The sequence below is a fragment of the Panthera pardus genome, unplaced genomic scaffold, assembly GCF_024362965.1.
Source record: "Panthera pardus isolate Hobbes unplaced genomic scaffold, ASM2436296v1 HiC_scaffold_8, whole genome shotgun sequence".
Lineage (NCBI taxonomy): Eukaryota > Metazoa > Chordata > Mammalia > Carnivora > Felidae > Panthera > Panthera pardus.
The window spans coordinates 20,992,648-21,122,460 of record NW_026527013.1 but is presented as its reverse complement, the minus strand read 5'-3'; the positions used below and the strand labels follow the sequence as shown (position 1 = coordinate 21,122,460).

The 129,813-nt window shown below is 52.9% G+C and overlaps 3 protein-coding genes and 3 long non-coding RNA genes across 17 annotated transcripts in view; 2 read left to right on the top strand and 4 right to left on the bottom strand.

Moving 5' to 3' along the window:
- The window catches only part of BAP1 (BRCA1 associated protein 1), an 8,864-nt gene extending 1,237 nt beyond the window's left edge, over positions 1-7,627 (top strand). The window contains exons 4-17 of one of the 2 annotated variants that reach the window (XM_019417087.2): positions 232-364; positions 741-860; positions 1,307-1,368; positions 1,452-1,594; positions 1,851-1,929; positions 2,388-2,511; positions 2,792-2,939; positions 3,441-3,625; positions 4,105-4,238; positions 4,757-5,235; positions 5,344-5,504; positions 5,780-5,872; positions 5,996-6,068; positions 6,255-7,627. In XM_019417087.2, the coding sequence (XP_019272632.1) occupies positions 232-364; positions 741-860; positions 1,307-1,368; positions 1,452-1,594; positions 1,851-1,929; positions 2,388-2,511; positions 2,792-2,939; positions 3,441-3,625; positions 4,105-4,238; positions 4,757-5,235; positions 5,344-5,504; positions 5,780-5,872; positions 5,996-6,068; positions 6,255-6,388 (2,068 nt within the window). In that variant the 3' untranslated portion in view covers positions 6,389-7,627. The remainder of the gene's footprint in view (positions 1-231; positions 365-740; positions 861-1,306; positions 1,369-1,451; positions 1,595-1,850; positions 1,930-2,387; positions 2,512-2,791; positions 2,940-3,440; positions 3,626-4,104; positions 4,239-4,756; positions 5,236-5,343; positions 5,505-5,779; positions 5,873-5,995; positions 6,069-6,254) is intronic. The other variant, XM_019417089.2, reaches the window with a different exon arrangement.
- A 507-nt stretch (positions 7,628-8,134) lies between these two features.
- DNAH1 (dynein axonemal heavy chain 1) lies at positions 8,135-84,163 on the bottom strand. Of its 5 annotated transcripts, XM_053898054.1 has the most exons (78): positions 84,056-84,163; positions 79,701-80,055; positions 78,599-78,671; positions 77,253-77,427; positions 76,474-76,630; positions 75,395-75,527; positions 72,887-73,048; positions 72,048-72,300; positions 58,280-58,437; positions 57,305-57,516; positions 56,391-56,689; positions 54,860-55,010; positions 53,879-54,072; positions 53,558-53,783; positions 52,944-53,063; positions 52,563-52,645; positions 51,317-51,458; positions 50,662-50,817; positions 50,080-50,278; positions 49,747-50,000; positions 49,028-49,240; positions 47,366-47,530; positions 46,536-46,657; positions 46,330-46,435; positions 45,651-45,830; positions 44,864-45,004; positions 44,081-44,244; positions 43,778-43,891; positions 42,833-43,021; positions 42,434-42,539; positions 41,609-41,722; positions 41,009-41,158; positions 39,329-39,415; positions 39,033-39,219; positions 36,631-36,722; positions 36,281-36,435; positions 34,975-35,152; positions 33,977-34,171; positions 33,768-33,887; positions 33,340-33,498; positions 33,048-33,155; positions 31,830-31,970; positions 31,526-31,686; positions 30,934-31,091; positions 30,204-30,377; positions 29,361-29,399; positions 27,043-27,221; positions 25,845-26,075; positions 24,977-25,173; positions 24,364-24,499; positions 23,241-23,449; positions 22,979-23,150; positions 22,049-22,240; positions 21,400-21,510; positions 20,418-20,603; positions 19,810-20,001; positions 18,459-18,626; positions 18,175-18,366; positions 17,918-18,049; positions 17,222-17,347; positions 16,468-16,587; positions 16,198-16,347; positions 15,910-16,070; positions 14,868-15,093; positions 14,537-14,732; positions 14,054-14,205; positions 13,188-13,384; positions 12,792-12,940; positions 12,381-12,535; positions 12,169-12,300; positions 11,615-11,785; positions 11,350-11,529; positions 11,097-11,273; positions 10,340-10,510; positions 10,052-10,182; positions 9,350-9,701; positions 8,824-9,058; positions 8,135-8,304 (listed from the first exon to the last, which is right to left on the bottom strand). In XM_053898054.1, exons 2-78 carry the CDS (start codon positions 80,034-80,036, stop codon positions 8,183-8,185), a joined length of 12,801 nt encoding a protein of 4,266 aa, XP_053754029.1. In that variant the 5' UTR covers positions 80,037-80,055; positions 84,056-84,163; the 3' UTR covers positions 8,135-8,182. The 5 variants fall into 5 exon arrangements, with proteins under 5 accessions (XP_053754029.1, XP_053754030.1, XP_053754031.1 ...); XM_053898055.1 differs by lacking the exon at positions 12,169-12,300; XM_053898056.1 differs by lacking the exon at positions 22,049-22,240.
- Positions 84,164-93,107: 8,944 nt separating this feature from the next.
- On the bottom strand, positions 93,108-103,447 carry LOC128775493 (uncharacterized). The gene is made up of 2 exons (XR_008420179.1): positions 101,740-103,447; positions 93,108-95,231 (listed from the first exon to the last, which is right to left on the bottom strand). It is a non-coding gene; the product is annotated as an uncharacterized LOC128775493 (long non-coding RNA).
- On the top strand, positions 101,136-112,659 carry LOC128775492 (uncharacterized). 4 transcript variants are annotated; one of them, XR_008420176.1, is made up of 3 exons: positions 101,136-101,826; positions 108,884-109,135; positions 111,754-112,659. It is a non-coding gene; the product is annotated as an uncharacterized LOC128775492 (long non-coding RNA). The 4 variants fall into 4 exon arrangements; XR_008420178.1 differs by having other exon boundaries at positions 108,866-109,135; XR_008420175.1 differs by lacking the exon at positions 101,136-101,826 and adding an exon at positions 108,134-108,247.
- GLYCTK (glycerate kinase) lies at positions 106,542-112,093 on the bottom strand. Of its 4 annotated transcripts, none has more exons than XM_019417079.2 (5): positions 112,025-112,093; positions 109,327-109,742; positions 108,952-109,103; positions 108,139-108,314; positions 106,542-107,799 (listed from the first exon to the last, which is right to left on the bottom strand). In XM_019417079.2, the coding sequence occupies exons 2-5, from the start codon at positions 109,701-109,703 to the stop codon at positions 106,933-106,935; spliced, it is 1,572 nt and encodes a 523-aa protein (XP_019272624.1). In that variant the 5' UTR covers positions 109,704-109,742; positions 112,025-112,093; the 3' UTR covers positions 106,542-106,932. The 4 variants fall into 4 exon arrangements, with proteins under 4 accessions (XP_019272624.1, XP_019272623.1, XP_019272622.1 ...); XM_019417078.2 differs by lacking the exon at positions 112,025-112,093 and adding an exon at positions 111,733-111,848; XM_019417077.2 differs by lacking the exon at positions 112,025-112,093 and adding an exon at positions 109,945-110,052.
- A 6,927-nt stretch (positions 112,660-119,586) lies between the features above and the next one.
- LOC109247899 (uncharacterized) lies at positions 119,587-122,328 on the bottom strand. The gene is made up of 2 exons (XR_008420496.1): positions 121,191-122,328; positions 119,587-119,920 (listed from the first exon to the last, which is right to left on the bottom strand). It is a non-coding gene; the product is annotated as an uncharacterized LOC109247899 (long non-coding RNA).
- Positions 122,329-129,813: the final 7,485 nt, after the last annotated feature.

Here is a 129,813-nt window from a genome sequence, read left to right as displayed (position 1 = left end):
GGAGCATCACAGCCAGAAGCTGAGGCTTGACTCTGCCTGCAGCAGGCTCATGGGGTGTGAGGGCTCAGGGCCACTTTAGGCAGTGTTGGGAAGAAGCCAGGGTAGAGGTGGGATCACGGGAAGGGCACCTGAGTGGTAACACGGTGCATGGGAATAGGAGGGAAAAGAAAGAGAATGCTGATTGCTTTCCCCCACTTGGCTGGTCTAGCTCTGCCCCTTACTTTTCCCCAGCCCAGTGTATGGATTCATCTTCCTGTTCAAATGGATCGAAGAGCGCCGATCCCGTCGCAAGGTCTCTACCTTGGTGGATGATACGTCTGTGATTGATGATGATATTGTGAATAACATGTTCTTTGCCCATCAGGTCTGCTCGGCTCTGTGTTCCAACTGGAGGGTGGGATGCTGCTATTGTCTTTGCCTGGGACATGGGAGTGGGGGAAAGCAGAAGGAGATAGGCAGATACCAGGAGTGGTGGTTATAGAAGTCCCCTGGCAGAAGGTACTGAGCTCTTATTCATTAAAAAAGGGAGTATCTTTAGAGCAGCGTGGTGTCTGAGTCCACTCTGTATGTCCTCAGACACCTGGTGGGTATTTAGTTGAATGAACAAATGTTGGATGGAGATGAGGGAAGTTGATGAGTTTTGTTATCCAGATATGACTGTCCCTCTCTGGGTCCCCATTCGTAATGAGTATGGCTTGGGGTGAATGACTCTGTATGAGTGACTGTTCTTGGTTTCACAGCTGATCCCCAACTCTTGTGCCACTCATGCCCTGCTGAGCGTGCTCCTGAACTGCAGCAATGTGGACCTGGGTCCCACCCTGAGTCGCATGAAGGATTTCACCAAAGGCTTCAGCCCTGAGGTAAGCTGCAGTGCCTCAATCCTGGCTCATAGCTTGCTGGGCAGATCTGACTCCCAGTGCTACCACATTGCATTTGACACTATGAGGCCATTTCCTTTTCAAGTGACGTACATTACATTGACCCTTAAATTTTAGGCCCAATTGCCAGGAAGGACTGAAGGAAGAAAGGAACATTCCTTAAGTGACACTATGTTGGGACTTTCTTTGTCAGGTCTTTATCAGGCCATGTTATTCTCCACTGTCCGCTCATTACCGTGTAAGACTAACCCCATCTTTCTGGGGCTCCAGAGTTCTTTCCTGTCCACACTAACCTTTCAGGATCCCATCTATGCTTCTTCAGGCTCCTAAAAATGCCTCCAGGCCTGTTCTTTTGAGCTTTGCTTCCCACCCAGAGGCCCACCCACCTGAGAAATTGTTTTGATGTTGTCTTATTTTCTTCTCTCTAGAGCAAAGGATATGCGATTGGCAATGCCCCAGAGTTGGCCAAAGCACATAATAGCCATGCCAGGTGTGTGGGAGCTGTGGGAGCTGATGGGAGTGGGGGTGAGGAGCGGTTGTCTCATCCTGGGCCCTGAGTGTGTTCTTCCCTAGGCCTGAGCCACGCCACCTCCCTGAGAAGCAGAATGGCCTCAGTGCAGTGCGGACCATGGAGGCATTCCACTTTGTCAGCTATGTGCCTATCACAGGCCGGCTTTTTGAGCTGGATGGGCTGAAGGTCTACCCCATTGACCATGGTAGGCACTCTGGGCTCGGGGCCCATTTTCTGCTTACCTTCTAGGGAGCTAGGCCTTAGGGTCCTCAGGTGTTGGGACCCAGTGGCAGGGGGCTGGGTGTTGAGGACATCTGTCTCTGGCTGGATGGCACCCTGCACTGTACTGCCTGACTACCCCAGACTCCCTGGCTCAGCTGCTCTCCATCTTCCTTTCTGCTCCTGGCCGGCCCAGACTCAGGGCTCACCACCTGCTGATTCCTCATCTTGGTCTTCCCTAGGGCCCTGGGGGGAGGATGAGGAGTGGACAGACAAGGCCCGGCGGGTCATCATGGAGCGTATCGGCCTCGCCACCGCAGGGTAAGGGCTCTGTGCTTGCCCTACCCTCTGGAGCTGTGCCCCCATCGGGAGGGCCACAGAAAAGGGAAGGCAAAGAGAGGCCAAATGACTCATGCAAGGCCACATGATGAGTCCGGCCAGGTCAAGCTTAGATCTTGGGCTTCCACCTCCTTGCCCAATTTCTCACCCAGGCTGCCTATGGCCTGCTTTGGGACAGGCTGGGGAGGGGCAGGCCTTGTGGAGCCCTATGTGGTCCAGTGTCCTGGCTCACTTCCTGACAGGCCCCTCACACAGCTCCTTGGAAGGCACCAGGTGCTCAGGTGCCTGGTGTGCATTGCTAGCTCCTGCCCGCCTGTTGGGGTGGGACCTGCACCTCTGGCTGTAGTTGTGACTTCAGGGAGCCCTGCCAGATTGTTTGCCTCCACCTGATGGTGGAGCTGGGTTGGGAGCTGCTCTCACGGCCGCGGCTGTGACTGCAGGGAGCCCTACCATGACATCCGCTTCAACCTGATGGCGGTGGTGCCCGACCGCAGGATCAAGTATGAGGCCAGGCTGCATGTGCTAAAGGTGAACCGTCAGACAGTACTGGAGGCCCTGCAGCAGGTGGGTACCCCTCATGCCATCCCTCTTCCCCGCACTGGGACATGTGTCTCTAGTTCCCAGATCACTCGTTATTGTGGGTCTGTTGAGCTTCAAGTGACCTTTGCTTTCCTTGTGGAAAAGCTGGGACTTGGGGTGAGAAGGGAGAATAGGTTCTAAGAGGAGATTTGTGTTTGTCTGTTGTATTTCCTTGTGAGCAAACAGGTAGAGCCAAGGCCTTTTGCTGTCCAAGGGAGTGGCTGGGGTCTGCCTTCACTCCTCTGAGCTTGGGTTCTGTTCTTAGCTGATTAGGGTGACGCAGCCAGAGCTGATTCAGACCCACAAGTCTCAAGAGCCACAGCTGCCTGAGGAGTCCAAACCAGCCAGCAGCAAGTCCCCTCTGGCGCTGGAGGCAGGCAGGGCCCCAGCAGCCTCTGAGGGCACTCACACAGGTACCAGTGATCTTGGGGCCTCCTTTTGACCTCAGAGCAACCCCATCATAGCTTGAGCTGGGAGACCCAAGCAGAGCAAGTCTTTTATGTGGAGGCACTTGGGCAGTGGTTCAGATGCTCCTATGGGAGGCATGAAGCTCGGTGCCTACAGCCCTCTCTCTTTGGAACACGGAGGGAGAGCAGTCCTTCCCTAAAGAAAGGCACCTGAAAGGGCTGACATCACCACAACCCCTGAGCCTTCTCTATAATAGATACTCCCTTTTTTGGTTTTCTGAAGAGGCGTTTTTCTTTCTGCCTCCCTTTCCCATCTCGTCCTTCTCGTGTTGCTGTGGGCCCATGACCTAGAGCTTGCGGGCTCTCATCTCACCAACTAGCTCCCCTCTCCTCCAGCAAGGGAGGAGGAAGCAGTGCTGTGTCACGACACTGGGGAGACGGTGGGCTGGGGACAGGTTTTCTTGAGGATCTGGCTGAAGGTCCTGCCTGTGCTCCTTGCCCCCTTAGATGGTGTGGAGGACGTGGCTGGTTCATGCCCCCAGGCCCCAAGCCACAGCCCTCCCAGCAAACCTAAGCTGGTGGTGAAGCCTCCAGGGAGCAGCCTCAACGGGGTTCCTCCCAACCCCACTCCCATTGTTCAGCGGCTGCCGGCCTTTCTGGACAATCACAACTATGCCAAGTCCCCCATGCAGGTGAGCTGGGAGCACCCTTGCAGGAGCCCCTCCAGGATTCTCTTGAGAGGCTGCAACAGGCAGTTTCTTCACATGGTTCCTTGGTGTTCACCCTATACCTAGGCCTAGGTGGCCAAATTCCTCTGCTACCCAGAAGCCTCCATAGGAGCTTAGAGAAGCAGAGAGAACTCCGACTCTCAATCCACCCACACAGCAGTGAGGCAGAATGTTTAGGGCATGTTCCTGGGTACTACTCAATGAGTTAGGTTGGGAAAATAAAGGTATGTATTTCAGAGAGCTCTGTTTGTCTTAGAGGCCTTGCATAGGCAGGTCGTGTAGGTGGGCAGCAGCCTCCTCAGGAATTGAGTGGGCTGTGGAACACCCAGGGTTCAGTGGACTTGACCTGGAGAACCGTGTTGGCTTTCTTTCTGGTTGTGAGTGCTGTGCCCAGGCTGGGCTAACTGGCCCCTGCTTATGGCTGCCCTGGCTCTCTGCCCCAGGAGGAGGAAGACCTGGCAGCAGGTGTGGGCCGCAGCCGAGCTCCAGTCCGCCCGCCCCAGCAGTACTCGGATGATGAGGACGACTACGAGGATGATGAGGACGACGATGTGCAGAACACCAACTCTGCCATCAGGTCAGCCTCAGCTCTGTAAGGTTTCAAACTCTTAGTGCTGCAGATCCTATTCTTGAATGTTCCAGCCCACATCTGACGTTGCCCTTTAGCAGACAGCACTGAGCACCCTGCTGAGTGCAGGGTCCTGTGGAAGGCTGGCATGCAGGGCCTGACTCCAGGTCCCAGGTCCCCAAGACTCGAGGAGGGCTTGGGGAAGTGCTGAAGACATTTAACCAGACAACAAGGCATGTCCTGTTGGGAGGTGGTCTTTCGGCTAGGCCTCAAGGGATTGGATGGAGCAGGGATGGAGGAGATGGGGTGGGGAGCAGCTTTGTCAGAAGACAAGGCACTGGCAAAAGGCCACAGTCAGGCAGCTGGAATAGAGGTGTCCTTTGAGGACACGTGGCTATGGCTGTGGAGTGCGAGGAGCTGCAGTGCTGGTCCCTGGAGGCCAGGATGTGTTCAGGGCCATTCTGGGCACTGCTGGGTGGGGTCATCTGGCCCCTTCCCTTGGCTCACCTCTCCTTGGGGCCCCCTAGGTACAAGCGAAAGGGGCCAGGGAAGCCAGGACCACTGAGCGGCTCTGGGGATGGGCAGCTGTCAGTGCTGCAGCCCAACACCATCAATGTCTTGGCCGAAAAGCTCAAAGAGTCCCAGAAAGACCTCTCAATTCCTCTGTCCATCAAGACCAGCAGCGGGGCCGCGAGCCCAGCCGTGGCGGTTCCTACACACCCGCAGCCCTCGCCCACCCCCAGCAACGAGAGCACGGACACAGCCTCCGAGATTGGCAGTGCTTTCAACTCGCCTCTGCGGTCGCCCATTCGCTCAGCTAACCCGACGCGGCCCTCCAGCCCTGTCACCTCCCACATCTCCAAGGTGCTTTTTGGAGAGGATGACAGCCTGCTGCGTGTTGACTGCATCCGCTACAATCGTGCTGTGCGAGACCTGGGTCCTATCATCAGCACAGGCCTGCTGCATCTTGCTGAGGATGGTGTGCTGAGTCCTCTGGCACTGACAGGTGGGCCTGGGACTGGCTCACTGACTACTTGGCCAGAGGAGGGAGGTGGCCAGGTGACCGCTAAGTGTCCTGCACTTTGATGAGTCTTCTCGTGCCTTCTGTTCCCAGAGTGTGGGAAGGGTTCCTCGCCCTGCAGCAGACCAAGCCAAGGCAGCCAGGGCTCCAGCAGCCCCGAAGAGAAGGAGGTGGTGGAATCTGCAGACGGCAGAGAGAAGCCTGGGTTGGCCAGGCCCGGTGAGCCCTTGAGCGGGGAGAAGTACTCACCCAAGGTGAGTCCCTCTGCGGCTTTCTCATCTAATCTTGTCAGCGGGAAGGGTCTGCGGCACTGCTGCCCAGGTGCTGGGGCCTTGGTTGGAGTTCTGGTGTGAAGGTTGAAGCCAGGCGCCAGGAAGCCTGTTTGGGTTGGGAAGCGGCAGGGGCCTTGGTAGGCTTTGTGGACTCTGGCTGCTCATCCTTGCCTCCAGCTGCCTCCTGGTTGGGTGGGGGGGGGGAGCTTTGATGCTGGCCAGCACCCCCTCAGGAGTGCACTGCGGGGTTTTGACAGGAGCTGCTGGCACTGTTGAAGTGTGTGGAAGCAGAGATCGCAAACTATGAGGCCTGCCTCAAGGAGGAAGTGGAGAAGAGGAAGAAGTTCAAGGTGGGTCATCTCTCCAGCTGCTGGACCTCTGCCGGGGTCTTCCCAGAGCTGTGACTTCCCCAGGTCAACTGCTGGCTGCTCTGGGGAGATGGGCTGCAGTGTTTTCATCCTTCTCTCCCACAGATTGACGACCAGAGAAGGACCCACAACTACGATGAGTTCATCTGTACCTTCATCTCCATGCTGGCCCAGGAAGGTGAGGGGACTCACTGCATGCCCTGCTTAGGGCCATGTCCCTCAGGCCTCTTTTGGGGCTTGAGCAGACTGTGGGGCTCAGGATGCGCAGCGAAGAGCCTCAGCTCTTGCCCTGAGGCCGTGGCCCGTTAAGAGGGTGGCTGCTGGGCATCCGGCCATCTGTTTAAGGGCCTCTGCCTCTTTGTAGGCATGCTGGCCAACCTGGTGGAACAGAACATCTCGGTGCGGCGGCGCCAAGGGGTCAGCATCGGCCGGCTCCACAAGCAGCGGAAACCTGACCGGCGGAAACGCTCGCGCCCTTACAAGGCCAAGCGCCAGTGAGGACTGCCGGCCTGTACTCTGCAGCCCGCTCTTGCCGCATGGCCCTCACAAGGGCCCCTTTCCTGCCCCACTCCCCCTCTTCCCAGTATTACTGAATAGTTTCAGCCGGAGAGCTCACACCCCAGGAATGGGTAGGCTGGATTCCCCGCAATGTGTCCCAGGGCCTGGCAGGGCAGGGCAGCCCCACAGTGCTCCGGAAGCAGGAGCTGGAGCTGGGGCACAGTGCGCTGCTGCAGCTTCCTCCACAGCCGGCTGTGGAGTGGCAGGACCTGGCCTTTCTGCCTCGGCAGCAGAGTATATATTTTACCTACAGAGACGTCTATTTTTCTGGGCTCTAACCCGTCTTGCCACCACTGTGTTGACATAGCCAGCTTCCTGACTGTGTTCTTTCCGACAGTTGTCATCCTGGTGGGCCCAGGTCCCTGCATCATGCCGGGGTCATGCCTGCAGGGTCACAGCCAGAGGCCTGGGGTAGGGGGGCATTGGGTCCTGCTGCTCTAGCCCCAGCCCCCAGTCATTGCGAGGAAGCCAGGTCTACTCTTCCTTCCCCCTGGGAGAGCTCCAAACTCAGGAACCCGGCTGCTGGGCTGGATTGGGAGTGGGGTGTCCTAGCTGGGGTGGGCGAGAGGCCTGCTGGGGTCCCATGGCCTGAGCAGAGAGAAGTGTTTGAGCTGTTTGTTGACCTCTAAACTCCCTTCCTGGCTTCAGCCGGGCTTGTCAAGACTGCTTTCTGCAGCAGGGCTCTGGGCCGCTTTGCCTTCAGTGTTGTAGCCCTGGCAATGGGCTCTGTCCCTGGAGCCTGGGGTTCAGAGGAGCCTCTGCCCAGCCCCTCAGTATTACCATGTCTCCCTCCTCTTAGGGATAGCAGAGACTGGGCTGCTTCTAGGAAGCTGACCCCACTCGTCTGTCCCTGCCATGCCAGCTTCCTCAGCCTCTGCAAGGCACTCAGGGTGGGGGACAACAGGACTGAGACAACCAGTCGGAGCCTAGTGTTTCCAGAGAGCCCAGTGCTAAGGGGCAATGGGCCCAGCACTGTCTCGAGCTGGGCCCCAAACATAGCCCCATGGTCTTTGCCAGATGGCTTTGAAGGTGATCTAAGCAGGCCCCTTATCTGTACATAGTGACTGGGGCAGGGATGGCTGGCCAGTATAGCAGCTGCCTCTCTGTGCTGAGCACAGCCTGACTTCTCTGGCCCCTGTAAATATTGGATCAATGAATGAATAAAACTCTCCTAAGAAATGAAGTCTCCTGTGGTTGCTGGCCTAAGATTTATAGGCTAGACTGGTGGGAGTAAGGACCCAACCAAACCTGGGCCCAAGGCCCTGAGACCAGAGAGGTGAGAAGGATGCATTCTCAGGGCCTAGATTCTTGGGACCCTAGACCCAGGATTTAGGACCTGAGTTGAGGAGGGGCTTTGTAGGGGCTGCGGAACCTGAGGAGTCGTGTGCAAGGTACACTACAGGAGGAGAGAGCCATGGTTTTCATCCAGTTCTGATGGCCTTGCAACCTGAACAGATGCTGGGGCCCTGGGTTGAGGAGGCAAGTCCCTGGAGGGACCCCCTTGGAGGGCTCTGCTCTATGCTTGTTGCATTTGGACAGGCCCAGCAGGTCAAAGCTGCTACCTCTGCCACTTTCCCACTGCTAAGCACATTCACTCTTGAGGCCGCCTCAGCCCCTGACCCTCACCGTTTCCCTGGCAGTCAGTCCTGCGGAGGGGCACTGATCTAAGCAGCTAAGGCTCAGCTGGACTGCTTAGAAAACAACTTTAATGGCTCAAACTCTTTTGTCTTGAGTCTAGTAGTCCAGGGCACAGATGAGGGCCACCCCACGCTTTATCCAGTGTCGCTGGGGCTGGTCGGAGGGGATCTCCACAGCAATGATGTAGTTGGTGGAATGGCCTGTGGTTGATAGTGTTCCTAGAGCAGGCAAGAAGTGGGGAGGGTTAAGTTGTCTGCCACAAGAGCAGAAACGGAAAAGGCAATGGACTCAGCAGACTGAGCTGGGGACAAGCAGGGGTCCTGACCCAAGAGAAAAATCTGCCTGGTGAATGGGTCTGGCTAAGGCTTAGGTCTGCCCAGGGTTATTGTGCCGACAAGTGAGGACAGCAGTGGGAGAGTTGATGGCACTGCTCTTTTCCTTCTTGGACCCAGCCCTGGCTCCACCTCTCCCCCAAGCCTTAGTTACCCCCCTAAAACTTCTTTGGCAGGCTGGGGCTCCCAGGACCCGGGTGGGTCTGCTGAGGGAGGCAAGAGGATGGTGAGCTCAGGGGCCACTTCCCACAGACTGAGCCCAAGCCCTGGGTATTCCCCTGCCTGCTGGTGGTCCAGCTCTGTCCTGGCCCGGTCACTGTCAGGAGTGCTGACTGGCCTCTGTGGCCCAAATCTGGGCCCTCACCTGTGGCGTATGCTCCCCCCCACCCCACCCCGGGCCCGTACCGGCTCGGGTCAGCGTCTTGTAGATGGGGCACAGGTAGAAGTCCTGGTCCTGGATCTTGCGGTTGGGTGTAGGCAGGAGCCAGATGACAGCCATTTCTGTGTATAGCTCCTTGGGCCGAGATTCGGCCAGCTGGAAGGCCTCAGGGTCCCAGCGGGCCCCTTCCAGGAACAGTCCATGGATGTAGCACCCCTCTTTGGGCCTTTTCTTGAGCTCTGACACCGACTGGCGCATTACCTGTGGTGGGCACACAGACAGGCCCCCACATGCATGAACACTTGGAATCTGGGTTAGGATTTGGGTCCTGAGGCACGAACTCCCTCCTGAGAGCCTTGCCTGCCCACCCATCACCCACCACTTTAGCCGGTGTCCTACTCCTAGGTATTTTCGTGGGGCTCATGGCCTCTTCTGGCTTGGCTCTCCCTGCTCCCCAAACCCTACTTGGGGCTCCCAACTGGCAGTCAGCTGTGGCCTTGGCACCCTTCCTGCCTGGGCCATACCCTGGCCTGACCCTGGCTATGTGCAAACCTTGAAATCAAACGAGATGGTGTCGATGGAGATAACAGACTTGCGGGCAAAGTTCTGCAGTGTTCCTGTCAGGAAGGCCTGGGGGAAGAAGAAGCCACTGATCCAGAAGACGGCTGGGATGCCCCCTTGGATCCAGGTCTGCAGGAAGTCCAAGCGTTGCATCAGGTCCATGACCCATGAGGACAGTGGCTTGAGCGAGGGGTAGGCCTTAGCTTTCCAGAGCTCAGGCACAGTGTTGTTGTACAGGCTGGTAGCCATCAGCTCCAGCTGTGAGGACATCACCACCAGCCCTTTGAGTGCCTTGAGCAGGTCTCGCAGCGTCTGTGTGATCACCTGCAGCAGCCGGTTATACCTATAGGACCAGTGGCAAGGAAGCAGACAGTGGTCGGGGCCATGTGGCAGTATCTGAAATTTCCCCAGTTGTAAGCCATCGACTGAAAAACAATGGCAGAACATGGGGGCTAAGAGCATAGAGCTGGGTCGGGCAGCCTGGGTACCCATCTCAGCTCTGGTTCTTAGCAAATGTGTAATGCTTTTGGGCCTTGGTTTACTCATCTGTAAAGTGGGAACGATACAATGTGGCTGAGTTAGAGGGTGGGCTTCTAGCACTTGGCATGGCACCTGGCCCGTAGTAGCTGTGCTGTCATTTTTCTACAGCCCAGTGGCATCATAACCCAGGACTGGGGGTGGCAGGAGGATTACCGAATGACCTCCTGTACTAGCACTGTGTTCATTGACTCCTCATACAGCACCGGGTACTTGGCTATCACCAACTGCAAGTTGATGGGCTCAGGAGTCTGGAGCAGAATACTGTTGGCCACATCCTCCACTATCTGTGGGGGCAAAGGGACACAGGAAGTCAGGGCCAGCCCCTTAATTCTTGCAGGATTCTATATGCAAGGAGTCCCTTCCCCCAGGGGAGCAGGCAGGATAATGAGTGGGAGACTGGCCCTGCCCAACCCGTGGCTCCTTTCCCCTGCTGCCACCTACCTCCTCCCGGCCCTGGCCACCCATGGAGGACGATTTGGGCTGCAGCTGGATGATGGCACCGAGCAGGGCATAGGTCTCATTCTGGGCGAAGGTGATGTTGGCGTTGTCATGCAGGCCAAAGATCTCAGGCATGTCATTGAGAGGGAGGCCCTTGATGTAGGAGACGTAACCCTGGAGGGTGGGAGAGCCGCCGCTGCAGCCGGTGGAGGGCGCTCCAGTGGATCACAGCTCCCACCTGTCTCCCCTCATTGTAATCCTTACGCATTTCCCTCTCCTTAGGGCCGCGTGGCTTCTGAGGCACTGTGTGGGTGGCCTTTGCTTCCCTCCCAGCCCTCTTCTTGCAGCCGTCTGCTCCCTGCTCCTTCATTTGGCTGCTCAAATCAGTCGTGCCTCCCTCCTTATTTGATGACCTGTACTCTGAACACCCAGCCCAGCCCTGGCCGGCTCCTCACACCTCTTAGCTGAAGCACCATTTCCTCTGGGAGCCCTCCCTGCCTGCAGAACCTGGGCCAGCCTATGACCTTGGAGGAGCTGCCCCTGCCTCCACTGGGTAATTACACTCAGGCAGTGACTGAGAGGCCAGAGTTCACCTCTCCCCACACAGCCCGAGCTCCAGGGGGCAGGGACTGGGTCCACCCCCCTCACCGTGCTGTCTTTGTGGGGTGGAGTAATCCATGAAAAGGAGCTTGCTGCCCAGGTGTTCATGGCACCCCAGAAGCCCAGCCTGGCAAGCTGCCAGCCCTTGGGGTATGCTCACGTTGAGGTCGTAGGTAGGCTGGATCTGGTGGTAGATGCCTGACGCGCTGTAGCTGTGCTCGTGGAAGAGCACAGACGGGCTGTAGTAGTCTTCCAGGATGTTCATGACGCAGCGACGGTCCCAGTCGTCAGTGACGCGGCCTCCGTAGTTGATCTCCCCGGCCGTGTACTTGAGGACCTACAGGGTGGGTAGGTGAGGGCCCCCACAAGCACCCAGCGCCACCCTCCCTGGCCCCAGCCTGTCCTCGGCCCACCTTGTATGGGATGTCATCATACTCGTCCAGGAACATCTTGAGTTGGCTGATACAGATGCGCAGGTCCCCATCTGTGAACTCATAGGGGATGTTGAAGCCCAGGGGCCCAAACTTGCGGCGCTCCAGCGCATTCCCATGGAACAGGCACAGGGACAGCAGCAGGGACTTGAACTCCATCACCTGCGAGAGGCAGTGGGGGCAGGGGAGTGAGGGGCGGGGCTGGGTCTGGAGCACGTAGGGTGGGCACGCACCCAGTGCCCTTCACCTTGCGGCAGGAGTTGAGGAAGTCGTCGCTGAGGCTGCTGTAGGACTTGAGCAGGTTGGCCTTGACACCGCGTGGTGGCTCAATGGTCATCTTGGAGCCGTTCTGCAGGATGGACACTGGGAACTTGCTGCTGGGCAGGCTGGTGAGCCACAGGCGGAAGTCCCGGTGCACCTGGCGGCCACGCTCCATGTGAGCACCGAGACTGCCCCACACCAGGTTCCCTCCCACCAGGAACCTGGGCCACCTGTAGTCTGACCCGGCTGCTCAGACCACTGATTAAGAATATGGGCTTTGGCAAGTCCCAGGATCGTCAGTCGTGGGTGAACTTGGGCATGTCACTTCACCAGTGGTAACGGTAATTAGGGGAGCCACTTAGAAGATGAATCTAGCTGAGGCCTGTTTCATATGTCACTTCCTGAGTGCTCACTGTGTGCCCAGCTGGGCTGAGGGCTCTGTGGGACAATCTCATTAAGCCTCGTCAGTCCTGGATGGATGTGTTAGTAGTCCCTTCAGCAAAGGAGGTCTTTGGATATGTGGCAGGCAGGGCAGTGCACCTTATCAGGATTAATGTGCTCAATGAGGCGCTCCAGGGCTGGCATCCAGCTGGGTGCCAGGTGGCAGTTCTGGAAGAAGACCCACTTGCCCCTCTCTATGGAGCTGCGCATCATGGCTTCTGCCCGAGGGCCCTGTGGGGCAGAAGTGCTGAGTGGTGAGGTGCCAACTGGCCCAACCCCCAGGGCCCCACCCCTGCCCACCCTGTCCTTACCTGGCCCTGGCCCAGAGAAATGGCAGAGAGCTTCTTGGAGAACTTCATCTCTTCAGCAAACTTGTAGAGGTCAGCAGCGGGGTCAGTGCCAGGCGACAGCACAAAGATGAGGGGTGTGGTGGAGCTGGAGTCTTTGAACACCACTGACAGGTTAGCTGTCTGCAAGTTAGGGAGAGATGCTGAGTCACCTGGGGCTGAGGAAGGGCAGGGACCAGGGCAAGGCAGGGGGTCCTGGGGCTTCTAGAGAGCTTTCAGAGAAGCTTCCTGGTGGGGCCCGGAGCCTCCCAGAGTCTTTGGAGGGCATGACTATGAGTTCCACCCTGACCATGGCTGCAAAATGGTCTGTGAAGGTGTAGCCAGTCCCCTGGGACCCATAGGTGGGGATAGGTCCAGGGCACTGGCTGATGGCACTTGCCTGGGGCTCAATGAAGCGTGGTTCCAGGTTGGTGGCCACGAAATCCTGCATGGCATTGGTAACCTTGTCCCCACGCAGGCAGCGGAGAACCAGCAGCTTCTGGAACTGGTCCAGGTACTCATCCCAGATGCCAGGCAAGGGCTCCCTGCAACAGCGCCCATGTCTCCCTGAGAGCTGACCTGTGAGGGGGCACTGGCCCCAGGGACTCTGCCGGCTGGATGGCCAGGGAGAGTGGAGTGCCTGGAGGGTACATGGCTGGGAGCACAGAAAAGATGTGGCCACAGCTGCAGGGCAGCCCTGGGTGGCTCCTCAGAGAAAGCTCCTTGCAGGTCTGTTCCTGGGGTCTCACCCCTCCTTGGGCCCACCCTGCGAGGCCCTGGGGCGCAGCTCACCGGTGAGGCTCGGGGCTGTCAAAGATGGCCTGGAATTCTGAGAGGTGCTCTGTGAAGTCATGGGCGAAGTCTGAGAAGGCTGGCAGGTTTGAGAGTGCCAGGATATCTCGCCAGGCCCGGTCTGACAGCCAGTCAGGTGCTGGGTTTTCAGTCACGACCTGGATAGAACCTCCAGACAGGAGGTAGCGCCACTCACTCTGGCAGGGGACAGGGGGAGACTAGTGCCCGGGCCTTGTGACCAGCCTCTGGCACCCCACCCAGCAATGCCTCCCCTGCCACCCCTCAGCCAGAGAAATGGGGTTCTCCCTGGGGGAGGCAGTCGGACAGGTCTGGATTAATGTCCTCACTCCACATTTTCCTGTCTGGGTGTCCTTGGGCAAAAGATGTGACCTCTGAGCTTCAGTTTCCTCACTTTGGGAAGTAGGAAGAATTAGAATTCTAGCTGCTCCACAAAGGGTTTGTGGGAGTTTGAGAGTGTACCCGTTAGCCTGGCACCTGGCACACAGTGAGGGCTCAAGCTGGAGTGGCTGTAACACTCACACTCTTGGATGTGATTTCCGACACGCTGTGGGGCTCATGAGAGCGTGAGTGGGGAGGCTCGGGACGGTCCCTGCTCGCCAGCACACCCATGGCTCTGAGAAAGCTGTGCTCACAGAGCAGCTTGAGCCACAATGAACCTAAGGTCTCCTGGCTGTTGGGAGCAAGGAGCTGTTTCCTGAGGTCTCTGCCCCCTTGTTCTTGCTGTGCCCTGAGGCCCAGCCTTCCCTTTCCTTTCACCCTGTTCTCCCAGGCCCTGCCACAGGCTCCCTCCTCAGGCCATCTGTCCCGAGTCACTGGCCCACCCAGTTCCCTCTCGGCTCATGTACCTGATCTATCTTGGCCTCATTCATCATGATGCGGGCACACAGCAGGAAGGCAAACATCAGCTTGTGCTTCTCAAAGAGGCTACGGCAGACGTTGCTGTAGAGGTTGTAGGTCAGGTGGCGGTTGATGTTGGCAATGCGCTTCTTCAGGTTGTCTGCAGGGCAGGGAGGGGATGGCAAGTGCATGGGGGGAGGTGAGGGAAGCAAGATGCCCGGGGTTCAGCCTAGCCCAGCCAGTCTGCCCTGCAGCCAGAGGGATGGTGTGGGCATCCCCTTGGGGCCTGTGGAATTCCTCATAGAGGGGCTCTGAGGAGGGTCAGGAGGGGTGTGCGTGTTGTTATGTTTGATATGAGAGTATGTGCAAGTGAACGTGGACATGATTTTACATGTATGTGCCCACTGTGGAGATGTGGCCACGTGTATCACATCTGTTTCAGGGTGGGAGCCTGGCATTTGTGTCACCGTGTGCACATATGCCAGGACTACCTGCCCTCTCTGAGTTGGCGATGCCCGAGAGGAAGATGTTGAGAAACCACTCCAGGGAGTACTGGTACATGGGGTCCACGTTGGCCAGGTCAGACACACAGAAGAAAAGGATCTGGGTGCGGACGGCCACAGGTATGTACTCCATTCGCGTGAGGTCAATGTCCTTCTCTGTCTGCTCTGCGATCCTGACTTTGGCCTGGAGGTACAGCAGGGGAGTGGTGGTCAGGCCCAGCTAGACTGGCAAAGAGCAGCAGGCAGAGGTGGGTGGGGACAGGGGTCGGGCCTAGGGCTAGAGGTAGGAGTCGGTAGGCCGGGGCAGGCAGTTGCTGACCTGAATCTCAGCAGCCTTCATCTTGGAAGCCTCCAGAACCTTGATGAGCTCCATGTCATCCACAGGGTTGCCTTCAGAGGAGCTGAGCCTGTATAGGATCTGGTCTTCAATGTCCTTCAGCTCCTGGCGCATCTTGGCATTACTGACAATCAGCTGGTTCTTAGCTTCTTCCAGGTCCGGCCTCTCCTCAGCCACTACTTGGCCCAGAAGCTGGTCCTCTAGACCACTGCCAGGGGCAGGGGACACCATGTCAGCAACACCTGGTAGACCCCAGAGGGCCAGCCTTGATTGAGCCTGCTCACCTATCTACCTGTGGCCCCAGGGCTCCAAGAGCCCAGCATCCCTGCCAGTGTCAGCCCGGGAGGCCTAACCTCTGTCTCAGGCTGCAGGGCTAATGCAGAGCCTGTCTGCAAAGTGACCAGTTCTTAGTGAGACCTGGGTGGCAACCTGGAATCCCAGCAGGGGTCTTTGAAAAACTTCCTGGGCAGGAGGGGGTTGGATGACTGGTAGGGATCTGCCTTAAGGGCGTTTTCACAACCATGTCTGTGGAGAGGTTCGTAGTAACCACTGACATGGAGGCCTGAGCATGGAGCAGGCCTGTGGGCTCTGTGTAGGTGGCCAGCAAAAACCGCAGTGCCTGGGCTCATGGCAGCAAAGCAGGAAGCAGGGCTTGGGTACAGGGAGCCAGAGTGTGCCTGAGTCAGGACTCCAGGACAGCTCTGGGGGTGAGTGCACAAGGGGCTGGCAGGGGCTGAGCCACAGGGGAAGGGTACCTGGACAAGATGGGGCTAGCACTGACCAGGGAGGCTGAGGGGTCCTGACCAAGGATCAAGGGCTCTTAATCTTGGGGGTGGGGGTTCTTAGCTGGGAGTGGTGGCAAGTAAGGGGAGCTGGTGGAGGTGCCAGGAAGGCCTGGAATGCCAGAGTGCCTTGGAAAAAGCCAGTGGAGCCTCTGGGAGAGACCCATTGAGTCTCAGCCTGCGGGTGGGAGCGAGGCAGCCAGGCAGAGCTGATGCTCGGTGTCCGGGGTCTGGGGGCTTACCTGGGCGACAGAGTGAAGTTGATGAGAGTGAGTTTAGTGGAGATCTCAGGCGTGTAGTGTGGGTTGGGCAGCTTGGTGGTAATATACATCCTGAAGTCCTCATGGTAGGGGATCACCGTGTCCCCCAGCTTCAGCACTGTGTTCCCCTGCTGCTTGTATGTCTACATACAGTGGGTGGGATGGGCAAGCACCATGGCCAGGGCTTCACCAGTGAGGCAGGGAAGGGGCTGCTCCCTCCCCTGTCCAGACCAACAGTCTGCCCCCACTCCCTTGCCGCTGCAGGCCCACCTGCTTGAGCAGCACAGGCTCCAGGGCCGGGTCCAGCTCCTCGCCCACGTTCTCCAGAAGGCAGGGCTTGCCGAAGCGGATGGCATTCTCCATGCTGCGCAGGAAGTCTCGGTCACTCAGCTTGAATACATCCAGTCCACTGTCCTTCTCCTGTAGGCACAGGGGGCTAGTGGGGGCTGTGGGGGCTGAGAGCCAGGCTGAACCCCCGCTATTGACCCTGCACTTGCTAAGCCCGGCTGTGTGGGGCAGTGGCACCATGCATGGGCTCACCATGTTCTTGATCCATTTGTTGGCCTGGCTCTGAGGGTCAATGAAGTGAGTCCAGCGCTGGGAATACTGGTTGATGACCCCATTCTCCACTGACAGTGTGTCATTGGGGAGGCCAGCGATCTGTGGGGCACCAGGGGCCAGACTGGGTCAGGGCTCTCACATAAGCAAGGTCAGCTGGGGCATCAGCTACTCCCAGCTTTGTGCTTGGTGATCTCTTACTTCTTATTATGTCCCCTTCGAGGTGGGGACAGGATATAGTGTGCACAGCCATCAGCCCACAGGACCCCATACTCTCTCCTGCTTCTAGGCTGGCTCCCAACACCCTCCTTTCTCTGGGGCTCTCTGCCTTCATGACTACGGAGTCCTCACTCAGTCAGACCATCTCCCCAGAGCCCACATGCCATCGATGTCCTGGCCTATGCTCACCCTTGGCTTCTGCCCATAGCCTCCTGGTTTTCTCCCTGGGCCAACTTTACCTGTCCTTCTAGCTCAGATCTGCAGACTTCCTTAACCTCACTCTGGATGCTGCTCCCCTACCCCAGTCCACTCTTACAAGCACCCCTTGAATTCTCTGCCCACAGTTAGCTAGATCTGTGCCACACTGCGTTCAGCTCTCTCCTCTCCTACACACACCCTTTCGCTGGGCCCAGGCAGGTTCAGGGGAGGCATCTCTGAGCAGTCCCAGGAAAGAGGGTGGGAGGGAAGCAGGAGGCTCCTGGCCCAGCCCAGTCACGCCAGCCCCCTGGGTGGGTACCTGCCATGAGCGGATCTTCACGGGGTTTCCCAGTGTCCCGATTAGCGTGGGCTCAGAAGTGTGTGGGACCTTGTGTCTTGTGAGCTGCTTGACCCAGTGGTCATAGAGTACTGTGCGATACTGGCCCTGGGGAGATGCCAGACTCAGGACCATCCCACCATGACCCGTGTGATGCCCTCCCACCTCCCTTTGCACACCCTCCCCCCCCCCACCCCCCAGTGCTCAGCCATTGTACACAGAGGCAGAGCTCAGATGTGAAGTGAGACACCCGCACTCAGGTCCCACTCTGGGTGACTTCCTTGGCCCCTTTTCTGTGAAATAGGGGCAATCAGGTCCCACTCTGGGTGACTTCCTTGGCCCCTTTTCTGTGAAATAGGGGCAATGACAAGAACTCCCACCTGTCAGGGAGACTGTGAGGGTTAAAAAACATGCACCCAGCAAGCATGGAATTGCGAGCTCCTATCTCCCACTAGAAAACCAGCCCTGCCAGGGAGGGGTTCTGGCTGTTTCATGCACTGCCTTATCCCCTGTGCCTGGAAGAGCACCGGGCTCAGACGGGGCACCTGAGGAGCGCTCGTTGAATGAGTAAGTGCAGAAGGAGTGGCCCTCCAGGCTGCCCCTTGTGGAGTGAGGCCTCAAGGTGGGGCCTGTTTGGGGAGGTGAGGCTGTCCCAGGCAGGGTCAGAAGGTTACTTACAGTGAAGGGGCCCAGGTAGGCCACGAAGCCAGCAGCCAGCAGCACGTCACCAGAGATGTTATCAAGCGTATGCTCCAGGTTCTCCACTGTCTCCTGCCAGCGTACCTTCTCGTCGGACAGCCCGTTGATGAGCTGCAGGGGCAGCCCCATGGGGTGGGCTGTGGTTGGCCGGGCGGGGGGCTGGGGAGGGTGCGCAGGGCCTTCCCCCGACCCAGGCCCCCCCAGCCCAGAGGCCCTCCCTACGGGGATGTGCGCACCTTGTCTGCGCGGCCCAGCCGCTGCTCACACTGCTCGCACTTCAGCTCCAGTTCCTCCTTCTTGGTGATGCATTCCCGGTACTTGGTCTGCATCGTGGCGATGCCATCCTCCACCTCGCGCAGGCGCTGCTTGGCCTCCTCCAGGATCCTCTGTGTCACCTCCAGGTCGTCCTGGGCCTCCCGCAGGGCTTGCTGCCAGCAGAGGGCCCAGGGCTAACTTGTGGCAGGGGCTCTCCCCCTGGGGGCTCTTCCTCCCCTGCCCCCCAGCCGTACCCAGCCCTCACCCGCTTGGGCTCCACTGCCTTGGCCACAAAGTGGTACTTATGCATGGCGCGCACCCACTGGCAGATGGAGGTGCAGGCCTTGGACACCTTGGCGATGGCGGCTGGCTGGAACTCCTCGTTGTCAATGTAAGGCTGGATGGCTTTGATCACTGCCTCCCCAATGTTGTCCTAGGGGAGGGGAACTGTGGGCATCAGGGGGTGCTTTGCAGGGAGGAAATGATGGTGGGCCCTGCTAAGGCACACCTTGCTCCTGCTCTGAGTCCCATGTCCCATGTAGGCTTCAGCACAAGTGTCTTCCTTTGGGAATAATCATGGCCCAGAAAGGCTGGTCGGAAGGGGAACTTCTGTGTTCCAGGATTTCAGATAATACAATCAGAGACTTTGTCCTCGAGAAACCACGCAGGCTTGAGGTCTGATGATATGCAAGCCCCATTTAAAATTCATTTAGCAACAAGAGCTATTTCCTGACAGGTGTGGACATGAGTGAGTGATTCTGACGCCCAACCAGGGTCATGTTCAGGGTATTAATCCTCATCCTGAGAGCTCACCACACCCCCAACGTTCCTGTCCCACCGTGGAAGAGTCCAACCCTGTAGTTTAGGATGAGCCCAGGAATCTGCATGGTTCATGAGCTCCCAGGGTTCAGAGCCTGGGACCAGGCAGGGGAGCCTGAGCACTGGCTGTGAGTGCTCCTGATTTGGGTTTAATTAGGCCTGTGGGGACTCTGGTTTCTAGATTGATGGAAGAGGAGGAGGAAGGATGGGGAAGTCTATAGGGAGTCTAGCTGCCTATTGGCCATTGTCTCCACCCTCCCAGTGCAGCCTGGAGTGTCCGGGGCCTGATACTGACACATGGTGGTGGGGGGTGGCCCGTGTGCACAGGCAGTTGTTCCCTACCCAATTACTAGGCTGAAGAGGGTCCCCCAAGAGAGTAGTGGGCTCCAGGGTCATCTAACCATGAAGCCACCTACCGAGAGAGAAAACGGGCATGGACACTAAGAGCCCCAGATAGACAGCAGACAGAGAAACCCAGAGACAGACAGGAAAAGCTGAGCCTCAGCTGAGGCTGAGGGAAAGGTGATGGTTGCACAGACAGTAAAGGTCTAGGCCAAGGCCATGGGGGTCTCAGGGAGGAAAAGGCACAAGAGGGGATCTCCAGGCTACAGAGCTTTGGAGTGACTATGGGTGACATCTTATGGGGACAGGAGCCTGCCTGTCACCCCTGTGGCCACAGGGCTGTGTGTGTTATAAGCAGAGGGAGATAGGACAGAGAATCCTACACTTTGGGATGTTGGCTCCCCTCCTTGCTTCCCTGCCTTACCCACTGTCCAGCCTGCACCTGGCATGCTCACCTTGTCAAACTTGAAAAGGCTATCAAGGAAGCGGCCAGGATCCTGCAGCAGCCCCTTGCCGGGCTCCCAGTAGTCGTCCACCTTGGAGCCAGGCTTCTCTCCAGGCACCTTCTTGGGCTTGATGCCCTTCATGATGCACACAGCCTCTATGACCAGCTTCACACCTGGGGGTGGCCGCTGCATGGCCCGCACCTACAGGTCAGGCCAAGAGTGGGAGAGACCCATCAATGCCTGGATTCCCCCAGGGCAGGGACAGCTGTCAGATAAGGTGGACCTCACCTACCCAGTTCCTACCACCGTTGACAAAATGTGCTCTGAGATATTCCCTAAGGTCTGCCTCAGCCTGTGGCTCCTGCTGCTCCCCCATATACCCAGGCTTGACCATGAGGCTAGAGGCTGGTTTCTTAGGACCGAAAGCCCTCCCCATGTGCTGGCTCAGGGCCTAGGGGCTGGTGCAAGGAGGTAAGGGCAGGCAGCTGGGTTTGAGCCCTATTTCTGCTCACACCTCCCAGCACATGACCCCCAAGGGATGTGGAGAGAGGGGGCCTGGAGCCCAGGGGTGCTAGGCTGGACACCAGGGGGGATTCCAGGGCTGCCTGGCCACCCACCTCAGTCACATCATTCTTGTTGAGATTGCGCAGGCTGGCCAGGGCCGCATCCAGGGCAGGCAGGGCCTCATCCAGGTCCTTCTGGGCGTCATCAGCTATAGCTTGTGCCTTCCTGGCCTTCTCATTGGCCTTGATCTCCTCTGCTTGCACTGAATTTCGGGTCTCCTGGGCAATGGCTGTGTCCACCTGGAGACCAAAGGCAGGGAGGATCCAGCTGGTGGCATGCCAGGGACACATGTGTCCCCACCCCTTTCTCCTCCCTACACACCTCAGTTTCCCTAGGCAGAGGGAAATGAGGGCTGGGATACCCCATTCTCCAAGAGCCCTCTTGGCTATGACAGGCCATGGAGCTCTGGGAATGTAAGAAGCCCATTCCGAGTGTTCACAGTGGGCCTGGATTGGGGCTCTGGGCTTTATGTGCTTGAGCACAACTGCCCACCAGGGAAGGACCCCCTAAGTCCTCAGGGTACCGCCATGCAAGACACAGAAAGGTGCTCCCCCTACCCCCATCATTTTCTTTCCATCTGCTGGCAAACATTTTCAAAACACTGACATTGCAGAGCAGAATGTGACTGCTTCTACCAGAAAGCTGTCATAACGAACATACGAATCTGAGATGTCGGCTGGGAGGACACGGCCCTCGAATTTGGGGATCTCACGAAGACTCAGAGGGAGACTCGGGCAGAGTCCGCACAGCTGCCTGTGGTGGCCTGCCGCTCAGTCTGTGTCATGACTACCACGGCTTGGGCTGCCTCTCTTGCTTTCACCACATCCCCTACCCCGGGGCAGTGCCCAGCATAGAATAGGTTCCAAGCAAACACTTGTTGAATAAACCAATGACTACTGGCTGAGGAAGACAGGCACTGAGAGGCTAAGCAACCTGCAGGGTCAGGCAACTGGCGATCTTATGGTTGCATGGGGACACCGAACATCCTCAGACACGGTCAGACATCAGGGAAGAGAGCCAAGGAGCACCCCTGACCTTGATCTGCTCCATGGTGAGCATGGTGTCCTTGGCAGCCTCTTCCAGCAGAGGGCGCATCATCTCCAGCTCCTCCTGCATCTTGGCCACATCTTCTGAAGTTCGCAGCAGCTAGGAGATGGGGGATGCAGAGAGGAAATTACGTGTGACAGGGTACCAGAAAGAGAGCCGGGGTATGTGCCTGTGTGGCTCAGTTGGTTGAGGATCTGACTCTTGATCTCAGTTCTGGTCTTGATCCCGGGGTCTTGAGTTCAAGCCCCCTGTTGGGCTCCATGCTAGGCATGAGGCCTACTTGAAAAAAAAAAAAAAAGACAAAAGAAAGAGAGAGTTGGGCCTGGAGGGGCCTGGGGAGAGGTTCCTGCAGGGCCACAGGCCCTCATGCATGAGTGAGAGGCTGTGGCTGGTTGTCCAGTGAACCCTGGAGGAAGGGAGCCGTCCCCTGAATATCTGTGGGGTAACCTGCTTTGGCCTTGCCCTTGTCCAACAGCTTCTGTTCATTTGTTTGTTTGGTAAGGGAGGAAGCCACCCATTTCAACACTGCAGGCTGCTGATGAGAGGGTGGGCTGGGCCTCCCTGGGTCTGGGCTAAGCCAGAGCATGCAGAATCGTGGGCTGTCAGCCATTGCCCACAAAGCCCCACCGTGGCCCACCTTGTCAAGGCCACTCTTCATGCGGTTCTTAGCAGTTTTCAGCTCCTGTTTCTTCTGCCCAATTAGGATGGAGAAAATATTAAGCAGCTCCAGGTAGCTCTTGGGGGTCACATAGTTGTGGCGGGCCAGCTCAGCCAGGTACTCAACACACTTCTTGGCCACCGACTGGTGGATATATACGCAAACCTGAATCTGTGGGGTGGGAAACCACTGATGCCAGCAGCAAAGAAAGGGCACCGGGGTGCCCTCAAAGCCACTGAAGCCTAGTCCCGAGGAGGGGGCCACATGTAAGAACCTCAATGCCTCTCACACTCACTGTCTCCTATGATCCTCATAGCCTCCAGGGTCAAGGTCACCTATTCTGCAGAAAATCCCATGACCCAGAGAAGTCAAGGGGCTTGTTTAAGTTCACACAACTGTCAAGGGCAGAGCTGTCTTTAAATGGACTCAGGTCTCTCCCAGATCTTTCCCTAGTCACAGCTCCCAAGACCTGCCTCTCCCTGAGAATCCTAAGGTGGGATCCCCCTTCCTTGGAGGCTGGGTCAGGGGAAACAGCGGGCCCAAGGCCTCAGCATAGCTGGACAGGGAAGTGGACTCACTCTAGCTCTTGGCCCTCAGGTGACCACCACTCTCTCAGTTTGGACCAGACAAATCTAGTCCCCCATCCGTGGTCTTTGGTTGTGTCAGGGGGCTCTGTGAAGAAAGCTGCCACAAAGATCTCAGGGAACAAAACAAACAGTGACTATGAAGTGTGTGTCCAACCACCTATATCACTGAGACAGTCTTGTGGCACTCCCATTATACAGATGAGGAAACAGGCTCAGCACAGGTAACTCACCTGCCCAAACGCCCATCAGTGTTGAGCCTGGGTGAGAGTCCCAAACCTAAACAGTTCCCCCACGACAGCTTGCTCCTCACCAAGACACCTACCAGTCCTCCGATTACTTCAGAGGTGGCTTCCAGTTCTGGGATCTCGTTCAGGGACATGGTGGCCACAGACTCCAGGGCCTCAGCTGGCCATTCGTTAAACCAGTCAATGGTACAGCAGTTGACCAGGGAGGGGAATTGCCTCAGGCGGGCTCGGAAGACCTCTCCTATGGGGCTGGGGGGCCAGGAGTCCAAATGAGATGCTGACTTCCACCCCCAGGAGCCCAGAACCCTCCCCACGGCAGGCTGCGATGACTGCTTGTACCTCATGCACAGCACCACATGGATGTTGCTGCGCACACGCCCAGTGTAGGCGGCAATGAGGTTGGCCTTGGTGGGCTGCAGGCCCTGCTCCTGGACATATGGCCGCATGGTGTTGACAATCTGGTCCTGCTCTTCTGAGGTGTAGAGGTTGGGAATGTCACCCGAGTTCAGGACGTTGTTGATGTCCTCCAGGAAAGACTCGTTCTTGATCTGGGGAGAGATGAGAGTGCAAAAGCTAAGCCTTGATGATGGCCCCTGGGCGTTGGTCTCCCTGGACCTTCACAGCAGCCCCATTTTACAAACCTGGGCAGAGAAGCCCAGGATCATACAAGTGACCCCATAAGTCATAGTCTAGGACTCATATCCGGGTCTGCCCTATAGCAGAGACTCTGAACATCACCACTGGGCTGTGAAAGAGCCTTGGGTCCTGGGTAGGAGATGTGGCACCTTACTCCTCACTTTTCAGACCTCTCCATGCCTGTTTAGTCCTCCTGTTTACAGGAGGAAACCAGGCCATGGGCAGAAATAGGTCCTTACCAGATGACATGAGGGGACCCTGGGGTAGAAGCAGGGCTGGGAACAGAGAGGACTCTGCACAGGGTGGGATGTATTTCAGGACTTCAGCCTTGACCCAGTTCTGACCCCTAGCCAGGTTTAAGTGCTGCTGTATTTGTCTTGAGACCCCAAAGCCACAACCTCACCTTCTCTTAAGAGACCTAGGAACAGTACTCATGCGTAGGGAGCTCTAGAGGGAGCAGCCCCCAAATAGAGCACCACAGGCACAGCACTTTGGGCACAAGTCCTGTGGTCCTTAAGGTAGGAAGCCTTTGGCCAGTGAGTGTGGTGCCATTTGTGGTCAGCCATGGTGCCAGGGGCCTTCTTTATCCTGAGGGTATAGTAGCGATCTATATCTCCCTAGCCCTGATAGGCTGGGTTTGGCCCCACGCACCTGACCCACCCAACTATGGGCTCCCTCACCCCTAGTCCCAGCTGTCCCTCAAAACAGCCACCCCAAATGACAGTGACCTGGGATTGAAGGACTGACCACCTTATAGGATACCACACTGAGATGGGGTTATAGCCACCCCACCCTGGACCCTGCCCATTGCCTATGGCACTGGCACCTGGGTGTCAGAGAACAGGAAGGTGATGGGCAGGCTGTACAGGCCAGCCTTGAGCAAGACCTTCTTGACATCTTCACGCCACTCGGTCATGCCGTAGTTCTTGGATAGCTCAATCTGGAAGCACTCGTACTCAGCCCTAGAGACAGGAGTTTGGGTGGAGGCCTACCAGAGCTTGAGGCCAAGTGCTGAGTGGTGGGTGCCCACACCCCACCCCAGCCATCTGGAGTCTGGCCCCCTTCCTGGGCAGATCTGCAGACTCTCCAGGCCCTGAACATGCTCTCTTGCCTTCAGACCTTGGCTTAAGCTGTTCCCATGGCCTGGAATGCCCTTTCCTTCCATCCTCCCAGCTCTGATTCTGAGAGAAAGCCTATGGCCGTCTCATCTAGGAATCCCTCTTGGATGTCTGCAGCCACATTTCCCTCCCCACAGCACCACAGGGCACTGCTGTTGCCTCTCCTTGGGGCCTAGTTCCTGTTCCCAGTGTGTTCAGAAGCCCATGGCTGGGGGTCCTGGCCCGGGGCGGCCCGAGGCTCCCCCATCTGTGGAAGAACATAAATGGAACCAATAGCCTGCCGCCAGCCACCCACTGCCCACCATGTCTGGGGGCCCTCACATGTGCGAGGCCAGCCGAGTGAGGGAGCTGCGGCCACTGCCACCCACACCCAGCAGGAGCGCGTTGCCCAGCGCCTGGCGCAGGGTGCGGCTGATGCGGCAGATGTGGCTCATGGCATCCATGAAGAGGACCAGCTTCAGCTTGGCTGTGTTGATCTGGTTGTAGTCCTCCATGTACTCCTCAATCACCTGCATCATCTGGGGCAGGGAGGATGGGGAGATCTGGGTCCTCTCTCGGTCTCTGTGAACCAGGGCCCCCAACAGAAAGCACACCCCTTCCTCTGTGCTTGGAAGGGCGCTGTGCCTTCAGAAGCCAGTTCCACCTACATAAGGCCCGACCTGTTGGATACACCAAGGCCTGAGGCGTGGGGTCAGAGCCCTGTCTGTTTCCTCTGGGTTTTAACAAGTGTACTGACCCATGACTCTGGTGGGAGTTCCTAGGAACAAGGAGGGGATGTGTGTGGAGGGAAACCATCAGGAAGGCCACACCAGCCACGCAGCTCTGAGACCCCTGACGGGGTCTCTTCCATATCTCCCTGGGGTCATGACTCAGACTTATGATCCCAGGGGCCCTGCTGCCCCTCTGAGGGCAGGATGATAGCCCCTCCAACAGGTACAGCATGTCCCTGTTTACAGAGCCCGTCTCAAATGAAACACAGGCTCATCCTCAGAGGTGGGCCAACGAGGGCCTGCTACACCCTTTTGACAAAGGAAATGAGACCCAGAGAGCCAAGTGCTGGCCTTCGAAGTCAGTGTCCTGACCCTCCAGCCACAGCATGCAGGTCTGTTAGCAGTGCTGCAGAGGGCCTGGGTCCCGGGGGGCAGCATGAAGGGCCCCAGGAGGAGTAGGCCTCAGCCGGGCCCCTCACCTTCTTCTCGCTGGTGATGAGCTCATAGGACTTGACATCAGAGCCTGGCGACATGAAGTCCCCATAAAGGATGGGCTGGAAGGGACAGACCTCAACAAAGGCCACGTCCCAGTACTCCATGTGGCTCTCCAGTAGTTTGTCGAACCAGCCACGGTCCTCCTCGTTCACCAGGCGGTCGCGGAACACGCGGCAGCTCTCATGGTACCACAGTCGTAGCAGCTGTACCTTGTCCTGCAGCCATCCTGGCATCAGCACCTGCCTCTTCCCCCCGAGTCCCGGGCAGGGCCGCACACAGGGCAGCCGGCCAACCAAGGACCGCGTCCTGCATGGGGCTGTGCCTCGCGCCTGTGCCTCTCCACCCCCAGATCCAGGCTCAGAAGGCCAAGTGCCTACTGGGACCCAGCTCCACTAGGGCCCCCATGATTCCTCAAACCCCAAGCTGGGGAGGAATGCCCAATTCTCCTTCCTAACGTCCCACATCTAGCCACTCAGCAAGCCCCTCAGATTCTGCTCCCATTTCTATGTCTGCTACCACCTCCATCCCAGCTTTCCTGCCTCTCCCTGGGGGAGTAGCTGACCTTCAGGAAGCTCCCAGGCCCTTCTCTCTACCTCTTTGGCTATAGCGTGGCAAGGCCAAGTCTGGCATCTGTCCTGTTCACTGAGTCTCCTTGTGCAGACCAGGCTCTGCACACACTGACCAAACCCACCCCCATTCCAAGTGCAAATCTGTCTCCCACCCAAACCCATGGCTCCCATCACCTTCAGGATCCTGCGGCCCCCACAGCTCACAGTCTGCCCCAGCCCACCCAGCACACCAGACAGCCCACTCCCTGCTACAGTCCTGCTCTTTCCACTGGAGCATTTGTTTCCTGGAGTGCATCCCACTCATTCTTCCTCCTAAATCTTCTCCCACACAGGGCCTCCAACAGGAACCTTTCTCTCCCTTTCTTTGCCCTGGCTCCCTCTTTTGTGTGAGCCCCAACACCACTGCCATTCTAAGCATGGATCTGGACTCAGCTATAGGAAGGCAGGGGGCCTGGAGCCCACCATGCCTCCAGCCCCACTCAGGGCCTGGCCAGATCAAGGCTGGGCAGTGTTTGAGCAGTAAGGTCTAAAACTGAGGGGCTGGGGAGGACTGTGAAGTCATGGTGGGTACTCTTCTGCTGGACACTGGGAAGGGATCCTACCAGATCCTCACCTCGACTTTAGCCGGGTCGGCCATGAGTATTCCCTGGAAGACCTTGGAAAGGTCCCTCAGGTTGAAGGTATAGTGGGACTTGGCTGGGGTGGGCAGCAGCTGGGAGGTGATGGTGGAGTAGACCATGATGGTGGCTTCCACGAGGGGGTCCGCAAACTGAGCGATGGTGGGGGCCCCAGCTGTGGGAACAGGAGGGTGGGCCTGGGTCACACAGGTGGGGGCTCCAGTGCGGCCTCTGTGGATCCTAACCCCCTGCCCTGGCCAATGCCGTGTTCTCCCCCAGATGCCCTTTCCCCAGCCTGCAGGCCTCACTTGCACCCACCCTTCAGATCCTCTTCGATGCCACCTCCTCCACAAGTTCTTCTTGATGTCCCCTAGCTTGGGGTAAGGAATCTCCTGCTCTGAGCTCCTCACTTGTACATCCTCATTACTGACACAGGCCATTGTACACTGGGGCACTGGGACACACACACGGAACAAGGGGAGTCAGTGCCAGTGGGGCTGTCCCCCACACCTGAAACATGCCGGCTCTGAGCCAAGCAGGGGAGGGTCACATGGGCCACATAACCTTCAGGAGGGCATCACGGGGGATGTGCAGGGCCTGGAGTCAGCCGTGACCTGCAGGGCTTACCAGCCCCCCGGAGCTGCTGCAACCACCAGCCTGCATTTTCATTACTAGCATAATCTGTTTTATTGTTCTTTAAAATCTACTCAATTCTTTGCTGGGAACCAAAATGCTGTCAGTGGGAACTTGGGGCAGAGGGAATCAATCCCCTGAAGTGGAAAAAAGTAAAGAAGGGGCAGGAGGACTCATCAGCCCCACAGAGGGGCTCATCTATTAACACAGGCACTGCACTGTTCTAGGTCCTGGGCACAGAGGGCAGCCCCAACAGACACACTCATCACCCTGAAGCTGCCATTCTTGTGGGGAGGCAGGGAACGAACAGACGTGCAGCAGAGTGGACAGTAAAGAGCTATGGAGAGGCCTGCCGCAGGAGAGAGGTGTTGGGGGCGGGGGGGGTGGGGGCAGGGCTAGGGGCATTCGGCATGATGCTGGGAGAGGCCTCGTGAGGAGGGGCACTGAAGCAGACAGCTGAGGAAGGGAGGCAAAAGCAGGCCCAGGACAGCGAGGAGCGGGTGAGAGCAGAGAGGTGACAAGGGGCAGGGATGGCCCCATCCGCCACTGTTGGGACTTGGGCTCTTGTCTGCAACTGGGCAGTGGAGGAGTGTGATCCGAATGAACATTTGAATGGGTCCCTCTGGCTGCAGATGGAGATGGATAGATGGACAGGTGGGAGGTTGGGGTGGGGTGGGGAAATGGGAGTGGAGGGTGGTGACCTGAGAGAAGGAGCGGCCACCCTCCACTGACAGTGACAGCCCGGGAATGTGAGGACTGAGAGCTGACCTTTGGTCTGGCCACACAAGGCCGCTGGTGACAAGGGCACTCTCTGGGGAGTGGTAGGGCATGAGGGAAAGTGGGAGGGGCGGCTGGTGCCAGCATGAAGAGACAATGCTCTTGAGCTGTGCTGTCAACGTGAGCAGAGAAATAGAGTGATGGCCAGGATGGGAAGGGGCCCAGAGTGGCTGTTTGGGGTTTTGTGTTACGATGGGGGACATGTCTGCTTGCTGATGGAACGGCCCAGTGGAGAAGGGCCACACACATATGTGGGTACTGATGCAGTGTTTTGGGAGGTGGAGCCACGTCCTCCGGCACACAATCTTGGGGTGGGATTCAGGCTTAAGAACAGGACTCTTTGACCTTATCTGGGAGCAGGGCAGTCCGTTCCCAGCAACAAGAGAGAAGACAGGGCCAATGGGCGCCTGGGTGCAGGTGAGCAATGGACATGGAGGCCTAAGGAGGGCGCTGTTTTCTGATGGCCTCTTTCAGCTGAGGTAGGGGAAGAGGTGGGACGTGAGGTAGGTCTGAAGGCCTGAAGTAGCCAGTCGCCCAGCAGCAATGACTGACAGATCCGTCCTGCGTGAGGCTGCCACACTGGAGATGCCTGCTCCTCGGAGAGGGCCAGCCTCTTTGGAGCCTCTGCTTCTTTACACAGGGTGGGAGCTCATTCACTGAACTCACATTTACTTTGCTTCTACTGAAAGATGGACATAACCCAGGCACCGAAGGACTGGCTGCTGTACGAATAGTTGAATGAGCCTACAAAGGCATTGGCTATAGCCCAAGGCCCTCACATGAGCCTGAGGATGGTTCACTGTGGCCACTGCGACCCAGCCTCAGCCCCACCCAACTGGAGCCCAGGGCTCCCCCTGGAACCAGCACCTCACCCCATCCAGGCCCTGTCTGGGCCTGCACTTACGCACGGGCTCCCGGTAACTTCTCTCCCCGAGCAGTCCATCTAGAGGGTTGAGGGAGAGACATGGGGGTCTCACTTAGGTGGGTCCCTTGCTGCCCACCTTGGCCAGCTGGGCTGAGCTGGGCAGCTCCCAGAGCAGCTACCTGCTGCCCACCCTCCTCAGAGCAATGTGTCCCCCCACCCCCACCCCCACAAGCTGGGCCTGTAGGCAGGTTCTGACCTATCACCCCTGAGGGCAGGGCAGGCCAGGCCACAGGAGGGAAGACCTGACTCCCATCCCCCACCACCTGGCACAGCGCCAAGGGGAGTTCAAAGGTCAGAATGTATGTTAGATAGGAGGTGGGCTGGTGAGGGAAACTGCATCCTGATGCAGACTTTTCCCCAAACCCCATGGAAGATCAGGGCCACTTTGTCCATTCTATCTTGGTGGCTTCTCCTGATTTATAAAAGTAACATCCTTCCATCAGCTTTTCTAGGTAAGTACTGACATGTATGTGTGTGCATATGCAGGTGAAGTCACAAGCATACAAGTGTATAAATCATATATTCAGTAATCCCCATGTGCCAGGCTTCATGCTAGATGCTACGTGCAATGTCTTATTTAACCTTCACAACTTGGGGTGGTGGACTCTAATATCATCATCCATTATACAGACGGAGAAACTAAGGCTCAGAGAAGTTCACATATTTGGTGACATAGCTGAGTAAAGGATGAATCCAGGTCTGAGGTCAGTGCCTCAACCACTCCCCCCTTTCCAGCAGCTGCCCGGCTGTCCTAGGAGTAGCTTATCTGGCTTGGGCTTCTGCCTTTGCCCATGGCCTCCCCCACTTCTGCCCAAGGCTCACCCATCCAACTGCCCAGGATGGTGGAGAAGATGCGCTTCTTGCTGACCTCATCCATCTCAGCAAAGGACAGGTAGTTGAAGTGGCGCGTCAGCCGTGGGGTGATGGCATTCCTGCCTCCACCTGGGGGGCCCATGGCACAGACAAAGTTGATGTCCACCAGGTTCTTGAAGGCTCCTGGAGTGGAGGCAGGAAGTCAGGAGAGAGCCCTGCCCAGGGCTGAATTATGACTTCTGTGGGCCCCAGGCACTTGGCCTTCAAGGGTCTCCTCTCCTCCATAACAATATTAAAAACTATAATTTATATCAGGATTAGAATAAAGACAAATATATTTATGTTATACATTAAAAATGTTCTTTGACCTGAAAGTTCATCTTCCTGGTGATTTTAAAAGAAATCAAAACAAGGCGCCAGCGTGGCTCAGTCAATTAAGCGTCCAACTTTGGCTCAGGTCATGATCTCACAGTTTGTGCTGACAGCTCGGAGCCTGGAGCCTGCTTCGGATTCTGTCTCCCTCTCTCTCTGCCCCTCCCCTGCTCATGTTCTGTCTCTCTCTCTCTCTCTCTCAAAAACAAATAAACATTAAAAATTTTTTTTAAATCAAAACATTTCTGTGGACCCTCTAAAAGTACTGTGGGCACTGGGCGCTCTGCCTACCCTGCCTAACAGATGCCCTGGCCCTGCCCAGCACACCCAGCCCGCACCCCACTGGCTCAGGCCAGAGGGTACATACCAATGACCTTGCGGTCATACCAGCCACCGTGGTCCATCCACTGGCGCAACAGCTCGATGGGTGGCTGGGCACCATACGTCTCCAAGGCTGGCATGTTCAGGTCATCGATAAAGAAGATGAAGTTGCGCCCCAGGGGTGGTCCGAACACACCCTTCCGCCTGTGGGAAGGGGCTGTGTGAGCCTAGCACCCATTGGTACCAGGTCCTCTGGGAGCCCAGGGGTGGCAGGATGGCAACTACCTTCAGCCTCCTCTGAATTGTTGGATCTCTTGAGCAGCCCCTTGTCCCATTCTGAACATCCTAGGACATCACACTTGGCTGCCCTGAGTCTGGGCTCCCTCAAGGTGAGTCTTGCCTCCCATGCAGACACATAACAAGCCCCACCCGAGTACCCAGCCCAGGGCAAGCACCCATGGCTGGGCCTAGTAGGCATTTCTGATGGATGACGGCTCCAGAACAGTCTGCAAAGGAGCCCAGGGCCCTCCAGGAAGGTCTCGGCAAACCTGAGAGCATAATTTGGTGAGGAGCTGAGAAAGCAGCTGGTTGAGCCAGGCTGGGAGGACACGGGACATAGAAAGGAATGAGGTGCCTGCCTCTTGTCCAGCTTGCTGTCGATGAGGTCCTGGGTTTGGTTGGCCGAGGTTCGGGCTGAGAAGGTGAGGAAGTGGCTGATGTACTCCAGCGGCAGGTTCTTGAGGAGCTTGTCGGAGATGGTGAGGGTCTTCCCTGTGCCTGTTGGCCCAATGCACAGCACCTAGGAGAACCGGGATCACGTATTCAAAACTCTCCCAGGGTCTGGCACACAGCAGGAGCTGCCACCCTGTCAATATGGGAGGCCAGCCACCCCCTGACTTGGGCCTTAGTTTGGGTGAGACAGGGCATGGCAGGGGCACTCACGGGCCTGTGGTTGGTGAGCAGCATGTCCAGCAGGTAGGACATCTGCACTGTGTCCATAGTAGGCACGATGATGTTGCAGTAGTTGGTATCTGGCACCATGGTGAACGGAGTCGAGGAGTCCATCCACTTGACCCAGGCGACCTGGAACCACAGGTAGCTCAGGGCTGGGCCCAGAACCCCACTCTGGCCAAGTACACCAGGAGGGCAAGGAGCTGCACTGCTAGGCCTTGGCAAGAGAGCCCGGGTAAGGGGCTGTTTCTGACTGAAATAGGAAGCCTGTGCCCTACTCTCTGTACACCATGGGGAACCCCAGAACAAACCACTGTGAGTGGGGGAGCTCTCTGCACACGGCTGCCCTTGTGGGCAGCTTCCTAGGGAAGCTGTGGGTCTCTGCATCAAGGAAGTGTTCCAGCAAGTGGACAGCCCAGAAGTCAAAGGCCTTCACTATTTAGTTTCTGGCTATCCAAGGTGGGAGGGGTGGGGGGGGGGGCAGAACCACAGGTGCTGAGGTCACCTGGCCTCATCTCCCCACACCATCCCATCTGCATGAATTCCTTGACCCAGCTTGCAGACCTCCCCCGATGAGGGTCCTCACTATGGTCAAGCACAGGTCACACTGGGGACAGTCCTGTTAGACTCAAATGTGCCCTGTGAGATCCCCAGCCCCATGCATAGTGGCCATCTCCGCAAATGCCTCTCTGCCCCCTCTTCCTCCTGGGTTAGGATTCTGATCCTAGAAGCAGAGTAGGCTCACAGAGCCCTCGCTGGCTGATAGAATGAATGGGACACCAAAGTAGGCCTTGAGGGCTTGCTGCCCTGCCCTTAGGGTGCCCAGCCCCTAGGAAAATGGGACTTTTTAGTAGAATTGAGGTGAACATCCCTGGACTCGGCATCAACACGGAGGAGTCAATGCATATGGTTGGTAGGGGAGGAACTCTAGGAACAGCTCCCAGTCCCAGGTTCAAGTCCAGCTCTGTCACCCACTGGCTGGGGATGACTGTTCTGAGCCTCAATTTCCTTGTCTGGAAAATGGGCACGATAATAGGTATACTGTGTATCTGTGAGGATACATGAGATAATGCAAATAACCGCCACCTGAGACCTGTGGCCATCAACATGACCTCCTCTCTGTAGTCAGGATTCACCGAGAAGTTTAGCCACCACCCAGTGGGGCGCCTCCCGTCCTGTCCTGTCCCCTCGGCACAGGCCTGCATTCACCTTCTTGCCTTCCTCATCTTCATCCTCATCGTCCTTAGTGCTGCTGATCCCGGTGTCCTCCAGCCTGTAATCGAAAACCAGCCCCTCCTCTGGGAAGGGCATGGTCAGCTTCGAGGGACCAGAGGAAAACCAGGCTGTGAGGCCCAGGAATTTGTGTGGCTACTTGTCCCTGGGGGCCCGAGTCCCATGGATGGTCCCAGAACACCTGGCATTCAGCACACACATCCTGGACTTGGGAGCCCAGCCTGGCGGGGGGGGTGGGGGGGTGGTGGGGGGCACTGCTGCCTCTCACTTTTTCTATCTTCATCTTGATCCTGAGCCAGTGGCTGAAGTTGATGCGGCTGGCACTGTCCCCTGTGGCACCCACACTCCAGATCAGGGAGAAGATGAACCAGGGCTCAATCAGCTCTGGGATGCGACTCAGCTTTTCTGGGGATATTTTCTTGAGGCCCTGGGGATAGTGGGAACAGTATCAGGCCAAGGCAAGAATAGTACTGAGTAGCCCGAGGAGGCAGAGGTTGGGGGCATCCTTTGGCTTCTGCTTCATAGTTTGGCGTCTCTGCAGCAGACCTGATGGGGTGATCCCGTGACCCATGTGAGCCGATCTGAATCTCTCTTCCAGGAAGCTGGGCGTGGGGTTCAGGGCCCTCTGGTACCCGGGCAAGGAGAGCAGAGGGCAGAAAGGAGAAGGCACCCAGCCCCACTTGCTCAGAGCCGTACCTCTTTAGGCAGAAAGGGCTTGAAGAAGCAGTCCAGCAGCTTGAGGAGACTCATGATCAGGTTGCTGTTGGTTGAGGCGATCACCTCCTTTACCGAGTTCCGGATGAAAGTTATGGACCCCTATAGGGGATGAGCACCCGGCTCTTGTGGCTGGCGGCCACAGCACCTGGCTGCCCCACCTGGGCCAGGCACACTGTGGACTTGCTTACCTCCAGGAAGCCAACAAAGAGGGCCTTGAACTGCTCCTCATAGGGCTTGAATAAGTCAGGGAGTCTCCTTAGCCAGCACTCGACAAAGGGCATGAGCCCCAGGATGCTGGGCTCCAGGTACACCATACCACAGCGGGACACTGTGGCTGGGGAGGCCACTGCCAGGTCCTGCACCTCGAACATCATGGTCATTGCCTGGCACGACATGAACTGTGTGAGTGGGCCAGCCACCAGCTCCTAGGGCCACAGAGCCATGGGGAGGGGTTGCCCATCCTGCAACTGTAGGCAGGCCATGGGGCGGGATGTGCACCAGGAGCAGTGCTGGGGTGGAAGGGATGCAGAAACCCCTTGGTCTTCAGCTGATAAAATAGCCCTCCCTGGAGTCTTGAGGAGAACAAAAGTCAGGAGATTCCTGATTACTCTCTGGCCAGTATAGTGGACTGGGGCATATTGGGGTCCCTGGAGCCGTAGAGAAATCTGATGGGAGCTGCCTGCTATGCTCCAGAATCTCTGGGTGTTCTCAGAAGGGCTCAAGAGATCAGCTCAGTGTGGATACCATGAACTGCTCTTACACCCAGGCGATGCCTCCTCTTCTGAGAACTGCATCTCACACACCAGGCAGGTGCCCCTACAGCCAGGTCTGGACCACCTGTCTCCCATACGACTGTCATGTTGCTAAGGTGCCTGACTCAGACTGGGCTGACATGGCTGCAAGGGGGCCTGGGAGGCACAAGGCAGAGCCTTGTGGGTGGTCATCCTGGATCTAGGCCCAGAGCATCACAGAATGTGGGTCTGCAGATGGGCAGCTCTGAGCAGCTGCACAGGACGTGGCCAAGTGTGGGAGCTTGGGACGGAGAGGGACACCAAAAGGTTGTGGGGATGGGCTGAGGTGCAGCTGTGGTCCTGAGATGGAGGGGGACGAGGATGGCCAGCATGCTGTGGCTGTCAGGTCCACCCAGCTGCAGAGGAGAGCCGGGGAAATGGACAGGAAGACATACCTCTGTGAGCTTGATGATCTCCCCAGAGCTAAGGCACAGCTTCTTGTTGTCATCCAGCACCGTGTTCATGTTCTCTATCCAGACAGCGTCCACTGGCCCATCGAACATGTACCACTTCTTGTTGGTATCAGAGGCGATGGCCCCCGCCCGGATGAGGGAGGAGAAAATCCCATCTGTCCTGCAGTCACCAGGAGGAGAGGGCTGTAGGTGCCCAGAAACAGGGCAGCAAGCACAGCTGACTCCCAGAGACATCTGGCTGCCAGTCTGGCCTTGCTCTGCTGGGGTATTTTTCCCTTCAATATCTTCATTCATTGAAAAACTATAATGGGGGAAATGGGACTTTTTGGTAAAACATGGGGTTATAAAAATGTGTGCTTATATTCCTTCTCTGCTGAATCTCCATTAAAAAGAGGATAAAAAGGTGATATCCTGGGGAAAAGAAAGGAAACGGGGGAGGAGGCAACAGCAGAAATGGAGGTCCACAGAGTTCTGGGACATGGAAAGAGAAGGATAAGAGGTCAATGACCTAGCAGAGAAAACAAGGGATAGGTCACGAGATGTATCCAGTTCCTGCCACAGAACCCAAGAAGGCTCAGGTTTCAAAGGCCCCAAATGCCAGGGAAACTGGTGGGTAGGGGAACATGTTTTTGGTCTGATCCCCAGGCCCCCCACCTACCCATGCAGGAGCCTAGAGTGGGTATAGCTGAGACCCTTCACCAGAAATGTGGGAGCAGGCCAGACTCACATTTAGAAAGACAGGTGACTGCCCCTCTCTGGGCCCCAGAACACTGGAGCCAAGCAAAAGTCCCCAGCAGAGACTGGAAACTTATTGAGAGAAACAGAATCCCCCCAGAGAAGAGCCTCCCACATGCTGACATTTGGACAGTGTCCACTTAGTTGCCCTCTCCAGCTCAAGGCACTTTCCCTGACATGCATGTGTCTGCCAGGGCATGGAGGCCCTGAGAGGAATCGCCAACCCTCTGGGGTCACGACACCAGGCAACACTTACTGAAAACTTGGTATGTGCCATGCTGTCCAAACATCTTCCTTATGTCAAGGTCATTTTCTATGGCAATCATGGTGCCATTATTATCCCCACTTTGTAGACGACAGCACCAAGACCCAGGGAGTGAGGAAGGTCACTCAGCAAGGAAGTGCAGTGGTGAATAGGGTTCCAGGCACTTGGGCTCCAGAGCCTGAGCTCCTGACCTCCCCCTGGGCTAGGGTGGGGAGGGGGATGCATGGCCCACAGCCTCCAGAAGCCTAGGCACAGGGTGATAACTGCAGAGGGATTGGGACCACTCACCATTCATGGGTGAGCAGGTCAAATTCTCCATACAGCTGGCCCATTGTGATGGACTTGGGGTTAAGCACGTAGTAATTGACAGCCTCGTACACACCACCGCTGATGGATGGCTGCCCTTTCAGCAACGTCATGGCGGCTGCCAGGACTCTGTAACACTGGGGAGGCAGCCACCCAAGAGTGAGCCTCCTGGTTCCCCAGAGAACAGGGCTGTAGTGGGCTGCAGATCACAGGGGCAGGAGGGGTAGTCTAGAGGCCACAGAGGTACAAATGGGGGCCAAGACCCCACTGAGGCCCCACCACCCTCAGGCCCACTGTCTGGGTGCTGGATCGCCTGGCTTGGCTCCACTTACATTACTCTTGCCAGAGCCTGTGGGCCCGACCAGCATGAGGCCGTGCCGTACCACCGTGGTCTCGTAGAGCTGGATGCACTTGGTCAGGAAGCCTGGAGGGACATGCAAGTGGAACCCAGGGGTCAGAGAATGGGCTTGGGTCCTGGCCCTGCCACTAGCTCTCTGTGTGACCTCAGGTGGGTCACCCTGAGCCTCAGTTTCCTCATCTATAAAATGCGGCTGACAATAGTGCCTACTTCAAAGGAGGGGGCAGGTGAAGCCCTGAGCACAGAGCCTGGCACAGAGTAGGGACTCTCTGCTAATGGCCAGCCATGATTGCCACTGTGACCATCAGTACCTAACATCCATTGGTCAGGTGTCCAGCTGGCATGGGCCCCAGAAGCAACGTCAGCTCCTGCCGAAAGCACTGCCCTGAGTAAATGGTGGCCAATACGTGGCAAAATCCCAGGGACAAAACCTGAGAGTCAGTCAGGAGCTTTGACTGACCAAGACCAGAGCTGTAGGGATAGCTGCCAGTGGTGGGCAGAGGGCCAGACCCACAGGTAGGGAATGAGCATATCACTTTGGCCCAAGAGCGGCTTAGGGAGTGGCAGGGAGCTATGGTACCACATGCCTGGGGGTCCCTGTTAATGAGACATGGTCCACTCATTCAGTGATGGCTAAGCTGACCCAAGGCCATGAGCAAGAGATTTTGAGGCTTCATTCAACAAGCCTGCTGGGACCTGGTGGGCGGGAAGGGGCATCAGAGCTGCATGTGGAATGAAAAGTGGAAGGCATGGGGGACAGGCCTTGCAGCATGAGCACATCAGGCCCCAGAGAGGACCCGGTGTAGCCAGGGTGGCCAGAACAGCCAGGTGTGACTTCCTGGGGAAGCACCCCCCTTCTTCACAAAGGACAGGCAGGGAGGGTCTAGGAGAAGAGGAAAGGTCAGCCGGGCTAGGGGATGATGGGACCAGAGCTCGAGCTGCATGACTGTACAGCGGCTGCATTGAGACCCCCACCTTCTATTGGGAAAGAGGGTTGGGGCAAGAGGGAGACTGATGAGGGCATCCCACAGAGTTCTTCCAACTGTGTGGTGGTTTTTGTGACAATCCAGTTCAAGAAAAGCCCAAATGCTCCTTAGCCCAACAACAGGGCCGTGTTCCACGAGGAGTATGAGCAAGTCCTGAAGAAGGAAGTGACATGCTTTGCTCCAAAAGAGGGGAGTTGGGGTGGGGGCGAAGTGGGGTGGTGGGTGTGGGCAGGCCACAGCTCACCATTTCCCCAGTGATTCCCACCCCAGGCAGGTGAAGACAGAGCAGAGGAGAGCTCCTGTCAGGGAGGAACAGGGCCCAAGAAGAGCCCAAGTGCTGTGACTACTCCCCACGTGGAGAGAGGGACCACAGCAAGAGGTCTGGGGGAGACAACAGGATTTGCTTCCCCAATGTAAAATAACCAGCAAAATATACATTGGTTTCTGCCCCGGGGTCCTGATGCAGAGCTCCTCAAACCATTATAAACAGGATGCTAGGAGAATCTTCTTTTCTAATACTTAGCCTTTGATCCTGGTTCCTGACACAGAGCTCCTAAAACCTTTGTCATTTCCTGAGTGCTAGAAATGTCTTTTGTTCTAATGGGGCACCTCTTGGTGGTGGGCTCCTGGAAGGGGGCTGGTCACCAGAAAGACCAAACCATGGTTAGATGCCTAGAACTTTCAGGCTCACTCCCCTATTCTCCAGAGAAGGGAGAGGGGCTGGAAGTGGAGAATAATTGATAATAATTAAAATTTTATCATGCCTACATGATGAAGGCTCCATAAAAATCCCTACAGCATGGGGTTTAGAGAGCTTTGTAGTAGGCGAACACATCCATGTTCTGGGAGGGTGGTTCACCCCCAACTCCAAGGGGGCAGACCTCACCCTATGTATCTCTTCATCTGACTATTTGTCTGTATCCTTGCTCATATCCTTTATTATATAATAAGTAGTAAACTTGTTTCCCTGAGTTCTGTAAGCTGTTCTAGTGAATGGTCAAACCTAAGGAGGGGGTCATGGGAACTTCTGATTTGTGGCCAAGCTGGAGAAAATTTGTGGGTAACCTGGGGGCTCACCACTTGTGACTACTTGGGACTTGGGACTCTGATTAGTGTCAGAACTGAATTGAATTGTGGGACAGCCAGCTGGTGCTGAAGAATTGGGAAACTTGCACATCTGGTATCAGAAGCATGATTGGGACAGAGGATATTTTCCTAGACATCTATTACCTGAAGCTTCTAGTGGAGACAAGGCTGGGGCAGGGACTGCTGGCAGTCCCCAGCCTGTGGCACTCTTGGCCTGAGGTAGTATTGCCCTGTCTCTGCTCCCCTGCCCTGGAACACCAGGATGGCCACCCCAGCACTGTGAGGGCAGGGGCCAGGGGCTCACCATCCACATCCTTGAGGTTGCTCTTCTCACAGACCTGGCGAATGGCCTTGTCCAGGATGCCATAGTCAGTCTCCTCCTCCTTGATGGTGGGGAACAGGTCTGATACAATCCCAGAGAAGAGCTTGAGGTCCTCCTGCAGGAACTTGGGCACGTTCACATCTCGGATAGCCCGGAGGCATATCAGCTCCTGCAGCAGAGGCCAGTGAGGCCTTCAGGGGACGAAGGTCGGCTGTGCCTCTGGCCCCTCTTGAGTCATCCTGGAGGCCCGCCTGGGCGTGCTGCTGGATGGAGCTCACCTCATTCATGCTGGGGTTTTCTCGCTTGAGGTTGCCAGCAGCCGAGATCACTGTCTTCACAGCTCTCATCCCAAAGTCATAGTGATCCTGTCACCACCACACAGGAGGAAGGGTGGGTGGGCATTGTCCCTTTGGGGGCTTCTGCCTGGAACACTCTACCTCCCACCTGGTACCTGGCCCTCACCCAGCTGGAAGCTACAATGTCACTTCCCCCGACAGCTATCTGTGGTTGCCCACATGCCCCAGCCTGAGCCAGGTGCCCTTGTTTGCACTCCTCTGGCACCCTCTATTTACCATCCCAGCAGCCCTCTCCCTTCACAAGTTTACTTATTCTGCATCCCCTGCTCAACTCTTGGCCCCTGAGGATGAGGACTCTGACCCAGGCAGAGTCCTGCAGTCCCAGCACTGCACCAGGGGCAGAGAGGAAAAAAATGTGAAAGGAGTTCCCATTGGTGCCACAATAGGGTTGGCCCTGAGGGCCTTTGAGCTTCCTTCTACCATTATCTCTTAAATCTCTCTGGACCCACCCTTTCAGCCACACTACCGAGGCTTTTCTCTTCTTTGCTACTGGTTCTGTTTCTCTCCATTATATGGCAGGTATGTTGGAAATAGTTAAATTTATCTTTTTTTTTAATGCTTATTTTTGAGAGCATGAGAGAGCATGAGCGGGGGAGAAGCAGAGAGAGGAAGACACAATCTGAAACAGGCTCCAGGCTCTGAAGTGTCAGCACAGAGCCCGATTCCCGGGGCTCGAACCTATGAACTGCGAGATCGTGACCTGAGCCAAAGTTGGATGCTTAACCGACTGAGCCACCCAGGTGCCCCTTAAATTTATCATTTTTGTCTATGAGGCCAGACCATGAGAGCTACATCTGGACCTGACCCACGGACCAGCGCACTTCCCAGAAGTCTCAGACTTGGAGCAGGATGAAGAGACTGGGCTACACTTTGAGTCACTGGCACTTGAGAAGGGTTGACTGCCTTTCCAGAACCACGTGGGTACAGTGAGTCTGACGGGAGGGCAGTATCTTTGAAAGTAGATGGTTACAAAGAAGGTGTGTAGGGGTTCTGGCTCCCGGGCCGCACTGTGGCGGGCAGCTGCTGCTTTTCCTGGGAACAGACTGCATTTCCTCCAGCATGTGGGTTTTGGGGGGCACCCCTGGCCAAAGGCCGCACGGCTTCCCCCTGGCCACAGTGACTGGTGTTCATGCATGAGCAGGTCACCCAGAAGGGGCCCATTAGGATGACACCAGGGACTTTTTCTACAACTATTAAGAAAGAGAAACTAAGCGGGCAGCATGTAAGCCCAGAGCTTGGCTCATCTCTGCCACTGCAAAGGGGAAGCCTGCCTGAGAAGAGAGCCAAACGGGAAAGCTTACCCACCAGTGCTGGTGTCCGCACTGGTGTCCACTGCAGTTGTCCCAGAAGCTGGGCTCAGCATGCCGAATGGATGGCCCATGGTGCGGGGCTTGGGGGGAAGTAGGGCTCCCATAAGACCCAATGTACTTGTTCCTCAGCCTTGGGTTGTGTGGCCCTTGGTTTCCTAACGTTTGACCCTCCCTTGCATCTGAACTAGCCCTCAGCTGAGAGGTGGGGATGTAATTCCCATCCTATGGGGCTCACCGGGAGCAGATGGCAGCTCTCACACCCTGGAACCTGGTCGGGGCAGGGCCTCCTCACCTGTGAGCTGAGCTGCTCGGAAGACAGCTTGAAGGTGGTTGTGATCTTCTTGGCCAGCACGCTGGCCTCGTTGAAGCCAAAGGAGTAGAGGGAGATCTCCGCAATCATGGCATAATCCGGAACCATCATGGCCACAGGCCGGAAGAGCGCCTGGGGCACGGAGTGCACATGTGAACGGAGAAGCAGGCCTCCCCTCCCAGACCACAACTCACTCTCTGGACTGCCTGGTTTTCAGAAGGCAGCCTCACTACCCTCCTGCCTCACCGATGCTTGGATTCCCCTCTGCATCTTGCCTGCCATAGCTGAGGTGTATCCTCCCCTGTGGCTGGACCACTCTACTCATTAGAAATCGGGCCTTTGTATTGACCTGAACCTGCCCCCTGACTCCTCCCAAACCTGAGGACAAGCCCGGGGTCTCCTCTCCATGGCTGCAGGGTGGGTCTCAGGACACTGGGCAGGAGGGATGCCACGGGGGTCATCATCCCTGATGTCCCACAGCTGTGTGTCCTCACATAAGTTCTGTGGCACCTCTGAGGACACAGCTGCAGGGCTTTCCAGTACCCTGAGAAGTCACTAGGTCTGCCCTATGCCCAAACTCGCCTTCAGGTTATCAGGAAGCTCGGTGCGACCAGCATATCCTGGGTTCATGGTGATAAACACAGCACAGGATGGAACGAGTGGGATCTCGACACCTTCAAACATGAAGCGTTCCACCTATGTAGGGGGAGGGGAGGGGTTGACTCACCTGCCTCCTCTCTGGATGGGCCCCTTGTTCCCTGTGGATACCCTGTCCCAGCTATAGCTGCTCAGCCCAGGAGAGAGGATTGGCTCCTCAGGATCTGACCTAAGACCTCTGGTCCCGGTAGCTACCAGTTGCCTCCCAGGTCCCAGCTCCCTGAGGTCTTCACATATCTCCTGCTACCCACACCCTACCCCCAGTTCCTGACACTGGTTCTCCTAGACTTGGGCAAGCTCAGCTCTGACTAGGACCCAGCACCCTACTGGGGTGGGGTTGGGCACCTGCCAGCCTCCCAGTTCTTGTCTCCAGGAGGAGAACTCTGGCCACTCTGAATGAGGCTAGAGAAGGGACAAATGGCTGGGGCTTTCCATAAGGGTCAGGATGTCCATAAGGAACCCCTTCCTCCACCACAGCCGGCCTGAAAGTTACACCTGGAGTGGGGCGAGGGCGTGGGCTCTCTGACTGGCTACAAAAGCCCCTCAGGGACAGTTCCACAAGGGGGACTGGGACTGCCCAGTCCCCTGTGAGATGAAACAGGCTGGGCTCAGGGCAGGCCTGAGTGCCTGGCTTTTGATGCCGCTGGTATGAGGAGCCACGTGGCAGTGTGGGCATGCTGGGGATAGTTGAAGTGATGCGGTGGTAACTTGAGGGAGGCATGGGGTGGTGGTGGAACCCCGGATGCTCACACGCTGTTGCTGAGCCTTCTGGATGGTGGTGATCTGCTGGGCTACCACAGATAGCACCTCAATATCAATGCGATTGAACTCATCAAAGCAGGCCCAGGCCCCGGAACTGAATAAGGTAAGAACAATGGGGGGATATGAGCTCAGAGCTCACTTGACATCTCCAAAGCCCCCTGTGACTCTGCTGAGAGGAAGCTTATAATGATCATCTCTGCCAGCTTGGACATATTCCCAACACCCACCACCTCAGCCCAGTGCCCATTAGGGACTGAGTCTTTGACTGCTATTATTCCATCCTGTCCCCTCCTCCACCCTGTGATGCTCCTGGGAGTCTCAGGCAGTGTCCCTGGGAGAGGTCAGCCTTCCTGCCCTGTCCTGGACCAACCTCATGCCCAGCCTCACCTGGCCAGGCCCTTGAAGAACTTGCCCATGGCCATGAAGTCAAGCTGGTCAGAGCAGTTGAACACCACTGTCTGGATGGCCAAGGCCTTGCCCAGGTCTTTAGTGGTTTCAGTTTTCCCTGTGCCAGCTGGGCCAGCTGGAGCACCCCCAAACTTGAGGTGCAGGGCCCCGGTCAGAGTCAGGTAGCACCTGCAGGAGTGAGAGGAGGTAGGCAAGGACCATGCTCCTTCCTCAGGATTCCCAGAGACAGGGAGAGAGAGCCTTCCTGTGCTGGGCCTCGTGGATAGTGGCTCTTGCTTCTCCCTCCTGTCAGGGCCCCACATGTGCCCAGCCTTGGCTGCTGGGGTCAGGACTGGGGCCCTCAGCCACCTGCCCAGTGCTTCCCCCACTTGGCCCCATGACCCTGCAGAGCTTTGCTCAGGGACCTGCTGGGATGGCTGACCTCTGACCACACTTCACTTTCCTTCTTCAAAACCCAATTTGAAAATTCAACTGCTGCTAAGTACAAGTGGCCAGAGGAAATGACTGATTATTTTAGAAGAGAATTGTTCACTGTACAAAAAGGAACAGGATCTTGTTTCTCTCAAGATCAATTTTTCTGGTACGTTGAAAGAAGGCTTTCACTGATGAAATTAGTAAAGCTCATCCGTTAGATGCTTACTGAGTGCCACATGTGTGGCTAAAAGCTTTAGACCTTGGCTGGCAAAATTCTCATAACCACCCTGAGGAGGCTGCAGAGGAAACTGGGGCACGTAGAGTTGAGTCACCTGTTCAAGGTCCCTCAGCCTATGATGGGCAGAACTGGTTTTGAACCTGAAACCCCTGCTCCTAACCTTGCACTGTTTTGATGACTGATAGTACCTTGTGGTTCCCAAACTCTTAGGCCAGCCAGAGCTGGAGGGAGGCTCCCAGGGTAGGAGGGTACATGGGGAGGGGGATGCTCACCTATCGGTCAGGGGCGTGATCACAAGCCTCCCGCTGTTGCCTAGGTACTCATAGCCATAGATGAACTCGGCATTCACAGCCCGGATGTACAGGTTGTTATTCATCCAGTAGTACCTAGCATTTCAGGGAGATGGGTTCCCAGGTCATGGGGACCATGGGCCACTGGGTATGTGGCCAAGGCAAGGTGGGGAATGAGGGCATCAAGGCCCCCTGCCCAGCTTGTGCCAGGGCCTAATGTAGACTGCCTCTCCACCCTGCCCTGGCCCTGGATACGGCCGGGCCCAGGGGCCCCTGCATCCTCACCTCAGCTGTGAGATCCACTCAAAGTCATTCACACTGACTATATTCTCCTGGATCAGCTTGCTCACCACATCCTTGGCATGGACCTCAATGACAATTAGTGCTGATAGCACAGCTCGTTGCATGCGGGACAGCTTCCCCCGCACCAGGGCCACCAGGTCACTGAGCTGCAGGAGCGTGGGGAAACTGTCAGATATTGGCATGATCACACTGCAGGTAGGTTTCCCCTCCCTTGCACAGATGGTGGGCTTCTGCCAGGAATAATCTCTATTCTGGGGGCCTCTTATGGTCTAGGATGGGAAGGGGCACAGAACTAGGCAGGGAGAGGGCAGGTAGGACATTGGCCACCTGGGAAGTCTGGCAGGAGAGCAGATAAAAGCAGAGGCACATGCATGGCATCTGCCTCCCTGCAGCATACAGTGTCATCTGAGCCTCTGAGAGCCAGCTGGTGGAGCCTGGCAAGGGGCTTGAGGAAGGGGTGTGGTGAGGAGCCGGTGTACAGACTAAGGAGAGCCCACGGCACAGTGCAAGAAGGCCCCAGGTGTGTGACTCTCTCACTGACCATCAGGAGAGGGGCACTTGCTTGGGCTCAGAACTCTCCTCAGACCTCCAGTCTCTCCCACCAGTGGCTGGTTCTGAGACACTCATCTCTGGAGGTGTCTGGCCTATTGCTCTTTAGATCTCACTCCAGGCCCCTTACAGGATCAATATAGGAAAACGTCCTCAAGGGACTGGGTTCTCCCAGGGTAAGGGGTGCATGGGGGGGAGCAGATAGTGATCTCCCACCTGCTGAGCAAGCTGGGGGAACAGCTTGGTACTGAGATTACCGGCCTCCAGGGCCTCTGCCACCTCCATGGTCCAGTGGGTCTGGCATCCAGCAATGGTCACCTGGCCAGGCCAGTTTAGAACCCATTGGGTCCTGGGCATCTAGAAAGATAACATAGGCAGGGCTGACCCAGGCGGCTGTCAGCCCCAACCCTGCATCCTCTTGTTCGCTTCAACTTCATCTGTGCTTCTAGGCCCAAGTAGTTAATTCCGCCTCAGAAGCAGAGAAGCCATTAAGCTCTAGGCCTCCTGGCAGAGTCATTTGGGCAGAGTCATCATTTCCTCAGCAGAGGAGACCTTGCAACTGAGGGGTGGGAGCCTAGGATCAGGGAACACACAGTCCTGGGTTCAGATCCTGACTGTCACTTTCAAATCACATGCCTTTGGGCAGAGAACGGCTCTGAACTGACTCTATACGATAAGGCTTAACACCTAGGCGAGCTGCTGACCATGGACTGAGGGAGATAATATGGGGGAGGGCCCCGGTCAGGCCAGGCTCACAGTGAGTGCCTGAAACACAACCACAGTGGTTGGTTATTATCAGGGGCATGTCTCATTTTGGGAGCGTTTTCAGACTCCTCCTCCAGTAACCTCAAGGACTGCCTGCCCCCAGAGAGCCCCTGGCTCTGCTCCTGCGAGCAGCAGTGGTCAAGGCAGAGCTTGAGGATGAGGCCAGCCGGCAGGCAGGCAGCCCCGTGATGGAGCAGGGAGGCACAGAGGCTGTGTCGGCATGGGAGGCACGGCTCACTGTGGGGTAGGCCTTGATGGCCCTCTCGATGATGTCCCGCACGCTGGCCTTCATGCTGCGCTCCACCTCCCGCAGCCAGTCCTCCACGTTGCTGGATGGGTAGATGGAGAAGGACAGCTTTACCTCTTCACCCTCTGCTGAGTACATGTGTGTGATCTCCAGGTCCTCCTGGAACAGCAGCTGTGGGCAGGGGCGGGGCAAGAGAGGCCTTACCCACTGTGTGCCCGGTGGGGTGGCCCGACCACCATAGCCCCAGGGCTGGCCCTGCCCCCTCCACCCACTCCCTCAACTGCATGTGTGCGGGATGGGCCTGCCTTGTCCCCAGCTGCGGCCCAGTCCACTTGGGGAAGGAGGCGGAGCCTGTGCTGTGTGTCCCCCTTTCGCCCAGGCTTGTGTGACCTCCCTTGGAGACACAGATGAGATGAGGTGATTCAGGAGCCTCTGCTTCCTGGGTCTCTTGGCTCAGCCAGCACCTCAGTGTACTAGAGGGACAGAACTCCCCTGAGCTGGGGGTTCTACAGCTGCCCTTCCTCCCACAGGCCCCGGCTGTCTCCAAAGGCCAGGAATCTCACTCATCACCTCATTTCCTGCTAAGAGGATTTGGGGCCAGAGAAGAGCTGTCCTCCTTGGGAAGGTGCCCCAGAACTCCAAGGCCTGAGCCCCAGGCCCAGTTACCCACCCGGGCAATGTTCTCAAAGCACTTGCGCAGATGGGGCTGCACGGCCGTGGGGTCCTTCGTCTGGGACAAAATCTCAAGTAATTCGTCATCTGACAGGAAGTAGAATCTGCCAGGGGAACAGGGTGAGGGAGCGGGTTAGGCAGCCTCTGTGCCCCAGCCTCGTGGGCAGATACTGCCTGAGTGGACACGGGCCAGGTGGTGCCCACCTGGGGAAGGCGCCCCGCTTGGTCTCCAAGTACTCGCTGAGGCCCTTCTGCACCATATCCAGCAGCTTGTTGCAGTCCCGCAGACTGTCCAGCAGCCTCTGGTCAGAACACACGTTGATCACCTGCATGGCCCAGGCCAGAGAGAAAGTAGAAGTGAGCATGGTCAGAGGGCACCTGGGTGGCTCAGTCGGTCAAGCGTTCTACTTCAGCTCAGGTCATGGTCTCGTAGTTTGTGAGTTAGAGCCCCAAGTCCGGCGCTGTGCTGACAGCTCAGAGCCTGGAGCCTGCTTTGGATTCTGTGTCTCCTCTCTGCCCTCCCTGGCTCACACTCTGACTCTATCTCTCAAAAATGAATAAATGTTTAAAAATTAAAAAAAAAAAGTTAGCATGGTCAAACTGGGACACGGCAAGGTGGGCTCAGAGGGCACGCATGCTGGCCAGAGACCACCAATAGGAACTGGGAAGGAAAGAGGGCAGGAAAATGGCCCTGAGCCAGGGCCCACATTCATCACCCCTGTCAATCCACAGAAAAAAAGTCTATAGTCAAAAACATTAGGGTTAAACAAAGCCAAGGAGTTTGATTTGTTGCAGGACTTGTCAGAGACTTTAAAATGCTAATGTAGACTGCAAATCTGCAAGAAGAAAACCAACTGTTGTGTTTCTGAGGAGTATGTCTTGAGACTGGGGAGTCCAATCAGGGAGACACAGGACTTGGGACTTGTCCTTCAGTCTTACTTGTTCAGGGAGAGAAGAGACCAGGAGGCTCCCAACAATGTAACCAGGGCCCTCAGTGGTCCCAGCTGCCCCCTCCTATCCCCATGTGAGCTCGCCTCCCGGTTCTCGTAGGCATTCTTCATGATCTTCCTCCAGATCCGCTCCATTGTCTGGTAGCGCTTGCTCTCCACAGGCAACTGCCGATTGATGTCCTCAGAGTTGAAGATGGGCTCCAAGTAGAGCCAGGACCGTTGACAGTTCAGCCACTCCTCCAGCACCTCCTGGACAGGGCATGGACTGTCAGGGCTGGGGTCTCAGTTGGGTCCTGTCCTCCATGACCTAGAGATTTCACCCCACCAGAGTGCTCAGCAGACCACTGGACACCAGAGCCAGCATCCACAGGTGAATCTCTAGATGACACTGCCAGTCACGGGACCTCAGGGAACAAAGGTTGCACAGAGGCCCTCCCCTCCAGATAAAGTCAAAGTGCCCCACAGGACACCCAAGCCTCCAACAGGGGGGCTTTCTCTCTTCCTTACGAGAGAAACACACTCACACCAGTAAACCCTGAAGTAACAGAGGGAAGAGTCCAACACATGGAATGTCAGACCAGTCTCCTTTCTCGGAAGGACTTTTGGATTTATGACCCCAGGATTCTCTGAGGTGTCTTGAGACCTGAGCATGAGATCCATAAAATGCTCTCTGAAACATGAGTCCAAGAGTGAGACAGCTTCAAAACAAGCCACTTTCTACTTCTACCTCCAAATCCTTCTTTAAGGATTTATCTCTTTTCCTATCAGTGCAAATTCCTCCATTCATTCATTCATTCCTTTCCTCAAGAGATGTGTGTGTTTCAGCCATTCTGTGCTGGGCCTGTGCCACACCCATGTGAGAAACAGAGGGAAACAGGATATGCTCCCTGCACTAGAGGTGTCCATGGTCCATGAAACAGCTAGTTCTGCCTCTGAATCACCAAGGGCCCAGCAAGTGTGATGGGCTCTGTAAGAGCTACCAGGGGCCATCTTACAGGTGGTTGTGGGGGAGTCAGTGAGGGCTGATGGATGCTGAGCCTTGGAGGGGACGGCAGGAAGGGATGAAACTTCAGGTGGAGGGGACAGTGTGACCCAGGGAGACCCAGGGACAATGCCGATGAACTCGGGCATCTCTGAGTGATCCAAGAAGCACACGGATAAGACCTCCTCACTTGGCTCCTGGCCTTCACTGGAGGTTTCTGAACAGCTCCCAGGAAGGTCCCAGGGAAGGGACTGTAAGAATCATACCAGTAGGCCTAGCCCCAGGACAGTCCTCCAAGGCTCTGCAGACAGCTCTTGCCTTGGCCTTGAGAGCCCCGGAGAGGGGCAGTCCCCAGTGCCCCCTCCCTCTGAGCCAGCTCCAAATGAAATGGAAATGGGAGGCTCAGGGCAGAGAAGAGAGGGCACTGAGGAGCCTCAGGGCCTTGTGGCAACCAGCCCAGAAAGTTTTGAGACTGAAGGTGCTAGCCCCAAGACCAGATGCCTCCTGAGCCTCTCCCTAGCCATAGTAGCAGACCAAACACTAGCCCTACCCTCACATCCTGAATTGCCTTCTCTGGCAGCTGAACCTCAGAGATGGACAGCCTCATACTAGCTGTTCTTCTCTGAATGAGAGAAGCCTGTCAGAGCTCTAGGAGCAGGGCAAACCTGGGCAAGGCACTCTGCCGCTTTGAGTCCCACCCAGACGCCATAAAGGGCTGCCTCTGTGAGGGCTGGGAGGGGTGAGTGAGGACAGGGAGAGCCCACCTGGGTCAGCTTCAACTTGTTTTCCCAGGAGTTGATGCGCTGCTCGAAGGGCTTCTTGTAGGGTGAGAAGGACATGCTCTGGGTCATGACAATGTGGTCATCAAGCAGCTGTGAGGCCTCGTCTGGGCTCTTGAGGATGTAGGTCTCTGTCTCCTTGTAGGGCAGCACATTGAACAGGATGGTCGACCACTCCTTCTCCATCTTGTCCAGTGCCTGGGGTGGGGGGCGAGTCGAAGCTGGGTCCCAGGAAGGAGCTGGCCCACATGCCGCATGACCAGCACTGGGCAGGGAAGAGCAGGCTCTGTCCAGCCTTGATCGTGGCCCTCTGGTAAATATTCTCTGCTTGTCTGGTTAACAAATCCCCCGTGGGCCCTAGTCCGAATTTAAGGCCAGCTGGTATGCACACACGTGCTGCCTGTATTGAGAGGAAACTAAGAAGTTCTGGTCCCAGTTCTAGCCCTTACTGGCTATGTCACCCTGGACAGGTGCTGAACCTTTCTGAGCCTTAATTTACCCATCTGTTATCAGCTCTTTCCTGGGCCAAGAAGTATTCGAGAGGAGTAAATGAGTAATAACAACGCACCAAGCACTTTATGTACATGATTGTTCACCAAATAGAATGCACCTCAACCCCTGAGCCTAGTGAATGACCCCAGGGATGGGGCCCAGTACTGTCAAACTCCTGTGCCTTCAGGCAGGGCCTGCTGGTGGCCACCCACCTGCTCAATGGCGTATTCCTTGCCAGCCACCTCTGCCACCTTGCTGATGCTCTCGATGTGGTCCTGCAGGTTCATCTCGAGGCAGCGGGCGAAGGTCAGGTTGGCCTTGGGCCTGACATTAATGTTGATCTCATTGGACAGCACCTCCCAGTGCCGGTTCCGCATGCCAGGGTTGCGTAGCCCCTGGATCAGTGGGATGTATGGCTTGAACTCCTCGATGCGGGCCCTGATGTCTAAGGCCACTTCCTGGCAGGCTGCCAGGCAGAACAGGCAGGTGTGAAAAACAGCCAGCACAGGCAGGGAAAGAGGGGACAGGCCGGCTTGGCTGCCTACCTGGGATGTCCTTGAACTGCTTCACGCACTTGTGCATGGTCTTAAAGGACTCGATGACATTCTTCTCCAGCTGCTCAGAGTCAATGGCTGACAGGGGGTCATTCATCCAGCTCTCAGACCAGCGCAGCCAGTCAGAGGCTGTGGTCCAGAGATCCAGGAAGGGCTGGAACTCCTTCACCATCCTGGAGAGCTTGTCGTACTACAGGGGCAGACGAACCAAGGCTGTCTTGGGGTGCTTCCTGGTCTCTGTCCAAACTTGGGCCAGGTCCCCTCCCCCTCCTTACTCCTAGCTGCTGTCCCTGATCCTGTCCCCATGAGCCCTGGCCTGGCCTCCCTTCTTCCTGATGCGCACAGGTTCTGGGCTCTGAGTGGCTCAGCAAAACCTCCTGCCTGGTTCCAACTGTCCCCTTGCCCTGAGGGCCAGGGCTGAGCTATTCCCTCTCTGCAACCTGCTCAGCCCCACCCCCCAAATGTCAGGGCCCTGCCACCCAGGGCCCAGCTGGGTTCAGATACGGCCACAGACGCTGTGGGCTCTTCCTTGAGCCCTGGGGGCTGCTGGCTGGAGTGCCACAGGAGTCCTACATTGGTGATGGGCAAGCCGAAGATGCGCTCCCGGTTGTTGTACAGCATCGCTAGCTGCTGGCAATCCTTCAGCTGCTTTTTGACCCGCCGCACCTCGTTGGCAATCTCGTGTGCTCGTGCAATCTCCACATGTGTGGTGAAGCCAGCTACCACCAGCTGTGGGCCGAGGAGCTGGGGTCAGAGGCCTCTGGGGCCCCAACCATGTGCATGCGTTCCACCCCCCCCCCCCCCCCCCCCCACACACACACACAGAGGCCCGAAGTTCCGAGGCGTCAACACTTCCCAGTTCTGGGGGCACTTTCTTCTCCTGGAGTGAACAGCTTCCTGGCCCATCACAGGCAGGCTAACCGCCCCAGGGTAACACAGCAAGGTCAGAGGGAGACCCAGTACCCTGAACACTGTGCCCATTGCCGCCCGGGGCTCAGAGGACACAACAGAAGAGCTGGGGCTCTTTGCAACCTTGAATTTTCTGGACCTTGCTGCCTAGGCACCCATCCAGCCTTTCAGCCCATTCTTTCAGCCGTTCTTTCATCCACCCACCAGTTCATCCACCAAACATTGCCATAGCCCCTCCTGCATACATAAAGCCAGGCCTGGGCCCGGAGCACATGTGCGGTGGGGAGCGAGTCCTAGAAGACCCCTCAACTGGCCCCACCTGCAGCCCTTCCAGCTTCTCCTGGAAGTTGTTCTGATCCATGATCTGGATTTTGCGGAACTTCTCCTCATCTTCTATATGCTGCTGCTGCACCATCTCTATCTGCCCAAGGATCTTAGAAGGCCAGTTGCTGGCAGCCCATCTGGATGGTGCAGGGATGGAGATGGGGGGAAGGTCACAGCTGAAATCATAGGGTGACCAGGCCAGACAGGGACACCCAGGGTTAAGGGGAGAATGGAGGAATCCAGGCGGCCGCTGGAGCCAGCCAGGGCCAGTAGAAGTAGAAGTGAGCTGGAGGCAGCCATTGCCACCATCAGGGTTGGAGGCAGTCCCTGCCCTGTGACTGTGGTCTGGGAGCTATGTTCAGCATCCAGGGAGATGCAGGTCCAAGGTGCCCAGTGCAGTGATGGGGCAAGAGGGAGAATGGGGCTGGAAATGAGAGAGGCGATGCTGAGTTTCCCTCTTACATTCTAGGGTCTGGAGGGGCCTTACCTCCCATGAGACAAAGCAACAGCCTTTAGTCTCTATTTCCTTGGTGACCAACCAGGGCCACCAGGCTAACTTCCTTCATATCAGACCAATTCCCTTTGCCTGGCTGATGTGGGGGCCCTGTAGGATTCGAGAATTCTGCCTAAATCTGGCCTAGCAATGCTGACCTTGCGGGAGGCCCACCCTGGGCACCAGGATGCCCTGGAGGGTTGATGCTTGGGGCTCTTGGCAGGGTTCCCAGGAGATAGTTCCAACCTTTCCCAGGCCCTGACATTCTGAAGGCACCCCTAGTCTGTGAGGCAGGGCAGACAAGGGGTTTCTGGGAGCAAAACTCCAACCTAAAGCCATCTCCCACAAGGCTCTTGAGTTGGGTGGAGACAAGCACTCCTCCCCAGGGACTGACCACCGGTCTGACTTTGCCTTCACTCAGTGCTCCCAAGGATCCCAAAGGGTCCCTACCACAAACAAGGGGATCCTAGGCCCATGTGAACATGTGTGTGTCAGGCTGACAATGGTATAGAGAATGGAGACAGGGTGAGGGGGCAGCAGGGTCCCTAGGCCAAGAGGTTCAAATGATTTCCTTCTGCCCCATTGGCCACCTGGCCCTGGCCCTGGCCCATGTGGAGCCATGGTCTCTGACAACTTGGCAGGCATTTCTGGTATAACACACAGCCTGTGACCTCAGGGATATTTGAGAGCCATGTGTCTCGGCACCTCTTTCCCTACCCTCTGGGATGGGAGCCAAGCTCCCACTCACTTGTCATTGAAGTCTTCTGTGCTGAGGTTGTAAAGGAATTCATCCATGACCTGGTAGTCGTCCATGACCTTCACAACCCGCTCCTGCATGGACAGGTGGTAATGAGAACTGCGTGTGTGGGACCCCAAAGTGGTCAAGTGCTAAAGAAAGGCTGCTCTCTTCCAGAGAGGCAAGGCCTGGAATTGGGGAGCCCCAACCCAGCCCCCAACCCATACCTTCTGTCTGGCCTCCCAGACAGCATGGCTCTGAACGTCCACCATGCATCCAGCCTCATGACCCTCCAAACCTCCATCTTCTCGGTCTACCTCACCTCCGGCCTCCCGGCTCCTGATCTCCGAGCCCCCAGACACCAGCCTCTGGTCCCTCCTACACCCGCCTCACCTCTAGCCCCACCAGCTTCTCAGGGATGCCCTTCATCCACTCGCGAAGCTCAGCCAGCTCCTCGATGCTGTTGGGCTTCTCATAGATCTTGCGGCTGATGCTGCGAAACTCCTCACAGACCTGGCAGTGAGAGGAGGGGCTAGGGAGGCCATGCACCCTCCCTGGCCATTCCTGGGGCCTGCTCCTCCTTCCTGGACCCCCGTGTCTCCCAACAGGTAACTGCCGCCACCCCGCCATACCCTGCAGCTGACTCGCTGGGGAGCCAAGGTCCCCCCCCCCCCAGCCTCCTGTGTCCAGTGAACACATGCATGGGACTCCTGAGGCCTGCACTTGCATGCCCTCAGTTCCCTGAAATGGCCTGTCTTTGGGAGGGGTTCCCAGGTCTTTCCAGGTCTATGGAGAGAGCTAACAGTACCCATTCCCTGAGACCTTCCACATGGGATGCCTCCCCACAGACAGGGTCAAGGCAGGGTGACTTCCAGATCCTCCCATCAGCCTGGGCATCTGCAGACACCCTGGCCCTGCCTAGGGACACCTTGTTCCTGGGAGTTCACCCTGTATGCAAGAGTGCATGTGCTGTTGCAGTCACCAGGGCCAGGTGGCTGGGCACTTACATTGTCCACCTCCTTGTGCAGGTTCTTGGCCAGGATGTCCAACATGGAAGTGGCCAAGGCCTTGCGCTTCTTGGACAGGCTCTGCTTGACATTGTCAACGTTGATGTAGAAGGGCCCAATGACGACACTGCTGGGCAGCGAGCTGTCCAGGATCTCTTTCTCCCGCAGGTGGGTAAGCACCACTTCCCGTACCTCCTCGGCTGATGGGCACTGTGTCTGGTAGGCCCTGTGGACAGTGGGCACACACGAGGGGCAGAGGGTGGTAAGTGGGTGGCCCGGTGTCACACCGACACACAGACACCCTCAGATGCATGCACGTACTTGAGAAAGGTGGTAATGTCATTGTTATTCAGCTCCAGATATTTTTGGTATTCCCTGGCATAGGCCTGCAGTGGGATCATGGCCTTGCGCACAGCATTGGCGATGACAGCCCGCAGCTCCTCCACCAGTGGCTCGTGGAGCCCCACGGACTCCAGCAGGGGGTCACCGCTGATAAAGATGTCCTCCATCACCAGCTGTGGAGCCAAAGGCAGGGGGTGAGCCATGGGGCAGGCAGGTGGGCAGAGGGGTTGGAGATGAGACCCGAAGCCAGAATGGGCAGCAGTGCAGCCAATCACAGACAGCGTGGTGGGGGTCAGGGAGAGGGTTTGCTGTGGTGTCTCTGAGAGCGGGCTGTGGACTAATATAGGGCTGGAAGCCTCATGAGCCCGACCAAAGGGTAGCGTCTTCCTCTACCTGGGCCTGACTCGGTCCAGTGCCCAGGAAAGGAGCAGACAGGGCCACCAGGTCACCAATGGCTTTGGCTAACCAGCAGGGGAGACAAGAGGGGCCTGAAGTTCCAGAAGCTCTTGGGCCTGGAGCAGTGGGATGTACGTAGGTGTGGTGATGAGCAGGGACTTCTGACAAGGGGTCCTGACTGTGGAGGTCAGTCTGCACCCACATCTTAGCTGAAGAGAGAGGCCAGGAGCTGGGTGGGATAAAGAGGGTGGAATCTGGACGAGAACGGCTGTGACAGGGGTGGGTGAGTGAGCCCGGTTTGAACAGTAGGTTTGACACTTAGGCGCTTTGTGCCCTTATGCTAGACCTCTCCAAGTCTCACAACAAAATGGAGATGCTAATGGTTCTCAGGGCAGCTTGTAGTGAGGAGTAAGTGAGCCATTCAAGAATTAAAGGGCTGAGCACACTGCCGGCCAGGTGGGAGGCCTGTACGAAAGCTGAACCACTGTAATACGGTTAGCCTGCAGCTCAGTAGCCGCTAGCAGCCAGGGCAGCAGGGGCCCTGGCCTCGAGCTACAGTTGTACCTTCTCCAGCTGGGGCACCGTGTGCGTGGCCAGGATGCCCTTGTCGAAGAGGTTGAGCAGAGATGTCTCGAACTGCTCCAGTGACGTGCTATAGTGCACCCCTGAGCTATCCAGCACCAGGTCCACAATGAATAGGGGATTCTTCCGGGGCCTGTGGGGCAATGATTGGGCTGACGGTGGGCAGGGGCCTGAGGAGGTCTGCAAGCAGCAGACCCAGCCCTCTGCCCTTCCTGCCAGCATGATGGCTCTCAAGCTTCTCCATGCATGAGAAGTGCCTCCTCCCTCCTCCCAGAAACCTGTTACCAGAAAAACACTGGTAACTTAGTTACCAAAGCCTATTCCGTTTCTGCCACTTGCCCAGAGGTCCACTGGCACCAGGGAGATGGAGGGCCCCCCATGCGGTCCTGAGGTCATCAGGGCAGGTCGGCCAGACTATGGGCCCTTGTGGCCCCTGTGCTCTCCCTGGGAGGCACCATCTTTAACTTCAGATGCCCACCACACACCAGCAACCCTCAAGCCTAGATCCCAGCCAGGCTTCCCTGCTGCACTCTAGACCACCCTCCTGGACCTTTAATGGGCATCTCAAACATTCTGTGTCCCCTAACTCCTGCCAGCTCCCCTCAGGGTTCAGTGCTAGCTACGGACCCCAGGAGTCAGCTCATCTCCTCCCCTCCCCTCCTCCCACTGCACATCCTCCTGCAGCCCGGCCTGTAGCACTGCCACCCATGCATGGCCCCAAATCTGCTGCCCTCAGATCCCAGCCCCCTCTGTCATCTCCCTCGTCTAGCAATGGTAGGAGACTTGGTCATATTGTCTTCTGCCTCACTTGTCCCCACAAATCCAGAGCATCGTTTAATCAGATTATAACTCCCCTCTGGTGGCCGCTAACCACATTTAGAATAAATCTAGCCCCGGACCATGACCCCAGGAGGCTCTGTGATCTGGCCTGCCACTGCAACTTCTCCCACGCCATCCTGACCGGCCTTCCCTGCTCCAGCCATAGCTCTAGCCTTTCCTTCCTCGACCGCCCCGAGTTCTTCCTCCCCCTCCGAGCCTCTGGTCCCTCTACCGGCGCCCCTCCTTAGCATCTCTGCAGCCAGTTTCCTCACAGTCTCAGGTCTTCATTCAGATGACCCTGAACCCCTGGCAAATTCCCCTGCCCCACCCAGGGTCTGTCACACCCCCTGCCAAGATTGGCCATGACCAGCTACTGATTCATTTGTTTGCAGTCTCCTACCCGTGAGAGTAGGAGTCATGCGTCTCTTATTCCCCTAGAACCCCACCTGGTTCATGGCAAGTACTCAAAGAGTAACTGCCGACTGAGAAAACGAAGGTCACCAGAGACATGCAAGCCGGAGCTGGTGGGACATTCCCTGGCCACCAGGGCAGGGGCCAGGCTCTCCTTGCCATCCGAGATCTGGCAGTGCTGGGCACCCTCATCTTGGCTGCCCTCCTCCACCCACCCTGCACCAGCCTAGCCCCTGGGGCCTAGCAAGGAGTGGCGGTGGGGTCACCAGGCACCTCCCCCAACCTGTAGGGGCTGTTGATGAAGTCCTCGCCCCAGACCATGTCGTCAGCGCAGTCGAGCACGCTGCAGCAAGCGTCGCTGATGAACTGCGAGAAGCTGGCCAGTGAGTCCTGCACCAGGAAACGCAGCGTGTCCTGCAGCATGTACTTGATCAGCTCCATCAGCTTGCGCAACTTCGACATGAGGTACACCTCCCAGTTGGTTTCGTAGAGGTTATACCAGCCCTTGCTCATGTCACGCAAGCTGCTACGCATGGCCACCTTGAGCGTGCTGATCCAGCTGTCCTTTAGGAACATCTGCACCTGGAGTGGCCATGGGTGGCATCAGGCGGCTGCCCCAGGAACGTGCTACCCACAGCTACGTGCACTGCTGTGCTGGGGCGGTCCCAGGACCCAGATGACCACGGAAGGATTTCCCCCCACCCCTACCAACCAGCACCCTCCTGTGACCCTGGGGACCAGGGATGCTCTGGGGGAAGGGGAAAGGGGACAGCAGAAACAGGACTTTTCCTCCAGCTAAGAAAGAGACAGAGACTGAGACACAGGAAATGAGCAGAGAAAGAGAGACACAGAATGAAACAGAGAAGGGGAGCTTTTCTCTGGACCATCTGGTGATGATCCCCCACAAGGCTGTACCCTTCTTCCCTCACACCCCAATTCTTAGGAGGTATGTGGGGTTCCTGCTCTCCTTTCCAATACAAGGGGTCTGCTTCAGAGGCCACCAGGGTTGGCTGGAAAGTGACTACCTTGGGCTTCCTTTCTTCTCTGGGATGAGCCATCTTCCTGGGAGCACCACCCCCCATCCTCCCACAAGGTCTAGGTTTTAAAGAGAACAAGAGCCCACAGCCTCACCACTAGCCAGTCAGCTCCAAGGCTCTGGCCTGTGTGCAGCCCTCCGTGCCCTTGATGACCACGCACCTGAGAGAAGGTCTGTGACTGAATCTGCTCAAACTCTTCCAGGCGGCTGTACTTGGAGAGGTTTGAGTGGAACAGGGACATGGCAGTCACCTTGTTGCACTCAGCCCGCACCTTGCTGAGGGCCGTGATAACCTCTGGCCGTGTAAGCAGGGACACAAAGGTAAAATCCTCTTTCTGCTCCCGGAAGGGGTACTTGGGAACACTCACCAGCCCTGCAGGGATGGCGGTAGAGGGCCAGTGTCAGATTGGCCTGGGACAACATCAGGGGTGTTGATGGAGAGATGCAACTCCCGTCTCCTCCCAAAGAGACACCCACGTCCCCAGAACCCCTCTTTTCCCAAGACCTTCCAGAGTGGCCCTACAGCTTCGCAATGAGCTGCCCACTCTGGGTGAGTAAATGAATCCCCTCCAGGCCCCTCTGGGTCACTGACCCCTTTGAAGTGCAGGAGAGTCACAGACCATCTCCCCCTTCACTCCCACCCATGCTGCAACATAACCCAGCACCAAGCGAAGGAGATGTGGGCACCAGGACCCTTGGAGTGCCCACCGCCCATGCACTGCCCCAGCTTCCTGGGCATTTCACAGGAATGAAATTCATGGGCATCAGGGAACTCAAAGAAAGGAAGACTTGGGGGAACTAGTGTCCTACTCTGAGACTCAGTCTGCCACAAGTCAAATGGGGCTGTAGCAATGCCACCTGCTCCTGCTACTGGAGGAAGGGCAGGCGGTATGTTCCTCAGTCAGACCATCAGAGCCCTTTCATCCATTTCTCAACAGTTGCTGTTCTAGTACACATTTACCTGGCTCCTTCAGCCCTGCTCACACTACTGGTTTTTAAAGGAGTCTTCATTGACCCCCACCCCGACCCTAGCCCTCCAGGCAGCTGGAGAAGAAGCACGGTGGGTGCTGTGAAGGGAGGGCAGGAGGGCTGTGGCCAGGGGGGTGGCCATGGGGTCTTTTTCCAACGCCCCTCACCTTGCCTGGGCACCTTCTCCTCCTCCTTCTTAGGCAGGGTCACGTAGGAGAACATGTCAGGCTTGGAGGAGACAATCTGGTCAAAGTTGATTTTGTTCATGCTGCGCTCATAGTCCAGGTTCACTTCTCTGGAGAGATTGCTGAGGTGCTCCAGAACGCTGCCAATGGAGAGGGGGGACAGGGACGTCAGGGGGCTCCATATATCCTGTCACCCCCACGCTGTGGGCTGGCTGGGGCCCACTCTCCTCTAGCGTTAACCTGTGGGCATGAGTTTGGGGCTTCCCTTCCGGATTCATGAGCACACCTCCCACCTGGCCCCCGGCCACTAACCTCCATCACCCTTGTCCCCTCCCTCTTTCATGCCACCCCCTCTTCCCCATCACATCAGTTCAAGTCTGCCTGTTTTGCTTCTCACTTCTCAATGTCATCCTGACAAGGCACCCTCCCTGCCTGGTCCCCTCACTTTCACCCCTGCCCATTCCAATCCACTCCCCACAAAACTCAAGTATAAGCACCTCCTTCTCTTGCTAAAAATCCATCCTGGGTCCCTGGGTCCCTGGGTCCCTGGGTCCCTACATCCTAGGATAAAGCCAAACCTCTTCCTGAGCCCCAAGAGGCGCTCCAGCCCCTCCTTGTTCTCCTCTCTGGTCACCCCACCCCAGCCACAGGCAGCGCTGAGCTCTCACCTCATAGCCTTCGCATACACTGTTTCCTCTGGTGGCCACACCCTGGTTGACCCACTCCTACTTCTGCCTGACCAGCCCAGGCTCCCCCCTTAGGGTTTCTATCTAAGACGAGCCTTGCCCCCTCTGGATGAGGGCAGCCTCATTTGTGCCCCCAAAGTGCCTCCCCAGTCCCAGTGCTCCTGACCCCCTACGGGCATTTCTTTCATACATTCCATTCATTCACTGTTGTTCCCTCAGTCAGCATCCTGTTCTCCCCTTACTTTTTCCAGGACTCAACTCAAATGTTACCACCCCAGTGAGGCCTTCTCTGACCATCTAATGTAAAGGAGCCCCTCCATGATATCTCTGTTCCCTTGTCTTTCCTGGTCTCCACAGTACCTATCAAAACCCTGAATCACCTCATTTTCTTATTGTGTGTCTTCCTGGCCAGACTGAGAGCCCAGGAGGGCAGGCCCTTCATGGGGTGCGTTCACTGCTGTGCCCCTGTGCCTGGCACAAGAGAGACACTTGTCACACACATGGCTGCCTGCCTGACATCCACTTCCTCCTAATTGGACCTGACTGCTGCTCTAGAACTCTCTCCTCTCTCACTGGACTTCGAGGAAGCTGACAAGTCTGGGTTAGCTCTGGGTTATCTCACCTGTCTAAGCCGGTCATGGTGGAGCTCAACCTGCTAATTGGCTTAGGAGTGGGAATGTGACTCAGTTATAATCAACAACTGACGCCGAGCTGTAAAATCAAGCCCCCTTGTCCCATCTTCCTCAAGACAAATGCTCCAGAGTTCCCTGTGAGATCAGAGGCAGTACTTCTCCTAAAATCACATCTCTGCCCAGCTGCTTCCTCCATTACATCCTGTGGCCTTCACTCCCTTAGAGATGTCTCCTGAGAGGACTTCATAAAGAGCTCAATTGTATAAGAATCCCTCAAAGCGGCTCTGCTTCAAGGGAATCCAATCTACGGCAGGACTCAGTGGACTCTGGACTTTGTGCTTCGGAAACTGCTGCTGCCATCCCGCCTGAGGATGAAGCCAGCACACCCTGGAGACAGCCCCGGCATGCTAAGCTGGCACATCCTGCACCCAGTTCCTAGTTACAGGCAAAACAGTGGATTCTCCTACTATCTAGGCCAATCTGAGCCCAGCATATTTGTTATGAAAGCCAAACACACTGCCAATGATACAAAACTCAAGAAATGGAATTCTGGACCACCAAGGTAATGGTGGCTACCTCAATTCCAATTTCCCATCATGCTCTAAAAAAAAAAAAAAGGAAAGAAGGGAAAAAAGAAAAGGACAAACAGTGCTTCCTAAACCCTCACCTTTAGCATAAGCAGAATAAAGAAAATGCCCAAACTTCACATTATCTTTAGAAGAATAATCATCTGTTCCCAGTGAGCTACTACTCACCCTCCCGCTGCCAGCCTGCCTGGAAAACGAAGGCTGTCTGAAAAAAACTGTGCAGAAGAGGGGAGCAGTGGGAGCCCTAAGCTTGGTCTAAGATCCTACCAGCAAGACAGAAAGTCCACCCCAACTGCAAGAACACTGACTGAGTTCTGGAGAAGCAGAGCACTTAGGACAAGGAAGGGGCCTCTGTGCTTGCATTCAAGGTAACATTTTTCTTTTAAAGTTTCTTTATTTATTTTGAGGCGGGGAGAGGGGCAGAGACAAGCAGTCTCTGCGCTGTCAGCGCACAACCCAAATGACAGCGCACAACCTGACATGGGGCTCAATCCCACGAATCCTGAGGTCGTGACCTGAGCCAAAATCGAGAGTCAGACGCTTAACCAACTAAACCACCCAGGTACCCCCAAGATAATATTCTTTGAAAGGCATCATGACATTAAGGGGAAGGTAAAAGACAAGAAGAGGAGTACTTTGGAGATTGAAGGGTGATAGAAAAGGAAGCAAAAGTAAAAAATTAGAGTCTTGCAAGATAAGAGAGAACAAACAACTTGGAGGACAAGCCCTCTCTCCAACACACACACACACACACACACACACACACACACACACATCCACTTAAAAAAACAAACGGGGGCATCTGGGTGACTCAGTCGGTTAAGCGTTTTAACTTCAGCTCAGGTCACCATCTCACAGTTCGTGGGTTCCAGCCCCACATCAGGCTCTGCACTGTGCAGAGCCTGCTTGGGATTCTCTCTTCCTCTCTCTCTCTCTCTCTCTCTGCCCCCCCTCCACTTGTTCTCTCTCTCTCTCTCTCTCTCTCTCAAAATAAAATAAACTTAAAAAAAAATTTTTAATAGTTTGCTATCCTAACAGAAGAGGGCGCCCTGGAACTAGGAATCTTGTAAATCACCCCAAATCCCTGAACTGAATAGGTGAAAGTAACCACATTTACATAAAGCTACTGAAAGAGAGAGCACCTTCCCTGATGAAAATTCTCACCTATCCCTCAAAGAAAAAACAAAGACAAAGCAAAGGAAAACTAACTTCAAACTGAAGCAAATATCTTCACACAAGTATGTGGGCATATGAAAAATACCTTGAATCCGAAACTCACAACTAAAACACAGAAATGGGCAAACAGCAAGAAGATGGAGGAAACAAAATTATCTCTGGAAGGAAGGCAAAATTATGAGGTGCCTACGGAAGAATAAAGTCAAAAAATTTAATAAAGTAAAAAAAAATTTAATAAAATACATTGAAGAAAGGAATATAACCAAGAAAATTAAAATAAGGCAAAAAAAAAAAAAAAAAGAACTAAAAGGGACAGAAAGTGGTTAAATTAGAAATAGGTAAAAAAGCAAAGCAAGATAGATAGATAGAGATATATAATGGAATTTGATAAAGAAAAACTGGATAAAGGAACACAACTAATATTTAAAACTATAATCCAAGAGAAATTTCCAGAAATAAAAGAATATCTCAATCTATGTATTTAAAAGGCCCATTTTGTACTAAGGAAAATTGACCCAGAATGATCAACTCTGAGATGTAAACTAGTAAAATGCTTAGACTTTAAAGATTGTTAAAAAAACAAACAAAAAACACCAAGGCCTCCAAGCCAAAAAATCAAACAACTTTCAAGGGAAAGGGAGTGGGACTGGTATTGGGTCTCTCAAAATCAACATTCAAAGCAAGGCAACAAAAGAGCAGTATTATAAAAAAAAACCCAAAAACTCAAGCAATAAAAGTGTGAACCAAGAACTTTATTCCAATCAAGTTGTTTGTCAAGTTCTAAACATGCAAGAACACTAGGAACACTATAGCCTTGAACCCTTTATGAGGAATCTACTAGAAAAGTAGCTTCATCCAACCAAGAGACTGGTGAGGTTCAAGACATACTACCCCAAAATATGGTACCAAAATATGGTACCTTGGCATCTTGAATGTTTTAAGCTGGAGCAGTTTGAGAAACGGCCTTCCCCGGAAGCAGGTCATAAGACCCTCATGTAAGAAGTGCCCTCCTTATACCCAGAGCACAGGACATCCTTAACTCCAAGATGGAGTGATGCCAAGTGGAATCCCAGTGAAGAGGCCTTGCTAAGTTTTCCTCAGTTTACTACGCTTAGCTCATATCTTTTTGTCTTGCCACTATCCCCACAACTTTCCACTTTTCATCAAACCTAGTGTAGGTTTAACCTCCTCAGGTCTTCATTTCTTTAAGAAGGTTCCCATGTTAAGGGAAACATGTAAATTTGCAAGCTCTTCTTTTGCTAACCTGTCTTGTATTACAGAGTCCCAGCCAAGAACCTAGAAGGATATAAAAAAGAGGATTGACCCCCTACCCCCCTTACCCTCCGCTACTGGATGATGGGAGAAATTTCAGAAGAAAAGGTTGATACACTTAATCCACTTAATTGTAGATTTAAGACTAAAACAGAGATAAGAGCTGCTGGCTGTCTCAGTCCATAGAGCAAGCTGTGAGCTTGAGCCCCACATTGGGCAAAGAGCCTACAATCAATCGATCAATCAATCAATTTTATTTTTAAAAATAAAAACAAAACAAAGATAAGTATGAGACTGGAAGAATATCATATTAAATAATAAGGAGAAAAAAGCAACTAAAAATGGGAGGAGAAAGGAATGAGGAAAGTAGATTAAAGTCAAGATTGTTACAAAGGAACACAAAGGGAGTCGAAGGATACCACTGAAACCTGACAAAACAGATATTAACTAGTTAAATAAGAAAGCAGGGGATTCGAGGCACTATAAAAGGTTTAATACAAAAGAAACCACTAAAATAAGGCACAAATATTCCCAAATACCAAAAGAAATTTAAAAAATGAAAGAACAAAGAAAATACATCATGCAAAGAAGGAAATACAGAACTGAGATCAAACATACCAGCTCTATAAATAAATGTGAACGTGCTTAACTCACTTATTACAAGAAAAAGATTTTTAATCTCACTCACAAAGTAAGATCTGACTATATGCTAATAACAAGAAACCTATGTAAAACAACTAACTCAGAAAGGCTAAAAACAGAGAGCTGGGAAAAAATGTATCAGAAAAATGGAAATAACAAAAAATCAGGTTACAATTCTGATATCAAACAAAGTAAAATTCTGATCAAAAAGCATTTTACCTGATCAAGGACACTTTTTTTTTTAGTTTATTTATTTATTTTGAGAGAGAGAGAGAGCACGTGTACAAGCAGGAGAGGGGCAGGGAGAGAATCTCAAGCAGGCTCTGCACTGCCAGCACGGAGCCTGATGACACGGAGCTAGAACTCACAAACTGTGAGATCATGACTTGAGCCAAAACCAAGAGTCAGATGCTCAACTGACTGAGCCACCCAGGCACAGTCCTCAAGGACATTTTTTAATGCTAAAAGCCACAATTAGTAATGATAGTGTAACACACTACTCTCTGTGGGCAAAAATAAGTAAAGATACAGAAGACATAAATAACATAATCAATAAGATAGATTTTCTGGCATATATGTATATATAAAAACTCTTATACCCTAACTAGAGGGATACACCTCTTCTCACATGCAAATGGGACATTCAGCAAAAAACTGACTATATATTAGGTCACAGAGAAAACATCAGCAAGTTCTGTAGAGTAGAAATATTATAAATAACACTCCCTGATCTCAATGCAATTAAAGTAAAAATTATTAACAAATTTTAACAAGTCCTTTCCACATGGAAAATTGTGAAACCTGTTAAACAATTCTTTTTTTTTTTTTAATGTTTATTTATTTTTGAGAGAGAGACAGAGAGGAAGAGGGAGTGGGGCAGGGGCAGGGGCAGAGAGGGACAGAGGATCTGAAGTAGACTCTGTGCTGACAGCAGAGAGCCAGGCTTGAACCCACAAACCGCAAGATCATGACCTGAGCCAAAGTCAGACGCCTAACTGACTGAGCCACCCAGGTGCCCCTAAACAAGTCTGTAATGAAATGGGAAATACCAACTAAATTTTTGGAATTAAAAAAATGAAATACTACATATCAGAATCTGTGGACTATTTTTTAAGCATTTATCAGAAGAAAGTTCATTAGACACATTTATAAACGCATTTATAAGCAAGAATGTAAATAAGTGAATTAAATTTCTAGTGCATGTGCACACACGCACACACACACACACACTATAAACATAACAAAATACAAAATATAAGCCAAAGCAAGGGACAAGAAAGGAAATAATAAAAGTAGAAATTAATGAGGTAGATGTAGAAAACAGTCAAGTTAATAAATCAAATTCCTATTTTAAAAAAATTAACACACCAATCAAATCACTAAGTAACTCAATAAAGCAAAGAAAGGGAGAGAGCATAACTCTACACAATAAGAAGTGACAGCATGTTAACTAACTAGAATTTAAATAAAATTTGAAAAGAAAAAAAAAGGAGGTGATAAGGGGAAGTCAACATTGAAACAAAAAAAATTGTTAAATCATAAGAGACCACTTTGCAAAATTCTATGCAAATGCATTTTAAAACCTAGAAAACATGGATGATTTTTTTAGAGAAAGAAAGTATGCCAAAACTGATCCCCAAATTGGGAATATAAGCTTAAATAGACCAATTCCTACTAGAGAACTATCCCACCAAAAACATTATGTCCAAATGATTGCAGAAGGGAATAACCAGATAGCCTCAATACACCAAAAATTGGTCCAGAGTATGGAAAATGAAGGAAAACATCAATATTCTTCTTATGAAGCAAGCCCCAAATCCCCTGCTTTCTAATTTAACTTGTTAATATCTGTTTTGTCAAGTTTAATGGTATCCTTCAACTCCCTTCATGTTCCTTTATAACAATCTTGACTTCAATCTACTTTCCTCATTCCTTTATCCTCCCATTTTTAGTTGCTTCAAACCTGATAGAGACAGTATGAAAAAAATTATAGGCCAACATCCCTTCCATCAATGCAAAAGTTCTAGAAAGCATGCTAACCAATAGAACCCAACAATACCATATTTTAAAAAAATGATACGCCATGGCCAGATGGGATTTATTAAAGGAATACAAGATTGTTTCAATATTAGGAAATCAATTAATATAATATACAATGTTAATAGATCTAAGGAGGAAAATTATATGAATATCTCCATAAGTACTTTATTATTATTATTCCATATATATATATATATATATATATATATATATTTTTTTTTTTTTTTTTTTTTTTTTTTTTTTAGAGAGAGAGACAGAGACAGAGACAGAGACAGAGCATGAACAGGGGAGGGGAAGAGAGAGACACAGAATCTGAAGCAGGCTCCAGGCTCCGAGCTGTCAGCACAGAGTCCGATGCAGGGCTTAAACTCATGAACAATGAGATTATGACCTGAGCCGAAGTCAGACACTTAACCAACTGAGCCACCCAGGCATCCCTCTCCATAGGTACTTTTAAAGGCTGTGATAAATAAACACTTAAGAAAATAGAAGTTTCAATGGATACATTAAATAAAGTCCCAAAGCTAGCATTTTCTTTTTTTTTTAATGTTTATTTTTTGAGAGAGAGAGAGAATGAGAGCAGGGCAGGGACAGAGACAGAGAGAGACCAAGATAGAGACAGAGGATCCAAAGCAGGCTCTGCACTGAGAGCAGAAAGCCCAGTGCAAGTCTTGAACTCACAAACTGAGAGGTCATGACCTGAGCCAAAGTCAGAGGCTTAACCGACTGAGCCACCCAGGCACCCCTAAAGTTAGAATTTTCTTAAGGGGGAAACTTACTAGAGGTACCTCCACTAATATTAGGAACAGGTAGGGATGCCTACCATCTCCGCTACTATTCAATATTGTACTGGAAGTATTAGAAAATGCAATTAAACAAGAGAAAGTGATTAGAGGAATAAGAACTGGAGAAGAAAAAGTAAAATTCTACTTACAGGTAATGTATACTTAGAAAGTCCTGGAGAGGGGTGCCTGGGACGCTCAGCCAGTTAAGTGCCCAACTCTTGATTTCAGTTCAGGTCATGATCTCACAGTTTTGTGAGTTCAGGCCCTGAGTTCAAGCCCCATGTTGGGCTCTTCACTGACAGTGCGGAACTTGCTTGGGATTCTCTGTCTCCCTCTCTCTCTGCCCCTCCTCTGCTCATGCTGTCTCTATCTAAATAAGCAAACTTAAAAAAAAAAAAGAAAAATATAAGAAAACCCTGGAGAATCAATAATAAAACACATTCAAACAATTCAGTAAGGATTCTTTGTAACAGGATATAAAATTAGCATACAAAAATCAGTAGGAGCAATAGTAGAGAAAATCCCATTTATAATAGCAACAAAGAAGACAAAATAATAAGAAATATGCAAAACCTACATGAGAAAAAGCATTCCTGAAAGACACAAAAGTAGTCTTTTTTTTTTTTTTTTTTTTGAGAGAGAGCGCGCGCATGAGTGTGGGAGAGGGGTAGAGGGAGAGAGAGAATCTTAAACAGTCTCCACACTCAGCGTAGAGCCCGACACAGGGCTTGATCCCACAATGCTGATATCATGACCTGAGCTGAAATCAAAAGTCGGACACTCAACCAACTGAGCCAACCAGGTGCTCCCAAAAGTAGTCTTGAACAAATGAATGAACATTCTTTGTTCTTGGATAGGACAGTTCAAGATTCTAAAGATGTCAGTTATATGTAAGGTAATTAAAAAATATAATGAAACCCCATCAAAAATACTAAGTGTTTTTAAACTGGACCTAGAGGATTTGATACAAGGCTCATGGGAAAATAAGCATGCAAATTCCGATCAAAATCCCAACAACATTTTTTGCAAAAATAGAAAAATCCATCCTAAAATTCATATGGAATCTCAAGGGACCCAAATAGCCAACCGATCTTAAAAAAGAACAAAGTGGGAAGACTCACACTTCCTGATTTCAAAACTTACTGTAAAGCTGCAGTAATCAAAACAGTATACTGCTGGCATAAAGACATATAGACCAAAGGAATAGAATAAATAGTTCTGAAATAACTTCTGGAATATATATGGGTCAAATGATTTTTTACAGGGGTGCCAAGACCATTTAGTGGGGGAAAGAACAGTCTTTTCCACACATTGTGCTGAGAAAACTGGATATCCACATGCAAAAGAAGAAAGTTGGACTCTTATGTAATACCATATACAAAAATTAACTCAAAATGGATCAAAACTCTAATGTAAGAGCTAAAACTATAAAACTCTTAGAACACATCGGGAAAAGCTTCATGATACTGGACTTGGCAATGATCTCCTGGCTATGACAAAGGGAACAAAAGAAAAAAAAGACAAATCAGAATTCAGCAAAAGAAAAGCCTTGTGTCCTGGTAACATAAAGGACACGATCGACAGAATAAAAAGGCAAACCATGAAATGGGAGAAAGTATCTCATATCTGATAAGGGATTGGTATCCAGAATGTATAGACAACTCATAACACTCAACAACAAAAACCAAACAACTAGATTCAGATATGGGCAAAGATTGTTAATAGACATTTCTCCAAAGAAGGATCTACAAATGGCCAATAAACACATGAAAAGATGCCAACATCACTAATTGTTAGAGAAATGCAAATTAAAACCAAAATGGAATACCACTTCACATCCATTTGGATGACTATTATACAGAGAAAACAACAAGAAAAGAAACGTTGGGTGAGGATGTGAAGAAATTCGAACTTTTGCGCCCTGCTGGTGAGAATATAAAACAGTGCAGCTGCTAAGGCAGCTGGATGATGGTGTCCCAAAAATTAAAAATAGGGCTTTGCAAATACTGCTGACGCCACCAAGAGCTGCCCTGTGCCACCCCGTCACGGTCAACTCCGTGATGGTCTTCGACATTTGCCATCAACCATGAGCCCTTGGGCCACGTATCCTTTGAGCCATTTGCAAAGTTCCAAATATAGCCAAAAACTTTTGTGCTCTGAGGACTGGAGCAAAATGGATTTGCTTATAAAGGTTCCTGCTTTCACAGAATTATTCCAGGGTTTATACGCCAGGGTGGTGGCTTCACATGTCATAACAGCACTGGTAGCGAGTCCATCTAGAGGGAGAAACCTGATGATGAGAATTTCATCCTGAAGCACACAGATCCTGGTGTCTCATCCACGGCAATTGATGGACCCAACACAAACAGTTCCCAGTTTTTCATTCACACTACTAAGACTGAATATTTGGGTGGCAAGAATGTGACCTTTGGCAAGGTGAGAGAGGGCATAAATACCATGGAAACCAAGGAGTGCTTTGGGTCCAGTGATGGCAAGACCAGCAAGAAGCTCACCATTGCCAAGTGTGGACAACCCTAATAAATTTGATGTGTGCTTTCTCTTAACTACAAGACTGTTCCTTCTCCCATATGCTCATAATAGCCTATAATCAGTGCTCTCACTGCAGCTCTTTGGTTCCGTGTTTTCCTTACCCCCCTTCAAATCTAGTTAGATTGCAGAGTTAACATTATGATTATGAAATAACATAATGCTGTTTACAACAGCAACGAATAGAATTATCATATGGATAGCTAGTCCACTTCTGGGTATACACCCACAAGAACTGAAGGTAGGGACACAAGGAGAGATTTGTACACCTATACTCGCATTGTGCACAAGAACCAAAAGATGGAAGCAGCCCAAGTGCCCATCAACAGATGAAAGGATACCTAACATGCAGTACTTGCATACAATGGAACATTAAAAGGAATTTTTTTCCTTTGAATGGAAAGAGATTCCGACGCACACTACAACGTGATGAACCGAGAAGACACTGTGCTCAGTGAAATAAGCCAGACACAAAAGGTCAAATCCTGTACGATTCACAGAGACAGAAGGTAGAACGGTGGTTGCCAGGGACTGGAGGGCAACGGGAATAGGGAGTTACTGTTTAACGAGTACAGAGTTTCGCAAAGTTCTGTGGATGGATGGTGGTGATAGTTGCACAACAATGTGAATGCACTTAATTCCACTGATCTGCACACTTAAAAATGGTTAAAATGGTAATTTTTACATTATGTCTATTTTGCCATAGTTTTAAGAAATAACTAGTTAAAACAAACAAATAAAACATGCCAGAATAGCCAAGAAAACACTGAAAGGGAAAAGCTACAAAAGTGGGGGCTGGTCCTACAAGACATTAAAAAATACTGTAAAACATCCATAATTAAACCACAGTTCAACTGCACAAATAGACAAATGGGACAGTGGAAGAGAGCAGAAAGTCCAAACATAGACCTGACTGCATCTGAAAATTACTGTATGAAAAAGGTAGCATCTTGAATCACTGGGACACAGATGGAGGTTTTAATAAATGCTGATGGGTGTTTAATAAACCACTTAATAAATGCTGGTCATTTAGAAAAAGATAAAATTGGATCCATACCACATACCATACATAAGGATGGGCTCCTGGGTGGCTCAGTTGGCTAAGAGTTCAACTCTTGATTTTGGCTCAGGTCATGATCTCACATTCATGAGACAGAGCTCTGTATCAGCTCTGGGCTGAAACCATGGAGCTTGCTTGGGATTCTCTCTCTCTCTCTCTCTCTCTCTCTCTCTCTCTCTCTCTCTCTGCCCCTCCCACACTATTGCTCACATTCACTCTCTCTCTCTCTCTCAAAAATAAATAAATAAACATTAAAAAATAAGGATGGAACAAGGATATGAAACCATGTAAGTACTAGAAGAAACCCTCACGGTGGGGAAAGGCCATCTAACTGTGACTCAAAATCCAGATGTAATAGAAGAGATGATTAACAACATTGATTAGATAAATATTTTACAAGTTATATTACAAAAATTACCACAAGCAAAGTCAAAATACAACTGACAAACCAGGAGAAAATATTTACAACATACATCACAGATGAAGGATATCCCTAATACAGAAAGAGCTCAAAATCAGAGGGAGGAAAAGCCCAAAAGCCTGAGAGAAAAAAATGGGCAAAAGACACGAATAGACGAGTCACAAAAATACGTAAAAGGTGCCCTTAATCACATGAAAAGATGGAAAACACGTATCAGACTGATTTACCTTACTTATCTTCCAGACTGGCAGAAAATCACACAGCATGACAACAGACTCTTGGCAAGGCTGTGGGGGGAATGGCGCTCACACACTGCTGGCAGGTAAGTGAGATGGCACAACGCTTGCGGAGGGAAATTTGGCAACAGCTGAAAAATTACATCTGCTCTTATCTTTTGACCTAGCAATCCTGCTTCTCGCAATTTACCCTGAAGCTATCCCCAGGACAATATGAACATATAAATGCACAGGGTTTTTCACTGCAGTACTGTTTGTAATCGCAAACGGTCGGAAATGACCTAAATGCCTATATATTAGAGAACGGTTGAGTGAATGATGGTACAGGGCACATTCACACAATAGACTACTATGCAGCCATAAAAAAAGGATGAAGGAAATCTCAGTGAACGAGTAGGGATTGATGTCCAGGATGTATGTAAGTGAGAAAGGCAAAGGACAAAAGGGTATCTACAGTGTGCTGCCCTTCAAGTAAGAAGGAATGGTGTATAAGAAAATATACATGCTCATTTGTACAAGAAGAAATACAGAAAGGATAAGCCGGAAGCTAGTGCTACTGGTTAACTATGGGCATGTGGTGGGGACAGGGTGGACAGGGAAGATGTGGATAGGATACAATGAATGGGGGTGGAGAGTGACAGATCCGAGGATACCTTTATGAATACTACGTATCAGTGAGAGAAACAGATACACAGAATATATACATTATATACATAAAACAAATGGACCACCACCACATTGTATTTCATCAAATAAACATATCCCACTGAAGGGGGTGGAGAACTAAACCAAGTCGCTTGAATATAGCGACATTAATACTAAATGCCCCCAGGGTAAAGAGACAAAACCTTACTTAGTAAGGTTTTTCTTCCAAAGAGTATGAATTAGCAGTTTGAAATTACTTTCTGTATATTCTAGGACTGAGCAAATAAATATACTATGAACAATGGGAGCTAGTTTTCTTCTAGAAGTAAGAAATATGTATAAGTGAGAGTGAGCCATGTGGTGTTGGGGTCAATTTGAAGGTATCATTAGGAATCCATGGTTTTTAACAGACAGAAAGAATTAGACATGGGTGGGTGTGTGGGGGGGGGGGGGGTGTAATATGCAATTTAATGCAATTTAATGCAATGTAATATAATAATAGTATAACATAGTATAATAATATATATATATTCCCCAGATTTGTCTGGCCTAAGAGCCTCACAGCAATGATTTCCCAGTAGCAATGAGCATATCTAACGCCCAGATCTTGGTTTTTAAACTCCCCCACTGAAAGGAACCAGGGGTTCTTGGAGAAATAGCTGATTTCAGGGCTGGGTCTGGAGAAGTACAAGATGAGCCCAGCACTTCTTGCTATGCCCCAAATTAAAGACATACTCAAAGAACGATAGGAATATATCAGCTTGAGGAGGCTCTCTCTGGCCAAATCTGGGACAATTTGGGCACCAAAATAAAAAACAGTAGTAACAGGTTCTGTCCCTTTGAATAAGAATCCATGAGTTGATACTGATAATGAGAGATCTGGAGATGAAAAAGACATGACTTGGGGCCAAGAAGTCCACAGTGCAGTGGGCAACGTGGCCCACAGGTGAGCACGGAGGGAGCATTGCCCCCTGGGCTCCTGGAGGAAGTGGGCATAATGAAGGGTCTAGTGGAGACTCACGAGGGCCCTTTGCGCATCCGGGGTGTGCTCATGGCCCACTGCTTGATCTTGCTCAGGCTCTGCTCATTGATGAGCTGGTGGCCCTCAGAGGGCATGCAGTCCACGTACAGATTGTATAGCAGCAGAGCCTCTGTGTTCTTGCGCAGGGCGTTGGCCTGGACCACACGCTGCGTGAACACGCGTGGGTCCTCAGCGCAGAAGAGAAGCTGGATCCGAGGCACCCAGTACTGGCAGGCGAGGAGGGGGTGCCTTCCTGGGGCCAGGTGGGAGAGAAAAGGGAACACACAACACAGTCAGACTCTCTAGGCTGGAACACTGGGCTCTAGCCTGACTCTGCTACTGATGCATGGTGGCCCTGCACAAGTGGGTTCTCTCTTCTGACACCCTGTCACATCTGCAGAATGGGTATGACAACACTCCTCTCCCTGCCCACCTCACAGTTGGCCATGGATGGATGTGAAAGTGCTTTGTAAACCATAAAGATCTGTGCACAGACAAACAGTCACACAGGGGCGGCTGCTGAAGTGCCCACTCCTCGCTGCCACACTCAAGGTAAACATCACTAACTGATGGGCCTTGGATGCCTTCTCTGCATCATGTTGCAAGTGGTACCATCAGCTGCTCAGGGCAGGCATATCCAATAATGGCCATTTGCCCTTCCTGGGGTCTCTCTCTGAATGATGGGTCCTCTGGTTTTCACTGGCCAGGGGACAGACAGCCACAGGACATACAGAGCAAGGAAGAATTCAGGCCTGATGTGGCTGTGCCATGGGTGGGGGGTGGCCTCAGTCATGGTCCTGAGTGGGGGGTCTGCATGGGGTGGGGCAGAGAGCCTGTACCTTCAGCGGTGACCCCTCCATTCAGAATGGGCTTCCCCGTCTCATCTCGCACCAAGCCGTTCTCATCTGTCTTGTGTACCAGGTACAGCTTCTTCTCCTTGTCATAGTCCACGACACCGACATCGCACCATTCATACTTCAGCTTCCGACTTTTGGGGTCCTCTGAAACAGAAGGGGAACCCACCAGTGCTCTCTGCTGTAGGGTGGGTAGGGGACTCTGTGTGGGCAGCAGGTGCTGGGAACGAGTCTCAGTGGCCACTGGTCTGGCCTCCCTCCCACCAGGATGATCCCTTCTAGCTCCAGCAAAGCAGCAATCCTGCTTCCTCCCAGCTGAGCTGGCCTCTGGGGAACCCCTGGTGGCAGGAGGAGCCAGAAGGACCAGACCCCTCTGTCTCTGTGCTCTGCATGACCCCATCAGGATAGACAGAGACATAGGCCAGCAGGGCTAGAACGGGAGGCAGGAAAGCCCCAGGCACACAGAGACCTGGTGAGGATGTAGTTGTGAAGCTCATCATGTCTGAACTGGACCCCTTCAAAGTGACCAAGACCAGAGTGAACCCCTTCCCATGGGCTGCATGTGGCAGTTGAACCCTTAGGCCCCTTATATCAGGACAGGTCAGGTCAAGGTAAAAGATTGCTGCCCTGCAGTGGTCCCAAAATGGGCCTCAGGGCCTGTTGGTCAGGATGGGCCTTCCACTCACTTCCTGGACTGCAAGCCTTTGCACTGCTTCTCCAGCTCATCTCCTGCCACCACCTACCCTTTTGTCTCTCCAGCCATACTGCATGTCTGGCTATTCCTGTGACTTTGGAGCTTACTCCTGCCTCAGAGACTGCATTGGCTATGCTCTCTGACTGGAACAGTCTTTGCTCAAGTCACCTCATTGCTAGTTTGTTCCTTGCTCAAATGGCTTCCCCTCCGAGAAGCATCTCTGCCTCAAAGAGTGCCTTTGCCCCAGGCACCCTCTGACTTGTTAGCCCATTTGTGTCCCTCACAGAGCCTGAAGTCATACTATGTATGCATCCAGTCCTGGTTCTGGTCAGCCTCCTCACACCTTTTAAGGCAGAAGTGCCTTAAAATAAGCTGATGGGTTCTACAGCCTGGGTTGAGGAAGAACAGCTGGAACTCCAAGGAATTGCTAACATGCTGGCTGGATGCTATATGCTTCTCTTTGGAAAATGCTCTTTGGAAAATGCTGACCTGTCTTGGCTCAACTTAGAGAAGATGATGTCACAAGAAGGCACCAGCAGAAAACCAGAGGTCTCTGGCAGAAATGCTCCCTGCCAGCCCCCCTCCCACCAGTGCCACTGCCCAAGGCCAGGGCCCACGTGAAGGAGGGCAAACAGAAGCACTTCCGGGAGGCTGGTACTTGATACATTTAAGGTTAATGCAGCCCCCCCCCCTTCTGGTTTTATTGCCAGGAATTGGAGATCTGGGAACAATTGAGTTAAATTATTTTTGTAATTAAGTCCAAAGTAAAGGGAACATTCTGGGCTTCTTGTCTAGTTCAGAGAAATTGATTCCAGCATTAACATGTTTTTAAATCGAAACATAAACTTACAGCCTGCTCAATGGACTTACTGTGGGGCCCCCTGGAGGCTGAGAAGTCTTAAAACCAACCAGCATGGCTCTCAATCCTGGGCAGAGTCCATGGGGGTTGGGGGGGCACTCCCGGTCCCAAAGCAGCATGTCCACCACGGGGCAGGGAGCAGAGCAGCCCTCAGCCCTGCACAGAGGGGCAGCCAACTCCAACCTCCAACTTCATAACCCAGATCTTCCTCAGATGCTCACTCAGAGGCAGCCAAGGTAGGTCAACCTGGCTCAGTTCCCTACAGCAGCAAACACAGCCCCAGGGCAGATGTGGGGCCAAAGGAGGGACAGACACAGACAAAGCAGAGATACAGCTCATCTGTGGGACATCAGTGCAGGTATGTGTGTTGGGGCGGGGGGAGATAGTGGCTGTGAATGGGTGATGGGAGGTGTGTGAGTATGTGTGGTGAAAACGTGTGTGAAGTGGGGGATGGTGTGTGAGTATGATGGTAAGTGTGCTTGTGAATGTGTGTTTGCAAGCAGGTGTGTAAGCATGAGAATGTGTGTTGTCCATGCAGAGGTGCAAGTTGAGAGGCCATAGGTAAAGCTAGAGCAATGGTGATTTCTAGGTGGCAGGAAGGAAGGCTTGAATTGTGTCCCTTGTACACATTTGAACATTTCCAACAAGCTTGCATATTTTTTATTATCAATAAATCAAAGATTTTTTTAAACACTAGACACCATCCAGCAGTCCCTTCCCCAACCCTCCCACAATGTCATCCCTGGTCCTTGTATTTTTTGACTCTATATGGCCAGCCCCTTAGTCTGTATCCCAGCTGGGAGGCCTCAAAAGGTGGGAGCCCTCCCCTCCCACAGCTGCCAGCCCCTAGGGCAGCCCAGAAGTCAATGGTTGGGCTGCTTGCCAGACAGGGATGGTACAGACCAGGATCCTGCCCCCCACCCATGCCGGCCCTGCTCACCATGACCTAGGATGTCATCAGTGGGCAGGAGGGCTTTTCCAGGGACAGGTTTCCTGTCCTGAGACCCTGGCTCCAAGCCCATGTTGATCCACTCACTGGGAGTCCGGCAATCAAACTCCTCATTGTCAAATACCTGGAAGAAATGGGCAGAGGTCAGGAGGAGGCAGCTCTCCCCTAGAGGGGCCAAATGGGTTGGGTGTGTCAGAAGATGAGGGTGCCTAAGTAAGTCTTCTCAGATGCAGAAGCTACAGACTGAGGGCCATGGGGCTGAATGTCTCCCCCACTATTCATAGGGGCTTGTGGGGTCTGGCTCTGTGAAACCCTGGATCCCCACCCAACCGGCAACCCTGATGCAAGCAGAGGGGTATTTGGGGACTCAGAGCAGGATATGAGCTCTCTCTCCCACTGCCCAAGGATCATCCAGCTCAGGCCCAAGGGAAGAGGTAGACCTTGGATTTTTCTGAGCATTCCACCTACATGCAGAAATGAAGGAGATTCAGGGTAGTCAGGAGGCCACCCTTAGTAGGGTGATGTGGATTCAGCTCTGCCTCCCCACAGGGACCGCCAAGCAAGACATACTCAGGGTCAGGGAGAGGAAGGGCAGGGAGGCTAGTGAAAGCTAGAGCAGGCTATGCTCCCTCTTTCTCCTTCTCGGACCCAGTTTCCCCATCGGTATCCCAAAGGAGCTACAATGAGGCCCTCCTCCACCTCAGTTCCCCCCATCTCAGTGAGTCCAGGAGCAGTGGTCAGGGAGCTCCATATACTACTCCACAGTCCAACTGGGCTGCTTCTGGTGCCTCAAGGTTGGGAGCTGGGGGGACAGAGATTGCATACACAGGTTCCCCAGGCTCCCAAGCAAAAAGCAGAGTCAGCATCTCAGGGGTTCTGGGGCCCCTTCTGTCCCAGCCTAGGATGATCAAAACCCCTGGCGGGAAGGTCCAATTATGCTTGACAAGTGAGTGCTTATGATTCCCACAGATCCCCTTTCGGGTCTGATCTCTCGGCCGGGGTCCTGTACCCCTCCCACCCACCCTTCCCCCCACTGCTGACCATCAGCTTGCTATGGAAACTAGGCTCACCTTCAGTGGGAGGTAGATGGGAAAGAGCGGGTCATGGCCCTGCTCAATGGTCTGGGGGTGGTGGGGGTCTGGGTGCCTGGGCATGAGCTTGTCAGAGTCGATGCCCTCATGAGCCAGTAACTGCTCGATGTCCAGACTCAGGTACAGCCGCTTCCTCCTGGCCGAGGGGGGACAAGGGAATCTCATGACAGCTCAGCTCATCTGAGATGGCTTCATGGATGCCAGCAAGGGTCCACAGGGTCGTGGTGGATAAGAGTGTGGCCCAGGGATGCCTCCAGGGCCCCCCACCCCTCTGGAATTCATCAGGAAGTAGTGTGGTAGCTGGGGCTGATGTCTTGGGCCCCGGCTGCCCTGTGTCTGTCTGGTACTTCCACTACATTGACCTAAATGCCACCCTCCCCAATCCTACAGCAAGGAAAGCAGTTTGTTCCTATAAAGAAACCAAAGGGTGAGGCGCCTGGGTGGCTCAGTCAGTTAAGCATCCGACTCTTGATTTCAGCTCAGGTCATGATCTCATGGTTTGCGAGTTCAAGCCCTCTGCACCGACAGCAGGGAGCCTGCTTGGGATTGTCTCTCTGTGTGTCTCTCAAAATAAATAAATAAAACTTAAAACAAAAACAAAAAATAAAGCAAAGGGTACAAGATTTGCACACAGGCCCATTTTAGTAACCTCTGCCATGAATATGGTCACCTAGTAGCCTGCTGTCCCTCGCTCCTTGACTTGGGTGAATGCCGCCCCCCCAAAGGAATGGGCCCTCCCACTGCCAACCTGGCCATACCTCTCAATCTCAATCTTTCGGGGGCACTGGCCTGGCAGCACCAGGAAAGGCACCTGCACCTTGGGCTCGTAGGCCTGCAGTGGGAAGTCAGTCTGGGTGAGCACCCGGGTGGTGGACTCGAAGCGCTGCTGTTCCAAATGTTCCTCGAAGCCTTCAGGAATCTCAAAACTTCTGACTGCAGGCAAAGGCACAGGCAGGAGTGTCAGGGGCTCAGGCCAGAGCCCAATACGCCCCAAGACAAAGCGCTAGGTACTGGGTATAAGCGCCCTGGGGCAAGGGAAGCTCAGAGCTTGCCTGTGGCTGGCAGTGGCGACAAGAAGCCAGATTTGGCACCAGGCACCCAAGGGAGGGCAAGTCTGGAGGGACAAGGGCCTCCAGAGGGTGTGTTTTGGTCTTGCTTTTCCTCATGTGGATGGGGATGCAGAGCTGCCGAGCATCCCCACCCCACCCCACTATGAATGGTAGGAGCACCCCACAACCCTTAGATCTGTACTCTGTAAGCATTTTCTGGGCCACAGATGTCTGTGAGACGGTACAGCCCAATAGACTGGATCCTCAGCTCACCGCACAAATGCACATACATGTGATATTTCCTGAGCCACTTCTGGGGCTTCACAGACCCCATGAGGTCCGTGGGCACTGAGAGGACTAATCTGGGCAGTGTCAGCAAGGAGCCAGGCCTCTCCTGGGGCTGGGGAGGAGAGGCAGACAGCTGGGACCTCTGAGTCTGATCGAAGCAGGTATCCTGTCTGCCAGCCAGGTGGGAGGGCTCCCACCTGATTCCTCACTCAGGGCCCCACCCACCTTGCTGCTTCTCCTGGAGCCACCCTATTCTCCCCTCTGCCACCGGAGACTGCCCCACACTCTGCAGTCCTGCCCCAGTCCTTACAGGACTCAGCGCAGAGCCTGGGAGGAGAGTCCTCATTCAGCAGAGATCTTCTGGGCACTTTCCCATGCCAGGCCCTATTCTAGACACTGGGGTCCCAGCAGGGAAAACTCAGACACAGCCCTGGCCTTCTCCAAGCTCATGTTCCAGGGGAGGTAGAAAAGGTAATTTATACATGTGAAAACCCTAGTGTCCCCAGCTGGGCAGAGAACTGATACCCTGGCCCTCAGCAGCCTCACCCACTGTGGTGCCCTTGTCACAGCTCAGCTAAGAGGAACATAAGGTGTGGTTCACTGAGCACTAACCGTTAGCTTGGCCCTTGCAAAGCACCTTATATCTTGTTACCCCCATTTTATAGCTAAGGAAACTGAGATCCTGAGCCAAGTAGAAACAATCTAAGACCAGAGGTCTTGCTTCTAAATGGCACCCACTCATCCACCCTGCCCTTCTAGGCACTGACCTTTTGGAGTAAACTTGTCAAGGTCGGCCTGCCGCAGGAGATCTTGGTTCATGCAGGGACCACGGCATACTTCCTAAAACCAAATCCCAGAGCTCTAAGGGGGTATAAACATCCTGGGGACAGGCAGGACCTGGGAGGGACCACAAGGCCAAGTGTCGCCCCCAAGCCCACCGGGGAACACCCAAGGGCACGGGAATGGGGCAGAACAGTGAGTTTCCACAATTCCTCATTCAGAGGCCATAGTGGGCAACAAGCTCCAGCCACTTGGGACACCCCTGACCTCACCCCCTTCTGATCCTGCACAGCTCCCTCCTCACTCTAAGAACACTCCTGCTGTGTCTGGGAGCTGAGCCACTAGATGGAGGGACCACAAGGCCAGCAGGTGTCTCTGTGCATGTCTCCCCCACCAAGGGTGACTCTGGCACCCCCAGCATAGTGGGGATCCATGGATCTTTGCCCTAACCCTCTTGGCCTATCCTAGTTAGAACTTTCCTAAGGCTGTCCAGGACTACGGGGCTCTTTGAACTCTCCCCTGGTCATCACCTGTCTATACTCCCCCTACCCCAAGCCTCCATCTGTCCTCTCACAGTCTCTCCTCCTTCTCTACACAGGCCATGGAGCCTGTCAGGGTTCCCAAGCCTCTGTACCTTCTGTTCCCCATGCCTGGAACACACCTCCTCCCAGCCACCCAGTAAACACACAGTATGCCACTTTGTCCAAGGACCCCCTACCCAATCAGAGCTGGGGGACAATTCCCCCACCAAAGTCATTGTCCCATGACAATAGGGACATGGATGTCTTGTCCTCACTGTCACCAGTGCTCAGTCCAGGGCCTGTCACATAAGAGATATTCAGTAATGAATTGTTGAATGAATGGGCAAATGGATGGAGGGACAGATGGACAGATGATCAGAAGGATGGATGGGTGGGTGGATGGTGGGTGGATGGATGGATGGACAAATTATTAGACACAGATGGCTAGATGGATAAATGAACAAATGGACTGATGGCAAGATGGATGGGTGGAAGGAAGCAAGGAAGGAAGGGTGACTGGAACCCACAAGAGGGTTTGGGCTTGGTAGGGGACAGCTACCACACTCACCCCCATTTGATCCAAGCTTCCAGGGCTGAGGATGTCAGAGTAGTACCCACGCTGCTTCATCAGGGGGTACTTCTTATCAGTGCCTGTCAGGGGCAACTTCTGGGGCTGCCCCAAGACTGAGAGCGTGGGTGGGGGCAGGGGTAAAGGCAGGGTATTGGGGTCAGGGCTTAGAGCCTTGGAGCCAAAATCTGGTCCCAGAAGAATCTTCCCCAGGTTATACTCTAGGTCTGCCTGGGTCCTCTTCAGGTTACACTCTTGGCCTGCAGGAGTACTGCTGCACTCTGGGCTCTGAGGGGTCCTTCCTGGGCTGTAGCCTTCTCTGTTAGGCTGCTCCATGCTGCTTCTTGAGGCGCTCCTAGGAGAAGATACTGGCATCACTGGGCCCTTGCTGGCTTCTGTTCAGCCCCCAGGGGCACCGGGACACAGGGATGCCTCATCTGCATCCTGCAACCGGCCACAGCTTGCCACACAGAGGGTGGAGAGGGAGGAAGTGGTCTCCTAATTTGGACAGACACAGACACGCAGTGCCAGGCAGGTCCCACCAGGAGACAACAGGGCCTTCCCTGGATGTGGCATGTGAGAAATGAGCCCCCAGAGTCAGGGGCGGAGTGAGGGGAGTCAGGGAAGCTCTGCAGATGCCCCCACTCCAGTGCGTCCTTCTACACCTGCTCACCCCCTCTCCTCCATGTTAGACAGCAAGGCCTGGTTACTCACAAAGGAGACGAGGAGGGTGGCCCAGAGTTCACTCAGTGAAAGGCCCTGTTTGGTTTTCCCCAAAATGACTTTCAGCAGGAGGCAATCCTGGTGCCCCAGCCCAACTGAACTGCCCTGTCTCTCCCTACTGTGAGGTGCTGGGCCACGCGCTGTCTCCCCCACCTGTGTCTGCCCCACACCATAACCCAGGAACCAGAGGACTAAATGGTCTCCCTGGAGGGATCCTGACCTTCCCGTGACCCACAGATCCCGCTGTTACAGAAGGGTATTCAGCTGCCCTGGCTCTCAGGGTCAGTTCAGCTCATGCAATGCATCCCCTTGCGTCTCCCCAACAGGAACAGCACATGTACCACGGGGCTGCATACACATCCACCATCCCAGGGACAAGGGTTTGCAGAACTTTTACTACAGGCTGAGCAAGCCCTTGCCAAGCCGCTCTTGCTTTTGGCTACCTCAAAACGTATCACTGGGGGAAATCCTTGGTCAGGGCAGGGTTATAAGAGATTTGGACAAGGGTATGGTGATGAAGAGGTTTTCATGTAATGCAGGTACAAAAATAAAAAGGGAGTGAGTCTATAATTATCTCAATAACAATGTCATTTAAAAAGAGAGGGTATCTTGTTACAAATAGAAAGGGAGGGAGGCAAACCGTAAGAGACTCTTAAATACAGAGAACAAACTGAGGGTTGGTGGGGGAGGGGTGGGGAAGAGGAGAAAATGGGTGATGGGCATTGAGGGGGGCACCTGTTGGGATAAGCACTGGGTGTTGTATGTAAGCAATGAATCATGGGAATCTACCCTCAAAACGAAGAGCACACCATATACACGGTATGTTAGCCAACTTGACGATAAATTATATTAAAAATAAATAAATAAATAAACAAACGAACAAATCTTTAAAAAAATAAATAAATAAAGAAGAGAGGGTATCTTAACAAAAGAATACCCTGACCCAAGCGTCACCCTCTCCTCTGGCCCCATCCCATTTCCCAACCCCTGCACACTACGACAAAGCAGCCAGGAGTTCACGGTACAAGCCGCTCTGTTGGCTGGGTGTTTCGTGCCCTGTTGTCTCCATTTTAAGCATGCCTGGCTGGTGTAGGCTTCCTGTTGGATCACTGCAGGGTAATCCTGTCTGGACTGACCTGAAAGGCGGGCTGGGCAGCCAGGACTGTCTGGATCAAAGCTACCCAGCAGTGCTGAAGCAGCCTGAAGTGCTGAGTCCATTTGTAAGAAGGAGGTGGTGAGCTGGCAAGACCACTTTAGGGCCCATGAAAGGCCAGATAGGGCTCTGGCAGGAAGGCCCAAACTCTGAGCCCAGAGGCTGACCAGTTTCTAACCAGTGTCCTACTAGAACTCGGCTCCCTGAACCCATTCCCTGGTAGTCAGCCACCTCATGGGGCAGGCCCTAAAAACAATGTTGAGTTTGGCCTACCCATCTGACAGTCACCAGCCCTTCCCAGAGCACCCTAACGGACAGAGGACCCACTGGGGCTCAGCTCCATCATGGCTGCAAACCCAAAGATGTCTGCTCATCTTTGAACAAAATCACCAAACAGGGCAGTTCTTGGAGAGGCGGGGTCCCCACTCCACAGGAGGGCATCCCACTCCCTGGTTTCCCCAGCTCTCAAATGTGCTTGAATATGTTGGGCTGCTGAACTGGTGTGTCATCAGGCTCAGCCAAGATGACAGATGCAGAAATGTCCAGGAAAGCACAGTGTTACTGGAGGCAAAAGGAGCCTGTGTTGGGTTTTTTTTTTCTCCCATGAGCCAACTCCCTCCAAGAAGTCTGGCAGTGGGGGATCCATACAGACATGTTCCATGAAGGAAGGCACGAGAGCAAGCTGCAAACTCAGAATCCTGTCTCTCCTCCATCCCTCAGCCCTTTACAAAGATCCACGGCTCCCTTCCCATCCCACCCCAGCTCTAGGCACCTGTGCATTGCTGGTGTGCACAGGACCTGTGACAGATACACAGACAGATCCACCTCTGTCTCCTATCAGCCCCACCAGTGATGGCTGCCTCTATGTGGGAATGAGTGGGGCTGGTAAGAGGGTGAGTACATGGTTACCAGCAAGCCTCTGCTGCTCACTCTGGGCACTCTCCCCTCTTACATGAGGAAACTGACCAGTAAGATGGCAGGGGTGGCCCCAGCAGACACAGTGTGTGGGAATGGTGAATGCTATTAGGGGCTTACATGTAGTTTGTGCAACATCTCGTTCAAACCTCTGAGGTGAGAACTGAGACTATCCTCATTTCTCAGAGGTAGGGCAAATGAGGTTCAGAGAGGTTAAGGGACCTGTGCAAGTTCAGCCAGCCAGCAAGAGGCACAGGTGGAATTTAAACCGAGGCATTCTTTCTCCCCAGTCAGACCACCTGGGAGTTCTAATTGCTTGAGTCAGAAGAAGCTTCAGGTTGGATTCAGTGACATTCAACCCCGTGTGACCCAACCACCCACCAGGCACTGGCTGGATGGACACAAATGAACAAGGGGGTTTGATCCTCACGACACATACTACTACCATCACCAATCCACAAACAAGGAAATGAAGGTCCAGAGAAGTCAAGAAACTTGCAAAGGACACACAGCCAAGAACTGACAGAACCAGAAGGGAAACTGAGGTCTTCACTTCTGGCTGACCCAAAGATCCATGTCCCTAAGCAACACCACAGTGGTTCTCAAACTGCACCAAAGAGCCCTGAGGTTCTTTGGTGAGTGCTTGTGGGGAGGAGGGCCAAAGCAGAAGAAATTCAGAGCCACCCAACCTTGGATTCAGCAAAGACCCTGTATCTGTTTCACATACCAGGTTCTGTGTAAGGTGTCATCTAATAGATCTGTGGCTTAAAGGATTTTTGAAGTCTCTTCCCTTGTGGGGGCTACCTGGCAAACACTACTACTGTGGATGGCAATAACCCTGACAGGCGTGGGGTTCTCTCCGCCTTTTTGGAGTACTCACCTAATGTGAGCCCCTCTGTGCTCCCACATCTGTCTGAGGCTCTTCCCTCCAGCGAACACCTCCCTGTATTGTATGTGCGCATCTATCCTCCCTGCCAGGTGATCGTGAGAGCTGCAAATTCAGGAATTCGGGGGTGACGTTGGTCTCTGGAACCTCAGCACCTAGCACAGAACTGGCACAGGCTTGGCACAGAGTAGGTGCCTCAAAGGTGTCTGCCAAATGATTTCATGAGTGAGAAAAGTAAGGAAAGAAAGCTGATGTCTGTAACGAGTCTGTGAGATAGGGACGGCGGTGCTCTGAGGATTTGCAGATGGGGACATGGAGGACTATGGCTGCAGTTGGCATCAGGAGAGGGACTGTGTGGCTGATAAGGACTTAGGCTCCTTGCCTGCAGGGGCCTTCCACAGGGCGGGGAGTTGTGGCTACATTCTCCGCGTGTGGGGCGGGGGGAGGGCAAAAAGTCAGTCTAGTAAGTACAGGGCTTACCCGGAAGGTTGTTTAAAAGTGTCTCCCACTCCTTTCCCCCTGGCCGAGGCTCAGGAAACTGAATGCGCAGTCAGAGACAGGAATGTGGACCCTGGGCCGGAAGGGAGTCCTCCTTCCCGTCCACTCGCCTTCTGTGCCTTATCGAGGTGCCCCTGCCCCTGCTGGCCCAACCATCCCCCTCGGTGGCCACCGACTTACCGGCTCCAACGAGCAGAGTGCGGTCTGGTGGCCCGTCTCTAGGGAGGGACGCTGGGCCTGTTGCTAAGGGGCGGGATCATCCGCGCGGCGGGCGGGACTTCCGCCCCCGAACGCTCCCCGGGTCTGCAAGTCCCCTCGCCCAACACCACCTACAGGCTGGGACTTGGTTCCTCCCGCCCTGTGCTCCCGTCTTTCCTCGGCGGGATGGGGACAGTGGCCGCCCTCTAGTCTGTCAAACCCAGGCTCCATTACCTGTCTCCCCTCCCTGACTCTTCTAGAGTAAAGAGACAAAACAGCCAAACGCAGGGTAAGGACTTTGATTGAATCCTGGGGAAAATAAATAAAATAACAAGTAAAGTTATGTGAATAATTTGGGGGTAATAATTGAGGAAGTTCATATCTAAGCCACAGCTGTGGGCCAGATGGTCAGATCGCTGCGAAAAGGGTCACTTCTGTTCTCTGGAGGTTCAGCTTGTACAGAAACACACACACACACACACACACACACACACACACACACACACACACACCAGGCTGCAACTCAGCCTCCTCAGGGTGGGCAGTGGGTGCTCCTGCCCCCGATCTTTGGCCTCGGTCACCCATCTGCTCCAAGGACCTGGCATGAGTTCAGGCTTTGATCCTCCTGTCTGTCCTGGATATTGAATTTTTGTTAATTTTCTTAGATGTGAAAAATGATATTGTGTTTATATAGGAAACTGTCCCTGTCTTAACTGATGTGGGCTGGAGAATTTCAGGACAAATGTCAGGATATCCGCTGCTGTGACTTCCTTTCAAATGGTTTGGCTAGATTTATATATAGATAAGTATAGTTAGGAGATGAAGCAAAAATGGTCCAATACTGACAACTGAGAGATATAAACGTTTACTGATGTCCACTGCACTAGTCTTAAACATTTGGCGGGGGGGGGGGGGGGGGGAGTGGGGGGAGAGGGTCAGGGTAAGAGGTGGGTTACAAACCAAAAGAAAATTTAAAAACCATCCCACCTCAACCTGAGAACCCTTACCCAGAGAGCTTTCTCCGCATTGGCCCCATTTCATAGATGGGGAAACTGAGGCTTGGTGAGGCAGGTTGGTGTAGAGGGAGGTAGGAGGACCCGAGGTTCATTAAACAAATGTCCAATTCTATTTGACATTTTAGTTATGCTAGCTTAGTGTCAAGCCAGTGCTAGGCACTGAGCATTCAGATTTAAACTGGTTTCTGACTTAAAATGTCTGTTGAAAGAGAGAGCCAGAGAGGCCAGGCCATGAGGAGTCCAGAGGCAGAGTGTAAGCTGTGGCTGGAGACAGTGATTTGGCCTTCATACAGGTTTCTGCTTCCTCTGTCCAGAACACCTCTCTCCACCAACTCCTACCCCTGGCCAACTCCTATTCATCCTTCAAGATCCAATGTTGGTGCAACTTTCCCTAAGCTCAAACTGTAGTGTTATTTGCTTTTCTTGTTGGCATTCACACAGTAGGTGCTTAGTGATCATTGTGGGAGGAAGGAAAGGGTATAAGGGGGATTGGAGGCAAAGCTGACCAAAGCTCTTTGAGGAGACAAAAACCCTCAAAGCCCTGCTTAGGACAGCTTGGCTCCTTTGTGGGTCTGGGGATAGGCTGTGTACCCTGTTCGACCTAGAAAGAGGCACCTGCTTCCTGGATTTTTCCTGGCACTTCCCACACTGGGTACAGCTGTCCAAAAAGCTGCAGTACCCATCCGGGTTGCCAGGGCAACATCAGCCCATGGTGGGACGTCAGGGATGACAGGGGCAGAGTGCTAATCCTGGAAAGTTGCCAAGCAACGCAGTGGGTTGATGATGTCACAGGGGCCATGGCTGCCAGACAAATGGATAGGCCACTGCAGGAAGGGTCTACTCTCAGAAGGTCCAGCCCACAGATCCCCCACTCCCCACCATGAGATAGTCACTGCTGTGTCCCTTACCTGGGGCATGGGGGCCAGGGGGTCTGCTTCTCCCAGCAGTCCTGCCACCTCGACTCTGCCCCTCTGTAAGTGTGGGCGGTGGGTATGACTGCCTCCCTCCCTCCCTGGCAGGACACTGGGGTCAGTCCCTGCTCTCTTGGGTCTCAAGTGTCCACCCTCTAATGCCTCCATCTTCTCCAGTGGTTGAGCATGGGTTTAGGCTTTGCTTTTCCTGCCCTGCCCTGGAGGCCACCACACTTACTTGTTCCCTGAGGGAGGAACAAGGGGCTGAGCCATGACCTACCCCCCCCTCCCCTGCCAGGGATCCCACCTACCCTGTGGTGGGAGGGCAGTCTTTTGCTCTGTTCTCTGGGGGCTGGAAGGGAAGCCAGCCTTGCTCTTGTTGAAATAGGAAAGACTGGGTTCCTGCAAGAGCTTGTGAGTGGGGGTCCTGTACCCATCTCTGGTAGCCTGGAAACTTAGAGCTTGGGCAAGCAGACTGTTTAGGGCACCTAGGCTCATGCCTTTTGGGCAAGAGGTCTGAGGGCATGGCAATCCTAGGCTCCCCCTCCCCTGTGCCTTCCTGCTGGCAGTGCTGAAGCTGGGAGCAATGCTTCACTGGCAGCGGAGATGAAAGTCCCGTGTGAATAGACAGCAGAATGAGCCCTTCATGTGGCCAGCCAGCCGGAACAGAGGGCGACAGGCATCCAGACAGGATGGCTGGAGCTATCCACTCCCCACCAGCCCCCAGCCGCCTCTTGGGCCCCCAAGATCTCCCTCTGGTTTTCTAAGCCAGGGGCTCTGAGCTGCTAAGAGAAACTGAGTCACAGACACGGGGGCTGTCAGAGGGCTAGGCGAGGTTTGTGGTTCACCGCTCTCCCTAGGCTGCCTCTGACCTTCCCCCTTCTCTGTCATTGGCCAGCTGGCTTCAGCAGCTCTGACCAGAACTTTCTTTGATGAATAAAAATGGAGACAAATTAATTCTCCTTGAATCCGTGAGGTTAGCTTGACAGATAAGACCTTAAAAGCCCAGCACTCAGGGAGGAGTAGGAGTTCCTGGGAGACTGGAAGATTGAGGACCCCTGACCCGTGAATGCTGAGGCCTCATCCTAGCCCCCAGCCCAAACCCATTGCCACCTGTACTCACGTGGAGCTTCCTAGTGAGAATTTCCTCCCTCTCAGTTTTTCTACAACTTTCCATCCCATCTCAGGCCACACCTCCTCAGGAAGCCCTCCCTGATTGCCTCAGCCCACAAAACACGCTTATACTCTCTTCAGGGGCCCAAAGGACCATGGTCAGTACACCTTGATAGGCAACCATACATTGGTCACTGCTGTGTCACCCAACTGGAGGGTGGGCTTGAACAGCAGGAATGGTGGGGGATGGGGGTGGGGGTGCTGCTTTTCCCAGCAGCCCTGCCGATCGATGAGTCCTAGAAGAACCCTTAGGGAGATAACTAGGAAACAATAGCACACATGAGAGCCACCACCCCGGAGATGGTGACCATCGACCAGCTGTACACAGTCTCACCTTCACACCCTCTTCCCCAGCCTACCTCCCTCTGACCTGAAATTCCAGACCATCCCCAGAACAGGGTCCAGGATGTTGAGTTTCTACTCTCCAGGAGCAGGGGCCAAGAGGGGGTCCCAGTGATAGACCCCTACACAGGAAGCTGTTTGTCATAATTAGGCTCTGAGTGCCTCTGATTTCCCCTTGGCCCCAAGGAACTCACTGAGCACTGAACACTGACTGAATGATTTCTTGGCAGACTGGGGATGGCCTCATCATCATGGTTCCATGACCCACCAAGTGCCCCCACCTCCCTTCTCCAGGGATCCTGAGTTTATTGAGTCTGGGGACCAGACAACCATTCTGACCCACCCCTAGAAAGTTCTATGAACAGGGCAGGAGGCCTGGGTTCTGCTGCTGACTCACTGGGCAAGTCTCTTCCCTTGCTAGGCCTCAGTTTTTCCATCTGCACAGTGGAGTCCACAAAACTTGCTGAGGCCTGCACCAGAACCACCTATACAGAATGATCTGAGGGACACCAGGACTGTTGCCCTGCCCCAGATGCCCCCATTCCTGGCAAAAGCTTTGCCCCTGCCACACCTCTGGGAGGGAATATGTAAGAAATCCCAGACAGGTCGGGGTGCCTTGGTGCTTAGTCGATTAAGCAGTTAAGCATCTGACTCCTGATCTCATGGTTCGAGAGTTCGAGCTCCATGTCAGGATCTGCACTGACCATGCAGAGCCTACTTTGTATTCTCTCTTTCTCTACCCCTCCCCTGCACGTGTGCTCTCTCTCTCAAAATAAGTAAATAAGAAAGAAAGAAAGAAAGAAAGAAAGAAAGAAAGAAAGAAAGAAAGAAAGAAAGAAAGACAGGAAGGGAGGGAGGGAGAGAGAGAGAGAAAGGAAGGAAGGAAGGAAAGAAGGGAGGAGGAAATAAGAGGAAGAAAGAAAGAAAGAAAGAAAGAAAGAAAGAAAGAAAGAAAGAAAGAAAGAAAGAAAGAAAGAAAGAAAGAAATTCCAGACAGGTCAGTAAGGATACTTTGTTCAAGGGAGGAAATTCCTCACTAGAGAGATGGGGTGGCCATCAGTGGCCAGGATGGCTAGGGAGCCTTCAAACAGCTGGGGCAGCAGCTGGAGCTGACTGCCTCCTTGACAATCTGCTCCCACACTCCAGGTGGGCAAACCGAGGTGGCAAGAAGGGAAGGGCCTCACCCAAGGTTACAGCCAAGTATGAGGAGAAACTGGGGCTGTCCCATAGGGTGTAGGGAACCTCTAGAATGTGAGCCACAGGACAAAAACCAGTCGCCATGGGAATCCCCATCCCTTTCCAGGAGCAGTTGGGGCATTGGCGAGCCACGCCTCCTGCTCTCTTGTCCCTCCATTCCACTCTCTGGTGGTGGGATACCAGACAGCCAGAAACTACAGCTCCTAGGATTTCAGTTTCCTGACCTGAATTGAACTACTGGATCACCAGAGACCCCTCAGGCCATTCTCTGGGAGTATGCACTCTCCCTGATGCAGAGGGGTGTCCCTTAGTACTCCTGACAGGCCACTCAAGAACCTGGTACTGATGGGGTTCCTGCCCAGATCCCCTCTACCCTGAGGGTCCCCTGGAAAATGTCCTCTCCGGCTCCAAACTGTGACCCTCCAAGCTGACAGGAAGACATTCAGGTCTCCAAGTGGTCTAACAGAGATGGCCCTGAGAATATGACCCAAGACGACCCCTTCTCTCTTCTCTTTCCAACCTCACTGTCTACCCTGACCCAGCTCTGGCGACATCCTGGTCTCAGATCTCCTTCCAAGCAGAAATAAACTTACTCTCGGTAGGCCCTGAGGGCAGGAATGGCTGTTCCCATTTTACGGGTGAGGAGACTGAGGCCCTGAAGGAGGTCTTGTCATGAGCACGTGCACTGCTGATCAGGCAGAACTGGCTTGGTAGCTGGACCCTCTGCCCTTGCCCAGGGCCCTCCCTGGGACCCTTCCTGATTCCACAGCCCCTCTTGGCTGGCCCTCAGAGCAGGCAGCTGGGCCTGGGGATAGGCAGAGAGGACCTTGGGAAGGGCGCCTGGACTGGGGAGCAGGTGTGGGACGGGGGCAGCAGGTGCAGGATAATGGGGCCACTGGGAGAGGCCCAGGGAGCAGGTGTTGCCATGGAGGGGGTGAAGTTGCCATTGTACGTCCAGTTCTGGTGGGCCCAGAACAGGAGGGGGAATCCCTATGAGCCCCTGGGCCACCCTGGCTTATGCTCAGAGGTCATCCAGATGCCTGGGCTCAGGCACACAGCCAAGCCCCTCCCCTGGGTCTCAGCAACCCTCCAGGTTGCCATGACAACCAGCACTTTCATCCCTATCCCTTTGTCTGGTCACGGTCCAGCTTTTGTGACCAGCCATAATTAGCAGGGGTGGGGAGAGCCTTGCCTCAGGATGCACTCAGCTGGGGTGAAGCCATGAACCCAAGGCAGAGGGGGCTGGAGGGCAGGTTAAAGAACACCAGATACCAGAAACCCTGGGCTTTTCTGGCCACCAGCCCCTGCAGCCTCCTCTCCTGGCTGCTGACCACACCCTCAGAGCTGGATCTACAGGCCTGGAGGTGACCTGGGCCCCAGGCACTCCTGTCCCCTCTCTGCCCGGAGCTGTGGACCACCCATCTCCCCTGTGCACTGTGAGAAGAGGCAAAGAGTACAGGCCAAATCTCACTTTGTGAACTCCCCTGTATGACTTGGGAAACTAAGGCACAGAGCAAACCTCGGCCTTGGCCTACATCAGGCCACAAAAAGCAAGACCTCCTGGGGATGCAGGACCCCAAGGCAGGCCCCTAAACCAAATAAAATTGAACCCCGGAGGTTAGGTAGTCCCTCCTCTGACATACCCCATAGAGAGGAACCTAGTCACCAGGATTTGGCAGGAGTGGGAGCAGGCTGTGGTGGCCCAGGTCCCACCTGCTATGTGACTTTGGGCACATCCCTTTTCTTTGAGCCCCCAGTCTGTAAAAACAAGCGAGGTCTACGAACCTTCAGTGAACCCTCCCTCCTGAAGCCAGGGTGAAAATGAACAAGGCCCCCTCAGCACAAAGCCGGCTCCTCGCCAGCCCCACACACACCCCACATCCCCTGCTCCCCCAGAATCACCCCCGGCCTACCCAGGACTTGGCATCCCTGCATCCACCCTCGCTGCTCTGGACCTTTGCACCCTTAGTTCCTCCTCAGTGGTGTTCTTGCCCCTCAGACAGGAATCCAGAGCTCCTGGGTCACCAAGAGCTGGTGAGCATGATCACTGCGGTCTGACAAGCTCTGACTTTCAACCGGGAACCAACCCTGGAGCAGAAGCAGAGAGCCTGGGGGCAGGAGCCGGCTGTGGACACAGCTCCTGGAATGAGACAGCACAGAAGGAGGGTCACAGGATGGCTTTAGGGACTAGGCTACAGCACCACTTGTCCTTCTGTCCCGGGCTGGCTTTTCTGATTCTTCAGGGGAGTCAGGGATTCCTGCCCCAGGCTCCCCACACCGCAGTCTCATGGCAGGAGTCTGGTGACGATCCACACAACTGCGCCTATTAGGAATGAGCTTCTGCTGGGACTGCCCCCTCTGTGGGACCCCGGGCTGTGCAGGCGCCTCAGGCTGAGGAGAGACCCCCTCCACCAGGACAGCCCCAAAGACACGACAGGGTCTAGTGATGTGCCCCAGAGATGCCTATTGGCAGACAGGGTAGGTCTGCATCCCTCCTTCTCAGCCACCACCCATCCCCCTGAGAGACTTGAGAAGAAGGGGGCAGGAGAGGAGGCACCAGGGCTGCTCCTGCAGCTGTAGTGAACACTGAGCAGAGAGCCAATTCACACCAGCAGGGCAGGCCCATAACTCAGCACCACTTGGTCATCTCGTGAAAGTGTTACTCCCTCTTCCCCATGAACATCGTCCTCTGGGATTAGCCCTGTGTCTGTGTTGGATGTGAGAGGGACACAGTAGAGCCTGCTACCTGAGGCCAACAGGTGAGTTCTGGGGCCTAGGCTGAGGCTACATCACTGGGCAGCCCACACCAGGAGGAGGACAGTGTCCACCCATGTAGTTATTCACGGTTGTTATCAGTTAGTGACCCATTATTGAGGAATTGGTGTGTGTCGTGAGGTTTATGCACATCAGGCCATGAATCCTCACACCAGCCCTAGAAGGTGGTGACTAGTATGGTTTCCCCTTTTACAGGGATACTGAAGCTCAGAGATGTTAAGCTGTCTTGGGAAAGGGGATCAGCAGACCCACCAGAGGGGTGGGAAAGTCAGAGGCAGAGCTGAGGCCACTACTGGGTAGAAGACACCGCAAATCTCCAGGTTTGGGGGCTCAGGGTGAAACATTTTTTATAATGGCTGGAGCCAGGGGACTGGGTGCCCAGGTGGCAGGGAGCTCCCTGTCATAAGTGGCATGCAGTAAGAAGCCGGATGGGGCACTTGTCATCCTGCATCAGAATGGAAATGGAGTAGCTGTCCAGAGGATATAATATCCTAAGGGGTCAATCCCAGGCCCACCCCAGCCCTGGAGGGTGCAGAGAAGGCAGCATCTCCCAAGTAGGGATTAAAGGGGGGAGGGGTGCCTGGGTGGCTCAGTTGGGTAAGCTTCGACTTAGGCTCAGGTCATGATCTCTCTCTTACGGTTCATGGTTTCCAGCCCCGCATCAGGCTGTCTGCTGTCAGCACAGGACCTGCTTCTGATCCTCTGTCCCTCTCTCTCTCTCTCTCTCTCTCTCTCTCTCTCTCTCTGCCTCTCCCCCTCTCAAAAATAAATAAACATTTAAAAAAATGTTTATATACTTTAAAAAAAAAAATTAAGGACAGAAGGAGACACCCTGTCCAGAATTATCCTCCTTGCTCCTCCCTAGAGGTGGCTTCCACATTCTTAGTGAGAAATTTCAGAGGGACGGGGCACAGATGGGGACACAAGGCCGGGAGTGAATACCCCCAATTTTGCATCCTAGGCACTTCACTTGCCTCACCCTAGTCCCAACCCTGTGGGGTCTCAGAACCCAAGCCCACTCCCAAAGCCCCTCCTCAGGGGGTCCGGGCTCTTCTTTCCCCACCCCTACAGCCAACCAGTGCACCATGACCAACCCTTTCCATCCCCAAACCTCCCTCAAGTCCAGCCACTCCTCCCTGGCCTCCCATCCACCAGCTAAGAGTTACCAGTTCCTTTCCTACCCCGAAGCCCTGCTCAGACCCTTCCATGGCCCTCCCAGATCTGGCCCCTCACTCTCTACACTCCCTCCCACCAAAAGGAGGCCCTTTTAGCTTCTGGCACACCCCAGGTACCTGACCCCCGCCTCTCCTGGATCATATTCATTGCAGCTCAGACATCTTTCCTCCTGGGTTGGGAGTAAGCACGCCCGTGCTCCACTAGCCGTCACAAAACCATGTGGCCAGGGCGATTAGTATGTCTGCCTCCTCAGAGAGACCAAAGGTGCCGTGGGCCAGGGTCCAATCTAGCCCACCCAGCCTTGTGTCTCTAGCCCTGGCTCTGCTGCCTGGCACAGAGGAGATACCTAGTGAGCAACAAACGGATGAATGAAGGGGATGTGACCAATGATGAAGTTTTGGGGTGATCGGGGATTCATGGGGTTTGGAATTCTTGAAAACGCCCTTGGTGCAAAAAGGTAATTTTATTAAAGCATGGGGACAGGACAGGGAGAGCTGCACTGGGGTCATGATGGGTAACTCATCATTATACCCTCAGGTTGGGAGGGGGTCAGTCAGGGATAGAGTAAGTCTCCAAGGAATTTTGAAAGCAAGGTTTCCGGGACTTTGAGGGGCTAGCTGTTGCTAGGGAAACGCCATTTATTACCGTTTAATAAAACCTCAGTCATGAGACCCTTCAGATGTATACTGGGGGACATAAGCTTGGAGTATGATTGCCAGCATATATTGGGGCAGTTGAGATACAGTAGACTTACAGGATCCTCGAGGTTGGGATAATGTTAAGCTAAGATTCTCTTTTGCCCCCAGCAAAGTGTCATCCTTGAGGCAGCTGAGCTCCTAGAGGGAGGTCACTCTGCTGGTTTCAAGGACCTGTCAATGGGCTGTAGGCATAAGGGAATTTAATTTTTCATTTGCCTTAGTTTCCCACATCACCATGGCAAATACCTAAACCCCTTTCCTTTGTTCTTGGGTAGCCAGGAGTGTCCAAGGAATATCACACATATTCCCCCCGGTGGAGGGGGCCGGGGTGGGGGGCAGCGTGCTATCAGCCTGTATTTGCCGTCAGCTTGCCCCATGCTCCCTCATCAACCAAGGCTGGGAGGGCTGTCCTACACAGGTGAGTCCTGAAGCTGCGGCAGGAAGTGGGTTTGGGGAGACGTCTGGGGCAGGAGACTGATGAGGCCAGCAGGTCCCCTGCAGAGACCCCAGACTTGTGTGGCCCCACTCCTGCCTTGAACCGCAAAGAGAGGGTCTCAGAGCCACGCACCTGCAGCAGAAAGGAACAGGAGTTAGAGACTCGAGCCAAACGGAGGGGGTGATTTAGGTGGATTCCTATAGGTCTCACCACCGCCTCGGAGTCACACATTCCCCTTTAGCAAAGCCCTTTGCCAGTCTTCCTGGGGACCACCATGGGTGTGAGGGAATCCAAAGGACAAGCCACGATGCACCTGCACCCGCCACTCTCAGCCAGCGGGGAGGATGCCTGTTGGTGGCCTTGTACTCCCCCTTCCCCTGGCTCCCCCAGCCTCCCACCACCCCTGCAGAGAGTGCAGGTTTCCCTGGGCCCTGCTGACCTGGAACCTCTGGCTCTACAGCTCTCTGTGGGTGGTCCAGGCCTGCTTGGCTCCAGACCCCTCCCCGACCTCCCTGGCGGGCTTCCAGGCCTCAAAGGAAGCCACCGCCTTTGCCACCACAGTTACCACCGCCACCGCTGCTGCGGCGAAAATGCAATTACAGCAAACAGCCGTCGCCTCACTTGAGCCTCGCCATCCACACCTGGAACTAATTAACTTAATTAGGCCTTAATGAGCTACACTGGTCGGAAGGCCTATTTTTACTTAATTATCCCCTAATGTGCTTGGCATGGAGGAGCGAGGGACCTGGAGGACGGCTTTGGTGGTAGCAGCCACCTCCTCTCCCTGCAGAAGGGATACCCAGGAGTGATGCCCGTCTGCCATGAGTGGGCCCCAAGGAACTGAGAGTCTGGACAGGGGAGTGAGGCAGGGGCCATGGGCCACATGTGTAGGGACAGTGCCCCTCCCCCCAGCCCCATCATTCTGGCTGCCCTGCCTCAGCTGAGGCTGAAGGGAATTACTCCTCCAACTGCCTCCAGTGGGGAGGCCGATGCCCAGAGATGTCAGCGGCTTACTTGAGGACACACAGCTAACTCGTGGTGATAGAGGTGAGTAGTCCCAGACACTCTGAAGGAGCATTTTAAGCCATGGTGGAGTCCTGTAAGGGTGGGCTCTAGCCCCTCCCACACCAGGCCTGGTAGGGGAGGGCAGAGGATCACCTGGACAGCTGGCCTCCAGGGTTTCCAGGGCAACACCATCCAGCCCATTTGGACCTTGGCTCAGAAAAGCCAACTTTGTGGAATTGGCTTACTTCTGCAGCCTTGGGGTGAGCTGAGGTGGTCTTGGCTCACCTGGCAGATATGAAGGAGGCATTGAAAGCAGGGTCCTTCCCAGCTGGCCCCTGCTTTGGTCCTTCTGGGGGCTTCCAGATGGTTGGCTCATTTGAATCTCTGGGCTCCTGGGGCTGGATGGGAACCTTGGTTCTTGTGTCTCTGCTAAAGATGAGTCAGCTCCCTTTGTCTCTGGAACTCCAGACTTAAACCTAACAACTACCTCCTTGGTGCCTCCAGCCCTATCCAGCACTCGATCTACCTCTCACTAACCAGTTCTTCCCACTATTCCCCTCTTCGGAAAATGGCCACGCCATTGGCTCATGTGCTCAAGCCAGGAACCGAAGAGCTGCCCTGACAACCTTGGCACCCCACAGCCAACCATCAGGAGTCCTGTTGGCCCTGCTTCCAAACCACATCCCAGGTGCCATCTTCCTGCCCCCTCCCAGCAAGCACCCCAGTCCCGGCCGTCATCCTCTACCATCTGGACAGCCGTGCCCTAGTCTTCCAGCCTTCACACTACTGCCACGGTGATTTTTAAAAATCAGTTCCCAGTTTAAACCCTTTAACGACTTCCCATCACACACAGAATAAGTCCACGGGCCTCAGCCTGAGCTGTAGGGGCCTGCCTGCCTCCCTGATCTCATCCACCTCCTTTCTTCTCTTTTCCTTGCCCCAGTTATGTGAATTGTTCTTCAATGCCTCAGGGACTTTGCACTTGCTGCTCATCTGCCTAAGAATGCTCTTCCCCAAATCTCTGGATCCCTAAGATCTTGGCTTAAATGTCACTGTAGCCTTCCCTGGCCCTATAGCCTAACGTGTCCCCCAGCCCTAGCACCACACTCTGAGCAGTAGGATCTTCTGCATCACACTTGCATGATACTGTTCCTGTCTCTCACAACTGAAGTATAGGCTCCAGAGGACAGGGATTGCATCTGCCTTGGTCCCTACTGAATTCCCAGCCTAGAACACCATATGCCTAACACGTGAAGGGGTCTTTTTGTTGAATGGATGTTAAGAGAATTCCTTGACCCTCCCACAAACAGCCAGAGTCCCCAGCCCCTTCCTCCAGCTCCCCAGAGCCCACCCAAATACCTCATGCCTGAGGATGGCATCCCCTCACCTACTCTGGCCTCCCAGCCTCTACTCACACTGGTACCCGAAGTACATCTTCTGTGGACTGAAAGCCTTGCCTCCCCCAGGCCTGGCAGGTGCTGCTCTTCCTGACCAGAAGGAGAGGGTCAGATCTCTACTCAGTGTGGCCCTTAGTCTTGGCTCTTCCTGGCACTTATCTTTGCCTACCCTTTGGAGGACACTCCTTAGGCCTGAGTCTGTCTGAACTCTGAGGTCATAATCCCCTGGAGGTAGTTACCCTCACCTCTGTCTGCCCATCCCTTCCCATCCCTGCCCCAGTAGCCAGGCCCAAGGTGTTTGGTCCATAGTCAGCAATTAGCAAACAAGTCAGCCCCACTCTGACCACACTGCTGTACACCTAGGGAGGAGGTCAGATAAGAGCAGAATCCAGCCATCTGGGGGTATCACCTATAAGATGGGGCACCACTGATTGGGAGAGTCTAAGATGGCCCCCAGAGCCCAGGGATTCCCCAGTTCAGAAGGGCAGGAAGCCCAGCCTGGAACAGGCAGAATTGCCAGTCAGAGCTGTCTCCCCAGGGGCCCCGACCACTAGGCAGGGCCCAGGTGGGACATAAAGGGGAGGGACAGCTATGATGACATAATTTAGAAGGAGGTTAAATAGATGTCAAGGTGGGCCCCACCTTCCCGGGGGGGTTCTGGACAGTCCCAGGATGTGTGAGACCATGGGTCATAGACTCTCTCCTTTCACACAGGGAAACTGATGCCTGGGGGAGAGGATAGCCCAGGTGACTGAGCCAGGCAGGGAGTAGGATTGCTGAGGCCTGATTTAGGTTCCTCTTGGTGGCCCCAGAGCCTCAGTTTCCCTACTGGCACAATGGTGGCACTGCCTCCCATCTTCCCTCACTTCCCTACTCCCACTGCCCAGGAAAGCTGGGAGGCTCACTAAGGGGAAGGGAAAGCCATGGATGGTCTCCCTGCCTCCCAGCCTTGTGCAAGGGAGGGGAGGCTGAGGGAGCAGCAGTCTGGGGACCCCTATGATTCTCTGCCCCCTCTCAGAAAAAGGAGCCTATGGAGAAGGAGACCTCCCTGAGGCTGAGGGTGATCTGCCTGGGTTTGAGAAGTCTCCAGCCATGCTGGACTGCCTCTTAGGGTCAGCGCTGCCATGATTGGCTCTACCACCTCGCTTGCTCTGAGCCTCAGTTTCCCTACTAGTCCAATGAGGATAATAGTAGTCATTCCAGTCCTTCCAGTCTGTGGCCTCATAGGGCCACCATGAGCAGCCACCAGGCCAGTGGATATGAGACGGTGGCTCCTGTGAGCAGCAAAGCCCTGAAGAGAGAAGACACATCCTGCTAAGGGTGGCATCTTAGGGGCAAAGGGGCCTGGATTGCTCAGGCTCCCAGTCTCAGTCACCCCAGCCAAGCCAGAGCCCCTGCCCTGCCCTGGGGTTCTGGGGGTGACAGCATCTGTAAGCGATGGGAGAGGCAGGGTTGGCCAGGGACACCCTCAGCCCTGGCAACTGCCGTTCTGCCCCCCCCCACCCCCACCCCTGCTGACTCTCCTGTCCTATGCTATCTGTGGCTGCCTACAGTCACCCCACACACACAGTGGCTGCTGCCTGCCTGCCTCCCAAGCAGAGGCAGCTGCTCTGGCCTCCATGCTGGAACCAAAATTGAATGAGTTTTTCCACAATGTCGCCTCCCGCTGACGGCTCCTAATTGCATGTTGAAGCCATGTGATGGAGCCCAACTTACACTAATTATGTCATTACCCTAATTAAGTAAATAGTGTATGTGCTAATTGGCAGAAATCTCTTTGGGGGATGGGCAGGGGGAGAGGAGGCTGGTATACCCTGGGCTTTCACATGGGTGGGCTGGGGGTAACAGAGGTAGGGGATGCATTTCTTCCCCTGGTTCTACAGGTCCTGCAATCACCCAAGGGTTTGGGGAGCACCCTTAGCCTCCACCCCGGACAGGCTTGTCCGTGCTCCAGGGGAAGAAGCACAAGGTGCTAAATAGGTGGTCGGAGATCCAAGCCGGAGGCCTGCCGTTGCCCTAACAGGCTTAGCCTTAAACAAGCCTTTTCCCTCTCTCAGGTAGATCCCCTTGCCCAACCCCACCATCACCTCAGCCAGCCCAGAGCCTGTGGACTCTCAGACGGTGGGCACAGGGGCATCAGAGAGAATCAATATCCTGGCAGGACTAACCATGCCACTGCCATCCATCTATGGGGCATCAGTTATATGCCTGGCCTGGGGCAGCAGGAAGGAGAGAGGCTGATGACAGAGCAAAGCCCTAGGCCCTGATACAGCACCAGTGTGAACCAGTAAAGGAACAAACAGGGCTGGCATTCCCCAGAAGTCATGTGATGTGGGAAGATCTAAGGAAGTCTGGAGGGCTTCATGGAGGAAGAGGAATTCACCTATAAGGGAGAGGAAATCAGGGCTTCAGAGCTCAGATCATCTTTCACCATGTGATTCCCCCCCCCAAATTTATAAGTTTATTATTATGACATTCATTTCATTTCATTTTATTGTACTTGATACAAGAGGTTTTAGTTGTTGTTGTTGTTTTTTTTAAAGTAAGCTCTACACCCAACATGAGGCTTGAACTCATGACCCCGAGATCAAGAGTCACATGCTCCACCAACTGAGCCAGCCAGGTGTCCCTCACCATGTGATTTTTTTTTTAAGTTTACTTATTTATTTTGAGAGAGAGAGAAAGAGAGAAAGAACAAGAGAACAAGTGGAGGAGGGGCAGAGAAGGAGGGAGAGAGCCAATCCCAAGCGGGCTCCATGAGTATAGAACCCGACGCAGGGCTCGAACTCATGAACCAAACCTTAAGATCATGACCTGAGCCGAAATCAACTGTCAGATGCTTAACTGACTGAGCCACCCAGGCGCCCCTCACCATGTGATTTTTAAATGCCACACTTAACCATAATCTTCAGATGGGGGTTAGGAGGGATAAGAGAGAAGTCATCTGAAGGACAGCTCCACATGGAACTCCAACCCATGTGAGGGCACTGGGGGACAGAAGGAATGCCAGCCCTGTGTCAGAGACCATCGCATGACCAGGGCCCCCATTCTGCCCTATCTAAGCCAATTAGCATGGATCAGCTATCAAGTGGGGGCCCCTATCCCTGCCCTGTCCCTCATGGGGCTGTGGAGAGGGTCCAAAGGCAAGAATTCAAAGCCGTGGCACTGGGCCTGGGGCTAGGGCCTCCAGCAGCTGAGGCTTCTCAAGCCAGGGAGTGGCTTCTCCACTCCCTGAGAGCCAGGATGGGCTTCTCAAGCCCATCTCCTGAGTGTGCCCAGCTGCCACAGCGTGGGCATCCCTGCTCTCCCAGCTTTACCCCACCCGCCTCCTGCCAGCTCCACAGACATATGCTGCAGCTCCACACCCAGCAGACACCACAGGCTTGCTCTGGTGGGCAATGGCTCCCTGCTTCTCACGCCGAAGGAGCAGAAAATGAGTGGTGCCTAGCCCCGGACCAGCCAGACTCTCAGGTGGCCTTGGCCAAGGGCCTCCAGTTCTCCAGGCCTCGAGCTCCTAGTAGGTGATGTCCGCTCATTCCTTGCCTGTTCCAGACCTTCATTCACTCCACACAATGTGGCCTGGGCTTCCTCAGACTGGCTCCAGGAGCCAGAAATAGATAGGAAACCATCCTTTCAGCCATCATGCCTGTAACTTTACTCTCAAATGGTCAAGAAAAAAATTATGATCTCTTTCTCTCTTTCTTATACACACACACACACACACACACACACACACAGAGAGAGAGAGAGAGAGAGAGAGAGAGAGAGAGAGAGAGAGAGAGAGAGCAAATACATACAGAAAGAAAGTGAAGCAAAATATTAACAATAGTTGCATATGGCCAAAAAGGGTATATGCGTCTTAGACTATTCTTATTTTGACAACTTTTCTGTAAGTTTGAAATTATTTCTAAATAAAAAGTGGAAGGAGGGAACAAAGGATGGAAGGAAGGGAGGGAGAGAGGAAAAGGGGGGAGGAAGATTCTTTCCTTTCTCTAGATTCCAGGCTACTGGAAGGTGTAGCTAGACCAGTGGCAGCTGGGTTGATGCGGCCCTGCTTGGTGGGGCTAGGTGGGCTTCCCTGAGGTGGTGGTAGGGAGTAGGGCTATGCAGAGACTAAGGGGCATGTAGCTCTCACCCTTTCCGTGCAGGGTGGGATGGGGGGGGTGGTGCTGAGTGTCTTCCTCTCTTCCAGTCATAGCATCAGGCCAGCCCACGGCTCCCTCCCCTTCTCCTGCTCTCCAGAGAATGAAAGTGCTCTGGAATTTCTATAAGGAGTCTCCAGTGGGACAAGAAGAGGAACTTCTTTTGGTCAGAAGGCTTAGGAGGGCATTCTGTGCCTCTGGGCATGAAAGGAGACTGGGCCAGCCCAGGGCACCGTACCCAGGACCAGAGAGGGATGGGACAGCTCTGGTTAAGGCCAGCCGGCCTTCCCTGCCCCGCTGCAGCACTATCACAGACTTGTGCCTGAGCAGCCCATACTAGCCTCCCTGGTGCCCTTGCCTGTCACAGCAGTGCTTAGAAGGGAAGTGGCTCATTATCCTCTCCCGTCCCTGGCAGAACTGTGGGGTGTGCAGAGGGAGGCCTTTGCTGCTGATGGGCCTGTTGAGGGGCAGAGCTCTGGACCTGCCCGGCCTCATCCCCGAAATGTCCCCAGCTCCCCACACCCTTCATCCCCATCCCTCCCCTTCCCCCACGGTGCCCACCACCCCTCCACCTCCCCTGCATCCCCAAATCCCAAATGCTTTTCCCTAAAAGGGGACTTGTCCCACCCGGCTCTCAGGCCAAGCTTCAGACCCCATCAACCATCCCCTCCCGCAAAGAGACAGCAACACGGTCATCCTGATATGTGGTCAGTCCCTGCAGCCGCTGTGTTCAGAACTCTCTCAGAAGGAAGGGGCCCTGCCCACTCTCATAGCCCATCCCCTCTTCCCTTGACCTCAGGCTGCCACTTCAGAGCCTGGACCGCCCCAGAGTGGACCTGCCCTCCATTCAGGAGACTCTGTCCAGGACGCTCAGGACTGCGGCACCCAGAGGTCAGCAGGGGCTGATTCCTCCACTCGGACACCTTTGTTCTTCTCCCGCCTTTGTCCCCAGGCCCCGTCCTCCCAGCCAGCCCACCCACCAGCCCAGCCCCTTAGCCCTCGCCTGTCGGCCCACCTCTCCCTCCCATTCCTCTTCGTGGCCTTTGCCCACCCAAGTGCCAGAGCAGGCAGAGGACGGGTGGGGCCCCCTGCCCACCCCACCCGGCCCAGCCCCCAGCCCGCAGCCGCCCGCAGTCCTGCCTGTCACCCGGCTCCCTCTCTGGCCCACGCCCCTCACTGCGCGGCCCCTCGAACAATCTCTCCCCTTCGGGTCCCCTCCCCACTTCCTCTCCCCTCAGCGCCGGCCCTACAGTCCCGGGAGTCAGGCGCGATCTCCCTGCGTTCCCCTCCCTCCCGACTCCTCCCTCACCCTCTCCCTTCTCTCTTCCCCTCCAGCCTCCGCTCCTTCCCGCTCACTCACCCTCTCCCTCTCCCGCTGCCCCCCTCTCTCTCCCCCACCTCTTTGTTTCAGCGGAGAACTGGCTCCTCGGGACAGTTCCCACACTGCAGTGCCTCTGGTGCGGAGACAGCGCCACCGCCACCGAGGTGAGCGGGGAGCCGGGACGCCGCCGGGCGCGGCAGCCAGAGCTTTGGGGGGCGGGCAGGTGGGGACGCCGGCAGTCCGGTGCGGCGCCTCCCGGCCAGGGGCAGCGGGCACAGCAGTTGGAGTGCCTGATGCCCTGGCGGTCAGCAGGACCCGAGGGCAGAGGGGCAGCCAGTTGGCTGCCAGGGGCAAAGCTGCTCGGGAGCTGGCAGGCTCTTTCCCTGACCTGGTGCCTGGCTTCTGCCGGTGGCCTTGGGCTGAGGGGGACCCGCAGGGGGGCCTGATTGGGTGGGCGGGGGCTGGTCTGCCCGGAGTAGCCACTCCTGAAGGTTCGAGTGTATGCCCAGTCCTGGAGTCCAGGGCTCTGAACCCTGCCTCTGGCAGGGCTGTGGCTGTGAGGTTGCCCACAGGGCTGTGACCCTTGAAGTGTCTGTCCCTGCTGGGGTTTTGGTTGCTGGTCAGGGATGTGCTGGGCTGCTCCCACTGCCCAGGTGGGGGGTGTGGGCAGAGAAGGAGAGATCTGCCCCCTGCCACAGTCTGGCTGTTTTCACCCCATGCTCCTGACCACCAGACCCACAGAGATACATGTGGGGAGGGGCACTTCTCCCTCTGCTAGGGGTCTCTGACCAACTCCCTCAAAATAGGAACCCCAGGATGGCTTCACCCACGGTAGCGAGCAGTAGGGATTCAGGCCAGAGCCCAGAGATGTTCCTGCAGTCAGCTTCCTGAACTGGACAGGGAGGAAAGTGGGGGGCAGGGGGAGGAAGAGAATAGGTGGAGACAGAGCCCTGGCTCTTTCGTGAGACTACAAGTGCAATTATTGGAGATGACCCAGGGCTACCAGGAGATCCAGAGACCCTGAAGCTGGGCAGGTGGGTGGGAGTGGATGGAGGGGGCAGAAGCCACTGCCGGGGCCCCGCCCCCTTCTCAGCTGGAGCTAGGGATGGAAAGGCAGAGCTACACGGGGACAGAGTGTGTTGCTCACACTTCTCCAGAGAGGCCAGCAGGGTGGCTCTGCTGGCTGCCAGAGGAGACAGGAAAGGCTGGGAGTATGCAGGGGCCAGGGGGTGGATCTCCGCAGTGGGATGCATCCTGGGGGTCCAGCCTCTGGCTATCTGGCCAGGGCAGAGCCAGGTCCTACAGCTGCCTGAACCCTCAAGGAGTCAGCAGTGGACAAGATTGTGGGGGGTAGTGACCCATAAGGCAGAGCTGCCAGTGGTATTTGTCCCCCTAGGACTGGTCAGATGGGGTACTTGTTTCCAGGAGCTAACTCTCCCTTGCCCTCTTCCCTAGCCAGAGCCTCCTCATCTGAGCAGGCAACAACCCCAGATGGACCAACATGTACAGAGAGGTGGAATCAGAACTATGGCCATCAAGTATCAAGGGCCCAGGTGGTCCTCCATAGCCCAACCCATCCAGCCTCTACAGTCTCAAGGGCAACCCAAGCCAGGGGAAGTAGGAGAACAAAGCCCCAGGACTGGTCCCAGTGATTACCCAGAGAGCAGTCATCCCTGTCTCAGGAAGAAAGGCCACTCTTCCTGGCCTGGACTCAGCTCACCACAGCTCTGTGACCCCACTCTCATGCAGTGGCCTGCCTAAGCCATTGGCTTTACCCTGAGTGGTCTGTCAGTATCCCCCCACCCCTACACACCCCCTGCTCTCCCCTAGCACACCCCAAATCCTCTCACTCAGCTAGGGACTCCTAGGACTTCACTCCTAGTGAAGCCAGGTCTCCCCCACCGCAATCTGGGCCTCATCATGTCCCTCACACGTGCTCCAGATCCAGAGGGATCGGACTGACCTCTCCATTTTTTTTCTGGGACACAAGGGGGCTCTCTCCCAGGCTGGGTCAGCTTACTCTAGCCTCAGCTGACCGCCCCACCCCCCGCCACCATACATTGGTTCTGTGACCTCTCAGGGCGCTGTACACCCCAGAAGCCATTTAAAACTCAAATACCAGCCCCTGTGAGTGCCAGCCCAGTGCCAGAGGGCCTCAGTCAGCGAGCACCAAGGCCTTACTGAGAGGATGCACCTCTCCCTCACCTGTGGCACCTCTTCCACCTCCCTGCACATCCCCAGGCATCCCCCACCCCTGCAGTAAGGAAGGCCTCAGCATCTGTCATGAAACAGCCTCCCAGCATCGCTCCTTGCCAAAATCCCCATGAGGCTTGCCACCACTGTCAATGTGAAGTCCAACCTTTCAGCCAGCCAGGCACACAAGGCCCTTTGCCAATTGGCCTCTGCCAGCCTTTATGGCCTCCTTGCTTGACCAGATCTCCAGTAGGTAACCACACCAAACTGTGTCCTCACCCTAGGGTGGAGCAGAGCATGACTCAGAGGCCCGTTCAGGAACTGGCTGTGGGTTGAGCTGGACACACACGTGCCCACACGTGTCCCCCCCCACACACACATATGGATATGCATATGAATGCACACGCACACCTGTGTAGAAGCCCATCACCCAACTGCACGTGGTTTTCTACCAAATTGTACCCGCAGTGGAATGTGGAATCTGCACCAGGAAGGGACTGACGAATCTGTTTTATGGTTCCCAAGGGTAGTCATGTCACCATCCGCAAGCCCTTGAGAAGCAGCAAGGAAGCAAGAGTGGATCCCTGACTCTGGCTGAGCTCTCTCTGGGCCCCAGGGTCTCTGAGCCCCTGTGAGTGGGCAAGCAGGTCCTGACCAGGCTTTCCTTCTGGTTCTGTGGCAGACTTGCTGTGCAGCCCCAGACAAGCCACCTTCCCTCTCTGTTTCTCCAACTATAAAACAAAGGGATTTGGGCTAGCTGATACCTAAGGGCTGTCCAGGTGCACTGCCCAGCTGTTTTCAGTTCATGCCAAGTACAGGGAATGAAAGGGCCTATAAAGGTGGCAGCAGTGGGGGAGGGGGGCACCCTACATAGCAAGTGCCTCCAGCTGGGAATGGAAATGAGGTGGGCACAAGGGCAAGAGGAACCTGAGCCAGGACAGACAGAAGCAAAGAACCACAGGATGGGAGCAATTATGACCCATAACTGAAATTTATGGAGCAAATAGTTAAGTCCTATTGAACAGTCACCATACAGCGTTTATCTCGTATTTGCATCTAGATTGAGGCCAAGTAGATCTTTTCTCATCTTGGGGATACCAAATGAGCAAATCTAATGGGCCAGGCCCAATCCAGCCCCTGGCCTCCCAGCCCCCACAAACATAGGTGTAGGGCAAGGGCCAAAGCAGCACAGGAGAGACCTTGGGTGAGACCCCACCCACACCCAAACCCCTCAGCAGGCATGCAAGAGACCTAGTGTACAAAGCAGCACATCCCTATCCCCGGCCACCCACATCTGTGTGCTCACATGCCAACACACACACACACACACATACACACATGCTGTGGACAAGGCAGACAAGGCCCTGCCCTCCTATCCTGCTCTTGCCTGGAACTTGACACCCAGCACCAACAGTCATGTCCGCATAGGCAAGGATTGACACAGACAGGGCATATCTAGAGGTTACCAGAGGAGCAACAGGGCACAGGCATTGCCACGTGGGGGCAACATTCCCTAGACTATGACATCCCCCCTCCCCCCAGTCAGTGGGAACTCCATGCCAATATAGAAGGAAAGGAAACGGTGCCCTGCATCACAGAGGGGTGCAAACTCCCCTCTTCCCTAAGCCTCCCTGGCCTCCAGAGCCTGGCTCACATTGTTGACTTCACCTTGTCCCCAGGTCATGAACAGTCTGCAAGCTGGGCTGTCCAGAGCCCAAGTGGGTAAGGGAGGCTCTTCCCAGGGGGAGAGCATGCCAGCCTTGGCCCAGAGCCCCTCACACCCTCAGACAGGAAGGGATAGCTGGGGTGGACGAGGGGGCCAGCAGGAGCAGCCCCAGGCCTCGCTGTTCTCTATGGCTTTTTATTCCTATGTGATTCTACTGCTCACTCATATAGGGATTGGAGCCGTGGCGCACGGCGGGGGCGGCCAGCGAGGGCTCGGATCCTGAGCAAAGGGGCCCAAAGAGAGGTAGCTGCTAGCCTAGCCAAGGGAACCTTTCCTCTGTTGCTCTCCCTACCCCCACCCCCACTGACCTCTTCCCTGGCCAACTGTAACAGGAGAATGGCCAGGTGGGCTGCTGGATCCCATCAGTACTCTGACCCACTATCTCAGCGCTGGAGACCACCACTCCAAGGCTGGCACTGGGTTCCAGAGGAGCAGCTAAAGGAACTGGGATGTTCCACCTGGAAAAATGGGCCTGACACAAGAAAACAAGGTCCAGAATCCTATGTGGCTGAGAGTAGCCCGTGGGTAAACAAAGGGCAGATCAACCAAAGAAGGTGTGGTCTGTGCCTAAGGGTTTTCCAAACACAGAAGGGAAGGACAGACTTAGTGGACAGTAAGCATTCACCCAGCAAGGCACACAGCAAGCAGAAGCTGGAGACTGCAACAGGGAGGCCACAGGGGAGTCACAGTTGGATAGGTGGCCAGTTGCTTTCAGACCCCACAGTCTGCAGTCCTTAGGCCTGTCCTCCCTCTCTGCTTGTCCCCATTGAATGTGTCAGAAGCCAGGCTCAACCTTCCTAGGCTCCTGTTTAAGTGAAGCAAGTGCTGAGTATACCCTGCAGAGCAGGGTGTGGGGAACTCCTGTAGGGTTTTAGCGCTGGGGCTGCAGGCTGATCCCACTCCCCTTCCCAGCAGTTCTGGGTGAGTCTTCGCTCAGAGGGAAAACACATGGAGAACCCATAGTGTGGCTCTTTTTATTAACAGTCCTTGCTTTACCCCACAGAAAGGACACTCAAGAGCTCAGCAGAGGGGCTGCCTGGGGGTGGGTGGGGAGAAGACTGGGAACAGCAAACTGGCTAAGGGGCTCATCCCAGTCCTCAGAGATACCTGCTATCTGTCACAGCAGAAAGTAGGGAGAAGAGAGCCCCCATCTGCCAGTCCGGTTGGAGGAATGAACACAGAGCAGAAGCCATGGGTGTGAGGTATCAGGGCCAACCAAGCCAACCAAGCAGCCTGGGCCAAGAAAAGAAGGAACCCTAAGGCCTGGTGAGGCCTTGGGGACCAACCCTGGTCGGCTCCAGGATGCTGTCCTGTAGGCCTCCTCTGTACTCCTAAAACACAACCTATACCATCACCGTGGCCGCAGGAACAGAAGGTGGGCGTCCATGACATTGGTGCCAGTCAGCCCTGTGTGCAGCAGGTGCACCCCACCACGAAAGCAACGGAAGAAGGTATGTGAGTCATTGTGAGATAGGAAGGTGGCCACGTCCAGGCCCTCAGCGGCAGCCTGGCTGGCCAGCTCAGGCATGACCCAGGCCCCAGCAGCCTCTGTGGGCCCATCCTGCCCATCGGTGCCGCCACTTAAAAACAGCACATCTACAGGCCCCAGTGGCTGTCGTCCCAGCTCTACTCCAACACGCAGGGCCAGTTCCTGGTTCCGGCCACCCTTTCCTGAGCCCTGCAATTGCACTGTGGGCTCACCACCAGCCAGCAGGCAGACGGGGCCCCTGGCCCTCACCACAGCCTCCAGAGCCTCCTTCAGCTGCAGGTCTGGGAGCTGGAGCTCAGCTGCCAGCTCACGGAGTTGTTCACCCTCCTCTGCAGAGGCTCCAGCCCCAGCCAGAGTGAGGCGGGTTCCAGCCACCTGGGCGAGCAACCCGTAGAACCGGGCTATACTTTCCACATCGCCCTGCATGGCTGCACTCAGCACCACAGCTTGGTACCCCAGCGCCTCAGCCTGCCGCTGGGCCTCGGCCAGCGCCAGCGCGTTGGAGCCAATGATCACGTTGAGTACGTGACCACAGGTGTGTGGCCCATGAGGGTCAGAGTCAGCCCGAGCCAGCACAGTCTTCACGGAACGTGGCAGGGCAGCACGAAGGCCGTAGCGATTGAGGATGTGCAGGCAATCTTGCACGTTGTGGACGCTAGCCACAGTGGGGCCGCTGGCGATCACCTCCACAGGGTCCCCCACCACGTCTGACAGAATCAGGCTCACCACCTGGGGTGGGGTCGCAGAAGCAAGGCTCAGTCCCTCCTGGCCCTCACCCTACAGCCACTGAGGATAAACCACCACACGCCCCCTACCATGTATCCACACACCCTCACACTGCCCAGTGCATTTTCTTACCCACTTCTAACCCCTCCCAAGGGGGTTTGTAGAACATGTGGCCACTTGGACCCCCCCCCCCCCATTCCTCTCTGAGGCCCCTCTCAGCTAGTCCTGTGGACTCCCACACCAGGCCCCTGCCAATCTGTCTGTTGTTCTAGGCTTTCATCTCCCTGGTGCATGTGGGCTCCTCCAGCCCAGGGCTGCCTGGGGTAGAAGCAACCCATGTACCTGGGCAGGGTAGGCAGCCCGAGCCAGCCCCCCACCCTTGAGCTGGGACAAGGCCTTCCGGATTGTGTTCAGCTCCTGGATGTTGGCTCCACGGGCCGCCAGCAGTTTGGTGAGTGTCTGCTTTTCCTCCAGTGTGACGGGTGGGATAGGGGCTGGCAGCAAGGCTGAGCCCCCACCTGCAGAGACAGTGAAGAAGTTGGGAAGATGGGACAGAACTGCAAAGGAACCTCCCCACTCAGGGAAGCAGGCAGGCAGTGCCCACATTAGGGAAGGGGATGCTGGAAAGGTGGGGTTAGGGTGCCCCCGTGTGGACATGCAGTGACCGTGTGTACAGTCACCACACCCTGGGCCCCTGAGGCTGTGCCCTGCCTTAGAGTAGCCTAGGTCCCAGCAGGCACTAAAAGAACTATTCCATAAGAACTTGGAATAGGGGCTGCCCCTCATCCAGGAGGAGACAGTGAGACCAAGGAGGGGCTCCGTGGGAGCTAGAGACCTGGGTTCTAGCCCCAGATCACATTGGCAAGAGAGCAGCAACAGCAGGGACATTTTTCCTGCAACACCCTGAGTTAGATGTTCCCTATGTACCCCCTCACGGTCACCCAATAGGGTCAGTCAGGGGAGGACCCCACAGCTCCGGGGAGGCCAGATACAATACCCAGGGCCACCTGGGGGTCAGCCATCCAGGTTCCTTACTGCCTCCCTTGCTCTTGTGACCCCGAGGGCTCAGACCAACCATTTCTCACAGACCTGGTATTTGGAACCACCACCACCATCCCCCAAACTGTCCTGAATGAGCCAACCTGGCACCCATACCTGAGATGAGCACAAGCAGTAGATCGTCAGCTGTGAGGCTTTCAGCCAGCTGCCGGATGGCCAGTGCGGCCCGGAGTGCATCACGGTCTGGGAGGTTGTCCTCTGCGCCCTCAAATACCTGGACACAGCTATGTGGCTTCAGCAGCATCTCCCTGAAGAGACAGAACAGACAGCAAGAGATGGGGTGAGTTCCTCTCCTTCCACCTGATTTCCCAGCTGTACAGGTGAAGGATGCCAAGTGGCACCCATCCTGGAGCCAATCTAGACCCAGAAGGAAAGGGATGCTGGTGAGGGAGGGAGGCCCGATGGGGCCTGAGTTTGGCTTAGCTTCCCCGCCCGATGGACAGTGGGCAGCAGCCCCCCAAGGCTCCTTACTGTTTGCCAGCATGCTCCATGGCAGCACGGATCCCCTTGGGAACGCTGATCACACCCTGCACGAGATGCTGGCCCAGTAGCTCCTCAGCTGCAGCTGCCATGCCCAGCACAGCCTTGCCAAAGCCCACCAGGTAGAGGTTTTGCCGCAGCTGAAAGCTCCGGTCCCGTACCTTCAGCTGCCCACCACCAGGATCCAAGGACAGTGCCCGGTGCAGCATGGGGCCTGGAAGCACGGCACCCACAGCGCTCTCAAACAGCTGCCGTGCCTGCTCCGCGAGGGCCATGCCACTGGCCAGCCGGACCACTGCGCCACCCAAGAGGAGTGGGCGCAAGGGGGCTCGGGCCAAGCAGGGCAGGACCTGCAGGACTGCAGCCATGCCCCACTGTTCTCAGCACCACCTGGCACCCATGGCTGCCTAGGGGGAAGAAAGCACCAGTAAGGCCGCTGCAAGACCAGAGTCACCCCCACCACCACCACCACAGCTACCTCTCTGAGGGCTTGGGGCCGCTGGACCCCACAGTGGCTGCTGCAATGGGCCATCTGCCAGTCCAAGACTTTCTGAGGCCCTCAGCTGCCTCATCTAACTCCAGTTCTCGGAGCCCAAGCCAGCCACCTACCATGTCCTTCTCTTCTGCAGGCTCTACTCTGGCCCTCTGGACACTCTGCCCCGGGTCCAAAGGTCCTGTTAGCCGAGCCCTCCCCTAGGCCTGAGAGTTAATCATTCATAGAGGGAGCAATTCCTCTCATTGGGCTCCCGCCCCACCCCTTTTCCACCCCCTTCACTTCTAAGCCCTCGTCCAGGAGCAACACCCCTTTCTGGCACTCCTTCCTTGCCTGTTTACCACTTCTGTTGCCAAGAGGCTGCCGGCTGTCCCACCAACTGACCCTGAGCCCGATGACCTGTAACCTGCTCAATTTCATTAGCTCATGGATCTGGTCTGGGAAGCCTAGGTCTGTGTGGGGAGGCTGTAGGCTCACAGGAGCACTGACAGGCAGACCCAGAGCACATCCTCAGGACACACAGCCTGAGGAATCCCAGTGCTCAAGGCCAGTCCAGCAAAAGGTTTGGGTTCAAGCGAGAAATGGCAGCAAAGACTGGCTCATGATGTAACCTCAGATAAGTCCCTAGACACCACAATAAGGCCATATACCTTGGGGCCCACACTGCAGGACAAAAAAGGACACCCTTCCACCTACTTGGCTAGCTAGACCCACCTCTGCTAAGAACATGCCTTTCACTCTGACCTAACAAGACAAGTCTTGGGTCACACCACCCACAGGAGTGAGAGCCGAGTGTCTGGAGCAGGAAAGGCCAGGCTTCCAGAACTGAGGCCAGTCATTTTCCCCACTGGGCAAGGTAAAGGCTAAAGTAGCCTCAGGGTGAAGGTCAGGAAGCTGTAAAGGAATTCAGGGACAATAAAGCCCCAAAGAGCTCATCTCTAAAAAAGGCATCTGCTTTAACAATGCCCACCATAAATGCTGCCAGCTGACTGCACAAGTATGCACAGAACAGGGGAAGGAGGCTGGGAATCAGGCTTCAGCTCTACCAAAGAGACAATTCCTTTTCTCTCACTGGACCTCACATACAAAATGAGAGGTGGGATGAGAAGATTAACGCTTTCCCCTTGACATCCTTGGTCTCTCTGAAGCTGCCCACTGTTAACACAGAAAACCTGAGCCCCACTTTATCCCACACTCAAAAGACCTAACAATGTGTAGTCCTCAGCCACTTAGCCAGCATGGTTCTCAGCTTTCCCATAAGACCAATGCTGCCTGACTCCAGCATTAAAAGGAACACAGAGGGTGCTGACATATGGACTCTGAAAAATGGGCTCAATTTTTGCCAGGAAGCCCCTGGGGATGGCCCATTAGGCTAGGAACCAAAAGTGGCTTAGAATCTAGCAATAGCCTGACAGCCTGCATGAACTTTGTACCTCTTTCCCAGATGGACACAGGCCTTGCCACAGTACACCAGAGCTCGGGGGAGAGGGGTGTTCAAGGCAAAGGTTGCCAGTTAAAATATAAGATGTATTTGAATTTCAAATAAATCAGATCTTTCTTTCTTTCTTTCTTTCTTTTTTTTTTTTTGAGAAAAAGAGATAAAGAGAGAATGAGCAGGGGAGGGGCAGAGAGATGGAGAATCCCAAGCAGGCTCTGCCCTATCAGCAGAGCCTGACCAGGGAGCTCAATCTCACCATCCCGAGATCATGACCTGAGCTGAAATCAAGAGTCCTAGGCTTAACTGACGGAGTCACCCAGGTGCCCCTCAATTAGGGATTTTTAAAATACAAGTATGTTCCATACAATATTTGAGGCATACCTACACTAAAAAAAAAGTTACCTATTTGAAATTAAATTTTAACTGCACGTCCTGTATTTTTACTTGCTACTCTTTATTCACACACCCTCTCTCCTAAAACTCCCAGGTACTCCAGAGATAAATCCGGCAACACCGAGAAGACCCTCCTTGACTCCTCCTCGCCACCAAGTGGGGCTGGAGCCACTTCCGGCCTTTTCCTGCCCGCACATGCTCCGGAAGTAATGTCATTCTCTACCGGCGCCTTAGACCTTTCCGAGGGAACTTCGCTGCCGCGTGATGTCCGGTAGTGACCCGAGAAATAATGGCCCGCCACCACCTGGACCCGCCACTGCCCGGCCCAAGGACTTCTTCCGTGGGCCCTCGCGCCGTGGACTTACCGCCCCACCGCTCTGGGTCGCGGCTTCCGGTGCCGGAGACCGGAAGTACTCGCGGGTAGGGCGGAGCGGAATCAGGAAGTGTGGGGTGAGAGGGGGCGGGGTTGGGGTGCTGCCAGGCGCAAACTGCCGTGGGAGGGGTGGTGTGAGGTTTGTGCAAGTGGGAACTAAGGCGTTTCCTCCACTCGGACTTTTGGGAGGCTTGGGTGGAGCCACCTTCAGGCTGTATTGCTTTCATTTCTGCAACGGGGGCAATAATCTCTGACTCACCCAGTTGCCGTAAGCGTCCCCTCCTTTATCCCGTAGGATCCCATCAATCAGCAAATACATTCCTTGCTCCTGTTAGGTGCCCGGCAATAGACTGAGCAAAGGGACTGAGAATTACGATTTCCCCACAATTCACCCTTTCTGGAGCCAGATTAAATCATCCCGGCTCCTCTCCACCTCTGTAATCCCACAACTCTTTTGTGTTCACCCCTCTCCTCTGTGGCCAACCAATTGCATGAACCTCGAGCAGACAAGCTGCCTGTAAACATGAATGACCCTGGGTCTCCCTTACTCTCTCCATTCTCAGCCTGTGTCCACCCTTGAGCCTGATTTGATGCCTTCCCGCATTCAAAAGACAAGTCCTGACCAGACTCCAAAGACACAAAAGAGTATTTTTTTTTTTTAACATATTCTCCTGGGGAGATGGGGGGAGGGAGTTACATCACAAATCACACAGCAGACTTTCTAAAAATCTTAAAACATATCCCCACCACCACCACCAGTTTCCTTTTGCAGCTGCCACATCTCTCCATAGGTCTCCAAACCATGCTCTGCTCTCATGAACTCCTCCTAACCCCTTCCCAGCTGCCTCCCTGGATTTTTCTTTACAATTATAACAGAGGACCTTTTATTCCCTGTCACCCTCTCCCAAACTTCCCCTCTCCATCATCAAAACAAAGGCACCTTCAGGAGAATCTGCCCTCCTTAGATGTGGGGAGATTGTCGATACTTAAAATTTCAGTTTTTCCTTGCAGATAGTAAGTAGTCTTGGTTCAGCTTGCATTTATTCATTCCTCCAGCATTCAGCAGACATTCCCTGACTTTCTGTGTAGGTCAAATGCTACAGCTACTGGGATGAGTAAGAAGTGGTACTTTGAGTTGAGAATTTTACTCTGCTTTCGTAATTGCAGACCCCCATTACTAGAAGGAATGTATATTTGAGCACCTCTCTCATTATTTAGTGCCAGAGACTCATGAACGGATACCATTTACCATGCCAATGCTGTTCTGTCAGACTGTAAGCAGGAAGACTAATTATACCCATGTTTTAAATCCTTCTCCCACCCCACTACTCACAAGATGTATTTAACAGCAAGGTTTAAATGCCCACTGGACTCTGAGTTCTTGGAAGGTGGTGACTTGGTCTAATTTATATTTGCATCTCTACTGCTTTGCATAGGACCAGGCACTAATAAAAGCTGGAATTTCTATATTTTTTATCTCCCACCCCACTTTCTTTCTTCCTTTCCTTATTTTTTTAACGAATTGACAAGAGAACAGTGAAGTAAGTACTCAGCTACAAAGTGCTGCAGACCCAAAGTAGAAAGAATTTCACAAAAGGAAAAGAAATGGGGCGCCTGGGTGGCTCAGTCGATTGGGCGGCTGATTTCGGCTCAGGTCATGATCTCACAGCTCGTGAGTTCAAGCCCCGCGTCGGGCTCTGTGCTGACAGCTCAGAGCCCGGAGCGTGCTTCAGGTTCTGTGTCTCCCTCTCTCTCTACCCCTCCCATGCTGTCTCTCTCTCAAAAATAAATAAACATTAAAAAAAATTTTTTTTAAAGGAAAAGAAATAATGGTAATAACAAGTAGAAGCCTTCGTGAAGCAGTGGGATTTAGATCTAAGAAAACAACTGGGCTCATCAGAATGCATACACATACCTTGATAGTAGGCATGAATATGCCTATAGTCTTTTTAAGTGCACTTTGACAGTAAGTATCGATGTCAAAAATGAGGGGGCGCCTGGGTGGCTCAGTTGGTTAAGTGTCTGGCTTCGGCTCAGGTCACGTGTGAGCCCTGCATCCAGCTCTGTGCTGACAGCTCAGACAGAGCCTGGAGCTTGCTTCGGATTCTGTGTCTCCCTCTCCTGCCCCTCCCCCACTTGCACTCTGTCTCTCTCTCTCTCTCTCTCTCTCTCTCTCAAAAATAAACATTAAAATTTTTTTTTTAATTAAAAAATGTGACAGGCAACTTCAGTACGAGGAAATAACTGGTTGTGTAGACAAAGATGATGTAGGGAAGGAAAAAGACTTTGTCCTCTATTCTCTTAGGTTCAGTGGTTGAGGCCCTACGAACTAAACTGACAGAAGACAGATCAACAGAGAGAAGTTTATTTCATATGTATATGGGGGGCCTCAGAGAAATGAAGTAAAAACCACAAAGAGGCCAATAGGCCTGAGAGCTTATATATATATATATACCAGTTTAAACAAAAAGCAATAAATTTGAAAGATGTGACGAGACAAAAGGGGTTCATACTTGTGCGGGTAATAAATTGTGGGAAAGTGTATATATATATATATATATATATTATATATATATATTATATATATATGGAAGATATATATATATAAAATATATATATTATATATATGGAACTAATAGAAGATAAGGATTGCTGTTAGTAAGATTTGTTTGTACAGATTCACCTTTGGCATTGGCTCTCCCTCTCCTGGTACAGGGAGGACTCTTTCTCATTGGAAATTTATATCCTGCTTTTATGTAGGAAGGAGGAGGGCAGGGAGCCTTTTCTGCATCTGTCCTGAAATTTCTTCAATTCAAAGTAATCCTTATGCCAAAGTGGCATATTTTGGGATGGCATATTCTGATCCCCTTTAAATGGACATGAGATATCCAGCCCAGAGTTGTGAGTATAGAGCAATCTAAATATCCATTGAGAAGATAATTTATACAAATAAGTTATAGTACTTCTAAACAGGTATTTAAAATGGTATTCTAATATTATTAAGGCTTACATATGTGTTACTTTTTGCAATGCTATTCTATGTTTAAAAAAAACTGTTGAGGGGCGCCTGGGTGGCTCAGTCGGTTGAGCGCCGACTTCGGCTCAGGTCACGATCTCGCGGTCCGTGAGTTCGAGCCCCGCATCGGGCCCCTGTGCTGACAGCTCAGAGCCTGGAGCCTGTTTCAGATTCTGTGTCTCCCTCTCTCTGACCCTCCCCCATTCATGCTCTGTCTCTCTCTGTCTCAAAAATAAATAAACGTTAAAAAAAAAAAAAAAAAACTGTTGAAAAGATAATTTACCGACTGGGTGGCTCAGTCGGTAGAGCATGTGACTTTTGATCTCGGGGTTGTGAGTTTAAGCCCCACATTAGGCATAGAGCTTACTTTAAAAAAAGAAAAACAACCATTTAAGTCAAATATATAAGCCTTCTGCATTATTCGAGCAAGCTGAAGGAAAGAAGGCATGTACTGGGGTACATTACTTATACCCTATTGAGGGAGAATTTACTGAATTTATTCATCAGATTAAGCTTTAATTTAAAATTTTTTAAGTTTATTAGTCTTGAGAGAGAGAGGAGAGAGAGAATCCCAGGTAGGCTCCCCACTGTCAGTACAGAGCCCAACGTGGGGCTCGAACTCAAGAACTGTGAAATCATGACCTGAGCCAACATCGAGAGTCGGATAATTAACCAACTGAACCACCCAGGTGCCCCTGGATTAAGCTTTAATTTGAATGTTCCCTTTTAAAGTTTTTTTTTTTAATGTTTATTTATTTTTGAGAGAGAGAGACAGAGACAGAACACGAGTGGGGGAAGGGCAGAAAGAGAGGGGGAGAAACTGAATCTGAAGCAGGCTCCAGGCTCCGGGCTGTCAGCACAGTGCCCGACTCAGGGCTCGAACTCACGAACCGTGAGATCATGACCTGAGCCTAAGTCAGACGCTTAACCAACTGAGGCACCCAGGTGGCTCTAAAACATCCCCTTTTAGAGCAAAGGAAGAGGTTGTTCCTGGGTGAGGTTAGGTCATCAGTGACCAGGGGAAGATGGCAGTAATGGTACCCGTCTCCACTAACAGTGCTGAATCTCAGGAATTCGACATGGGTGAAGTACTTGGTCCCTGTAACTCTGAAATCTGCACACCACCACCCCCGGCCCCGCTCCCCGCACACAAGCTCAAAGAGGTCATCAGGGTAGTGAATGGTACAAATTTGTGAGATCAGTGCTCAGTCTTGGGCTTTCTGACCTTGGAACTTTGCTGTAAATAAGCCCTGCTTGTTGAGAAAGCTGATCACAAATGATTGCAGCCGTTTGAGGTTTCAGATGCCTGTGGAGGTTTGGAGTGTTAGTGCACATTGCCAGTCCGGCAGAGTCAGCAGCCGTCCCCCTCAAGTCCCTGTCCCTCTATCGACATTCACCCTGTTATCCTCCAACCTCAAACCATGGTGGTGTGTGCTCGTGCTATTTACCACCGAAGTCCAGTTCTCTCCCCTTCCAGCACTTCCTGGCCCTCTTGTGGTTGAGAAGAGTCATTCAGCTAGTTATGGCCAACCGGTGGCATAGCGAGTAGAAGTGGTGTGGTTCATTTCTGGGCAGTTAGCTGCCCAGGTGAAACCTTCCTGAGCATTTTCCCCTTGGGCTTAGCAACTGACAACCTTCAAGATGGTGGCTTTTTTGCCAACCTAAAACCTGAGTGACAGATGGGAAGAGCCATCCTGCTAACCCACAAAGGACAGGTATTGAAAATAGAAAGTGAACCTTTGATGTTTAAAGCTACTAAGATGTTGGGGCACCTGGATGGTTCAGTCATTTGACCATCCGATATTGGCTCAGGTCATGACCTCACAGTTTGTGGGTTCGAGCCCCGCGTCGGGCTCTATGCTGACAGGGTGAAGCCTGCTTTGGATTCTGTGTCTCCCTCTCTCTCTGTTCTGCCCCGACTCATGCTCTCTGTGTCTAAAAAATTTTAAAAAATTAAAAAAAAATTTTTTTTTAAAAAAGCTACTAAGATGTGGGAGTTTGTGTTATTGCACCATAACCTAGCCTATGCTGGTTGATATGTACACTTTATCCTGTTGCAAGTTAGTTTCAGAAATCAAGACCTGCATTTTAGAATCGTGATCTACTTTTGATGTCAGATCATCTGGAAAATGTTGGTTCTCACTGGCATTCATCTTGCTAGATGCACCAAGAGATCAAGAACATCTTGCTGTATGTTCAAATTCAGGAGAGTCTTGTACACTAATCAATACCACAAGGCAGGAGCACAAAGCAGAAAGCAACTTTCATGAGGAGAAATTCTTTGCATCAGTCTTGGGATTCTGTGGTGGGGCAGATTTTTATTCCATCAGTTCATGTGGCCTCTGGGGTTCTCTTCCTTTACTGCATTTTAATTGTGACTGGACAAAGGTAAATGATTGCAAGAATTCAGGACCAGCAGGAAATGTAAGATTGATGTAGAACCAAAAATAAAAATATTGAACATGAACATGTTCTGTCTTTTCTCCAATAAGATATACTCAGCTTGATTATTCAGTGTAAAAACTATTGTGAATTATTATACTGCATCCATAAGAGAAACCTTAAAATCCACTGTGAAAATAAAGCAGTGATTTTTTTTTTAATTTATGCAAAACCTGGGATAAATCAGGCTCTCCATCATCAATTCCAAACTGGAGGCAGCTGCCTTCTCAGGGAGGCACTCCTGGTTTCCATGGCCTCCCTTCCACTTATCCTTGACATCCTGGACCTCTTCCTTAGCATTCAGCCCCTAATGCCTCATGGAGGTGGCACCAAGGGGTAAAGAGATCCCTTTTGGGGGCTTCCAGGGCCAGCTCTACAGTGAGTTTTCAGGAGCCTCCTCTTCCACCCTCCACCCCTGCTTTTGTCTCTGCAGCGCTAGACCCTTCTCCAGGGCAGGCCCAAGGTGGGTGCACTGGGAGACCCCAGAGACACCAGAGCTCCGATGTGGGGATGGATAGGGTCCTGAGGCCGGAAGGAGTGGCGTTTTCTTTTTCTTTAAGTTTTTAAATTTTATTTATTTTGAGAGAGAGAGAGCATGAGCGGGCAGAGGCAGAGAGAGAGGGAGAACCACCCGGGGTTCAAACTCAGGAACTCAGATCATGACCTGAGCTGAAATCAAGAGTCGATGCTTAACTGACTGAGCCACCCAGGCACCCCAGCAGTGGAGCTTTCTTAGGTGAAAGCTGTGAAACACCATAGGCTATTTTTCTTGCAAGGAGGGGTGGGGGGTATAAATAACGCTCCCAGAAGCAGCACTGCTGTGACAGATCGGGGATTGCCAAAGCACTGCAGGTTGAATTGTCAGAAAGGATTTTTAAGCCTTTTGAAATAGTTCTGTTTGTTTAGAGGCAGAGGCCCTGGGCCTCTAGGCAATTCTTCCTGGATCTGAGCAGTCTAGGTTTATCTGGGAAGAACCCATCCCTTCCTTCCAGAACAAAAAGGCATTGTTTACCAACAATGGACTTTGTTAAATGTGAATGACTACCTACCCTTTGCCCTAGAAACTGGGCTGGAACTTTCCAGTCAGAAGCAGAGTATGAATCCAGACTCAAGGCTTATTGGCTGTGTGACTTTAGGAAAGTTATTTAACCTCTCAGTCTTCATCATTAAAATGGGGTTAAGAGCATTAAATAAACAATATGTTTCTAGTGCATGTAGAAAGGCTCAAAGTTGTGGCTGGGCCAGCTTTGTGGGTGTGGGACCTGTGTAGTCACACAGGGAACCAAGGTCAGAAGGGTCCTGCACTCGAAGATTGAATATTGTCAAATATTCTACCGTTGCTGTCTAGCATTTCTTAATGATTTTTTGAGGAGGGGCCCATATTTGTATTTTGTACTCGGCCCTGAAAATTATGTAGTCGATTTCAGACCCCCTCTTTTCAGACCCCCTGGTCCTAGGGCTCAGGACCTCTCTGAGGAATTCCAGTAGGTGGTCACATGTTAGGAGGACCAGTGTCCAAACTGGGGGCGGGCCGGGGGGGGGGGGGGGGGAGGAGCAGAGGTGGCACTGTGGTTCCTGGGCAGTACTGAGGCTGTAATGAGAACATCTGAACTCCCCCGCTATGACAGGCGTGTCCTGGCCACTGGGCCCAGGAGAGCTCTTTAGGCAAGAGACCTAGAAACCCTCCCTCACTCAGTAGCTGAAGGCCACACTTGGGAGTCGTCCACAGGCTGATCCCTTGGGGGAAACTGAACACTGCATGTAATTCAGGCGTGGTACAAGCCACATGAATTATATGAAATCAGCCCCGGGTTCCTTGGAAAAGGAATGTTACCTCCATGCATGGCCATCATTATTTCCTATTGGTGGTACGTGAAATGAAGCATTCATTTAGCAAAAGCAGGCAATTTGTCAGGTGAGAAGTGTTCTATGTGAACTGAGTGTGACAGCTGAAATGTGCTGTACGGAGTTACCATGGGTTGCAATTGTGTTCCAACATTTTGCTTTTCTCTGTGGTGATTATGTTCATACACACACACACACACACACACACACACACACACACACACAGCCTTCCCAAAGAAGAGTCACACAACTGTAGTTATTGTGAGGGCTTGTTTAAGAAGTTGAGGGGGAGTAGAAAACACAACCCCAGAGTGTGCCACTTGGGCATGTAGATTGTTTTGAACTGAAGGAAATTAAGCTGACTCAGGAAAACCGCCCAAGGAATTCAGATAGAGGGCCTGTAACAGGAAGAGAGCTGTTACCAGAGATAACTGTTTACATCAGAAAGACTTATCTGTGGGGCGCCTGGGTGGCTTAGTCCCTTGCCCGTCCAACTCTTGATCCCAGCTGTCATGATCTCACAGTTCGTGGGGGTAAGCCCCCGTGTTGAGCCTCACGTTGACTGTGCAGACCCTGCTTGGGATTCTCTCTCTCCAAACAAACAAACAAACAAACAAACAAGATTTTTTAAAATGCTGTTTAAAAAAACAGAAAACTTATCTGCCTCGCGTGACAAACATTTGTTTACCAAACATTTGCTCTTCTCATCTTCTTATGAATTGTCTTTCTCCCCATTGAAGCCCTAGCCCCCCACCCTTTTCTCCATGGCTCAGCATATCGTATACAAACCTCAATTGCCAGGGCACCTGGCTGGCTCAGTCAGAAGAGCATATGACTCTTTTTTTTTTTTTTTAATGTTTATTTATTTATTTTGAGAGAGAGATAGCAAGCTCCCATGTGAGTGGGGGAAGGGCAGAGAGAAAGGGACAGAGAGAATCCTAAGCAGGGATTCTGCGCTGTCAGCACCAAGCACGACTCAGGGCTTGATCTCACGGTTCATGTGATGATGACCTGAGCCGAAATCAAGAGTCAGACACTTAATCTACTGAGCCACCCAGATGCCCCAAGAGCATGACTCTTGATCTCAGGATGGTGAGTTTGATTCCCACATCGGGTGTAGAGATTACTTTAAATGAATAAATAAAAACTTAAAAACAAAACAAAAAAACCCCTCAGTTGCCTGACTGCCTGAAGGGGCCAAGGGCAGGCTACCCCAAAACGTGCCACTTTGGTATATTATTTTAAGTAAAATTTACTGAAGAAACAGCCTATGCAAGAAGGACACTCAGACCCTCCTCTGTCCCCCTGAAAGCAGAAAATAAATCTCCCAGGTGAAAGGTACCCTCCCTGTACCAGGAGATAAAGAGACACCCTTCTCACCAGAGATGGGAAATTCAGAGCCCAGAAGGCTGTATAAATAACTCTTGTTACTTTTTACTAATTTATGACCCCAGCCCAAATTCTGTTTAGAATTTCTTACTAATTGAGGCTCCCAAAGTTAAGTTTTCTTTGTTCCGTCAATTCCTCACAGATTTATTGTCTCTTTGTCTAAAGAGTATGACAACTGCCTGCCTTCATCATTTCTTGAAGTCTCAATTCCATAACTGGACTTCTGTACATGCGTAATGAAACTCTGGTATTTTTTCCTGTTCGTTAATCTGTGTCATGTCAATTTAATTCCTAGTCCAGTTGGAAGATGTTGAGAGTAGAGAAGAATTTTTTCTTCTCTTCAGTTGGTGTAGTTGGCAGGATACTTTAATTCACTGGACATCGCTCGCTCCAGACACTGTAGCAGCTGAGAGATCCTGGACATCCAACATCCAACATCCAACTGGCAAAAGGTAAGATCTCTTACCATGTCAGCCTCCTGGAAGCTCTACAGAGTCCAATGGAGATAGAGTGGTGAGAATCTTTTTTTCTTCCTGTAAATTTAGATTAGCAGGAGAAAATATTGTGGAACTAGCTCCTTGGGCAACTCTCAAGCTGACCTCAGAGACTGTTGAGTTAAAGAGACTGGCCATCCATTTAAACAAACTGTGCTGTGGATCCTCTATGTAAAAACAGAATGAGGTTTTTCCTTTTGTTCTGTGTCCTAAGAGTTTGGCTTTGTGACCCATGAGAACATTTTTCTCTGATTTCTGCCTTCAGGAGGGTACACTTACTGAGGTCCACTTTGGTGGCCAGTCAAATAGAGACGCATAGTTACAATTTGCACTCTGTCTGGCCAGGCCAGCTTGCAGGGGCATTTGTCATAAAAGGTCCCAGCCCATAAGGGGCCTTTGTTGTCCAAGCTTCGTTGCTTGGCAGGGCTAGAAAAATCCCATCCCAGTAGCACCCACCCAGTGTCACAAATTAGAGGGTCTGTGACTAGAGGCATCTCACCATTTCATGAGAGACCAGAGACTTCCTTACCTCCTGTGCAACAGAGGTCTTTGTTCTTAGACTAATTTTGGGAGTGAACTTTTGGATCATGGGGGTTATATCATATATGCCCTCTCTGGACACCCCTTGTATCTTTGGTTAAACCATTAAAAGGCTTATTGGTTTGAGTCCCTATTAATAGATCCTATTCATCAATGGCCAGACATTGACTATATTTGAAAAAATATAAATTGACTATATTTGAAAAAAAAAAATCCTGTATAAGGGACTCTCAGTTGTCTTATTGGAATAATAGCTAGGCTTAAGGACTGCCTTGACAAGATAAAAATTAGACCTAAGACAAATGACCACATCTAAACTACATTTCCTTTCTTAAAATCCAGATCTCAAATCTGCCTATTTTAACTTCCCTTCCCCTACAAGATTTGCAGAGAGCATTCCAGCTTCATCTCTAGGTTCAAAATATACAGGCTACTCTTGTAAATGCTGAAGGCCAAAAAGTGAATTTAGCAGAAGCAACTGGGACAGGCAGTAGGCTCACTTTGCTGTAATCAGGTCTGCCAGCTTCAGGCATTTCTATGCAATAACCTTCGCAGATGTATCCTAGACACCCCCCCCCCAACCATGCCCCCCACTTCAAAGAATTCATATCCCTTGAACAGCAGCGGATCTTTTGAATTATAAAGCCCTTTTTCCTCCACTTTCAAAAGATCCTACCAAATTTAGAGAAGAATTAGAAAAATTAATTGCTATTCACAACCCTACTCACAGAGACCTTGACTGGCTGCTAAGGGGAGTTCTTCTGACCCAAGATTAAACCGGTTATTAGATAGGCCAGACTAGCCCCTGAGAAAACCCCTTCCACAAAAGAAACAGGTGATCCACATTTCTCATAGGCCCTCCTATAAATGATCTGCAAAAGGCCAGTATTCAGAGTCGAATAGAAGCCTAGGTTAAACTGTGTACTCAGTACTCAGAAAGAAGGCTTTTGTTAAAATGCTTTATGCAAACTTTACAAAGGCATAAATCTTTTGATTCTCATTTTAGTTAAAAATCTCTGTGATATAAAGAAACAAATTTAGTTTAAAAGGTGGGCTAATCCCTTGATATTCAGGCTATAATCCAGTTCTTTGGGGAATTAAAAACGCCTTTGTTTTACAAATATATATATATAAAATGAGAAATTCAGCCTAGAAACAAGTCACAGCCGACCTATCTTTACAAACCTCACCTATTTCTCTTAAAATGTTGATGGATATCGTACTTTTTTTTAAGTAGGCTCTATACCCAACATAGGGTTTGAACAACCCTGAGATCAAGAGTCACATGCTCTGCCAGCTGAGCCAGCCAGGCACCCCTGTTTATGGATAAAAGATCAAGCTACTGGAACAAAATTGTCCTATACTTAGAAAAACAACAACAACAAACAAACTTGTGCTCTTTCTCTGCCCCTTAAAGTTATTAATCTTCTGTCCTTGAAATGACATAGCCCACAACTGCCTAAGAATAAAGGGAAAAAAGGAGGGTGGGGAGTAGACCTTTTAAAATACAAGCTGCTAAAAGGGCTCTTTTAATGGCACCTCTGATATGCTTCAAATACCCACCTTAGAGAAAACATGGATACTTTCTCTGTAAATTTTCTACCCCCATCTTCTCTAGGACTTAAGAGCCATTCATTGAAATTCTTCGTTTTTTAAGTATATTTGTTTATTTTTGAGAGAGAGAGAAAGAGAATCCCAAGCAGGCTCCAGGCTAATAAACAGCATGACAAGGGGCTTGGCATGGGGTTCCATGTGGGGCTTGAACCCACCTACCATGACCTCATGACCTGAACTGAAATCAAAAGTCAGAGGCTTAACCGATGTAGCTACCCAGGCGCCCCTCCATAGGTCATTCTAACTCAGAAATTTATCTCCAAGAATTGGAATTCATAAGGAGCCCTCAGTTTTAGAAGCTATATTGTTTAGGAGAGGTTCCACTTTAAACTGTATAGCATGAAATTTAAAAATTTAATAAATGGGCCAATCTTAATCCTATTGTGGTATTAATTTCACAAAATGTAAGTGTATCAAGTCATCAGGTTGTACATGTTACTTAATGTTATATGTTAGTTATATCTCAATACAGCTGGGGGGGGCAACTTTCTAACTAGCTTAAACAATAAGGAATAATTGTTATTTCATGTAACAAGGGATTTCAAGGTAGGACGCTGTACAGTTGGTGTGCAGGTCACAAAGACCCTGGGTCAGTGTCCTAGAGCTGCTCTAACACTCACACAAAGTGGGTGGCCTAAAACAATAGGGTTTTATTGTCTCAGTTCTGGAGGCCAGTAGTCCAAAATCAATTTGTCACCAGGGTCATGTTTCTCTGAAACCTATAGGAGACACTCCCATCTCTACTTCCAACTTCACAGGGCCACCTTCTGTCTCTCCCCTCTTCTCTCTCTCTTTTTTAAGTTTATTTTGAGAGAGACAGAGAGTGCAGGCAGGGGAGGAGTGGGGTGCATACAGAGGATCCCAAGCAGACTCTGTGTTGACAGCGGAGAGCCTGATGTGGGGCTTGAACTCACACACCGTGAGGTCACGACCCGAGCTGAAGTCAGATGCTTAACTGACTGAGCCACGCAGGAGCCCCTCTCCTCTTCTCATAAGGACACCAGTCATATTGGATTCAGGGCCCAGCCTACTCCAGTATGACTTCATCTTTACTAATTACATCTGCTGCAACCCTGTTTCCAAATTTGGTCACATTTTGGGGTGCTGGGGGTGGGGACTTCAATATATCTTTTGGGGGGGGGGACAAAATTCAATCCATAACGGACCTTTTCCATCTTTCTGCTCTGCCATTCTCATCCTGCTGGCTTGCCTTTAGGCTGCTTTCCTCATGATCAGACTTGGCTACAGGCATCACATCCAGCACAACAGTGTCCAACGGATGAAGAGGGATCATTTCTTCCTTGTATTTCTTTTAGAAGCAAAGAAACTGTGAGGTGCCTGGGTGACTCAGTCGGTTAAACATTTGACTCTTGGTTTCAGCTTAGGTCATGATCTCACGGTTCGTGGGTTCAAGCCCCTCATCGGGCTCGGAGGCCTGCTTGAGATTCTCTCTCGGCCCCCCCCCCCCCCATCCCACAAATGTGCACTCTCTCTCTCTCTCTCTCTCAAAATAAATAAGCATTTAAAAAATAGATAAGCATTTAAAAAAAAAAGAGGCAAAGAAATCTTCCAAGACCCCTTCCCCAGCAGACTTCCTCTCATTTCTCATTAGCAAAAATACTATCACACTGACAAGCCTAATCCCATCACTGGAAGGGAAACAAGACCACCCATCATGATTGGTTTGGATCAAGGGTTCTCAAATTCCAGTATGTATCAGTATCACCTAGAGGGCTTGTTAAAACAAATTGCTGGGCTCCACCCCCAGAGCTTCTAGTTCAGTAGGTGTGGCACAAGATCTGAGAATTTGACTTTTTAAAAACTTTTATTATTTTTTAAAAAATTTAATGTTGGGGCACCTGGGTGGCTCAGTCGGTTGAGCACCTGACTTCGGCTCAGGTCATGGTCTCACGGTTTGTGAGTTCGAGCCCCGTGTCAGGCTCTGTGGTGACAGCTCTGAGCCCGGAGCCTGCTTCGGATTCTGTGTCTCCCTCTCTCTCTGCCCCTCCCCTGCTCACGCTCTGTCTCTCGCTCTTTCAATAATAAATAAACGTTAAAAAATTTTTTTAAATAAAAAAATATTTTAATGTTTTATTTATCCTTTATTTCTCTCTCAAGGATAAACGTTAAAAAAATTTTTGTAAATAAAAAATTTAATAAAATTTTTTTAATGTTTTATTTATCCTTGAGAGAGAGAGACAGAGCATAAGTGAGGGAGGGGCAGAGTGAGAGAGGGACACAGAATCGGAAGCAGGCTCCGGGCTCTGAGCTGTCACCACAGAGCCCGACGCAGGGCTCGAACTCACAAACCACGAGATCATGACCTGAGCTGAAGTCGGACGCTAAACCCACTGAGCCACCCCGGCGCCCCTTGATTTTTTTTAATGCTTACTTGTGAGAGGGAGCAAGTGGGGGAGGGGCAGAAAGAGGAAGAGAGAGAATCTGAAGCAGGCTCTGTGAGGTTAGCTCAGAGACTGATGTGGGGCTCTAGCTCACAAACTGTGACAGCATGACCTGAGCTGAAATCAAGAGTCGGATGCTTTACCGACTGAACCACCTGGGTGCCCCAAGAATTTGACTTTTTTTTTTTAATTTTTTTAACGTTTTATTTATTTTTGAGACAGGGAGAGACAGAGCATGAACAGGGGAGGGTCAGAGAGAGGGAGACACAGAATCCGAAACAGGCTCCAGGTTCCGAGCTGTCAGCACAGAGCCCGACGCGGGGCTCGAACTCACGGATCGCGAGATCATGACCTGAGCCGAAGTCGGCCGCTTAACCGACTGAGCCACCCAGGCGCCCAAGAATTTGACTTTTTGACAAGTTCTCAGGCAAGGCTGATGGCTACTGGTCCTAAGACCACACTTTGAGAACCGGTGGTTTAGACTGAGGATTTATCTCAGAGGACTAGGGTCAACTCTTGGAAAAGGCATTGCTATCCAGAGGAGGGAGGAATACCTGAACAAAATCAAGATTCCATCAGAAAAGAGCCAAGAGGGGCACCTGGGTGGCTCAGTCGGTTGAGTGGCCAACTTCCGCTCAGGTCATGATCTCGCACTCCGAGAGTTCGAGCCCCGTGAGTTCGAGCTGTGCTGACAGCTCAGAGCCTGGAGCCCGTTTCGGATTCTGTGTCTCCCTCTCTCTGACCCTCCCCTGTTCATGCTCTGTCTTTCCCTGTCTCAAAAAAAAAAAAAAAGAAAAAAGAAAAAAGAAAAGAGCCAAGAGGAGGAAGCTATTGAGCAGGCAACCTTACAGCGGCCAAAGAACAGCTAGGAAGAGACAAGGAGTGTGTCCAGTCAGGTGAAAAGAGTCAGAACAGGAAGATGTCAATGGAGCCATGGAGAAGAGATTAGGGAGTGGTCAACACCATTAATGTCACAGACAGGAACAGGAAGGTAAGCACTGAACAGTGGCCATTGGATTGGACCACTAAAATATCTTTACTGATGTCAGCAAAAGCAATTTTATTTTGAAGACAACACGTAGGAACAGTTATACAAAATGCAAAATATTTACATATCATTATCTGCTACTGATGCCAAGTGGTAGCACTAATTTCTAGGGCTGGGATTGGTTTTTCTGGAATCCAGGTAACTAGGTGATTAATAAGAGACCATGGAGTTTGGATTTACTGCTAAACAATAAAATAAGTTTACTGAGACAGAACTCAGTATTCTGAGCTCAAGTTCAAACATAGCCACATCCTGAGTCCTAAGTTAGACGAAAGGTCATGATTGTGGGGAATGGTTTGCATATCCTCATCTATTTGCCTCATCTCTTTGTCCACACATCTGTCTCTGCATATGTTCAGATGTCTACTAATCCATCAACTCCCACCTACTCCTCTCTATGCACATTTATTGTCAAGCTTCACATATATACATAGGTATCTACAGACAAACCCAGGTTCTGCCACTTGCTACTGGAATACCTCTCTTGGCCTCCATTTTCACACCTATAAAGTATAGATAATTGCATCTCTTATAGAGTTGTGAGGATTAGGTGAGAGATCACGTGTATAAATAAAACTGTATATGTATGCAAGGCAATTGGTATTATGGCTACACACCCTTTACTTTCTCCACATGTAGCATTGTCAGCTACGACTGATTTCCAAGTGTTGGATGGCTATGGTTTTTAAAATATATTTATACTGATTCCAACCATGTTACATTCTGGAAGAAGGAAAACTATGAAGGCTCTATAAAGATCAGGGTTTGCCAGGAGTTATGGTGGGGGTGGTAGGGATGAATTGGTGGAGCACAGAGGATCATACTCTGTATGATATCATAATGATGGATACTTGTCATTATATGTTTGTCCAAACCCATACAATGTATAAAACCAAGAGTGAGCCCCAATGTAAATTATAGTTAGGGAAATTTTGATGTCAATATAGGTTCATCCTTCATAACAAATGTATCACTCTAGTGGGTGTTGTCGATAATGGGGGCTGCTATGAATGTGTGGGGACAGGGAGTATACCCGACATTTCTGTATCTTCCTCTTTTTTTTTTTTTTTATATATAAGGGAAGAAAGGAAGGATAAGATTTCTTTTTTTTTTTTAATTTTTTTTAACGTTTATTTATTTTTGAGACAGAGAGAGACAGAGCATGAACGGGGGAGGGGCAGAGAGAGAGGGAGACACAGAACCAGAAGCAGGCTCCAGGCTCTGAGCCATCAGCCCAGAGCCCGATGCGGGGCTCAAACTCACGGACCGCGAGATCGTGACCTGAGCTGAAGTAGGATGCTCAACCGACTGAGCCACCCAGGTGCCCCTGTATCTTCCTCTTTTGATGTGAACTTACAACTGCTCTAAAAAAAATTAAGTGTTAGAAGAAAAAGAGAGAAAATGGAAAAAAGGTAAATGGGCCAAATATCTGAAATCCTTTGCCTAAATTCATCTATTCAATTAAAAATACAAATTGAGCCAGGGGTGCTGGGTGGCTCAGTCGGTTGAGTGTCTGACTCTTGATTTCAGCTCAGGTCATGATCTCAGGGTCATGGGATCAAGCCCCTTGTTAGATTCCGAGATGGGTGTGGAGCCTGCTTGGGATTCTCTCTCTCTTCTCGCTGGCCCTCTCCCCTGCTCACTCTCTCTCTCTCAAAAAAAAAAAAAAAAAAAAAAAAAAAAAAATTGAGTCAGACCCTGGCCGGACCTTAGATAAATTGGGAAGCAAAATTACTTCACAAACACATGATGGAATCATATGTAGCCACTCAAGATGTTCTGTACTCATTGACCTAGAAGATAGATGTTCATACTATTGGATGAAAAGAGTAGGTTATAAATATTAAATTATGAACCCATTAAAAATATATTTCAAGGAGAAATCTGAAAAGTTCTACATCAAAATGGTAAAATTTATGTCATGTATATTTTACCCTAATAAAAACCAATGTAACAGCAGTTACTTCTGGATGCTCGGTTTGTTTTTCTTGTTACTAATTTGTATTTTTTAGTGTCTCTGCAATGAATATGTATTTGCTTGTGTGAAAACTAAGTAAATAAATAAAATAATGATTTTAAGTTTATTTCTTTATTTTGAGGGAGGGGGAGAGGGAAAGAAAGGGGGAGGAGATCAAGGGGGGGGGGAGGGCAGAGAGAGAGGGAGATTCCCAAGCAGGTTCCGCAGAGCCTGACTTCACAAACCACAAGATCACGACCTGAGCCGAAGTCAAGAGTCGGATGCTTAATGGACTGAGCCACCCAGGTGTCCCGATTTCTTTTTTTTTAAGTAGGCTCCATGCCCAATGTGGGGCTTGAACTCACAACCCTGAGATTGAGTCACACGCTCTACTGACTGACCCAGCCAGGTGCCCCAAATGAAATAATGATTTAAAAGAAAAGGAAAAATAAAAAATTAAGTCTGACGCTCTTCAAGAAGTTTGATGCACTTCTGACTGCAGCAGTCCCGTCTACCCATCCCCCACTGGAGCCAGCCTTTCTGGGTCACCTTTTAATGTCCAGCCTTTAAGGCACTGTTGGACTGGAAGCTAGGAGAGCCCCACTCTAACAGGGCAGGAAGCCAGACGAGGAATGTGAAACAGGCTGAACCATTTCAGGACACTCTTAAAATATGAAAAAATGACTTTTCCATCCCAAAAATAATTCAGGGAGTCAAGTCTTGGGAGGAAACTTCAGTCTTAACAGTGAAATCTGGGAAAGGTATAGGGAGTACAAAACTAGAAAAGATTTTCTTACAGCTGACAACATTCAGTTGTTTCTATCTCTGGTTGTTTTTGTTTTCCGTAGGTTAAAAGAATTCAAACAAATGGTATCTCACTTGGTGTATTCAACTTCTTGGAAGTTCCAGGACATGGCACCAAATCTGTCCTTATTGCCATTTAAGCATTCAAAGCAGACTCTACATCAGCCTTTCCAGCCTGTGAAATAAAGGAGGAATTGCTGGGAAGTGAGAGCTCCAGGGCACAGAGGACT

What these genes read in the sequence shown, in the direction of transcription:
- DNAH1 (XM_053898054.1), bottom strand. Translation starts at nt 80,036, where the DNA reads ATGGAGCAGCCTAACAGAGAAGGCTACAGCCCAGGAAGGACCCCTCAG. An exon ending in TCATCACCAGCGAGAAGAAG is followed by an intron (nt 25,174 to 25,844) that starts GTGAGGGGCCCG and finishes TCCCTGCCCCAG; the next exon opens with ATGATGCAGGTGATTGAGGA. An exon ending in AGCCTGTGCTGCTCAAGCAG is followed by an intron (nt 16,071 to 16,197) that starts GTGGGCCTGCAG and finishes CACTGTATGTAG; the next exon opens with ACATACAAGCAGCAGGGGAA.
- GLYCTK (XM_019417079.2), bottom strand. Translation starts at nt 109,703, where the DNA reads ATGGCTGCAGTCCTGCAGGTCCTGCCCTGCTTGGCCCGAGCCCCCTTG. An exon ending in ATGGAGCATGCTGGCAAACA is followed by an intron (nt 109,104 to 109,326) that starts GTAAGGAGCCTT and finishes CTGTCTCTTCAG; the next exon opens with GGAGATGCTGCTGAAGCCAC. An exon ending in GGGCTGCCTACCCTGCCCAG is followed by an intron (nt 107,800 to 108,138) that starts GTACATGGGTTG and finishes ACCCCACCCCAG; the next exon opens with GTGGTGAGCCTGATTCTGTC.